This window comes from Lepisma saccharinum, chromosome 2 (assembly GCF_977018435.1).
Source record: "Lepisma saccharinum chromosome 2, izLepSacc3.1, whole genome shotgun sequence".
NCBI lineage: Eukaryota > Metazoa > Arthropoda > Insecta > Zygentoma > Lepismatidae > Lepisma > Lepisma saccharinum.
Genome location: NC_139230.1, coordinates 112,318,270 through 112,440,165, shown reverse-complemented (window position 1 = coordinate 112,440,165; position 121,896 = coordinate 112,318,270). Strand labels below are relative to the sequence as shown.

Sequence of the window (121,896 nt, the reverse complement as noted above, 5' to 3'; positions counted from 1 at the left end):
TAGTGGGAATAACATAATAACCCGTGGAAACTTGAAAACAGAAGGCTCCAGTCTAGAAAGGCAAAAACAGCGGCTAACGGACGACATACACACACCACGTGTCATACAATGAGAAGCCTCATAGCTCTCGAACAGTTGTCGTGCCATGGAGTTTGAGTTTTGGTTTTTCTAGATATAACATCACGTTAAGGTACTAATCCCACATTTCAGTGCAACTCGTGGTTTATACATTTAATGACTGCATGGGTGTATTCATAAATAATAATAAAAATAACCCGTGGCTCGACAGCCCTGGAAGGGTCTTGGCTTATCTCCCGACTGCCAGTCTCCCTCCCACAATCCTACCTAGAGGTGTGGAGACCTTCAATCAGTAATGGGGTGATGTGGGGTCAGCACCTTGAACACACAGCTGTTATAGATTTACTAGACCAAGTTACATTACTCACTCGTAGCTCCCCAATTTCCTCACGATGGTGGGTTGTCACCGGTCCTATACACAGGCTGAAAATCCAGATACTGAACTCGGGTTGACTCAAACCCATGCTATCCCACAGTCGGGAGTCCAAAGCACAGCACCTTAGACCGTACAGTCACGGAGGAGGACTTTGTGGGAATACGTGTCTTATTAGCCTGTAACATACCATCACATTTTGTTCAGGACTTCAATTTAGAGTGCAATGTATTCCTTCCATTATGAGTATTATCAGAACTCGTATTGTTCAAATATGTCACCAAATTGCTTCTTTCATCTGATAACCGTTTTTGATTCATTGGTGACACTTACCACACTGGAATCTTGGTAGTTGATATTTGTACCTGCATTTGGCACACGTGTTTACATTAGAGATATTAGAATGGATTTGATTTTATGCATAACCATCCAATAATAAAGCCTCAATGGCCAGTAGCATCCAAAACTGCAGTCACTACCACACATGCTAATAGTGCAGTTTTTAACAAAAACATCTTCAGCTTGAAGAAATTTCAATTTTTCAAGTAGCCTATCATGTGGTGAAACAAGTACTCTCACATTTGAAGCAATACTGGCACAAATGCCACACTTATTTATTTGCAAATTACTTACATAAAAACGTATGCCCCCTTTAGCTGAAGAATCCAATTTATCACAATCTTTCCTGGAAACATGTTGGAAAGAGCACTTTTACTTACGTGCATGTACTAATTCACAATTATAAGCAGTTTCATCTTTTTTAGAATCTCATCACCAACTATCCTTCCAAATTCTACCACTGTGGAAGATGGCCCATCCCAAATAACATGCTGACTAACACCCATCAGTACATGAGGCATATTTCAACATTTCCACTTCAACCAGTCTAATTCCTATTAGCCTAGTTGTGCGTATAAACTTGGGTTCTTGTGTAACCCTTGGTGCGAGTGGTGTTTGGCTTCATTTGTGGTGGGAGCTATCAAAATTTTGATGTTGAGCCACCATCATGAGGACAATTAGGGAAATACTTTAAAAGATGTACCGGGCTTCTGTCTCAAAACCAGAAAACAGCAATATACTGGCCACACATCACCCAATGAAAAAGCTACTTTGTAGGCCCAGATTTTATTTTATTTATTTTCCAACAGTGTTTAGCTAAAGCATGATACACTGAATTTCATATCAATATTTCAATATAAGGGGAGCAAATATCATGGTAGGGGGTGCAAATACCCCTTTTTCTTAAGGGCCAGTATAATCCTGTGTATGTGAGTACACACACACACCAACATACATATATACAGAATAAAGAAGAACCACTTATATTACAACAGTATAAAATTTTTATTGTGCTGATACAATGGAAGTATATAAATAACTTCACTGACATAGCTATTATATGCGGAAAAAAGATTTTTCTCTCTTTCTCCAAATAAATGATATGTTTAAAAAAGAATAGGTTTTATATTTTTTTATTTATACAATGCAAATATACTAATTCACTGAAATATTTTGGGTTTCTCTCCACATAAATGACATATTTAAAAAAGAAAGCAAAGATACCAAATTTGTATTGACACAGTTTAACCTTTAGCGGCCAGATGGAAAAAGGTTTTCCCAGCACCATGTGGTTAACAATTAATGTGCCATTTCTTCAAAACTACACATGATATTTCAGTTGTCTTTTTTGTTAATTTGTATACATATGAAGGTATGACATATTTGAATTACAAAACAATATACCCATTGTTACTATTATTAACAAGCGGAGTTTGAAAAAGTCCTTTGTTTCCCTCAGAGTATCATGGAATAGATCTACTCAACCACCTGTTTTTGCTGACATATTTCAATTTTACATGTAATAGTGAGAACAAAATAACACTTTAACAATGTGTGGCAACTTAGGAGTCCAGGGGCAAAGGCCCGATTATCAATATTTCCTCAAAATTAAGACTTTTGAAAATGTTGCATTATTTCAGTTTTTTACATTCCAAAACAGGGGGATGGGCATTGCATATCCTCAAAGAGGGGTCTTTTGTCATGCTTCCCTCCAAATTTTGTCCACCCAGAATTCAAAAGGCTGATGCTAGAAGGCTTATTCAACATCAAATTACACAGCAAAATTTCAGACACCCACAATAATTATTTTCCTCTTGCCACAGAAACCATAACAAAATATAAAGCTGTGACCAGAGTCCTGCACTACACGTGAAACAGACCAGTTGCAAGAAATCACTCATAAAATATCATTCAACTTGCACAACAAACTTGCTTGAGCAAGTTTCCTTACCACCTGCCTGGTATTCTAGACCTGTGAGGTACCCATGCTTCTGAGTTAACTGGCAAGTCACAGTGGGTTCTATCAATCAAATGCATGCCCCTCTCTCTAATGTGACATAGTTGCTTTGCTTTGAAACTGTAGTGTTGCCAACTACAGTAGGTTTCCACTACATAGAAAGCAAACTTGAAGCTCCGTAAGCCACAGCGGTCATGAGATTAACAAATGGTGCTACTTTTCCATGCACACACCTCAAAATAGGTTTTCCATAGTGTCTTCCTCCATATGTGTGTCATACACACATTCTCAAAATCCCATTTTGTGAGATTTATTCTTCTCTGCGTTGCCTCAAAGGCCAAGATCACGATCTTGTCAACTACAATCCCAGGTTTGAGTCCTGGCTTGGGCATCAGTGCTATCTTTTGACTCTCCTTTCATCAATTTTATCACATCACCTTTCAACCTCAAGTCGCGATCAGCCTAAAGACATAGAAAAGCGATGTTAGAAAAATACAAAAATCTCGAATGTATCTCAAGTTTTCTAAAATAATATTTTTATGTTGCCTTGTATGAACAACCTTTTTATTTTGCCTCGCTTGACTTATTCGAATGTCATGAACATTTTCCTCCATCCAGGGAAAAATGAAATTAAACATGAAGCTGCTATTCTTGTCCCTATGGAATACATTAATACTAGTTTCTGTAAATGTGGTGTGCATTTCCTGGCACTAAAATGGCTAAATAAATGTATTCTCCTTAAAGGAGCACTTCATGATTTAGGCTACATAAGTAGGCAACATTGACTGCAACTGTCCACATGGTGAAGAATCACATGAAGCAACACACTGCCTGAGGGCTGTTTCCTTCCAGCCAGTTTTGTAAATTAATGTCAAAAGCTCAATGATATCATATCCAAAGATTTGTTGAACACAAAATAACTTTGTCAAATTGAAACTGACATAAATTCTTAGTGATTAAATGGGAAAAAAATGTGTGTGTCCTGCTAAACTGAACTTTTATTAGGTGCATTTGTGCATAAAAGATATTTTTCAAAGTTCTTTAAATGAATGAGTACGAGAATATACAGTGAGAAATAAGAAATCCTTTCACCTTTAACCATGCTATTTACCATTAAATTTAAATACCTTGAAAAGAGCATCTATTTGAAAGTTAGTCTTAGTAGTAACATTCGTGCATTCTGTAACGAAGTGACAAAATTACAGTACTGTGTTAAGAAACAATTCTATTATGTGTAAATTGAGTTATGAAATGTAAACTAGTAGATAAAATGCACAATTTACGAATGCACATTACAAACAATATGTGCATGATTATATATCAAGTTACTGCAATTGTGTTTTTTATAAGTTTGCACAAATAAGAATGTGGTTATATGTATTTTGAAATTTAAACTTGACTTGTTGCATTCTGATTTTCTCTGGAATATAAATCTAAATTGATATAATAAATAGATTGTAAGAGAATCGATGCAAGGTATTTTGATAATTCCAAATGATAGTAAAAGGTAAATTTAAGGTACTAGTGTATAGAAACCATCTTGTTGAAAGTGTTGTGGTGTTGGGACAATTTTACATTGTTTTCTTACGAGTATCCTTTGCGGTTTACTTTTATTATTAAACTTGCACACATGATTTTGTGCATGTTGTTGGTTGGTTCTTCAGGTCCCCAGCTCTTACCCTTGCTTTGTCTACAACCAGCCACCATGTTATATGCGGCCATCTGCAAATTGTTTGGAATGAATTCAGACTCTTTTCAGTCATTGCACAACAGCCATTGTCAATGTATTTACTAAAAACTGCCCTTGAATGGAATGGTGCATGCCTGTGTACTTTGTTCTGTTGCCTGCGATTTTGAGCTTAAGAACTAGTAGTGTCTGTCTGAACAGTTCTCTTTGATTCCCACCATACTTTTGCTATACTGATAGTCTGGCCAGTTTGGAAGAAATCTAGATTCTTGCTAGAGCTTATTTCTTTTTCTTTTAGTTATTTTTTTAATGTCCCTTAATATTTTCATTGCTTTGTTTTCAAGTTCAAGAGATGAATATGGGCAAATTATGATGAAGACTGTACACAAAAATGGACATTCAAGGATCCTACCAGAGCGCAACTTACACCTTACATCAGAAATGTTTATTTCGAAGTGCTGGAGTAAAAAAAATTGCAGACAAGGCACATCAAAACTACCCAGCCCAATAGACTGTGGATGGGAAGAAGAAAATGAGGATGACATGAAGATTGTTCCAGCCATGTCCAGACTACCTTGTCCTTTAGAGACTGTGTTACAGATGATTCCCTGTTGTTGCAAAAAGAGGAAATATTCTGTAGCATGAATTTGCCGAGCACAGAACTGTGTAATTTTTTAACTTTTTAATTATTAACAGAAATGTCTCTGGAAAAACAGATCTGCATGGCTAACATCTTGGATTTCTGACATCATATATATTCTCTGATGCATTTTTCAGCAAAATACCTGGAAATGAAGGAATTCCTCATACCAACAACTTCCCTTCGTGCAATACATCAAAGAACTTACAAATGGACAAAACCACTCCTATAGAAGTTATAATCGATTTTCTTTATTAATGCCAGAAGTGGCACACATCTTGGATTTATGATGTCTTATAGACCATGCTCTACATACGCAATAACTAGCAACGTCTCACCAGTAGTCATTCCTTCCCTTTATTTGCCAGAATGACAAGTAAAGAGTAAATTATTGCTTAGAATACTTGCAAAAAGGGAATGAAATAGTTTCACTGGAAATATCTCCATAACAGTGCGAGATATTAATAAAACTGTAAGAATCTTTTTTGTTCCTTTTTCAATTCTGAACAAAAAATGTTTCTACACCAAATTCTCAAGAAACACTTTTAATGGAGTTACTTTAAATTTAAAAGTTTCTTTTAGTGTGCGAAGCAGCAGCCATCTTGGATTTATCCCACACAAGCCATATGCCACGATTACAGACAAAACACTTGATACTACATGATTGTGTACTACACTAGCAACATATCATCACCAGTAGTAATTTTGTTAATTTCCTTCCTTCATTCAAAAACCCACGGACTATGGAATATTGATAAATGCCCCTGGACTATATGTAGGTTCAATGAAATATTTTTGTGAGAAAAAGATTTTATCTGTTCATTCACATAAATAATATGTTAAAAAAAAAAAAAATCAAAAATGCCTTCTTGTGCCTCCCCAATGGTGTAGTGGTAATGTCAGTGCCTTGTAACCAAGGGGCCCTGGGTTCAATATCCAGTGGAGGCATATAGTGGTTCAGATCCCACTTTAAACTGTAGGTCCAGTTATAATTAGCTTATCTGTGCAAAAGAGTGTACTTAAAACATAACTAAAAAATACTTTGTAAAAATTTTAAGAAAACCTTGCATATAAGTCATATACCTATTAGTTCTGTTGAGAGTCGTGGCTGTAAGATGGTCTGTTCTGGAAGGGACTGAGAAGTTTGAAGTGTTTCTGTAACAACAGGACTTGATGTTCTTAACAAAATTAATTCTTGTTGCCCTGATTGTTGTTCTCCTGTTTGTGTTTCAGAGATAACACCTTCTGCAATAACTTGAGTTACAGCCTGATGCAACACAGTTTGGGCCATGTAGTAACCAACCTGCATTGTCCCATTGTTCATATAAATTAATGATGGAGTATTGAAGGCAGCATTGATAGTTGCAGTATCATTGCTGGATGGTTCAAAAGTCCCCATTGGTGTGATTGTCATAGTGCCAGCATCAATTGTGCCTTCCTGTGTTAATATTCTTGGTTCATCCACACCACTGAATGAAGATGCAAGCTGCAATGTTTGTGGACCTGGTGGTGTAATATGGGAGTTATAACCAATAGATTCTGTGGGTATTTGTGTTGGAAAATCTACTTTGCCATCAAATTTTGCAATATCCCCAAGTAATGCTATATCTGCATCTAATACAATGTTGGCTGAAGTTGATTGATGATTTTTCCGCATGTGAATTTGCAGATTGTCTTTTCTCCTACAAGCATATCCACAAATTTCACAAATGTAAGGCTTCTCATTTGCATGCTTTAGCAAATGGTCACGTAATCGCTTCTTATCTGCATAAAGCTGTCCACAATCTTGGCACTTGTATGGTTTCAAACCAGTGTGTGTTCTTCGATGTCGAGCAATTCCACTGATTGTATGTGAACTGAAAAAAAGACAAAAACTCAGATTTAGTGCACAAATTGTTGTAGGAGGAAAATAACATAAGAAATGCATTAAAAAGGATACTTATTTTTATGTAACTTTTCTCTAAATTCATGTTATTTTGTTTTTATTATTTCAGTACTATTCTCCTTGAAAATCTATTTAAATTAAGTAATTTTGACTTTGAGTGTACACTAAATTTTGTATGCAACACTCTTTTTTACAAATAAAGATTAAAAGTAAATTGTTATGGAAAGAGTAGAACACAATACGTAGTGGTGCAGATCAATATGCATTGATTAAATCCCAACTATTTCCCTTAAAATTGCTGTTATCAAATAATTTCATGTTGAGTAAACAGGAAATACTCCAAGAAAGACCAGTAATTTGTACAACCATGTGTGGACACAGGAAAGATAAAAATGATAAGAACCAAAACCACATGAAAGTATGCTTTGGCCTTGTATTTTCTAGTGTAATGTTACATGAACATCCAAGAAAATGAGGAAAGACAAATCATCATTCAGTAAAAATGGAAAGCAACAGCGAAACTGACAACTGAAAGAAAAAGACTGGAGCTACACACTCATGTTATAGATTTGAATGAAAATGACAGTGTGTGTTTCAATTGGCCCTTCCACTGCAACTGCTTTTTCCAGTACTGCTCACTAACTCACACATAAAAAACTAAAACCTTGTGTTTGGGTGTGTGTGTATATATCACAGGAAAAGAATGAGGAAAAGAGGAGGAAGGGTGGATAAACAAAGATAAGTTAAGTAGGGAACAGTAAACACTTATCAAATACGAAAGATAAACATTGATATTTCGTGGCTTTACTGCATGTTCACTGTAGAGTAGAAGCACAGAATACTGAAGATGGCATCGGTATAGCAGTGTAGCCAGAGCAAAGTGATAGATCACAGGTGTTGATGAAAGGGTACACTTACCCAGTGGCAACTCGTGGATTTTTTGGGTGTAGGAAGTTATGGTAAACAGACAAAGGGAAGTTTTCGAAAGTGCATTCAATTACACAGTCACACGTATCGCTTGTACCTTGTACTAGCCATTGCATTTATAATGTTAGCTGCAGGCTCTCCCTACCTGTCGTGTGTGGATTGAGGACAGCTTTGCCAATACCAACCTCCTGATAAGAGAAAAGTGCTGTTTCATCTCTTAATATATGCTATATGCAATAAAATTATGCTAGGGCCCATTATTATTATTATTATCATTTTCTGATGACTGTAGTAGTTTTAAGTTAAGCAACATTAAGAATTTCGACCATTCAATAAAATGGGTTCAGTAAAGTGCTTGAAAAAAGTTGTAGAATATTCAACGACTGGTAATGGCATTTGTTTGTTTTATTTCTGTCCCCTAACTATCTACCGATTTCCTTTTATAAAATGTTCCTCACTTGTTAAATTGGGGAGGATAACGAAAAGATGAAAACAAGAGGATGGACCAGGACCTGTTAAAGCTTGTCCCTTAATCGGAATACTTAATCTAGTTTGAAACAAGTCCGCTGGATAAGTACAATGAAGATCTAGAGATTTTTTTTTAATGTATGATTTTCCTCAAATCATCTTCATTAGAATTCAATTTCTCTGTTTCCCAGGGACACCTGTTTTTGAGATGATGCTGGATTTTCCCATTATGCCAAACAGAGAGTGCTAGGTGCCAACGAAGTTCAAATTTTGCTAGGTTTAGAACTAATATGCTAGGGTTGGCATCACTGATTGAGGATACCACTGAAGCTTCCTTGCGGTCTCGTAAAACTGGGCAATGCCCCTCCCTTCCTTCCACTGCCCCTCATCCATCTGGCTGTAGAATGACGAGAAACCTTCCTCAGAGGCAGGCAAAAACAGACGGCGTTGTCTTTCGGCAGCAGATCTGGACCGAGCAAGTGATAGCAGATTGACTCTTGACAGTTGAGTAGCAAACCTACATTGTACTCATAATTTTATAATGTGCATTAAACTCTTAAAAAGTACAGAACTGGAAATAAGTATAAATGAACTGTAGGAAGTTCCTCACTTCCTACATGGAGGAATTGCCCCTGCATTTACCAGTGTTTACTGCATGGTTGGTAGTGGGTGACTGAAGTTCAGGAAAAAAGGGAAAAACAATTATTGGTTGGTTACGTTAAGTCTGAGGGGTATAGTGGCATGCATGCCCAATATGTAGGTTCTTTTCCATTGCCTGAGGGAAGACATGTCTGTGCATAGATACACACAAAAACACTTGTTAAAGGTGGTGGTGTGGCTGTTGGTGTGGGTGGTGACACTGAGGTCAGAGTCTTGGGTTGAGGAATGGTGGTTATTGATTCTGAGGTTCAAATGGGTTGAGATTTCACCAAGATTACCACAGATTTGGCAGATGAGGGTGTGTATGAGGTTGGAGGAGTGGCAGGTGCCTGGGATTGTTGCACCTGTGGGATGGGGAATGGCGAGTTTCAGACAAAGATGTTCTTGAGGTTGGGGGGACGACGGAAGAAGACCCTGGGTTTGTCTTGTGCATGCTACATTGAAAATTCACACACATATTTCCAACAACTTTCCCCTTTTTCCAGATTTTGTCATCTGCACTAATAATGCAGTTGTCCTAATGTGTCAGACTTTTGAACCACCCTGTACAGAATATCAAAAACTGAACTATTATTATTTCATGGGTTTAATCTGACACTATTTTTGGTGCCACTGTTGAGTTCTGGGACCTAGAAAACATAGGGTTTGATCCCAACCATGATCACATTGGTGAAAGGATTATTTTTAGACTTCTTGCAGCCATACTGGCCTCCATATTTAATATTAAATGATGAAGTGAGTATTTTAATTTATTATCATCATAAGACAGTTATAAACTGCAAATTGGATGAAAATAAGATGCCATGAATGATAAATAACTGTAATGAAGTAGGGTTCAGGAATAGAATGTTCATCATGACCACCATTTTGATGATGTCATACAAACGAGGGCTTAAAAAGTTGTGGTCTGGGGCATTTTAGGTTCAGAAATGAATGTAGTATCCTCACCCCAGAGTGCATGTTCTCCCCCAGTAGTGAAATATTTTTTGGTACCTCATTCTCCCTTGCTCTCATAGGCCAACACCTCAAGTCATCCTGCCAAAACTACAACCTATGCCTGCACCAAGCCCTAATCAACCATGGCTACCCATCCACCCTAATTATCAAATTGATCACCAGAAGCACCTCCCACACCAGCACCAAACAATCCAAAATCAAATCTCCTGCTCCTATCACCCAATACCACCCTCACCTTATGAAAATCAAACATACCTTCCACACCCTCCTTTCCATCCTTCACAGTGATCCTCACATCAGGGATATACGAGGTGTGGCTAGAAAAAAAAACGGATTGATGTTGCTGTTGACAAAGGGCAAGCGCGTCAAGGTCAAGCGGTGCATGAGTGTATACCGTGACATCCTGCCTATCGACTATGTGATTGCCCTGCATGCACGGCACTCAAGTTCCGCTGTAGCTGGTGAACCGTACATCTGTGCTCCGTCGGAAAAATGTTAAGTGTGAAAGTGGAACAGTGTATCAATGTGAAGTTTCTTATGAAACTCAGAAAATCTGCCACAGAAACTTATGTTTTGTTGAAGGAAGTGTACGGAGATGAGTGTTTATCACGCACTCAATTGTTTGAGTGGTTTCAAAGGTTTAAAGAGGGACGAGAAGTGATCGCGGATGACTCGCATCCTGGACGGCCTTGCACGTCAAAAATTGAATCAAACCTTGCAATTGTCGGTGAATTGATTCGAATTGGGTACCCAAAGTTTAAACTGTCAACAAACATTATTTCATTACAGTGCTGACGAGCCTTCGTGAGAGAGTAGGAAGATGAAGACCTGATTTGTGGAAAAGCAAGTCATGGATTCTTCATCAGGACAATGCTCCTGTCCACACGGCATTGTCAGTAAAGGCTTTTTTGGCCAAGTATGGAATCCCAGTGTTAGAACATCCATCCTATTTGCGGGAAGTTGCTTCGTGTGACTATTTTTTATTCCCAAAGGTCAAATCAGCACTGAAAGGAACCAGATTTACGACCGTAGAATCTGTGAAAAAAAAAAAGAGACAGAGGTCATGAACATGGTTTCAGAAAATGAGTTCCAGAACTGCTTCCAGCAATGGAAGATTCGTATGGAGCGGTATATCGATACTGCAGGGGAGTACTTTGAAGGGGATAATGTTCGTGTTGTACAAAATAACCAATAAAAGATTTTGCAGCAACAGTCCGCTTTTTTTCTAGCCACACCTCGCATATCAAGACAAACCTAGGGTAGTCTTCCATTGCCTCTCCCAACCTCAAGAATATTTTGGTCCATAATACACCAACCCCCACGCCACACTCTCACATCCCACAGGTGCAACAAACCCAGGTGTAAGACCTACTCCATATTCATCACCTCCCCCATTATCCTCCAACCTCATCTGCCAAATCTGTGGTAATCTTGGCGAAACCTCTAACCCCTTGAACCTCAGAACAGGGTTCCCACGTGATCTGAAATGTATTTTCCCCGAGTTTTCCAGAATCTTCATTTTTTCCCCAGAGTACTCAATATACGTACATTACAACAATATTTTAAATTTACTTTACAATAGACTACATTTCCCATTGTAGTCATACCACCCTCACTTTTTTTTGTTATTTAGCATTGCATTTCTGCCACTTTTGGCTAATCACGACAATAAAGACGAGCAATGTTATGACAAAATTGACGAAGAGACATTCACCCATGCCCAGGTCAGGATTCGAACTAGGGACCTCTGGATAATATTATTAGAGATGGGACTGCTTAATTGTCACATTATTGGCATCAGTCTATCAGTAATACTAGCGTTAATTTTACCAATCTGATAAGTAGTCTGTAATTTAGTGTAATATTCTGCCATTTTATTATTCTTATCATACAATTCTTATGTCTTGGTTTTGTAAAGTAAATTCTAAAGGCACAGTTCCTTATTAACACTAGACTACTAACCCATTGTAATTTTTACAAGCTCAATTGCCAGAACTTGCTGTTTTGAACAAAGCATGTTTTCCTGCATGTCCCCTTCCATGTACCTTCCTAACTTTCTTAGAAAGAGTCTATGCCGAGCTACCATGCCGATGAGTCACACTTGTTGACTTGTTGCACACAATTGGGAGGGGGGGGGGGCATCATAAATTTTACAAGTGGGTTAGTGACTACATATATTTTAAACATGCGATCTATGAGGTTTTGTTAGTGCTGCAAGTCCAGGCACTAGGCTAATGAGCTTCTGGTGCCAGAAATCTCAGCCAATAAAATTTTTTGTAGTAGATTATTTTGTGTAGGGTTCATTTGTGTTTGTGATTGTCCTTTAAGTCTCATTGTGTTTGTCCTTTAAGTCATCTCGTCACGATTAGTTGCATGTGGGAGAAAAGCAGCATTAAATAAACAAAGGAAGTCAATGTATCAATAATGGTTGGAGAGGCCCGAGTGCTAATACAAAGAAAATAAAGACTTATAAAAACAAATTACAGTAGGACGTAATATAATTTCAAATTAAAATTCAATTAATAATTATAAAAATACTTTACATTTCGAATATTAGAGAGGATAGTAGTAATGGCAGCATTATATTCCTACGCGTCAGCAAAAATTTGATGGGGCTGGTGTTATGTTACATCCGGTCGTAGCGGGCCACGAGTGGTTTTATTGTTGAGTCAGCAGAACGTGTCTGATCACGTTGAAGACATCGGAAGCGGTGGGGGGAGGGGGTCAATGGATTTGTCACGTTGTTTCTTGATGTATGCTAACCTAACACGTGTGTGTGTGTGTGTCTTTGGAGGAAATGCGCGCGCAACCATTGCGTATGATTCAAAGACATGAAGAAATGATTTAAAGATGGCGCCGAAGGTGTTGTACCCCGAAAGTTTAGCGGCTAAGGTTATTGCTCTGTAAAACAAGAGGCGTCGAGGGTTCGATTCCTGGTAGAGTCAATATTGATTGATTGATAGATTGAGTTAGTTTTTTAAGTCCGTTTTATGCACGGCAAAACTAATCAGGAGTGGATCTACAGTTGAAAAGTGGTGATTCGGACCACTATGTGCCTCCACCGAGTATCGAACCTGGGACCCTTTTGATTACAAGGTGACGATGTCAATATTGAATGGTCTCGATTAGCCTGTGTGTAAATAAAGGCAACAAAATGGTTGAGTTCGAAAATCGAGCTGGGTTAGTGGTTAATGTTGTCATATGGCAATGAAGAGGTCGCGGGTTCGATTCTCTAGGTAGTTAAATTAGGTCAATTGTTTAATCCCGCCATTATAGGTTCCGATTAGTCCATCTGTGCATAAATAGTGTTTGAATAAAATCAATATGGCGGCTTTGGGGTAGTGGTTAATGTTGTCGCCTGGTAATGAAGAGGTCGCGGGTTCGATTTTCTAGGTAGTTAAATGAGGCCAATTGTTTTGTCCCGCCATTATAGGTCCCGATTAGTCCATCTGTGCATAAATAGTATTTGAATAAAATCAATATGGCGGCCGCGTTTTGTGTTTAGCGGCGGCGGCGACCGGGGCGCGGCGCGGGGCGGCGCTGCGCGGCGCGGGGGTTGTTTTTTTTATTCCGCGAGATGTTTTAATCAAGTGGTTGAGGGTTCGATTCCCAATGTTGGTGAAAATTGGATATTCAATTGTATTTGTTTAAAAGTTCCGATTAGCTTTTTGTGCACAAAGAGAAAATGAACTAATTGGAAATAGGATGTTTATGCTGTAATGAAAAGGTCCCGGGTTCGATTCACAATGTTAAATTGACTGATAATGATGTTTTTTTTTTAAAAAAAAAAAGAAGTGTGTTGAGTCCCCATTAGTATTTAGGCAGGAACAGATATTAAAAATCAAAACAAAATGCCTTTTGATTACAACGCAAAGACTTTACCGCTAATGTATAAAGATAAATTAGAATCTGTTGTTTTGCCGTGTGGGGCCCCCAGTACCGATTAGCTTAAATGCATAAAGAGTAGGTAAAATAAGCAAGATGGCCGTCACTATTGTTTTGTGATCAAAGAGGAGTCACAGGTTCGATTCAATCAAAGGAGGCAAGATTCTATGTTTCAATTCCATGTAAAAGTCTAAAGTTATATTTCGATTAACCTCAATGCATAAAGAGGAATTAAACAAAAACAAGCAAAATGGCGACAGATGTGATAAAAGAAAAATTGAATTAGTTTTTTATAGTGACAAGAAAAAATAGCGAATCATTGTTAGAAATAGAATGAAAATAAAGATACTTGCCTTTGCGTGTCCAGCGCTGTGCAGAAAAGCTCTCATGCTTTATCTCCGACAAGTCCACAATACACATTTTTTTTTATTGTATAGTTAATTATTAATGTTGTTATTAACACAGATTCTTACCAGTGTGAAGAAAAGCTCTCATGCTTTATCTCCGACAAATTCACAATACACACTTTTTCATTATATAGTTAATTATTAATGTTGTTATTAACACCGAGTTTTACCAGTGTGAAGAAAAGCTCTCATGCTTTATCTTCGACAAGTCCACAATACACACTTTTTCATTATATAGTTAATTATTAATGTTGTTATTAACGATTGTTACCAGTAAAAATATAAACCATGAGGATATTTAAAAGGGTGATAAGTGAAAAAAAGCCAAGACATATATTTTATCCCTGTTTATTACCAATATTTACAAAATTCCAAAGAGCCGCACACACACACACACACACACATACATATGTAAAATGTTTATATTGTGTCACCAGTTTATCAGCATGTTATTTAACAAGTTTTTATTCTTCAAGTTTGTTCACTCACCCACATAAGGAATTGTGTCACTATCATATCCATTTTCTGCTGCAACCACTGAATTAAAATGTTTCACTATTTTTTCCACAAGCATGTTCTCGCAAAAAACAAACACTTCTTTGGAAAGTCTTTTTCCGTCGATGTTTTGTATAGACAAAGGCTCAGGTTTTGTACATCCATGTAGATGGGAAAGCACAAACTTCTCCTTATTGCATGCATGGACAGGGGAAATATCTGTGCAACCGAAACATTGTTCGCGAAGGTCGAGAATGCAAGATTCCACACAGTTTCCAAAATATGATTTCAGATACGGCGACACTGTTTCACACATAACTTTCGCATGCTCGATGCACACAAATATCTTCATAAAGTTCCGCCACGAACTTTCTGCGATGAACACTATCTCCAGGGAACCGTAAGCTGGTTTCTTCCTTATAATGATCTGACGGCGATTGTACAGTGTGGTTATCAGCAATTCATGTTGCTCACTTAGTGGGTAGGAAACATGAGGCTGCTCACCTGGAATAGCGATGTAATTGTCGATTACTGGAAACAATTCCTGAAGAGCGTGCCATTCCTGCAACTGTAGTTCAACACCGGCCGCCCCGCTTCTGTGTAGCCTGACCACAGGTTGGAAATCCAGATGAGAGGAAAGTCCGATTGAGATAACTTTTGTTTTCGAAGCATTCAAATAGTAGACGTGATCAAATAATATCGACTGGCGTATAAGACTAGTTACTTGTTTTTGTTCTTCAGGTAAATGCTGATCGCTCTCTTTCTGAAGAACCCCTTTGAAATTAGTGTACGGTTGAAATCTTTTTTTCAGCGGCATCGAAATAGAGGATTCCATGACTAAGAACTGCGAGATACTGCATGTCGCAGCGTGCAGGTATACATTTGAAGAAATGCGTGGGTGTGTTTTTGAGACGCATGCGCGCGTAGCAAACCAAGCATGTGCTGGACAAAAAAGGTGGAGGGGGGGGGGGGGGGCGGGGCATTGCAAAGATCAATGGTGAGAGAAAAATCAGCAGAATATCATAAACGTCATATTGAGGAAATATTGGATAACAAATATTAATTAATTTAATTAAAGCATCAACCGCATTGTCGATCTGAAATTAGGTTTATAGACAGGGGGCAAAATGGAAAATATCGACGATGTTCTAGTATTGGATTGTTTCTGTATTTCCATCGGTATAATCCTCCACCACATTTGAAGCATACTGTTTTATCCTCTTTTTGAATGTAAAATAATCCTGCTTCGGACAGAGCTTCTACAAACGGGAATTCTTTTGATTGCCAGTTTCTGAAAGAGGACAATCTAGCATTGAAAGATCCCATCTCTGGATATTGCGTCATTGTTCTGTAAAGACACAAAACAAAATAAATATTATAAGTAAGCTGTTGTAAACTGTAACGCTACAAAATTATTAATATACTATTAGGACTATATGTAACTTGTATAAAATTTCAAACAGTATTTACTGTCAATATTTTCTAGTATACGTACCGAGTATTATAAATTTAATTTACGAGTCAGCAAATAAGTTGTTATAATATTGTCGTTTTTTATCGGTACTGGGAATAAAATTTGAAATTTATGCATGGGTTTACCAGAGGCTCTATGGAATAAATACAGAAAACAGTAATGCCCACAGTACACAGACCCGTAACTTTGTATCTGATGAGTGTTGTACGTATAGAATTTAGAGTTATTTTCCAAAAATCGCAAATGGTTATGCACATGTGGAGGTTTTCCGTAACTATCAAAAAATTCCCCCCGGGAGTTACTGTCTATGTAAATTGCTACCCAGTGCTTCCCGGGGCTATCTTTGGGATCTGTATTTACAATCAACGCTGCTGGTAGTTCCACATGTACAGGTAATTCATTAGCTGCGAAAACCCCAACATGATGATTGTCAAAGACTCTATTTGATATTAACCCGTGAAGCAAATTTAAAGTCGACAGCATTGCTGGACACTAAATAGTAATATTGTGCAACTCACCTTTTTATACTTCAAAGTAGACGGTACACGTCACAGTAGATTCCAGAACCAATTTGATCTGGGCCACCAAGCTGTTTATCGTTGTTGAAACAATGGAGAGCTATCTAACACAACGCTGATGCTCGGAATATGTAGGCGGGGTTTACAAACGCGCATGCGTACAATGCTATCTGGCATTTGTTGTGCTGTTGTAAAATGAATTTTGTACTATAAGAAAATTGTCTGTATGTGTGTGTGTGTATATATATATATATATATATACAGACACACACGCATATTTATTTATTGATAAAGTGTATATATATATATATATAATACAATACAATATAATATATATATATATGTAATCTGAAGATACAACATATCAGTAAAATCTAACAACTAGAAAAATATTCATAACATTCGACTTTTATATTATATGTAATTTAAAACATTCTTCACAGTTTGAGAAATGGAGTGCTTGTGGAAACACCCGTTCTCTGCAATATTGGCTGGTCCATCAGGATGTGGAAAGACATATTTTGTGAAGCATTTTCTCCAGTGTTTACCCCAAATGGTAAATGTAAAATTCAACAATATTTTGGTGTGCTACGGGGAATGGCAATCTGCATACAATGATTTCCCTGGTTTTGTACAATTTCGGGAAGGAATGCCTAATATTGACCAATTTGTGCCAAATTCTGGACCTCATCTTATTATTATCGATGATCAGATGAGGGAATGCGATCAAAGAGTCACAGATTTATTTACAAAAGGGTGTCATCATCGTGATATTAGTCTTTTCTTTATCACTCAAAATCTATTCCATCAGGGAAAAGGGAATAGGGATATATCTTTAAATAGTCATTATATTGTATGCTTCAAAAATCCAAGAGACAGAGCCCAAATTAATTATTTATCTAGACAAGTATACCCGGAGAATCCAAATTTTATAAAAGATGCATATTACAATGCCACCGCTGAACCCCATGGATATTTGCTGTTTGATCTGAAGCAGAACACTCCGGAAGAAGTACGTTTTCGGTCGCGGATATTTCCCGACGATGATATCAATTATGTATATATTCCTACAAAAAAAGCAAGCATAATCACTAGTCGTTTATTCTGTCATCATGGCTCCAAGAGTGAAACACGCTAAAGTGCTCCAAGTTTTGTCGGATGCTAAACCAGCTCTTCGCACAGCGATATTACAAGCTGCTGATTCTTCCTTAGTTAATTCAATCTGTGAGTGTTGTTACAATGTTCTAAAAGGGAATGTTCCTCTTTCAACACCTCAGAAAACAAGATTGAGCCGGTACAAGAAGGTGATACGTAATCTCTCTGCCAAAGGACACTCTACAAAGCAGAAGAAACAGATACTAGTGCAACACGGAGGATTTTTACCTGCGTTATTAGCCCCTTTAATAGGAGGTGTGTTATCAAGTTTATTTAAGTGAAAAAAAAATCTGAACATGGAGCATGCCAAAAAAATGGTTATAATACCTCAAGAATTTATGGATAACATGAGACATCCTGTTATGTCTGCACCGTCTACATCCTTATCGCAATTGGATCAGGATATGCAAGTAATTTTGAATCTCAAAGGTCTTTCGGATGATGAAAAATGGAATCGTTACAGTATTGTGCTCCAAAAATTTCTGTCTATTACTCGAAAACAAAGAGAACCTGTGTCGCTACCGATTACAGAATCTACTGAGAAGTTGACTGATATGAAAGAAGAAATTCTAGCTGCTACACCTAGCATGTATCGTAGAAAAGCCGAACTGTTGTATGAACGTCTTTTACATAATAGTAATATTGATTGGGATAAATATGGGGCAGTTTTTATTAACAATAATAAAATTGAAGGCTCAAATATTGTCGATCTAGTATCGGATATAATTCGACCACGAAAAACAAGCAATCCTGTTGGGTGGCAACTATTCAATAGAGCTCTGGCGTTATCTAATATTCCTCAAGAATATATAGGTAACCCCCGGAGACAGGAGTTTATTCAACAGATTGTTTTTGGCAACCCCGGACGCCATGTTCCGCTGTCCGGAGCTAACCAAGAAGAGGCACAAGAATTAACAGAAGCAGAAGAAGAAGAAGAAGAAAAGGAACCAATTTCTTTTGTATCATCATTTCCAGGGCACAAACGTAAACGTACTGTTCCAGTTTGGTCAAGATACAAACCATGAGCGAAAAAATATTAGAGAATATCTGGTACAATCCATCTCATCCAGCATCCTATTCTACAGCTTCAACACTATGGAAAGCTGTAAAAAAATCCATACCATTGTCAACAATCAAACATTGGTTGACAAAGCAAACTGCATACACTTTGCATAGACCTGTAAAGCGTCGATTTCCGAGAAACTTTTATTTTGTGCATAATATCGATGACCAATGGCAGGCTGACTTGAATGACATGCAGAGTTTGCGGAATCACAACAAAGGGTACAGATATATACTCACAGTTATCGATATTTTTAGCAGGCATGCTTGGGCTGTCCCTGTAAAAAATAAAACTGGTGTATGTATAAAAAAGGCTTTCCAGCAAATTTTCAAACAAAGCAAAAGAAAACCTTTGAAATTACAAACTGACAAAGGCCGTGAGTTTACCAACAGTATTGTGCAGGAATATCTCAAAAAACAAAATGTAATTTATTTTACAACAAAGAATCCTGATATTAAAGCTAGTATTGTTGAAAGATTCAACAGAACTTTAAAGGAACGCATGTGGAAGTATTTTACTAAGCAAAGAACCAGCTGTTATGTTAATGTACTCCCAAAGCTTTTGAAAGCTTATAATCATAAAATTCACTCGAGTATTAAAATGGCACCAGCAGATGTTACTCCTGAGAAGGTTTTGAAAGTATGGCACAATATGTATGACAAAAAACTCAAATCTGATTCATCTCCACTATTGTCATTGAAGATGCCATTCAAAATAGGAGATACAGTGAGAATAACAAAAACCAAAAAACGCTTTGACAAAGGTTACATGGAAAATTGGACAAGAGAAATATTTGTGGTGGAACGTATTTTGAAAAGAAATCCTCAAGTGTATGAATTAAAAGATCTACAAGGACATAAAATCGATGGAACATTTTATACGGAAGAGTTGCAATTGGTCCGCTTACCGGATATGCATGAAATTGATAAAATCCTTGCGACCAAAGGTAAAGGAGCCAGTAAAAAGTTGTTAGTTCATTGGAAAGGATACTCCAGATTATTTGACAGTTGGATTAGCGCATCGTTTTTGGAGTCAAAAAAAGAGAGAGAGAGGCATAAATTTTTGTAGGTATTCTCATCAGTGGTACAAATAACCTTCATAACACATCATGAGAAAAGCAAACGCTTTCTACCTTACTTTGCCTAGTAACAGTTCCATGAAATATTTCCCAAGTAATACTCTAACTAATTACACCACAAAGCTTCAGAACCGTGTGGAGATGGACACCAACAAATGGGAGATGGCATTGGTAGAAGTGCATTATCCTTATTCAATACTAAACATTACAAGATTTAACAACTATATTCAATATAAATCTATGGATGATGTCAAATGGAACGAACTTCGAATATCCGAAGGCTATTACGCATCTATAAACAGCATTGTTGCAGAAATCAATAAATATTCTGAAACATTAAATTTTAGTCTCCGAAATCATCCTGCGTACAAACATGTGACTGTTGATATATCTACCAAGCAGAGAAACATAAATGTACGATTGTCACCTCAACTGGCACGGATATTAGGTTTTAAACCGACCGATGATCTATCAGAAGTAAAAATTGGACGCTCGCCTCCAAATGTTGTGAGAGAAATTCCTTCCCAGATGTATATTTACACAGATATTGCGGAATCACATATGGTGGGAGATGCTGTCGCCCCTCTATTACGTATTATAAACATTAATCCTATGGAACATACTTTTGGAAGTGATGGTGTGCAAATTTTCGATTCACCACATTACATCCCAGTGCAGAAACATAATTTCGAACAAACAGAAATTGACTTAAGGGATAGCACTGGTGCACACATCCCATTCTCCTTCGGACTAGTGTGTTTGAAACTTCATTTTAGACGTTGTGGTGAAAAGCTCTGATTATGAATGACCCATATTTTCAATACTACCATCAACAAGCTGGATCTGGTGTAGGTAACATATATTACGGTGCTGCCTATCAAAAAGGACATGGCATTGGAAGTTTTCTTGGAGGACTTTTTCGGTCAGCTTTGCCTCTTATCAAAAAAGGAGCGAAAGCTGTAGGGAAAGAAATGTCAAAAACAGGGGTAAATGTGTTAGGTGATGTTGTAGACAAAACACCCCTAAAACAGTCACTACAATCCAGAATTTCGGATGCCAGATCAAATCTTAAAAGAAAAGCTGAAACAAAGCTCAAGGAAATGATTGGTTCAGGTTATCAGGGGCATAAACATTTCAAAAGGAATCACTCTGCTTCGGGACAGCGAACTGGAAGGATCGCTCAGAGAAAGAAGAGATCCAGTGCCAATACAAACACCAAGAAAACAACCAAACGCAACCGTAAGAAAATTCAAATAACATCAGATATTTTTGATTAGATATGGCGCTAATTAGGGAGAAATCATGTGAGTGTTTTAAAAGTGAATTGGATATTTTCTCAGTAAAACCTACTCAGACAAGCATCTTAGAACACCACACCATCGGATACAAACCTGTTAGTTCTCTGGCAGATAATGCCCCCACCGAGTTTGTAATACCTGGACATGGTGATGATTATATGGATTTAGCACACACAATGTTGAATATAGATGCCAGAATTGTAAAAGCGAATGGTCAGTTATTGCTACCCACAGATAAAACAATTGGACCTGTCAATGATTTTCTCAATGCAATGTTCAGCGAAGTACAAATCTACTTAAATAACAAACTCATCTCGTTTCCATCTCACATGCACCCATACAGGTCTTATTTTGAAAAAGCACTGAACTATGACATATCTGCAAAATCATCTCATCTCCAAAGTGCATTGTGGTACAAGGATACAGCAGGCGCTTTTGATAACGTTTCGGAAGACAACAAAGGCTTTACAAAACGTAACCAACTAACAAAACAGAGTAAAACATTTGATATGTTTGGTTACTTGCATTCTGATATTTTCAATCAAGAGAAATTTTTGATCAATGGAGTGGAAATGCGAATAAAACTGATTCCTTCGAAAAACACTTTCTGCTTGATGGGATTAGATGACAGTGAAGGCAAAGTGGAAATTCTGGATGCTACACTATATGTGAGAAAAGTATCGGTCAGTTCATCCATCAAACTTAGTCACAATCGCATATTGCAAAAACATACAGCAAAATACCCTCTAACAAGAGTACAACTTAAAGCTGTAACTATTCCAAAAGATATTGTTTCAAAAACAATTGACAATGTGATACTTGGACGTCTTCCGAAACGATTAGTTGTGGGGTTTGTTACCAACGATGCATTCAACGGCACACTGTCTACAAACCCATTCAATTTTCAACATTTCAATTACAACTTCTTTACTTTATATGTTGATGGAGTCCAAATTCCCGGCAAACCACTTCAAGAGACTTTGAAAACAACAAGTACATAACAGCATATCACACATTATTCTCTGGAACAGGGATACACTATATGGATGAAGGAAACAATATATCGCGTGAGGAATACCCCCAGGGATACGCATTACTTGTTTTCGATATAACCCCAGACGCAGCTGCAAGTGCCATATCCCACTGCAGTCTTCAACGGCAAGGGGCTGTTAGCTTGGAAGTCCACTTCAAATCGGCTTTGGAATCTACTGTGACTTGTGTTATCTACTCTGAATTCGACGCTCTCATGGAAATTAATAATCAAAGAGATATTCATCTGGATTAATTGTATAACAAGGTGAGTTGCACAATATTACTATTTAGTGTCCAACAATGCTGTCGACTTTAAATTTGCTTCACGGGTTAATATCAAATAGAGTCTTTGACAATCATCATGTTGGGGTTTTCGCAGCTAATGAATTACCTGTACATGTGGAACTACCAGCAGCGTTGATTGTAAATACAGATCCCAAAGATAGCCCCGGGAAGCACTGGGTAGCAATTTACATAGACAGTAACTCCCGGGGGGAATTTTTTGATAGTTACGGAAAACCTCCACATGTGCATAACCATTTGCGATTTTTGGAAAATAACTCTAAATTCTATACGTACAACACTCATCAGATACAAAGTTACGGGTCTGTGTACTGTGGGCATTACTGTTTTCTGTATTTATTCCATAGAGCCTCTGGTAAACCCATGCATAAATTTCAAATTTTATTCCCAGTACCGATAAAAAACGACAATATTATAACAACTTATTTGCTGACTCGTAAATTAAATTTATAATACTCGGTACGTATACTAGAAAATATTGACAGTAAATACTGTTTGAAATTTTATACAAGTTACATATAGTCCTAATAGTATATTAATAATTTTGTAGCGTTACAGTTTACAACAGCTTACTTATAATATTTATTTTGTTTTGTGTCTTTACAGAACAATGACGCAATATCCAGAGATGGGATCTTTCAATGCTAGATTGTCCTCTTTCAGAAACTGGCAATCAAAAGAATTCCCGTTTGTAGAAGCTCTGTCCGAAGCAGGATTATTTTACATTCAAAAAGAGGATAAAACAGTATGCTTCAAATGTGGTGGAGGATTATACCGATGGAAATACAGAAACAATCCAATACTAGAACATCGTCGATATTTTCCATTTTGCCCCCTGTCTATAAACCTAATTTCAGATCGACAATGCGGTTGATGCTTTAATTAAATTAATTAATATTTGTTATCCAATATTTCCTCAATATGACGTTTATGATATTCTGCTGATTTTTCTCTCACCATTGATCTTTGCAATGCCCCGCCCCCCCCCTCCACCTTTTTTGTCCAGCACATGCTTGGTTTGCTACGCGCGCATGCGTCTCAAAAACACACCCACGCATTTCTTCAAATGTATACCTGCACGCTGCGACATGCAGTATCTCGCAGTTCTTAGTCATGGAATCCTCTATTTCGATGCCGCTGAAAAAAAGATTTCAACCGTACACTAATTTCAAAGGGGTTCTTCAGAAAGAGAGCGATCAGCATTTACCTGAAGAACAAAAACAAGTAACTAGTCTTATACGCCAGTCGATATTATTTGATCACGTCTACTATTTGAATGCTTCGAAAACAAAAGTTATCTCAATCGGACTTTCCTCTCATCTGGATTTCCAACCTGTGGTCAGGCTACACAGAAGCGGGGCGGCCGGTGTTGAACTACAGTTGCAGGAATGGCACGCTCTTCAGGAATTGTTTCCAGTAATCGACAATTACATCGCTATTCCAGGTGAGCAGCCTCGTGTTTCCTACCCACTAAGTGAGCAACATGAATTGCTGATAACCACACTGTACAATCGCCGTCAGATCATTATAAGGAAGAAACCAGCTTACGGTTCCCTGGAGATAGTGTTCATCGCAGAAAGTTCGTGGCGGAACTTTATGAAGATATTTGTGTGCATCGAGCATGCGAAAGTTATGTGTGAAACAGTGTCGCCGTATCTGAAATCATATTTTGGAAACTGTGTGGAATCTTGCATTCTCGACCTTCGCGAACAATGTTTCGGTTGCACAGATATTTCCCCTGTCCATGCATGCAATAAGGAGAAGTTTATGCTTTCCCATCTACATGGATGTACAAAACCTGAGCCTTTGTCTATACAAAACATCGACGGAAAAAGACTTTCCAAAGAAGTGTTTGTTTTTTGCGAGAACATGCTTGTGGAAAAAATAGTGAAACATTTTAATTCAGTGGTTGCAGCAGAAAATGGATATGATAGTGACACAATTCCTTATGTGGGTGAGTGAACAAACTTGAAGAATAAAAACTTGTTAAATAACATGCTGATAAACTGGTGACACAATATAAACATTTTACATATGTATGTGTGTGTGTGTGTGTGTGTGTGTGCGGCTCTTTGGAATTTTGTAAATATTGGTAATAAACAGGGATAAAATATATGTCTTGGCTTTTTTTCACTTATCACCCTTTTAAATATCCTCATGGTTTATATTTTTACTGGTAACAATCGTTAATAACAACATTAATAATTAACTATATAATGAAAAAGTGTGTATTGTGGACTTGTCGAAGATAAAGCATGAGAGCTTTTCTTCACACTGGTAAAACTCGGTGTTAATAACAACATTAATAATTAACTATATAATGAAAAAGTGTGTATTGTGAATTTGTCGGAGATAAAGCATGAGAGCTTTTCTTCACACTGGTAAGAATCTGTGTTAATAACAACATTAATAATTAACTATACAATAAAAAAAAATGTGTATTGTGGACTTGTCGGAGATAAAGCATGAGAGCTTTTCTGCACAGCGCTGGACACGCAAAGGCAAGTATCTTTATTTTCATTCTATTTCTAACAATGATTCGCTATTTTTTCTTGTCACTATAAAAAACTAATTCAATTTTTCTTTTATCACATCTGTCGCCATTTTGCTTGTTTTTGTTTAATTCCTCTTTATGCATTGAGGTTAATCGAAATATAACTTTAGACTTTTACATGGAATTGAAACATAGAATCTTGCCTCCTTTGATTGAATCGAACCTGTGACTCCTCTTTGATCACAAAACAATAGTGACGGCCATCTTGCTTATTTTACCTACTCTTTATGCATTTAAGCTAATCGGTACTGGGGGCCCCACACGGCAAAACAACAGATTCTAATTTATCTTTATACATTAGCGGTAAAGTCTTTGCGTTGTAATCAAAAGGCATTTTGTTTTGATTTTTAATATCTGTTCCTGCCTAAATACTAATGGGGACTCAACACACTTCTTTTTTTTTTTTTTAAAAAAAAACATCATTATCAGTCAATTTAACATTGTGAATCGAACCCGGGACCTTTTCATTACAGCATAAACATCCTATTTCCAATTAGTTCATTTTCTCTTTGTGCACAAAAAGCTAATCGGAACTTTTAAACAAATACAATTGAATATCCAATTTTCACCAACATTGGGAATCGAACCCTCAACCACTTGATTAAAACATCTCGCGGAATAAAAAAAACAACCCCCGCGCCGCGCAGCGCCGCCCCGCCCCGCGCCGCGCCCCGGTCGCCGCCACCGCCGCCGCTAAACACAAAACGCGGCCGCCATATTGATTTTATTCAAATACTATTTATGCACAGATGGACTAATCGGGACCTATAATGGCGGGACAAAACAATTGGCCTCATTTAACTACCTAGAAAATCGAACCCGCGACCTCTTCATTACCAGGCGACAACATTAACCACTACCCCAAAGCCGCCATATTGATTTTATTCAAACACTATTTATGCACAGATGGACTAATCGGAACCTATAATGGCGGGATTAAACAATTGACCTAATTTAACTACCTAGAGAATCGAACCCGCGACCTCTTCATTGCCATATGACAACATTAACCACTAACCCAGCTCGATTTTCGAACTCAACCATTTTGTTGCCTTTATTTACACACAGGCTAATCGAGACCATTCAATATTGACATCGTCACCTTGTAATCAAAAGGGTCCCAGGTTCGATACTCGGTGGAGGCACATAGTGGTCCGAATCACCACTTTTCAACTGTAGATCCACTCCTGATTAGTTTTGCCGTGCATAAAACGGACTTAAAAAACTAACTCAATCTATCAATCAATCAATATTGACTCTACCAGGAATCGAACCCTCGACGCCTCTTGTTTTACAGAGCAATAACCTTAGCCGCTAAACTTTCGGGGTACAACACCTTCGGCGCCATCTTTAAATCATTTCTTCATGTCTTTGAATCATACGCAATGGTTGCGCGCGCATTTCCTCCAAAGACACACACACACACACACACACACGTGTTAGGTTAGCATACATCAAGAAACAACGTGACAAATCCATTGACCCCCTCCCCCCACCGCTTCCGATGTCTTCAACGTGATCAGACACGTTCTGCTGACTCAACAATAAAACCACTCGTGGCCCGCTACGACCGGATGTAACATAACACCAGCCGCATCAAATTTTTGCTGACGCGTAGGAATATAATGCTGCCATTACTACTAGGATTCCTTGAACTTTTATTATTACAAAGAAAGTGTAATTTGCAAAATATTTTTTAAAATCAACTTTCTGATGCAATATTTCGAACCCTAAATTTTGCATTTCCAAGACTGGGTCTGTTATAACTGTCTGTTATATCGGAGACACATTTCTATCGAATATTTTCAGTTTTAAATGGTTCGTACTTACCAATTGTGTATTGCGGAACATAGTTGAAGGTGTCATTATGGTTTTTACATGAAAATAACTTCGATTTTGCACATTACGAGTAATTCTTTTGGGTCCTTTCTTCCGTTGCGGAACATACAATATGGCGTGCACAGCTGTGGATCATCACACGTCGTGCTTGTGTTTTGTCGATTTGGAGTGGGGTATGCAGTGTTTCAACCTTCTTAACCGAAAAATACCTACTTTTGTGTTCATTATGTTATCACAAACCATTGACGGATAGCCCCAAAAACCATTCACGATAGCCCCACGAACCATTTCCGGCAAGGTTAGGTTAGGTTGGGTTAGGTAAGCAGTTAAAAAAATAAAAAAAATAAAATTCTGGTAAAAAAGGCACGTTTGGAAACACTGGCGAGACCGCATGACTTTCGACGCTCACGCCATCTGCAGGTACATAATGGAAACAACGGCATAATGTTGTCGCTTTGCACAAAATGCAAGTTTATTATATAGAAATTGCTTATTTCTTGTTGTGCAGCATTCTACGGTGAGAAAATACCTCCAAGAACTTTCAAATACTACAGGAACTCATTTTCGTAAGTAGTTTCTTCTGTAAAAATAAAGAAATGTGTCTCCGATATAACAGACATTTACCCAAGACTGTGTTAAGGAAGAACAACTGTAAATAAAAATATAAAGGTAAATGAGAAACTAACGAAATTACATTTTTAAAATCTCAATAGTATGTACAAATGAAAAAAAAAAAACAGTTTTGAAAAAAAGTTCCCCATGCATATAGCACCATGCCATGAAGGCACATTTAGGGGATATAGGGGTGGGGTCCCACACATTCTCGATCTTGGCCATTTTGGAAGTGATATGATCAGCCACAAAGGTGGCCCTTTACCCCACAGGGTTGCCTCCAGGTACCCATTGATTTGAGACTAGGTGAGCCCCAGAGCCACTTTATGCAGGTGACAAGGTCGGAAAGATTCCGATCTTAGATCACCCACCCTGAGAATAGAACCTGGGTCTCCAGCATGGAAATCAGACACCCTACCCACTAGATCACTGCAGCTCCAAGTAGTATTTACGGGATAAATTATGATTCGAAAAGTAGCTTATGCGAGCATGTGCACTTTTGCATCAAGCAGTCACTCTTGGTGTCCAGTTGTCTCAGACACAGAGTTTCAGTGGATTTCATGCAAGACTTGAATGGGGTTTTGTCCTTGGGACCAGATTTGTTGCATGATCAGGTGCTGGAAGCATTTAGGGATGTTTCATTAATGCCAAGAGACCTAAACCTAATGTGCCTAACATAACACCAAAAGCATTTAGCGATATAACACTTCTTCGCATCCCATGCATGTGAAGTGGATGACAGCAGCATCCTGTACCCAAGACAACAGTGAACAAACAGCTACTCGCAAACAAAAAATCATATACGAGTGTATGGAAGGAAAAAAAATTGTTCACAAAATGCAGTAAGTAATCACTAAAACTCTGAAGTATGTGAACAGATATAAATAGAAACTGAACCATGTACAAAATGCCTGTGTACAATGATTAATTCTGAATTAAACAATTAGAACTTGGATGCAAATATTTTCACACTTTTGAGAAACAGAAGTTTTAGACACAATAGTAATTAATCTGTAATGCAAAATAAACATATTTCTAAAGTAGCTTGTGTAAAGGAAATTACTGGAAGTTGTAACTATTGGTGTCTATTGCAATTATTATCTACAGGCAGGAGCATATTCTAGCCCTTCAGATGTACTTCATAGGGACTCATTGATCAATTAAATGATTTTCCCTGAGATTTCCAGGTTCTCCAGGTGTGTGGGAACCCTGTCAGAATCAATAAGCACTGTTTCTCAACCCAAAACTCCGACCTTACTGTCGCCACCCACACCAACAGCCACAAAACCAAATTTAACAACTGTTTCCATGTGTCTATTATCCACTTACTACCCACATGCACAGACATTTCTTCCCGTAGGCAATGGGAAAGGGCCTACATATCAGGCATGCATGTCACTATAACCCCTGGGACTCAAACCTAGCCACCCAATAAACGTCCCCACCCCCTTTCCTGCCCTCTTGAACTTCACCCACCACCTAATATGCAGCAAACACTGGCAAAAACACCTTCTTGTCAACGCCTGTTGCCTATCTCTTCTTTCTGGCTACATGATGTACATATGCCATCTTCAATAGTCTGTTTCTACATTGAAAACATGCGGAGAGACTGTGAAATTTAGAATCATCGTAATAATTTCCTCCGGCTCCCATCCACACCAAGAAAGCCATCCCCTTCTCCCTGGCTTTCAGGGGTCAATGCCTAACATTTCACCCACCTCCCAACAGAACTACAGAGGTTGTTTCCGATCTATGGTGACGAAATTGCACACCTTGGTCAGCACCACCAAGCTGAAAGAGGAAGAAGCTGCCAGTCATGTTGGCACGTTGGACCATTGACTGTGCATGACAGGTGTGGTCATTGCGTATTGGGAGGCTTACATAACTGCACATTCAGACGTAAACTACAGTTATAGTGCCATTATAAAACTGTGCAAGGAGCGTGGATTCACTGTGTCAAAAAATGGCATATCACGGGTGTTGAAAGGGGCAGATAAGGCGAGCCATGGGATGATTCCTGTGGGGCAGATACAGGAGTGGCACCTGTCAGGTGAAAAGTGGAAGTTCGTTGTTACATTAGATGAGGCATATGTTTATCTTGATGACTGTCACAAGCCACGTGCAATTTTTTATCGATCGACAGGTGCGAGCGACTTGCAATGATGGTTCACTGAATGTAAGGAAAGTTTTGGCACAGGTTTCATGATCATTGCTGGATACTCGTACATTGGCAAGCTGACCATACATTGTGTTGCCAAAAATATGAAGGTTAATTCCGATTATTATCAGGCTAACGTCCTGACACCCATTTATCGCCATGACATTCCCCATCTTTACGGGAGGGTCCAGAATCGTGTGTGGGTGCATCAAGACAAGGCATCAAGCCACACATCCTCTTCCAACAAATGGCACTCCAAATGGAATTCCTGCCATTCATTTCAAAGACATTCCAGTGAAGTCACCTGAGGCCTCACCGATGGACTTTTGCACCTTCGGCCTACTGAAACGAGCCTTGTCTCAGAGGAGACCCTGCACCATTTAAGGGCTATGGAAAGCCTGTCAGGAGGAGTGGTTGAGGCTGGACATGACTACGCTTCGTGCCAGTCTCCTACAGTGGAAACTTCACTGTCGGGCAATTGCCAAGATGCAGGGCCACCAAATAGAGCACTCTCCATGGTGGCGACATGGTTTATCTTAAGGTAGGTGCGGATTGAAATCGTCACCATAGATCGGAAACAACCTCTGTACAACCACCACCTATACCAAGTCCTGGTCAACAAACAAATATCCTGAGCTGCCTCATACACCCCACCAATAATCATGCCACTAACCCTCCTGTACTTGTCACCCAATATCACCCCCACCTCAACAGAATCAGGCACACCCTATGCTCCCTCATTCCTATTCTTCACAGTGATCCAAAAATGAGAAACAACTTTCCCGACAAACCCAGAGTTGTTTTCAAACTTCCCCTGTCTCAACCTCCAAAACAACCTGGTCCAGACCATCCCTTCACCACACACCCTGGCCTGAACAAGGCCACCCAGTAACTTCCTTAACCAAACCCATCTCCAATCTATTCCCCTTTAAACCTTCCCTTTACCATTCCCACCCAACCCTCCCCCTCACCCAACTTTACCCCACCACTCACAGTTTTCGACAAGCCTGGTAAAAGAAATGAGTTTTCCCATACTTCTACATCTTTGATCCAGACTTGGCAACAATGCAGGTCTCTAACTTTCCTTTCTGCCTTTTTGTTTTTTGATGCAGCTCGTGGCCATGAAAATTTGAGTTTTTCTAGTGTCTGGTGAGCATTTTGGATCTGGGACTATGTAGACCAGCGCCACCCAAAATGCAACCCCTATTTTTGGTAATATCTTTAGTGTATAATAAGTAGAATATAACTGGTCCATGATGAATCACTCAATAGGCTATTCCGAGTCTGGATATGAAAAAGTGTAGGTGTCATAGATGTAGACCATTCTACAAATTTAAAATTAAAACAACATTACCAAATTTACCCACCTAAAACCACACATTTCACACATATATGGCCGTTCATTAGTATGACGAATTCTCACATGTTTCTCCAAGGCAGCTTTTTCTACTGTGGAATAAGCACACTGGTTGCACTTAAAAGGCTTATCTATTGTGTGTTTCCTCATTGTATGAGCCTTTAAGATATGTTCTGCTATGCAAGTATAACCACATTCATGACACTTAAAGTTTGGTGTTAATATATTTCCTTCTAAGTCTTTTCCATGCTTGTTAGCTAAATGTTTTATGAGATTAAACTTCTGCAAAGTCTTAAAATTGCAATGATCACACTGAAATAAAAAGAATAACATGTAATAATATCTCTATGAAGTAAAAAGTAGCATTGCTTACAATGAATAATCAATAGAAACAAGAAAATGTCTAAAAATAATGATGAATTAGGCTAAAAACAGCACATTCTTTTTCAATACCTTAACTGCACCAAGCACACAGAACCTTGATTTCATTCACAATCTTCAAACATGAGCTTTAATTCGAAATTTGTAAATGTATAACAATTAACGTGTTCACAATATTTTAAAGCCTTTATAATTAAATTGTAGTGAGTACATTTCGAAGAGGACTATAATCACATTTGGTATTTTGTGTTATTCTTATTCTATCCTACCTTTCTGTTAATTGTGACAATGAGGCCCACACAGGTATTCAAACCTTGAATCTTTGGAGGTGAAATTACAAGTTGATAACTCAATGTGGTAGGCCACGAGGCGAATCACATATGTTCACAGCTGTTCATGCTCAGGGGTTCAGGTGTTATGGTGATATCTTTGTGGCAGTGCAGCTCTCCCCTGGATCGTCTCCAACTCAGTATCATTTCTTTTTTTAGAGGCACTTCTGCATTCTTTCAAATTTGAGTGTATAATCAGAGTTCCAATGAAACATGAATTAACCTGGACGAAACCTCAACCAAGTTCCCAGACAAATATGCTTTTCTGGGTACAAGGAAATACAACAGTGCAGTTCTCAATGACATATTTACTGCTCTTTTACAAGAATATCAATAGTATGGAAAGAGGTTAGGTCATAAGCTAATGCTAAAATGTTATAAGTATGAGCAAGAAACTATGATAATAAGAAATGTGAAGCATTAAATAGATGTAAACAAATTTTTGGAGATAAGTTGAAGAGAAGAAAAGATTTAAAAGAATTAGATATTAAAAGGAGAATCCATAAAAACTGTTATAATCCATTACAACCACATCTCACCCTCCCCACACACACACTTTTCTTCTTTCTTAACTCCTAGATATGCTATCAAATCAAAGTAATTAAGTTACTTTTCAACACAAAACAGGAAGATAATACAGCAATGTTTCATTAAAGTTCAATGATGCATATCACACATGGGAAAGAAGGAAAGAAAATGAAGACAGTTTACAGTGTTTTACAACCTTACTTTCTGTGTCTCTACTTGCAGGAAATGCTCTACACTTTGCTCTATTCAGACACAAACACACACTATATTTATGAAAAGATGCTGGTAAAAGACCAGTAGGTAGACCAAGACGAAAATGTAGGGATAATAGATGGACCTAAAGGAAATTGGTAGGGATGGAAAAGAGTATATAGATCTTGCTCAGGATAGGGACAGATGGAAGGCCTGTGTTGCTGCAGCCATGAACCTTCGGGTTTAAGAAGGCAAGAGAGTTAGTTAGTTAATATTTATGAAAATATGACACATAAATATTTGAGTTTTCATGGTTGTTCCTATCATGTTCAGGGAAAAAACTCATATCCAGATCTGTACATAACAAAACTTGATTTTAGAAATATTTTTTTAAAAAATGGTGCTTGGCACTCCAATTTAATAATATAGTAATACAATAATGCAACTGAAAAGAGCAGTAAAAATATACATGGAATTACCTTGTACATATGTTCATCACCCTTGTGACCTTTTATGTGAATATTCCAGCCTCCTTTGCTCTTAAACTTCTTTCCACAAATATCACAGATGTAATCTTTTCTGTCACTGTGTGTTGACAGGTGTTTCACGTAAGATGCTTTAATTGGAGTTGCATGTCCACAGTACCTGCCTGCAAGTAATACAATAAATGCAATTCAAATTACTTCCTTAATTATGGCTTCTCTGAGAATTCCCCATGTATTTTTTTTTTAATTATTTTGTTTCTCAGAATTTTATAACTTCCTATTTCCACAGAAAGTGAAATGCTCTAAACCTGAAATATTTTATGTCTCACACCACTGTGGCTGTGCAGTCTAAGGCACCAGGCTTTGGGCTGAGTTGTGCACTGGTTTGGGTCTCCTAGTTGTTGTTGATTGGCTCATTCCCAAGCAGCATGTGTCCCACGATCCGCTGAGAATTCACACCGGAGTGACAAGCGACATGGGCCCCTTCAGTCTAAAGGACAATTCACGCCAAAGTGACAGGCGACATGTGTCACTTGCGGATTTCAGACAGAACGTAGGCTTGTGCAGCCTGTCATGTCGCTACGGTGTAAAATATTGCTGTTGATTGGCTTGTTCCCAAGTGACACATGTCACCTGTCGCTTCGGTGTGAATTCTCCCCAAAGCAAAATATTGACATGTACAGTTTGTCGTGTCACTTCAGTTCGAAAATGAACAGAAATAAATGCAATTTTTTATTGCATTCATTACTGATAGTCTGTTGCCAAGAGACATGTGTCACTTATTGCTTGTTCCCTATTTCTTCGGTCTGAATGCTTCCATTTAATGAACGGGCTCCTGTCTTTTGTCACCTATCATGTGTAGCTTATCGCCTGATATTTCGGTCTGAAACTACCTATAATCTCGGCTTAGGCTTACTTATTGAGATGGCATAAATGGTGTTATTAAATCGTGTTATACATTTGTACATAGCTCATATTTTTATACAATAATGTTTTGTGATACATTTATGAGTGTAGGAGTTATAATGCAACTCCTATTTTGATTCTATTGTTATTTCATTAAACTCTTTCTGGTGTACTAACGAGATATAATAGAGCATTGCATATGGTAAATGAACACGCCCCAGCACAAAAAAGGTCTAGATCTTTTTGTTTCTTTGTCAGAATTAGTTACTAATTAGTTATTGTTTCTGATGATATAACCATAAAGAAGCATAACAAGCAGCCTTATTTTTGATGATGAAATTCCCTCTCACTGAATGTTAACAAATAGATGCAACAGCCGGGTGGCACATCCCAACATGGCGGCCGCCGCAAGCTATTTTGGCTTCAGCTGACTTCACACACGCTCTCTCTATTCCTTCTACACTCTAAGGTATGAGACCAGTGGCCACCCTCCATCATGAGGAAATTGGGGAGCTACAAATGAGTAGCATATCCTGGTCAAGGAAAACCTACAACAACTGGAGATTTGTTGTGCTGACCACATGTCACCCTGTAACTGGATGGATGATCGCCCACCTCTGCTGAGACATGTGGGAGTGAGACCAGCAGTTGGTAGGTAGGCCTTAGCCCTCAATGGCTGTTGCACCACAGGTTATTATTATTAACTGCTCCTTATGCAAATAGCTCTTCTTGGGCACCCAACGTAAGTTATTTTTCTGGGACCACATCCTGGAACTAAGGTCATATCATATTGTCAAACAAATATCAGAACTTTCACATTGTGTGTGTGAACATGGAGTTCAGGAAGTTTTCTTAACCCTAAGTGTATGGGTTTCCACTTCTATAATGTATGGGGCATGAAATAAATTTGTTTAATACTCAGACTCACTCTTCAACAAAAACAGATAAAAGAAAGCTAATATTTTGTAGATCCAGAAGACAACAGAATATTTGTAATAGGCATGTGACCTAAAAATTGCGTTAAAACAAATACTGTTGTTGAATAGTGGAAAACATGATATTAATATATTGATATTATTATTAATAATAATATTGTTTCAATACAAAAAAGCTCAGTAAGTATGGTAGGTCCAGTCAGGAAAACAACTAACCAACATGACAAAGGCTCTGGGCTTGGTTCTCATTTTCAACATTATTTTAATACTACAATGCCACCTAATGTAACAGAGAATGAATTAATTACATATTCCAGCAGGAATGTTTTTGTATTAAAAATTCAAGTAGTTTTTGAAATTGCTAGTATCAAATCTCTTCCAGAAGCTGTACAGGCATGACAATGAAATATAAATGCAACAAACAAAAGTGTGTAGAGAAAAGCTATGAATATAATGTAAAGTTGTGTAACTAATTGATGTCATTATAATTTCTACCTTGTGTATTATGCATTCAATGATGCAAAGATTTTGGAATCCATAAACAAACATTAATGATGAATTTATTAAGAAAGTTATGACAGTTGTTTCATGTGAATAATTTTGTACTAGAGTGTATAGAGGTAGGAACGTCGCTGTGACGTGGTGAACGACTTCAGAGCTCCTCATGCCTCGCGGCTCGAGTGAGGTGGAAAGGGGGCGGTGCTAGCAGTTGAAACGGCAGATCGCTTGACGTCGGACTGGGTATCGAGCAGTGGCTTGACGTTTGTACGGGGTGCAATTACGTGTTCGTATTGAATAAATAGTAAGTCAAGGAAACTGATTCTTATTACTTCCCATCATCATAAGTATGGTGCACGGACAGGAGGACTCGATCGTCTACGTCGTTAGAATCTGGTAGTAGCTGTTAGATGGAAGAATTCAACTTTTTCGTCTGTGATGTTGGAACGTTAAGTACTGAACTTCTTATGTGGAAAAGAAGAGTGACGAATAACTTTATCATGCTGTGATTATAGCACCGAAATTATAAAATAGTTGTACTGAATACGGCGACTAAAATTCTTAGCTAGCAGTAACTGAAATTGAAAATGGCATCAAAAAAGGAATTGGAGTTTCTCTTTAAACAATTTGAAGCTAGACTCACGGAACAAGTCAGTAGTGTTGAAAGTAACATCAAAGCGGATATTAATAGTGTTGAGGCCAATGTAAGTAATGTAGGCACCAATGTAGGTCTCTTAAGGCAAGACTTCGAATTATTGGAAGCAGGAGTCGAAAAGAAAGTGTCTGATAACTTGGTCCAAACAAAGGAATGCACCCATGAAATAAAGGAACAAGTGGTCAACTTGAGCACGAAATTGGAAGAGAAGATAAACGAGGTTTCTGTTACGTGTGTAAATCAACATAAAAAATTGAGAGAGGTTTTCGATTCTCATGTAAAACAGGTAGAAAATAAATGCATAGAAATTAAGAAAACACTCGAAATGAATCAAGAGAAGTTTGAAAGTTTAGTCAACCTTGTACATGGAAATGAAAGTAGTATGAAGGAGTTGTTTAATAACATTAGTGGACATGAAGTTGCTATTGATGAGTTGAATAGTAAATTTAACGAAATTAGTGTTAAGTCTGGACAAACTATTCAAGATCTAAACTTGAGCGTTCAAACCGTTCAACAGAAAATATCTAGTAATGACATTACTGTTAAGAGTTGCTTACAACAACTTACAGAGATTACTAACAAATATGAGGTTCTAGATGATAAGTTGGAGAATATTCGGTATCAAGTTAGAGATTTAACGAATGATTTTTCCATGTTAAGAGTAAGTGCTGAACCGGTAAAATCTTCTTTAGGATTAGAAACTAGAGTACAAGGCTTAGTTAGTCCTGATGTTTCTAGATTGTCTGAACTGCAAAGGGAAGCAAAGAAAGCTTCTTTACCCATTGAAAAAACTGAATATATCACGTTTAGAAAGCGAAGACCATTACGTAAAGGAGAATCTGATTCATGTAAAATCTTCTAGCTCTGAAACTAAAGTTCAGTTAAGGGGGCTTAAACGTAAATCTACAAGTAGCTATAAGAGAGGTAGCGTTGCGAAAAGCATGTCAAGAGATAAATTTCATGATAGTAGTTTGGAAAGTGGAACTGATCACAAAAGTAGTAGTTACAGAAGGAAGTTTGTACCCAGTACACTTAAGTACTCTGATCTAGATAGGTTACCTAAATTTACTGCAACTAGGATGGATTATTTGGCGTCACAATTTCTTCAAGAGGTTGAGGATCGCTTGGATATGTTAAATGTTCCAAAAAAAGATTACATGAAGTATGTACCAATGCTTTTGAAAGGTGTTGCTAAAAATTGGTTCTCTCAGGAGAAACTACACATTGTAGATTATAGTTCTTTTAAGGTTCTTTTCCTTAATGCTTTGAAAGTGCATCGCGGAAATCAACATGTCTTGCAAATGTCTTGTGCAAGAGATACAGCAAAGAAAGTAGACAAACTCTGTTAAATTATTTCTGGTCACAGATTAATTTACTAAATTCCATTCAGCCAGACATGCCAGAACAGCAAAAAACTATTTTAGTAGCCCAACAGTTACCAAATAGAGTTAGAGAAGCAATCTTAAATCAACCTAATATTAGTCTTGGTACTGCTGCAGAATTGGTTGCACGTCATGAAGCTTTGTATGCAAGTGCTGAAGGTGAAAGTAGGAGAGATGGAAGGCCTGTTGGTATTAGACAAGTACAAGTTGTTAATGAAACTAAAAGAAATAATCAATCTAGAGTAAGCAATATGCAAAATTCTAATACAAGCCATGAGACTAATGTAAGGAATTCTGATAATTTCAGGAGATATGCCACTGATAATAATAGTAGTAATGATAGTAGATCTGGTCAAAGGTCTTGGAGAGTAAACCATTTTCCATATTCTGGTAATAACTATAGAAATAGTAACTTTCGAGGTAGATACAATTATAGTAACCAAAATCGTATAAATGCTGATAACAGTAGGCCTAGATATAGAAATACTAGTACAAACACTGTGTCACACGATGATGTTCAAAACAATTCTCAAAGAAGTGAGCCTAAATCTAGTACTAGGGAAGAAATAGAAAATGGTAATGGTGGGTCTTCACTTAGGGTGAATGTACCCTGGTTTGTGCCTGAACAACATTTAAACTAGATAGTGAGTCTATTGTTATTGTGACACAGAATAGCATAGACGAAGATGAGAATATTGTGTCAGTAGTCAATCTTAATACTGAAGATTTAAGAAACAAACTTTGTAATGAAAATTATAATAAAGCAAACTGTGAATCATGCCTTAAAAATGTATGTAGGGTAGATATTAATTTTTATGAAGACTTGTTAGAACATGAAGCGAAATATAGTTCTAATAACTTAATGTTACCTGTAAACCTCAGGAACAAAGTCAAGAATACAACTTCTATCTTTGCAAATATTAATGGGATAGAGAGTAAATGCTTAGTAGATAGTGGTAGCGACATTTGTTTGATGTCAGAGAACAAATGGAAAAGTATTACTAGCGAAGTCACCAGACCTAAATTAGAGCCAATAGAAGATATTATTTTGGTTGACTATTCTGGAAAAAGAAAATAGAAAGTACTTGGAAAATTTTGTGTGGATATAGAAATTGAAGATATTATGTTTTTTGTTCAGTTTGTTGTCGTCAAAGATTTGACAGTAGATATTCTTTTAGGTTTAGATTTCTTGTATAATGTAGAGGCTCTTGTAAACTTCAAGGAAAATTCTTTATTGTTACACGCCAAACAAGGTGAAAGGTTAGTTAAATTATTACTTATATCTTGTCCAACTTTTGATGTGAGTGAAGAGGCAGAGAGTAGTTGTCTTAATGTAACCCAAAAGTCAAAAGAGGAAATAACTATTGCTAGTGTAGAAGATCTTAAATGAAAAGCTATGCAAGCTGAAACACTCGATGAAGATGAAAAGAAGCAACTGTTTGATTTGTTACTTGAATTTAGGATGCTGTTTGATGAAAAACCTGGTTTATGTACTAAATATGAACATCATATTGAATTAGATACAACAGAACCTTTAGTTTCTAAGCCATATCGAATACCTTATCATTACAGACAAAATGTTAGAGATCATATTCAAAAATTACTTGAGTGGGACATTATAGAACTTTCTGATTCACCTTATTTAAATCCACTAGTAATAGTTCCTAAGTGTGATAGAAGTGTAAGGGTATGTACTGACTTCAGGAATATTAATCAACACCAAAAAGTTAGTCAAATTAGACCAATTAATATTGAAGAGGCATTACAAGGATTTGTTGGTAGACCATATGTATCACTGGTTGATATGTCCTCTGGATTTCACCAGATTTTGTTGTCAGAGTCATCTAAAAAGTATACTGCATTTTTGTTTGAAGGTAGACAATACCAATACAAACGTTTAGTATTTGGTACATGTAATGGAGTACAAGTATTTACGATGGCAATGACCAAGGTATTAGGCGACATTCTGTCAGAGAATGTTATCATTTATGTTGATGATTTATGCATTAGAAGTGAATCTTTAGAAAGTCACATACATTTAAGAAGTGCATTTTCTAAATTAAGAGAGTCTGGTATGACTGTACGTCTCAAGAAGACATTCCCCTGTAAAGAAAAGTTATTGTACTTGGGTCACATTATTGATAAAACAGGTATAAGAGTAAATCCAGAGAGAGTAGAGGCTATTCTCAATCTTCCTACTCCGAAGGATGTAAAGACACTTCAAAATATAATAGGTTGTTTCTCTTGGATGAGAAGATTCATTCCAAACTTTGCTATCATATGTGCACCTTTATATGAATTGTTAAGGAAAGGTAAGAAATGGATATGGACTAAGAAGGAACAAGAGAGTTTTGATTTGCTCAAGCAAGAAATTTCTAATGATGCTAAACTATTTCATCCTGATCTTAATCAAAGGTTTTATGTCCAAGGAGATGCTTCTTTACTTGGCATCGGAGGATATTTGTATCAAATAATTGATGATGAGAAAATAATAATACACTGGTCAAAAAAATTAGGGGAGCAAGCAAGAAATCCCAAAACCAAAGTTGGTAAGTCAAAAGTAGCAATGTATTTTGATTAGGTGTGTGTGTCCTCAACCAGTACAATACATGTCTATTGAGTCATTAGCACAACAGAGTTCTAGGGGTGATTTCTGCAAGGTACTGCACAAAATCAGGAGAACAGCACGGTGATAAGACAACAGAAATGGACAGATACGCAACAGATCCATACCTCTAATAAGGCGTGTGGTTGCCATGAACTGCTATGACAGCTGCACATCTGTTTTGCATGGAACCAATAAGGTTATCAACGACAGCCTGCGGGATATTCACCCATTCTTCCAGAAGGGCCATTTCCAACTGTTGCAGAGTTGTAGGTGGTGCTGGCCGAGCAGCAATGCGTCTTCCGAGTGTGTCCCACACATGTTCAATGGGATTCAAGTCTGGGGAGGACGCTGGCCATACCATTCGTTCGATACCCTCATCCCGTAGCATGGCGTCAACCAGACGTGCTCGGTGAGGTCGGGCATTATCGTCCACAAAAATGAAATGATCACCGATATCTGCAGCCATTGGGACAACATGAGGCCTGAGGATCTCATCCCGGTACCGTAAGGCTGTCAAAGTACCGTTCCGGATAATGTGCAGGAGGGGTACGTCGACCAACACTGATCGCTGCCCATACCATTAAACCACCGCCACCATACTGAGACACTTCGCGCACATGTGCGAGATAATTGCGAGTCCCACGTTCCCTCCAGATGAGAATGCGTCGATTATCTGACTGGAGACTGAAACGCGACTCATCCGAGAAGAGAACTGAACTCCACTCTCCATGTCCCCACTCACGATGTTCCACAGCCCACTGTCTGCGGGCCCTACGGTGTTGGGCATTCAGAGGGACACACACCATTGGTCTTCTTGCATAAAGACCCCTTTCCCGCAGGCGATTTCGTACAGTTTGGCCCGAGACTCTTCGTCCTGTTGCCAAAACAAGGCCGCCTCGCAAGTCAGTTGCAGTTTGCTGCCTATTCCTGCGAGCCGACAATGCTAAGTACCGGTCTTCCCTAACTGTTGTTGACCGTAAGCGACCTTGCCCAGGCCTCCTTCGTACTGTACCTGTCTGTTGAAATCGTGTCCACAACCTGGAAATGACACTGCGTGACACACCAAGGGCTGCAGCCATCTCACGTTGTGTTTGCCCTGCTTCCATCCTCCCAATGGCTCTCCATGCGCTAGATTACCCTAAATTGTGTTGTTCTGCCATCGTTCCTATTCAACACTACTCAACTGAATCCAACCTGCACTTAAGGTCTGCCAGCACCAAAAAACTGGTGTTCCCAAGTGACCTCGTGATTGCTCCTCATATCACAAATTCTGCCACGTGCCTTATGGTGTCACTAGAGAGCTCTTCATGCTGATGATTCATCACAGATGAATTGTACTGGTTGAGGACACACTCACTTCATCAACATACATTGCTACTTTTGACTTTCCAACTTTGGTTTAGGGATTTCTTGCTTACTCCCCTAATTGTTTTGACCAGTGTAAGTTATGTAAGTCGTACACTGAAAGGTTATGAGAAACAATACATCATAACCAAGCTAGAATGTTTAAGTCTTTTATTTTGTATTGAGAAATGTAATCAATATCTTTTGGGTAAAGAATTTACTTTAGTTTGTGATCATACGTGTCTCACTTGGTTGAACCATTCGAAGAATTGGAACCCTCGCTTATTGCGTTGGTCCCTTCAACTTCAAAAATACCAGTTCATTGTAGAATACTGCAAAGGATCTGACAATGGCCTAGCGGACTTATTGTCCAGACAATTTTCAGAGTCAGAGTCGATTTTGATGCACATCAACAATAATGTAAGGTTTAAAAATGAAGTATTAGATATACCTGCAGAGTTGTTAGTCCAAGAACAGTACAATGATAAGCTATTTCAACCTATTATTGATTATTTGAACAATTGTGAAAGTGTAAGTGTAAGTTTACCTCAAAGGTGTAGAAATTGGAAAAAGTTTTATAAAGTATGCAATGGAATTTTGATGATAAGAGATTTTCACTTTGAGAACATCTGGAAAATATGTATACCTCAATCTTTAGTTTCTGTAATACTGAGGAATTATCATGACAATATGGGCCACTTTGGTTGTGAAAAGGTACTCAGAAGAGTTAGGAAACTGTACTTTTGGCCTGGTATGAGAAAAGGTATTCTGAGTTATATCAAAGATTCTGAACTATGTATGAGAACGAAGCCGAGTAGACATCCGTCCAAGGGCATATTCCAACAACATTGTAACCAGGGTGAAACTATTTTGTTTTTGGATATACAAGGACCATTAATTAAAGGTTCGCAAGGAGAAAGGTTTCTTCTAACCTTACAAGATGCTAACACTAAATATCTGTTTGCTTATCCAATGAGGTCAAGTACAGCCAACAGTATTGTAAAAGCCTTGCTAGAAGGATATGTCAGGCATTTTGGCATTCCACATAGGTTGGTCAGTGATAACGCCACGGTGTTTCATTCTAACAAATATGTGGACACTTTAACAAGCTTAGGTATAAAATTGGTGTATACCCCAATATATCACCCTAGTTCTAATTTGGTTGAGAGAATTCATTCTGAACTCAACCGGCTTATGCGTGTGTTTTGTAAAAACAACCACAAAGAGTGGCCGAAATATATAGATGTAGTTGTAAGCTTATTAAATGATAGTGTACACACACAGCTAGGATTTGCTCCCTCAGAGTTACAACTAAATAGAGATCTTAACTCATGTATTTTGAATCATTTTAATTTACCGCCTAATGAAATTTCTCTGTGGAAAGATAAGCTATACATGGCTTTTGTAAAGGGTTTCCAAGCAAGGAAGAAAAGAAATGACAGGTACAACTTGCAACAAGAAAATAGACCTGAAGTTAAAATAAAAGACCTGGTATTTGTAAAAACCCATTATCTTAGCAGCCTCCTAGAAAATCGCACTAAAAAGTACTGTGAGGTCTATGAAGGTCCGTATATGGTAATTGACAAACAAGCAAATAATGTATACATTGTAATAGATTTGAAAACTGGCAATATCAGTGGTAACCATCACAGTGATAATCTAAAAATCTGGAATTGTTCCATTGAAAAAAGAAGTTGTTATTTAAGCCAATTGGAAAAACTAAATCCAAAATTGTACAAACATTTGTTTTGGGTAGATCAAAGAAAGATTTAGATTTTGTTTAAATTATTTATATTTATTTGCTATTTTTATATTTTCTTTAACATAAATGTTGTTGTATTGATTATACCCAGTATATTTGACCATGATGTATACCAGTTTCACTGTAACTACACAAAGTATGAGTGTAGATATGATAACAATGTGTAAATTATAAATGGGTATTTTATTTTGTAAAAATTTCACTTGAAGGAAATTTTTCTCCCAAGAGAGGGGAGTTATGACAGTTGTATCATGTGAATAATTTTGTACTAGAGTGTAGAGGTAGGAACGTCACTGTGACATGGTGAACGACCTCGCCTCGTGGCTTGAGCGAGGTGGAAAGGCGGCAGTGCTAGCAGTTGAAACGGCAGATCGCTTGATGTCGGACTGGGTATCGAGCAGTGGCTTGACGTTTGTATGGGGTGTAATACCTGCAATTACGTGTTTGTATTGAATAAATAGTAAGTCAAGGAAACTGATTCTTATTACTTCCCGTCGTCATAAAGTGTAACAAGAGTTACATTGCTTTTTAAGTTTTAATTTTAAAAAAATAATATTAATTGAATCATGAATAGAATTTACAGTATACATGTCAATGTCCTACAAAAACACAATAGCACCCAATGCCTATTAGTAGAGACATGCTTATTTACTTTTTAACGAAAACATGAAATACAAAATAACATGCTGTAATGTAAATTTTTAATGTTTTTGAAGGTATAAGGTACATTTTCATACTATATTTTGTCACGAAATTGTGCGAAATGAACTTCAAAATAACCTCTTAATAGACAAGATTTAGAGTTTATTTACCAACACAACACTTTCTGAAGTCTGAATTATACTGTGAGTTATGCAAAATCATGGACAATTTATTAATTCTGTAGTAAAAATTTGGGAAGCAAAATTTGGACTATTTTACACAGGAATAAATTTAATACTAGGATAACTACATAAATGTCCTACTGGAAATGCAATGTTATTTTGAGTTAAGATGTATAGTTTTTAAATCAAATTTAGGATTATATTCATCATTTTAACAATAAAATGCCATTTTATATACTGTTTTTGATGCGGAAACATGTGCAGTTTTTGTAACAAAATCTTGATCTTTTATTTACCATAAACATGTGGCCCTACCCATTAGTTCATACAAGCCAACCATAATGGAACAGATGGTAACATAACATGTTTGAAAACCAGTAACCCTGTACATGAATAATGTAAAGAATAACCTTTAAATCAACTTTCGAATTATTGTAACCAATTTGCATATTGTTCCAGTTAACCTTACAGTGTCAATATATGTCATTGTAGAAGCAGCTTGGGAGTAAAACTTAATAATCCACAGCAAGACTGATTTTATACCAGGCGCATGATGGAAAAAAGCAGTTTAGGTGTATGCCTATTGTTTGTTAGGCTTAATATCAAGCATGAGTGCAAGAAACATGCACGGCATAGGAAATGATGGATCACACGCCATTCAGTTGTTGAGAATGAGGAAAAAAGTTAATAGAGGTAAAGACAGTCAGAAGGGCTACATCAAATGAGAAGAAAATAGGAAATATTATTTTCCAGGCACTGGAAAAGCTAGAATTTTTCTTTGCATCTTCAGGCGTAGATAAAGATAATGGAAACAGAAGTAAGTGTTCAACCTGCAAAGTTGTCAGTTCCAGAGTGAAGGTACAGTTGGCATGGAAAAACATGGTTCTCTCGCTAGACTTGTCTAAAACTGTGAGTGGCAGGTAAGGTGTGGGGGGAAGTACGGAATGGGGATGAGGGGTTGAGATGGGGTTTGGTTGAGAAAGTTACTGAGTGGCCTTATTCAGGCCAGGCATGTGGGGATGCTATGTGCATATTGCAGAACAGATTGGAATCTCTTCACGGGCAGGGTTGTTAAAGGTCCAGGGATGCATAAATTTTAATGGTTTCTATCGAGTTCAGTAACAGGGATCCAAACCTCTTTCCTTACACAATTTAAATATGGTGCAAGTTCGGTATATTTTTTTCGGTACCGAAATAATTTTTAAATGGGTCCAGAAAAACGACTCTGGCCTATGATAATTTTGGTTTCATGTGGGTTACGAATTGATTCTCTTCTCTATCTGTTGCAATATGAAATTGTGTTCTAAATAGGTACACGAGTAGGTATTATATTGGAATGGCACACACTGTGGTTTGAGAAAGATGTAATGCAGTGAAGCAATAACAATGCTGTTATTTTCTCATGGGCCACAGTCATAAACCTTCCTTGCTGAAGTGTTAACCCAATGTGATCACGAATGAAATGAGGAAAATGGATGTTAAAGCGGCTTACTTGGAGTACAGTATTGCAGCCACAAACTAGCATCTTGATTTCTTCATGTTGGAGTTGTACTCAAAATACTTCTGTATGAAATCTAAAGATCTTCAACAACATTTCATTGCTGGTCTCAATCTTTGTGCGATTTTATAGGTGATGAAGGATTGACAATTAGATGAGAAATGAAGCAGTTCATATGACATACCTCAGCGAGGCAAACTTCCACTGCCAGTGGCATGCACATCCCTCAAAGAACAAATTGGCAACAAACACGTTGCCAACTCCAGTCTCGAAAGTCTGAAAACAGTGGCGATGGGACTCAATGTGTTGATCATGCATCACCCAACAAAAAGCCGCTTGGCAGGGCCGTCCTTAGAGGGCTGTTGCACCATGGAATTTAGTTTAGTTTTTTTAGTGTTGTCAACTGTTATACTATCCATGATGGAAAGCAAGCTTTTAATACAACCTCCATTAAAACTTAAAAACTCAAAAGCAAGTGTCTGTGTGAATACACCATTCATATTCTGTAACTAAGTGGTCTAACAGTTCAGCACCACCAGTTGACTTTTCAATGATAGCGAGTTTGAATCCGAATGATGGCTACATTTTCTAAATTTTAACTATTGTTCACATGTTGCTCTTTTAGAAAACAAAAGACACAGGTTTAGGGCATATTGCAAAATGTCGTACTTTAGGGCATATTGCAAAATGTCGTACTATGTCCTTGAGTATCCTCAGCCAGCAGCTGGATTAGTCTTTTATGTTCACAAGTGAATATTTCTTTCCAATCAGGCCCATAATGATATTTGATATATCATGAACCCAAAATGAGCCAATCATGCTTATCACAAACATGCAAACCTCACTTGCTTGAGACGAAGCAACCAGAACTTTTGCCAATGGACTGGACTGCAATTGAATTTGTTTTTACAACATGGACCATGAAAATATATCTTCCCAGTATTATGGTTCTATTTTCTGCAGAGAATCAAGTTAGAACAATTTCAATACTGATTAAAGAGCAGTTGTGAACCCATTTACATTTGCTGATTTTCTGTTCCACACTGGAAGAGAATTCATTTACAGTTCCTGGACCTTTAACAGTCCTGTTCACAAGTCATATATTTTGACCTTGACTTTTACTGAAGCGCTGAATAGAGATTGTAATAACAGTTCTGTTCAGGTGAAGTTGAATGCATTCTTGATACTGTTTTAACCCATTTGAATATGCTTTTTCTACCTACATTACAGTTTCTTTTGGAGATAAAAACTTTCTACTGTACATAAAAAAAAGAGTTGATCACATTCAAGAGGGCTCTTTTCTCATTTATACTACTTAACATCTGTTAAGTAGTAAGTAAGTGAGCTTCTTTTTACCCCTCCTGGATCCCATATTGACATTCTATTTCTCCTGTATATTTCATTAACAATTCATTCTGATATAATATGAGTTTGGTGAGATATACTCATCTTCAAGTTGACTGCAAGATCTTGCACTATTTTTTCAGACATTTGCAACATTTGCAAACCATTGCTTAGCCAAAAGTGGCAGTGAAATGAAGTGAAACAGTAAATAAAAAATAAAAATAAAAAAAAAACAATTTAATATTGAAAATCATCATAATGAATGAGAAGTTCATTTTTTTGTGATGATTTGGCATGAAATGACCAATATGAATGTACATAAAACTTGTTTCAAAGATGATTTATTAATAGAAGCAGTGCAAATCCCACAAATATTATTTCATAGCCTTTGAGAACATACTTTGAGTTTCAATTTGATAAAAAGATGGCATGATAACTGCTCTGCCTTATAGTGAGAATGCAAAATTTATTAACGTGAGATGTTGATACATTATATACAATTTTTTTTTTTGAATTGGTATTTTAAGTACACTTTATGGACAGTAAGGCTAATCGGGACTGGACCTACAGTTTGAAGAGGGATCCGAACCATTATGTGCCTCCAGCAGGTATCGAACCCGGGGCCACTTTTTCTGACTGTCCCCATATAAAGTGGCTCACCCAGCCTCAAATCAATGGGTACATGGGGGCAACCCTGGAGGGTAAAAGCAACTAGAGCATGGTACTGATCCCATCACCTCCAAAATGGTCATGATCAAGAATGGTGGGGCCCTACCACCACATCCCCTAAATGTGCCTTCATGGCATGGTGCTATATGCACGAGTAACTTTACCCGTACCTATCAATACAAAGGAATCTTGGTAACGACTTTTTTATTGGAATATACTAGGGATGTGCCGAAGCCGATTACAGATGTATGAAAATCAGCAGAAATTGACATATCGGCATCGTCAAAAATCCGATATTTATACCAGTACAGATAATACTAGAGTTTTACTTTCTAATAAGTTTTGTAAGATTTATTGAAAATTAGGTTATGATTCTTCATCATTGTAGAGTTTTTGTAATAAAATTATTGCAAACTCTCATTCAGAGGATCAACCTACCTCAAAATCAGAAATAAAACAGTACATTGCTGAACCAACTAGTCCATATCACCAGGATCCGCTGTTGTTTGGAAATTCAAAGATGAGTATCCAAATCTGAAGCAAGTGGTGAGAAAATACTTGGGATAACTGCTGCATCAGTATTTGTTGCTGGATAGATTTGAGATAAGAGAAGTTGGTTACTTTTAGAAGCACTTCCAAAACCAGTGTTTCTGAAGTTGAATCTGCCACCATTAAATTTACATTAAGAACAGGAATTCATTTTGCATTTCAAAGAACTGCTTGTGGACTAATGTTAAATCTCTTGAGAATCTATGTTCTTCTTAAAGGTTCACGTAATCACTTTTTGTAGATGCAAATGTACTTTCGCATCTCTTGAGAATATGTATGTATATATGTATATACATATACACTGGTCGACAATTGCTAAGGAACAAACACATATTGACCCATATCTTTTTCATACACAACTCCGTGTCCGATGATTTGCGGTACTGTGTGACAAGTGATTCTGGGCATCAAATGGCGTGGAGAGAAGGTGGAACACGATATCATACACAGCACATCTGTGAACGTGTCAGGTATGGGGGATCCGGAGTCATGGTATGGGGGGGGGGCATAATTAAAAATGCACATCTTCGCCGCAGGATCCGTTACTGGAGCACGGTATTCTACAGAGACCCTGGACGGTTATGTTCATTTTTTTCTGGGTGCAGTGGGCCCTGACGTTCTTTACATGGATGATAATGCGCGTCCACATAGAACTGTCCAAGTGACAGAGACACGGGAAAGAGAAAACATCATCCGCATGGACTGGTCTGCATATTCACCGGATCTCAATCCCATCAAACATGTGTGGGATGCTCTCGGAAGGCAGGTTGCACAAAGGAATCCCTCACCCTGGACCCTCCAGGAGCTGAAAACTGCACTTCAGGAAAAATGGGACAATATACCCCTCGCGCTCACGAACGCCCTCATCGATAGCATGCCGAACAGGTGTGCAGCTTGCTGTGCAGTCCGCTGTGGCCACACGCCATACTGATTTTCTCTGGACTCACTCTACACATGCCAAATTGTGATTCATGTGCTTTCCTCACTTTGTTTTGCTTATGCTGGTTTTGCTTTATTACATCCTGTTTCTTTGGTTGATGGGGAATACCAGTCATCTTTTCTCAATAAACCTTAACTGATATCTGTACTTATATATTGTTCACATGTTGAACCCTATTTCATAGTCGAAAGTTATTGGTCAAAATGTGTTTGTTCCTTATCAATTGTCGACCAGTGTATACATATGATAGCAAATTTATTTTTGTCATGCTGAAAATAACATCCCTTTCCTGTTGAATAATCTTAAGTATTGGAATCGGTTAAATATCGGCATCAGTATCTGTTCCAAAAATTATCTGCGAGTACATCGGCATCGGTAAATTTTCAGCTTCGTCACATCCCTAGAATATACATATATCTATGATATTTAGAAAAAAAACTTCAAAGTAATATGTTGATTTGACTCGGAGATATAACTTTTTCTGTTAAGCACCATGGCCTCGACAATGACCGATCCATGCAAAATTCTAAAACTGTAGCGTCCTGTTTCTCGGTAACTATAAGATCTACAGAAGAAAAAAATTGCACGTGTTCATGCCATGGTAGTATTAACAAATATACCAAGTTTCACTGAAATCTGAATCGGTAGATTTGATTGATCTGGTTGATTTGACATGGAATCAGTCAGAACAAAATTGAAATCTTTCACAAACATTCGTATTCTGCACACCTCTGTGGCCACAACAGACCAAAGTGAATGGAAAAATGTAGTATTTAGCTGTGGCATATACCTACAACCATGCAAAGTCATGTTAGAAATAGGCAGATACTTCCTGGGGAATAAATAATAATACAATATAAGAAAACCAATGTTGCCAACTTACAGAAAAAAATTAGGAAAATTGCTTCTACTGTATGCTATGAATGCTTTATGGACAAAAGTTGCAGAAAAGCACAAAAAAATATCACTTTTCAATGACATGTAATACCTGTAATACCAGGGTGATGTAATGCTAATAATTTATTTATCAACTAATTGATGAAAGTATGAACAGAATAATTGATGGGGGGGGGGAGGGGTAGCAAGAATGGAGATAAACAACTTAAGACGGCAAGCTGAAGTTTGACCTTCAGTATATGTGCATAAAAATTATTGACTGATTGATTGATTTGCTTTATTTTACTTTTGGCTAATTTGCGAAGATGGGGATGAGTGATGATATGATGAAATTGATGAATGGACACTGACAAACATCCATGCCCACGCCGGGATTCGAGCCCGGGACCCCTGGCATCGTAGCACGTTGTGCTAACCACTCCTCCATGGGGGCCAGCTGCATAAAAATAATGTCTTGATGTATTTTCATACTTACACTGATATACTTCCCCAACTTTATGTTTCTTCCACACATGCAGTTTCAAGGTTTCCTTAGAGCAAAACTTTTCATCACACTTATGACAATCGAATGCACGTTCCTTTGCATGACTTAGCTGGGAGTGGTTATTTAAGTCAACTTTTTCACCAAATATTTTCCCACATAGTTCACACTGGTTATCCGGTGTTGAATTATGATTCCACTGATCATTCTTTGGTTGTTCATTCTCAGTCTGCTTACTATAAGAGAGAGAGAGAGAGAAAATAAAACACACTACATACACATTTGTATTTGTATCCAAAAATACAACATTATACAAGAAAACTTGTGTGTTTCATACTCTTGATTAACCCTTAAACGCATGAATTATTTTTTGTCAATTTTTTCTTGTTTTGAGTCTAATATCTGTTATCATTTTTTGAAAATTTCCATTCTCCCTTTTCAAATTTTGCCCTCTTACCATATGGTAACGCTATGCGTTCACCCCTACAAATTGATTTATTATTGAAAACTTGGAATATTTTGAATTAACCTTAAAATTACTTTCAAAATTTGATTATTTTTTAAAATAATACAAATATTATAGATCGATTGTACATTAATCTCACATTTTCTGAGCTAAAGAGCTCAGGTATCTATTTAGTACATAATGATTACTCTAAATTCACATATTGTTTATCATTCTTGAATATTCACTTGTCATAGAAACTTTGTATTGAGTTGAATTGAAGTTTTGAAGTCCACTTTACGCACAGGATAGCTAATCGGGACTGGACATACAATTTAAAGTTAGATCGAAACCAATGTGCCATGTACCTCCACCGTGTAGCGAACCGGGGACCCCTTGATTACATATGTTACCACTACGCCATCGGGAGGCCCTTGTCATAGAAACGTATGAAACATGGAACGTGAAGTCCAACCACATGACCACCAGCATACCACATATCTTTTAAAACTTTCCTTTGTGTTGTAATGGGCCACCAAGCTCCCTTAAGTGCAACATGAAATGATGTCATATAGTTTTGAGAGATATCCATCCAAATTCAAGCTGGGAGAATTTTTGTCTCGGAAAATTCATGTAGCATATGGATGAGAGGAGCTGCAGTCTTTCTAAATTTGTTCTCAATGTCAATGGAATCTTCATATACTCTTGTTTTGTTCTCAATTCTCGAAAAAGCCATGTCTGGGCAGACGAATTCCCTCATGCGACGCATGTCCAGGGATTCCAGCACAGATTTGCTATCAATGTGTGGGCAGGTATTCTGGACAGCCATGTGATCGGGCTGTACCTTCTTCCAGCCAGGCTAATGGGTGCTACCTTCCTACAGGAAGTATTGGCCCTGTTTTTGGATGGTGTCATTGAATGTCCGTCAGAAACTGTGGTTTCAGCATGATGGTGCACCGCTTCACTTTACACATGACATTCGGAGACATCTTAACCAAAGATTCGGGCAAAGATGGATAGACCGAGGTGGCCCAAGCGTGTGGCCTTCACGATCACCGGATTTAATGCCATTGGACTATTTCTTGTGGGGTCGTATGAAGAGTATAGTGTACGAGACTCCTGTAGAGACAGAGTAAGAACTGCTGACATGAGTTATGGTCGCTGCACAAGAGATTGACAGGACACCAGGTGTGATGGAGCGAGTGTACCAGAACATGATTTGTCGGTACAATGTGTGCAACGACGTTGGTGGTCATCACATCGAGCCACTGTTGTAGTTGAGCAGTGCCATATGCGACACATCCAGTGCAGAAGACAGAAACAAATTGTTGCATTCCATTGTCAACACAAGTGTTATTGTGATCAATGAAGAGTATGTTTCTTTTTTGTTCCCTTGGCATTGTTACCAAATAAATTTGTTTGTATTATGTACTGAGTCACACGTCATTCAATTCTGTACCTTATGTAACACCTCATTTGACATGGTTGTAATAAATTAATACACTTTAGGTCATGTACTGCATACCCGGTTGCATACCATCACAGGCACATTCTGACACATTGTCATGATTGTAGCATGGAAACGGTACGCTTCTGGACATGGGTTCCTATTCCAAATATTTATTTATTTATTGAGAAAATTTCAGATACAGCACAGGTGGCCATTTTACACTGAAATTGTCAACAATGAAATAATAATAATAAGCAAAAAATATATTAAAAAATAATAATTAAAAGTAACAAAATAACACAAAGAGAATAGCAAATTGACAAAAAATAAGCAACAATGGCACTATTTGATATTATTTACAAACATTTCTTCTAATAGAAGACCGAAAGGCAAACTCAGAGGAAAATATGTCGATTCTTGATGGGAGGTCATTGTATTGTATGGCAAGTCTGTAAAAGAGGGATCTTTTTTGAATTTGTAGTCTAGGTTTCTTTGTATAAAATAATCTTTTTTTTTGCAGGAGCACTTGGACCATTATGCTCGCGAAGGAGATGCTTTCCTTCATCGAATTGTGACCAGAGAGTAAGAGACAATCGATGGAGTGGAAGCACCCAACGTCTCCGGTCAAGAAAAAAATCAAGACACAGGCATCCGCTGGGAAAGTGCTGCTAACGATCTTTTGGGATGTCAATGGCCCTATATTGGTGCACTTCCAGGAGAAGGGCCAAACTATGAATAGTGCTCAATACAGTGGCATGTTGGTAAGCAAGTTGAAGCCTGCCATACGATCAAAATGTTGAGGACTTCTCTCAAAAGGAGTATTGCTGCTCCACGACAACGCCCGCCCCCATACGGCTCTGCGTACTATGGATAAAATACGTGATCTGAAATTTGAGGTGTTGAAACATCCATCATACAGTCCTGACTTGGCACCAACGGATTTTCACTTGTTTTGACCTTTGAAAAAACATTTGTGGGGTCAGAAGTTTGCAGATGACAATGAGGTGATCGAGGCGGTGCAAAGATGGTTTCACGCCATGCCAAAAAGTTTTTTTTCTGGAGGCCATCCACAAGCTTGTGGACAGGTGGACCAAGTGTGTTGAAAAGCAGGGTGACTATGTCGAAAATTAAGGCAAAAACCATTTCTGTATGTATCATTGTAAAAAAGTTATAATACAATTCCTGTTATTTAATGACTGTACATTGTACATGTCAAAAACTATGATCCCATTGCGATCCCATAACAAAACTTCCAAGACTTGATGTTGAAACATGGATGTTTCTATGTGCATTTCTTAAAAATTTTCAAAATATAAGTTTTTGAAAAATTCGATTTTCAAAAAAAGTTTGAATGAAAAAAAATTGAAAAGTAGTCATGTGGTATATCTAATTAAAGCTCATAGCAAAAGCAACAATTTGGTTTTTATCCAAACCTTGTATGTCAATTCTAGCTTGATTTATGAGTATTTTTGTGATTGCATGTGTGCGAAAATTGTGCTTTCTTCCATATTTCAGAGAACTACAACAGATACAAATCTGCAATTTTGCAGCTTTCCTACCTTAGGGTAGTACTTCATGACAATTAAGTATGAATAAAAGTAAAGATGGTCGGGTGCTTTTCATTGGTTCACTTGACATGGAATGACCCGGGAGTGTCACCAAATGGTGTTAGGCATGCATACACCCACTTCCCCCAAAACATACACGTTATTGTGGCATACAATCTTAATGTGCCGGCTACCATAGTGGAGGAGTTAGCACAGTGCGATACGACACCAGGGGTCCCAATCCCTTCATGGGTATGGGTGTTCTTTGTTAGTATCCCTTCATCAATTTCATCTAATCATCATTCAGCCTCATCTTCGCGATTAGCCCAATGCCATAAATTTAGGGGGCCCCAATGGTTGTGACCGGTTGTGCCAAAGGAGAGAGCGCTAACCATTTGTCTACTCAGAAGTCCAGTGTAAATTAATGCAATTGAAATTTAAAACATATCCCTGTTCGAAAAATGAACGAGAAATGAACCACAAAGTTTGGGAGACGGCTTGGGAAGGCTATAGCAAAGAATATTCACTGATATTACTATGATGATTAAGAAAATGGATTTTTTTTTTTTAATGTGGCAAGATTACAAAAATTATAACTCGTCATCTCACATAGTTTAGTCTAAAACTTATAACTGAAATCCTATATGGCAGGTAGGGGAGACTCATGAGACGAGGTAACAATGTATAGAACAGTGGAAGATGATGTGAGACATTAAAAGTAAAACAAATATGTGAGAAATGTGGAAATCAAAATATGTTTTAGCTAGTGACGGTGTGAGAGAAAAGATAGAGAGGAATCGCTGAGGGTGCTGGAATATTCCGCAGAGTAGTCACGTTTATTATATCCTTACATACAATATATTAAAAATTTTGCTTTAGATCTCACACAAAGGCTTCTCCACAAAAAAAAGCACTGAGTAATCTTGCATTGTTGTATTAATGTTGCCTTTTCGTTTACTTACGCAATTACCAGCTAGAAGTCTATGAAATCTGTTCTCTCTCTTCCTTTAGTTTTCAGAATATATTTTCGCAGTTTGGCCATACCACAATTAGGCATGATTTTAGTTTACAAGAACAAAAAAAAAAACTTTTAAAGCCCAATACATTAAAATATAATCCAACAACTTGCTTACTGCATGCTGAGCTTCCCCACGGTGATATAATGCATCCACAGACAACTGCGTGTGCGAATGAAAACCCCCTGGCTCTATGCATCTTTGTACGTGTGAACAGTTGAATGCACTACCTGCTGAAACCACATTCCATACAATTCATACAGGCCTGTTGCACAAACATGGTTTAGTTTATTTTGCATCTAACATTTCGTTTCTGTTGTCTGTTACTAACATTGCAGTGCTTTAACTGCCTTTTTGTCTCTGTTCAGGCAGCTGTCTGCTCGAATGATTCATAAATGAAGGCCATGTGTGCAAACCTTGAGGATTCGAATTTTCCGAAGTGTTGCTTCCGTGAATGTATTATTAGCTCACTTTCTCAAGGTTGTGCAGCAAGCGATATAGCTTTGTCTTCCAATATAGAAATGGGCTTGCATTCCTCTTCGGTGACCTAGCACATGCTATGTAACTGATCTTGACGCACCCCTTATAAAAGTTGACTCACCCTCGCTGGGGAAAAAAGGGTGGCAAGAGAAGTTAACGTCTTCTCTAGCAAATGGTGGATGTGCGTTGCAGAGAAGACAGTCCAGGTCAAGCATTGATATGGTTAGGATCCGTGTTACGTTGGTTATTGGTTTCGCGAGCCGTAAAAAACTGTGATTGAACTAACGGCCATGATCTCTGTCGGAAAGAGAGATAGTGTCTAAAGAACAAACTGTAAGTGAACTAACTGCCATGATCTCTGCCGGAAAGAGAGATAGTTTCTAAAGAACAAACTGTGAGTGAACTAACGGCCATGATCTCTGCCGGAAAGAGAAAGAGTGTCTAAAGAATAAACTGTGAGTGAACTATCGGCATGTGCAGTATCCCTACCAGAACATGAGAAAGGGTTACTAAAGAAGAGAGGCTACATTTTTATTATGAACCAATGACAGGAGAATTAGAAGACAGAAGATGTCCAAGTCGTTATCAGCAAGTTTTGTGCTTCCCCCCCCCCCCCAAGTGTTCACCGTTAGTGTTTTTCAGCATGTTTATCGACAAGTGAATTAAATACCTAAGTAGTTACATCAAAGGTGTAAGTACTCAGTGAAGTATCCTCTAAGAAGAATTGTAGTCTGATATCTCAACAAATTCACACTGGAAGCTGACTAATCTGTGTATTCCGGATTCATTGTAAACCGCAGAAGTCAGGTGTCTGGGCCTTAAATAAATATTGATATAGTATTTTTTGTGTATAAATACTTAGATACTTAAATATAAAAATTCACTGCTGGTCTCCTTTTTGTGTTATTGACATTGTTCGAAGGCAGAATAAAAATTGCACTATTAAAAGCAAAGAAAAAACAATATAGCTACTGATGGATCTTCATCTAGGCAATGGCTGTTTGACCCTTCATCGATTTAATGTCTGCATGCTTCATCCTCATCTTCATGTGGATCCCACTTTAAACTGTAGGTCCAGTCCTGATTAGCCTTACTTGACGTTACTAAGCTGTCGATCACAAATATGTGACTTCTCCACACAAAACTTCGAAAATGGCATTTGCTATTCGTAACAGACATGTAGTTCCATTTTACAAAAATAAAAAAAATAAAATAAAAAATAAATAAATTGTGAAACAATTACCAAAGTAACGATCACAAAACAGACCTATTCTTCCCTGAACACATCATCAGAAACAGTACTGCATATTGGAACGCCTGAATGATACCAGCTATCAGTAACATTATTGCTCTGAAGCAAGGAGTGTAACATTTTTACAGTCCTGACCTTAATCAAGTTACTGGTTAATTGTAACGTTACCATCAGTTTCGACACACACACTACAGTTACTAGTCTAAGGTGACGAACCCCTTTCTTACCCTTTAACGTTACTGGTTGCCGGCAAGGGATGTAGCGTTAAAGCATCACGTAATGACCTACTTCTTCACAGGTTAGTTATGGCTCGGTACCGTTATACTCACCTATAACATTATGTTTCATATACCTGAGGTAACGTTTCTGTTCACGAAAAAAGTTATTCTGTTTCTGGTAGTAACGTAACGGAAACCGTAATTGAAATACCACTTCATTTCATTATGTTACGATCCCCTGCATTGAACAGAGTGACTAGCTTCACGTAGCTTTTGAGATAGTTTCACCAGGTTTTAAACTGTGCATATGTATGATCTACAACCTGATCTGGCCTGACATGTTTGGTCCAGCTGCTAACACTTCATGAAAATCGGTTTCTCAAAAATGATGATTACACCGCACTTAACCCTCCTAATAAACTTACATGAATTATTTACCCAATTAGAATTCTAATAATATGTCTACATTGTTAGGTTAGGAGACCAGGTTTAGGGCTGAAAACAAGCCACTATGGCAACATGTTAGCAACTGTGTGTGCCTACGCCTGCACCCAGTCTGTTAAACGGATGCATTCTTCAGTTTTTGCCATGTATCAAGCTTACGTTCTTTCATGAGTGCAACAAGTTCTTTCTTTTTCTGCACACCATGGTGTTGGAAAAATACTGCAAGGTGCTCCGATATGGACTGGTAATGCCAATGTCACGTGACTTCAGTATGAAGGGGTATTACATTCCTATTAAATGCTTCTATTGTTAGGTTAGGTAGGTCAGGTTTAGGCAGGGTTGTTAAAGGTCCAGGAAGAACCCATAAATTCTATTTAGTTCGGTCACAGGAGCTGGACCTTTCACAACCCTGGGTTTAGGGCTGATAGCATTAACATTACTTTCATAAATACTTCCAACACCTGATCATGTGATTTCTGGTCTTTGGTACCTTCTGCTGTTCTCACTGCCTAGTGACAGCATTAGTATCAATCATTTTTTAATTTAAATTAATTTCTTAGCAGTAACTTCATCAATACTGCCAATGAACATAATAAAATATGACAAAAGACAATCTTAAGTATGATTCAGGTAATTACTTTTGCTGGTAAAAGTAGCCATGGCCTATGTTTAGCAAGCTTACTGAAATATAGGGTGGATAAAAATCATGATTTAATCAAGTGGATGTTTTTTTATAATAAAAATAATCCTGTGCGTAACAGCCCATGAAGGGCCTTGGCTTACCTACAGGCTGCCGGTCTCCCTCCCACACTTTCCCTTATCACCTCTAAGCATGGAGATCTTCAACCAGGATTAGAATAGTGGGGGTCAGGCCGACGTATACCCAGCCGTTGTAGTAGGTCTACGCGACCGGATTACGCTTACTCATTCGAAGCTCCCCAATTTCCTCACGATGGTGGGTTGCCACCGGCCCTATACACAGGCCGAAAATTCCCGGAGACTGAACCTGGGATCGAACCCATGCCGTTCCGCAGCCGCCGTCCAAAGCAAGGTGCCTTAGACCGCACTGCCATGGAGGAGGACTTTATTCTAATCTAATAGTTTCTATTTTTTTACAGAGTGGCTACTCTAGGACCATGATAAAATTCAAGTATAATTCCCGGTTTTCAAGGTGAACTTTCTAAAAATTCAAGCAGATGTTTTCTCTATTTCAACCTTGCGTATTACCTCCACTCAACATCCACACACAAATATCTTAATAATATGAAGGGTCCATGTGATTCGAACATCCAAAAATTCTGATTCACTTAAACAATATACGTAATATAATTAAAATATTTAATGTAAGGTGCTGAGTTTCTATTTACAATCAGAGGCGCAACTATGAATTTTTGTCTGGGAGGCAAGTACCAAGATAAACGTACTAATACTAATACTAATAATAATAATGTTATTGTTTTAACATTATTATTTTTATTATTGATTTGCTTTATTTTACTTTGCTTCTTGTGCCACTTTTGGCGAATTTGCGAAGACGGGGATGAGTGATATGATGAAACTGATGAATGGACACTCACAAACATCCATGCCCAAGCCGAGGTTCGAACCTTGGACAAACATTGTTATTATTTTTATTAGTTGTAGTAGTAGTAGTATCATAGAAGTTATTATCCTCGTAAATTATGCAAAAATCAATTATACATTGATAATTTCACATTAATATGGAAAACATGCACAGAAACTATTTTTCAGACAGAAAATGCTTGATAAATGCATTCCAAATAGCTATAATTCTTTTTTACATTAACATGTATAACTTTCATGCACGAAATATGTTTCACATATATGCAACATGGAGCGACGTGGACACTAAATTGTGTATGTATTCAAAGTTTCTATAATACATATTATATACAACATATATTATTAAAATGCATTACACAACCAATTCATCCATCTCACTATAAACCAAAAGCAAAAATTCATAAATTGTCTCTCAAATGTGCATGCTCCCTTTCCTCAAAACAATTGTTCATGCATTTAAAACAAAATCAAATTAAGACAAGTCTTATATCTCTGTCTGGTAATTTAAAATACAATACATCACAGAAAACAACCGGATACATTGTGAGCGAAGCGACCAAGAACATTTTCGGATCTAATTTTCTGAAGGCTGAAATGAATATTGATTTAATAGGGTGCAAAAAATTTCACGGGAAGCCAATTCATTCTCTCTTTTACAACTTTTGTGCCTCCCCGATGGTATAGTGCTAACATCGTCGTCTTGTGATCAAGGGGTCCCGGGTTCGATACACGGTGGATGCACATGGCACAGTGGTTTGGATCCCACTTTAAACTGTAGGTCCAGTCCTGATTAGCATCTCTGTGCATAAAGTGAACTTAAAACCACAAATCAATCAAACAATTTTACAATATTTTTTCAATTAGATTGTTCGGCACCCAGAGCCGACTCCTGCCGCCCCCTAGCTATGGTTATGAAGTTGATAAGACTAAGGAAAGAAAGCAGGAATTGCGAGCGAAGCGAGCGAGAAAATTTTACGAAAGCATTTTTATTTCCATAAAATGTGAAGTTGTGGGCGGTAATTGTCACCTGCAGGTCCACTTGGCTGTCAATGTTTGCCCCCCTTGAACTCATTTCCGTCCAAGGTTGGAGGGGCAATGCCCCCCTGTGATTGCACCATAGTTTACAATTTCACATAATCAGACTCGAAATACATCTACAAACACAAGCCACAGATGTTACGAGATGTACTAAAAACACTAAGTTGCTGACCAAGGCAGTTTATTAAGATATAAAACAAAACACTTAACAGGTAACGTTTCAACCCTGTATCAGGGTCTTCCTCAGACGAAGAACTAAACTTAAATGAAGAAATATACTACACACAGAAACATTATATACACATAGCAGGGTCACTAGCCACACAACAACAAATTAAGTTGACAGTCCTAATCTAGCATAATTCCCGGTGAGTAGCCACCCTGATTTTAAAAAACATGCTTAAAATTGCTTGTATGTTTTTCATCACCATGCATATCTTTTTTACAAAAAGGCTTTTTCTGGTAAAATATGTGAACAGTTACATTAAAGCATATAAAAAATTACATGTAAATATAAATTGTTCTATTTCTGATACTGTATGTATTAACCTACTATGGAAATGTTTGTTGAGTGTGTTAATAAAACTATAACAATTTCGGTAACTTTTCTTCTAGTGAACATAAAACATTCTGTACGTGTCAGCGTATAAGATGCACTTTTTTCCTTTCAAAATAGATCTGAACAACAGGGTGTGTCTTATATGTCTGATTTTAAAAAACATGCTTAAAATTGCTTGTATGTTTTTCATCACCATGCATATCTTTTTTACAAAAAGGCTTTTTCTGGTAAAATATGTGAACAGTTACATTAAAGCATATAAAAAATTACATGTAAATATAAATTGTTCTATTTCTGATACTGTATGTATTAACCTACTATGGAAATGTTTGTTGAGTGTGTTAATAAAACTATAACAATTTCGGTAACTTTTCTTCTAGTGAACATAAAACATTCTGTACGTGTCAGCGTATAAGATGCACTTTTTTCCTTTCAAAATAGATCTGAACAACAGGGTGTGTCTTATATGCCGATACTCAGTATTTGATTACATTCATTTCTCTGTTCTGTGTGATGATGAAGATTAAAATGTATAATTTCCTAGTTAGATTAGGGAAGTTGTTTGTTGAAAGTAGACCTACATATTACTTTATATTTGAAATACTGCAAATTGATTATAATATTCAGTGATAAAACTTTTGGTACTAATCTGATATTCCCTGGACATATTTCTTCATTTTTACAGAAGAAACTACTTACGGTAAAAAGATCCTGTAGCATTGTCTAACACCTGGAAGGTGTTTTGTGTGATGTGGGAATGTTTCATAGTGGAAATTCATGTTCTTTGTTGAAAATTAATTCTCCAACTGACAATAGCCTTTGGCGCATACACCTTCGTACATCATCACGTGTCGTGATTGTGTTTTGTTCATGATCATTGGGTATCCAGTGTTCAGTGTTTCGAACTGTCTGTGTTTGCAATGAAAGTTAGAAACATGACGTGTCGTGGATGCGTGGTGAAATTCATACCACGTGTGGAAGATCCAGTGATTATTTTAATTTAATTGAACACAGGATCATGAAGATGGAAAGGAATGTCGAAAATGTGGCAGTGAATGTAAGCTACTCGTTAGAAGGAATGGGCTGTGGGTATATGCCTAATATGATGTCGTGGATGCGTCGTGAAATTCAGGGAGAAAGCAGGGTAGCTAGAGTGGAGGCAGGGCCGTGGCAGCAGTAGGTCAATTACCCCAGAGGTGGAGCCCGGAATCGGTGGGAAATTTGGACTCAAAAATTTCAAACCAAAATATTTTTTTAGTTTAAATTTCCCACCAATTCCGGGACGGTTAGCCCCAAAAACCATTATGGATAGCGCCATGAAACAAAAAAATTTTCTTTGTAAAACAATGCGAAAAAGTTTAAAAAAAAAAAACAGATCAGATGAGCTTTGTTCGCGGGTATTTCTTGGGTTCCAAAGGTTGAAACACTGCATAACGAATGAAAATCGACAAAACACAAGCACGACGTGCAATTATGTAGGAAGGTGTATGTGCCATATTGTGTCTCAGGCAAGTGAAAAGACTACGAGAAAGAAGTAGTCGTAATGTGAAAAATTGCAATTACTTTGATAAAAAAAAAAACGTGAATACACCTTAAAGAATGTTCCGCAAAGCAGATAGGTAAGTACAAATGTCAAAAATTGACAAAACGAAGAAGTTATAGGTGTCCGGCGAATAGTAGATTATTACCATGATTAGTAGGTATTTTGTATATTACTCTACACAACATTTTTGTTACTTTTCCTAGGAAAATTACTGAATTTAAATCAAGAGAAATTTAAGCGTGTTTAAGTGGTAAGTATTACATTTCCTACCATATGTGCCTCACCCCATCAGTACATATATTTTGTTTACTTTCATAGAGCCTAATAAACACCATTAAATGACTACGAGATTAATGTACTTTTACCAAAAGTGATTCTGATATCTACAAATTATTTACCTATATTATTCTATAGCTAAATTATTTCTTTAAAGTGATTTAAATAAGTGATTTTTTAAAATAAACCACCCAATTTCAATCATGATTTGAAACAGTGTTTTTCTTTAAATCACCCAATTTAAATCAAACCACCTTACTGAAATATGAAAATTACACTCGGAAAAAATGCCCATTCACAAAATCTAACTTTTATACAACTACTGCTAATGTCTGGCTATGTCTTGTCAAAAGTTGTATTTTAAATTTTGTGTCTTTTTACACTAGAGATAAATGAAAATTGTGAGGAAAATAAATCATGGAAGTAATGTATTTTCATTGATATGAAACACTTAGGGGGGAAAAGGACAACCAATAGACACGGAAAAAAATGTATTTCTTTCTCCCCAAAAAAAGCAATTTTTGGCCCAAGTTCCTTTTTTTTATTGCAATTTCATTATGCTACAAATGCTACATGGTTCAATTTCGATTTACTTCTGTTAACACATACTGCGGAGTTTTAGCGATAACTTAAAATTCTGTTCAATATATGCTTTTGTAGTTTGGTTAGCCAGGCCAAGTTTGGTTCTCTTAGCATTAAAATAAAGTCCCTAAATGCATTCTACTAAGGTTCTCATTTACTTCTACATTCATTTCCACTAGTTTACAATACTTACAGTTGCTTGTTAATGGAAAATACATTGTCCATGGGAAGTGTGCTTGCGTAATGTAATTTTTAAGTTGCTTTTTTTAAAAAAAGAAAAATAACTATTTTCTGAAATCCAAACAGTGCTCATTACTTTAAGGAAGGTTCAAATTTCGTGTGACAATGATTGCCAAAATTCTACGATAATTAGTCTTCCTGCTAGGAGAATTTGAAAAAAATCATAAAACAATCGGAACCATTACCCAATTTTTTTTACAACTTCCAACTCTAGGTGTAAGTACAACAATCTGTCCCCCAAGTTTCTTGGATCCATGCCATCTAAACCATCGCAGCAGCAGGCAGGCTGGAGGCAAAGAGTGGGGTGGACGTTGAAACAGAAATCTTTGGGTGGTCACCTCTTCCTATCAAACCAGTCATTTGGTGGAAAAATAGTAGCTAGTTGAGCTCTTTCGAGCAGTCTGGACACATCCAAAGATGCAAAACACATAGAAAAAGGGTGCTGTATGTGAACTGGGACTTTGACAATACCCTGTTGCAATTTACATGGTAACATTATCGTATGAGGGAAACAGATTCCTTCAAATTTACAGGAGAAAATACTTACGGAAATCATTTTCTTTAGCGTTGTGGAAGTTCCTGAATGTAGATTTGATCCATTTTAATGTGAATGGGTGTTGTTTTCTGCGAAAATCTCTGTCCGGCATGCTGTTTCTGCTCCCGCCATTTGCTTTCTGCACGAGAGTGCAATGTTCCGTGTGTTAAGATGATGCGACCCCATAGCCAGTGTTTCAACCTCCCCGTGTTTTCACTAGAACATGACGTGTCGAGTATTTTTTTTTTTTTTTAACTATGCTTCCTAACCTAACCTTACGGAAAATGGTTTTTGGGGCTAACGTGAATGGTTTGTGGGGCTAATATCAATCGTTTGTGGGGCTAACGTCAATAGTTTCTGGGGCTAACGTCAATAGTTTCTGGGGCTAACGTCAATAGTTTGTGAGGCTAACGTCAATGGTTTGCGACGTATTAGTATAATTTCAAATCCGGCCACAAAAATAGATATTTTGGTAAATGTTTACTATCCTTCGGACACCTATAACTTCCGAGTTTCCTCAATTTTTGACATTTGTACTTACCTATCTGCTTCGCGGATCATTTTTTAACGTGTATTCACGTTTTTTTGATCAATTTTTTTTACTGAAGAACGTACGTTTCCGCAAATGGTTTGTGGGGCTATGCGAGAATGGTGTGTGGGGCTACGCATATTTTTTTCGAAACCAATTTTTAACTATTGGAACCTATTGTGACCCTACCTAACCTAACCTTACCGGAAATGGTTCGTGGGGCTATGTATGAATAGTTCGTGGGGCTATGCGTCAATGGTTGAATTTTCGCTATGAAACATTCCCACATCACACAAAACACCTTCCAGATGTTAGACAATAGTACAGGAACTTATTACGGTAAGTAGTTTCTTCTGTAGAAATGAAGAAATCTGTCCGAAGGATAGTAAACTAGTACCGATATTTTCCGGTGAACGAGGTTGCAACACTGCATAAATCGACAAAACTCTCTCAGAACGCCCCCTAAACCAGTACGCTATCACGGCCATAATGTGTTACAGATGCGAAAAAACAAGTAACAGTAAGTACTCGTAAATAGAAGAAATAGACATTATCTTAGTTAGAAATGCATCATTTCACCTTAAGAAATGTTCCGCATTCGAAAATAACACGTTAGCAATGTAAAGAAGTCCGAAATATATGATTCGTAGGTGTTTCCCTCATACGATAATAGTACCATTTAGATTTATAAAAGCTGTAAAATTGTAAGTCAAATGCTCTGTGAATGTTAAGACTCGCTACTCCATAGTGACCACTGATTAATTGGTTGTACATACCATTTTAAAATATGAATAACTTACCTTGAGCCACAAACTTCACATAATTTTGGCAGGTCCTTTTGAATGTGATGATCACTATCTTCATTAGCTTTTGTAGTCTCTGTTGCTGCACCAGTTTCGGCATCCTTTAGGTGGGATTTGTTTGCTGGAAACTTTAACTTATTTCTGACACGGGATTTTTTACTTCTCCTCATACTAATTGGCCTTATATTTTCATTCACAGCTCGATACTTTCCGGTACAGGATCTTCCCCGATTCTCCTTATCAATATTTGCATTATCATCGGATTGTGATTGATCACTTGCTACTGATGCAACAAGGATTTCTACACATGCTTCAGTTGGTGGATTTAAGTGATTAACTTTGGTAGTATCATGAGCATTTGCTAGCTGTGGAGCCTCACCAAAGACAGAAATTAAATTGTCTTCATCTGTTCTTTCATTCTCACTGTAATACTGCAACATGCGAGCCTGTCTGTACTTCTCAAATGCTGTAGTCATATCTGTCATTTCAATATCTGTTTGAATCGATATAGTAGACCTCATATGCGTAGTAACATCTTTTGACTGGCCATCACATTCACCACTTGCTTCACTAACTGGAGTGTTACTGGTTCCAGCATTGTTTTCACTAGGAATTCGTCCACCATGCTCAGATGTAGGAAAATATGACGTGAAAGAACTAGCTGTCATTTCTTCTTTGAAGTCAAATGCACTTGTAACGTCAACATTAGCACTTACACTACCAATTTCTTTGGTAATTTCCTCGGAGAGATCATCCAGCTCAACATTTCGAGTTGAGTCAGTATCTGAGCAGGACACCGGTATTTGTACACTTTCAGACACAGGACCTAAGATTTCGTTATTGCGTGAAGCGTCTTGATCGATTGTTTCGTCAACAATTTCACGACTATTTGTACGCTCAGTGGAATATCCACAGGAAGTATGTCGAGTCACACTATCCAACAATCCACCCACTCCAAAAACCTGTGCTGCAAATAACAAACTTTCTAGTTTATCTTTAGGAACAACAACTTGTCCTTTATAGATGAATTCTATCACTGTTCGAAGATCTTTTGAAGTTGTCTTGATGCCCAAATCTTCCAGGTTAAGTGTCGTACCTGCATGCATTCCCCTTACTTCTTTAGTGGCAGACTTACAAAATGTTTCCCTGAAAAAAGTGCTACAAGCAGCTAATATCAACTTATGCGCAGCGATACTCTCGCCTTCGCATATTAAAGACACATCTAACATAGTATCTCTGTTGAACAAATCTGCAATATTTTTACACAATACTTGATTATGTTCCGTCCAAGACAAACACACGCTACTTTCGTCTGCCATTTTGAAATAAACAAAATACGGATTAGGGTCTTCTAATGAATCCCATAGCGAGCAGCAACCAAGACTATGACAGTTACACTATTTCCGCAAACACATGTGATATTTGATTTGATTTATGACATATTATGTGTTAATGATCTATATTTACTCTTTTCTAAAATAACATAATCATACATTTCCAAAAATAAAATTTCGGCGTGCTGTAATACCCTGTAGGTTAATTAGTAACACCCCGATTCAAGTTCCTAGGAAAATTTACGTCTTCATGAGCGATTATACATTAAATTCCAGACAGCCGAGAAGTAGTTCGGTTTTACATAACCCATGGCCGTGTGCCCGAACGAAGATCAAATTTTAAACTCGGATCAGGAAAGGATCACTGGAAAATTCCATTGCACGAAGACGGTTCAACACTTGATAGCGATCTAGGAACATCAAAACGAGTTTATCTTCTGATCGGCCATTCGCGACCGTTTAGGTGTGTGATCCTGGTTCACGATACTGACGCTTCGACTGCAGGCAGTTGTTTTTTAATATAAAAGGAGTGGAAAGTGATATCGAGGGCGTGCAAACGTTAGAGATGTTGTACAATGCTGATAATTCGAGAACTATGTAAACTAAAAACTGCCAAAATAATAATAATAATTTGTGGTTCTGTGGTGCAAAGTCGTAATGCTTATAAATACTGCACTTTCTATCCCAGAACACAAAACATATATAAATGTCATATATTACGTGCAAGGTAAATTATAACATTATAACACAGCAATCTTTACGATATTGCTAGATGGTGTTGGAAATATGATTGTATAAATTTACGAAAATACATGTTACTGGCTATTTATACAACATTACAATATAAATATATAAGAATTGAGAAATGAAAAATTCAAATACTTACCACAGTACAGTAATAATAGAAATAATAATATATCTTTATTTGAGCGGGCGAGGTTCAGCGTACGCTGTTCTCTCAAAATCGAATGCATTTCGTAAGGCATTAAAGCTGATTAAAGTTCCTGTAGAAGAAGGTCCCATGCTTTCTCCTTTTGTGTTGTGCCGTCAGTTCTTTTTTAATATTATTTCTTTTTTTACACTCCACTACATCCTTGTACACATCTCTCAAATTCATAGAAGTTTGCAGCCCGAATTATTTTCTTTTCCTACATGTTGATACTTTAACACATCACATTACTCTATGGAGTTCTTGATTGCCATTTGTTTTAGCCAACCAATCAGGTATAGCCTTACAAATTAATCTCGGATCAGTTGAACGGAATCTCCTGAACGTCGTTTTTCGTTGGTGCAATGCAAATCTTTAAACTAAGTTCATTTAGAGTGGATTAAAATTGATCTCGTTCATCTGAACTTCGAAATAATCGGCGTTGGTGCACGCGGCCATGAGTAATTCAGACCGAATGAAAATGGTGGTGGACAATTCACCTACTGTTTCTTTCGCTGTTGGGTTACTACATAGCTGTCTGGTGGCCGCGTGCACCAACGCCGATTATTTCGAAGTTCAGATGAACGAGATCAATTTTAATCTACTCTAAATGAACTTGGTTTAAAGATTTGCATTGCACCAACGAAAAACGACGTTCAGGAGATTCCGTTCAACTGATCCGAGATAAATTTGTAAGACTATACCTGATTGGTTGGCTAAAACAAATGACAATCAAGAACCCCATACAGTAATGTGATGTGTTAAAGTATCAACATGTAGGAGAAGAAAATAATTCGGGCTGCAAACTTCTATGAATTTGAGAGATGTACTAATCAACCTAGTCAATATGTACAAGGATGTAGTGGAGTGTAAAAAAAGAAATAATATTAAAAAAGAACTGACGGCACAACACAAAAGGAGAAGGAGAAAGCATGGGACCTTCTTCTACAGGAACTTTAATCAGCTTTAATGCCTTACGAAATGCATTCGATTTTGAGAGAACAGCGTACGCTGAACCTCGCCCGCTCAAATAAAGATATATTATTATTATTTCTATTATTACTGTACTGTGGTAAGTATTTGAATTTTTCATTTCTTAATTCTTCTGTATTTATATTGTCGTGTCGTGTGAATAGCCAGTAACATGTATTTTCGTAAATTTATACAATCATATTTCCAACACCACCTAGCAATATTGTAAACATTGCTGTGTTACAATGTTATAATTTACCTTGCACGTAATATATGACATTTATATATGTTTTGTGTTCTGGGATAGAAAGTACAGTATTTATAAACATTACGACTTTGCACCACAGAACCACAAATTATTATTATTATTTTGGCAGTTTTTAGTTTACATAGTTCTCGAATTATCAGCATTGTACATCCAACATCTCTAACGTTTGCACGCCCTCGATATCACTTTCTGCTCTTTTTATATTAAAAAACAACTGCCTGCAGTCGAAGCGTCAGTATCGTGAACCAGGATCAGACACCAAAACGGTCGCGATTGGCCGATCAGAAGATAAACTCGTTTTGATGTTCCTAGATCGCTATCAAGTGTTGAACCGTCTTCGTACAATGGAATTTTCCAGTGATCCTTTCCTGATCCGAGTTTAAAATTTGATCTTCGTTCGTGCACACGGCCAACAGTGTGTTGACAATGAATTGAAATAAAGACGTCAATAAGCAGAGAACAATGCCTGCTTCGAACCAAGATAGTTTCATTCCTTAAAACCAGACAGGATGTAGAATAAAAAAAGTAATGAAAATAGCGGTGGACAATATGCTTACCAGTATCTTTGCCGTTGACGTACACACCCAACGGAAAAAGAAATAGGCCGTGTCCGTATTGGCAAGCGCTTCGTCCCGTTGCTTTCGTCTGCCGTCGAAGTCGTCCGAATCTACAAGTCCCCTTGCACTTGCAGTATGGTTGTCACTTTTCCCGCCATGTGTCGCCCCTAACGTCATTCACCGCACTCTAGGGCGCAGGCGCACAGGATGGAAGCAGAAGGCAGACGTCAACCACACGTTTAAATGATTTCAACCTATTTACTACTAATATTAGAAATGTGCCATGTGATTTCTTCATTTTCAATTTTTCTACATTCAGTTTTATCGATAAAATGTCCACAAGCGGAAGTTACAATATGGCAGCCAAGCGCAGGGCCACAGCGTGTTCGAGCGTGCATCTGTCGCGCCGCTCGTCTCTCCCCTCCGACTCCATGTCTGCCACCAATTCGGACAACGGAGGTAGCATGAGTCCCCGGATGGAACGGTGCTCTAGGCGACATCTGCTGCTGATTCGGACGCGGCCATAGTAGGCAAATTGTCCATCATCATTTTAATTCAGTCAGTTTTCCATAATGTGATAATCATGAATTGAAGTAAAAACGTCATTAGGAAGAGGACAACATCTGCTTTGTATCAACAGAAATGCATTCCTTAAAACAACACAGGATGTGGAATAAAGAGTAATCAAAATAGTGATGGACAATATGCCTACTGTTATCTTTGCCGTTGACTGTACACTCGCCTCAATTAGTACTCCGGCATTTTGTTTCTTTATACAGCATATTTGCAGAAGATAGCTATAATTCAATCTACAAGTGTATCAATACACAACTTGAGCCTGTACAGTGGGATCCATAAGTACTGCTCGGCAGGCACGTATGCAGGAATTCCTTTGAGGGGGGGGGGTTTGAACACCACCTGTTTAAGGGGTATAGATGGAAAGCCAGTTGGCAATGGAGTCCAATAGTGTGACGTCACAGCAGACGACGCGCTGGGACTAAGTCTTCACAATGAGAAAACGTCTTTACATCCTATCCAATTCAATGCTATTTTCCTTCGGAAGGGGTAGCTTTAATTGTTGTAACAGGAGTTAAGAAATAAAATTGTGATGTGCATCGTACATCAATGTAAAGATGAGATTTCAGAGAATACGTCTATATATAACATATACCTTACAGATGAGAATGTACAGAATAAATGGAGTAGGAAATCGAGTAAAGCGAATGCTCCAAAATAAATGTTAGACAATGGCCGTCGTCGGTTCAATCGCCTGAGGCTGCTGGTTTCCCACGGTTTCCCATCATCCATAGCGGCACTGTGGCCGACTTCAGATCGGGTGAGCTTCGGGTCGTCTTCGGCTGTGCTCGGAAGTGAAATGTTTTGAAAATGCATGATTTTTTTACTCCGGTTATTTAGGGTGCGTAGCCTGCCTTCACACCTAACCTTATCAAAGCCATAACTTTCCATCCTTGTGACTTGGATCTTCAAGACGTAGGAAGATTTCAGACCGAAGGGACACGCGATACGTGTCGTTTGGAATGAGCCAATCAACAGCAACGTTTCACACTGTAGCGACACCACAAACTTACGTTCGACTTGTGATTGGTTGGTTGATTTGTTGTTTTAAGTCCACTTTATGCACAGTAAGGCTAATCGGAACTGGACCTACAGATTAAAGTGGGATCCGAACCACTATATGCCTCCACCGGGTATCGAACCCGGGACCCCTTGATTACAAGGCGACGACGTTACCACTGCACCATCGCGAAGGCAGCCGTTCGACTTGTGAAATCCTCAGGCGACACGGTGTGAAATCTCCCTTAGTAGGCCACTGTCATCGTCAACTTGAAGCGGCAGCTCGTGTTGACCACAAAAGTAAAATGTTTCCTCAACCGGTGGGAATGCCCCTCAGTTTTCTTCTTTCTCCTTTATTTTCTGTGCTTGTTCGTTATACAGACAACATTTTACGATTTGATATACACAAGACATGTACTATGTAGACATTTTAGCAAAAAATCATTCGAAGTCAAGGGTGGCTCACTTGGTAGAACAATGGCACGGTATGCCAGAGCACTGATTCAGGTTCTGTAGAGCCTGCAATTTAAGCTAAAATTTCTACATTTGCTTTCTCTTCTCGACATTCATAAAATTTTCGGCTGTTCCTTCATGGTAGTTTTGCTTTGAGTGTGTGTCGAACCCAGTATGCTTAAACAATACTATTTTCTTATGACATGAAATTCTCCGACTGCATACACGAAATTTGGTCCTTGCTCAAAACTTTGGTTTTTAGTTGATCTGTGCGGCTTATTTATTTTTTAATTAACCGCTCCAAAACCGCTGAAATATTCACTTTAGAGAGAGAAAGAGACCTTCGATCTCTTCGGGACCTGAACAAGGGGCCCGTTCCGAAAGTCGCACGAGTTTAACGCGTTAAACGAGTTATGGTAACTGGCTGTCCCATAAGTGCTTCCGTGCGTTTCGTGAGTTTCATTATGCTGTCCCAAAAGTAGCATTCCGTGCGTTTCGTGCAAGAACGAGATTCACCAAACGTACGGGCCAGGAGGCTGGTTTGTTCCGTGAGAATCGTCTGCTCCTTGCAAACAAAGCGCGCGCTGATGGATTCAAACTGCACTAGTTCGGAAAATGTATTATAATTTTAACAGAGACCGATATGAAGCAACGTGCACAAGATGAGTATGCCTTGACCGTTCTTAGAATGTGATTGAAATGAGTAACAGTGTTCACAGTAGAGTTTATTTTTGCCATAAGGACATTCCTTCCGCTGACGCCATGCGGAAACTTTCTCTAAACAAAACGCTGCGCCTGCGCTTTCGCCTAGAGTGTCCCATAAGTCTGTAAAATAAATGATTTCACCAGATTCACGAGCCCAGTTATTTTCGTTCAATGCGTTCGTTTCGTTAAGACTTTCGGAACGCACCCAAGCACTATACTGAAGCTCTGGAAGTTCCGCTGTCGTCAATGTCTTCAGCTTAGGACCAGAACTGGAACTAGTAGTTCGATACTTCCTGGTATTTTGTACTTTTCATTTTCGAATTACTAGATCTTATAAAGCTACCAATGGACACTGGCTGATCACTAATCGACTGTATGAACTGTTACACTTACCTCTGAAGTCTCATTATAAGGATTAGAGATACAGATTCTCCCTTGCCGCGTCCTGGCCATTCGGAAAAGCGCGTTAGGGATGTACCGCTTCACTTTCCTATTTCTCCGCGAAGAAAATTTATGACTTCGGAAGAGGGAACATGTGGGCAAAGAGATTTTTACAAGATGTCACGTTTGAAAGAAGTGTGAATAAGTCAAGTACTAATGTGTCCCAGGTTCTATACCCGGTGGAGGCACATGGTGGTTCGGATCGTTTAGGTCCTCTGGTCTCCGTGGCGGAGTGGTTAGCACATCGCGCTACGACGCCAGGGGTCCCGGGTTTGAATCCTGGCCTGGGCATGGGTGCTTGTGATTGTCCATTCATCAATTTCATCATATCATCATCACTCATCCCCATCTTCGCCATTAGCCAAAAAGTGGCAGAAAAGCGAAGTAAAATCAATCAATCAATCAATAAACCAAATCAATCAATTAAACTGTAGGACCAGCCCCGATTAGCCTATCTAAGCATAAAGAGGGCTTATAAAAACAAAAACTTACAGAGTAATGTGTTTTATGGTTTAGGCTATTTTTCAAACATCATAGCCTACATTACAGTTTACCAAAGTCTTCAACAGGGTGACATTCTCGAACAGTAACTCTCGGTCTAGTCTCGATTTTACAAAGTTTGTCTCGTTCTCGGTCCTGTCTCTATTTTCAAGAGTCGGTCCCCGTGGCGGAGTGGATAGTACATAGCACTATGACGCCAGACGCCAGGTGTCTCGGGATCGAATCCCGGCCTGGGCATGGATGTTGGTGAATGTCCATTCATCAATTTCATCATATAATCACTCATTCCCATCTTCGCAAATTAGCCAAAAGTGGCACAAAAAGTGAAGTAAAAAAAAAGCAAATGAACCAATCAATCTATTGTCAAGAGTTTTCTCGTTCTAATTATGAATTTTGAGATGTGACTGTAGCTTGTACCAACTCCGTCGAGTTCTCAGGTAAATGTACACAAAAAATAGATGTATATATACACCATAAAGCATCTTTTAGAGCAGTGGTTTCCAACTTCAAAAGGTCCGAGGGCCAAAATTATATCCAGCAGTTGATTGGCGGGCAGCATTTTTTTGGGGGGGATTAAAAATTACAAAAATTGTAAGTACTGAACTGAGAATGTAGTACTTACTTTTGCATGACCTAAATTTCTAAAATGAGGCATTAAAAAAATGGAATCACAAATCAAAATTGTATAATTACAATTTATTCCACAAAACCCAATACTTACGGATGAATTGAAAGAAATGAAAAACACACCATACAAATAAGAATCCTTCATAGTAAGTGTTCAATGTGAAAATTGAGGTCGATCTGCTTGTTTTATTAAAGTTGGAATGTCCACTTCAATTTCTGTATTTGAAAGTCTCATAAGGTGAAGTAGTGAAGAATCTACCAATCGACTTCTGTAGCGGTTCTTGATGAACTTCATTGAAGAAGAAATACTTTCACACATGTATGTGCTGCCGAACGTCGATGTCATTCTTTGTCCAAAACTACGAAGGTTTGGAAAGCGTTCCTTTGAAAGGTATTTGAAAAACTCTGGCCCCTTTTCTTGCCTAGTTTGAAGGAACACATCGCCTTCCAAATCATACAATTCAAGTTGGAGAGAAGCTTCTTGTTCTTCGATGTTAACGCCAAGAGGATTGCTAAATAGCTGGATGCTGCTTTTAAGTTCTTCAAAATCTTTAAATCTGGAGTCAAACACATCCATTATTTCTTTAATATTTGCACTGAATTCAGAAAAGTCCAGTGTTTCTTCATCTTCTGCTAGCCGCCGACAGCTTGGAAAATGGACCAGGTTATTACTCTCCAAAGTAACGTTGAAAATCTTCAGTTTATTACGAAACCCATTTATGTTTCCCATTAAATCTGACACTAGCTGGTTTCTTCCCTGCAGTTTCAAGTTCAGTTCGTTCAGATGACCAGTGATATCTGTTATAAACGCCAGTTGTTTAAGGAAGTCCATACTCTGAAACTGTTCCTTCAGTAAAAATAGAACGTATTTTAATAAAAATACATAAAATTAATGTATTTTGCAAACTGGCTTCGCGGGCCGCAACAAAAGGCATCGCGGGCCGCCAGTTGGAAACCCCTGTTTTAGAGTCTTCGTTTCGTGGCATCAGCCCTCAAAATAGAAATTTTATTATGATGGAAAGTAACCACGCAGCATGTAAGAGATTTATCAATAATCAGGTAACTACTCTCAATAAATATAATACCTAGGTACTGTTGTAATTTGGGTTAGGCTAATTTTTCAAAAGCCATACATTCTGGTTGACCAACTTTTCAACGAGACGGAGAGAGTCGAACAGTAGGCTAAATCTCGGTGTTTTCTTGTGTTTAGAGAAGCATGTCTGATTCTTGGTCTCGTTTCGATTTTCAAACTGCCATCTCAGTATCGGTAACATTCGTAATTTCATTATTGTAGAATCTTTCAAACAATCTACCGCATTTTCCTTGGAAGAAGCAACTATAACAGTTTTTTCTTCGATTATGTGGCATTTTTGTGACGAGCCTGTGCCAATCTCACTTCAGCCCATTAGCTATAACAATATATGCACTCAGTGGCGTAGCACAGTTTTCTGTCCCCCCAACCCCCACTGCAAAATCTTGGAGGGCCCTTCGTAAAATAATGTCGAGAATATTATAACGTTTATGCCATTGATGATGCCAGAGACAGGGGGGTGCTAAGGGGTGTTTGAGAACCCCTTAATTTTCTTCCATGCCCCCTAGTCAAAACATATTTTCAACCTAATAAAATGTCATGCTATTAAAACAATGTCGCCACTTTGAGCATAGAATGTTAGGTATTGAAGTGACACCGCTATTGTTGTATTCAAAACTGGTCCTGAAAGATAAATCGCATTTACTTTCCTGTAGTGGTGGCGATCTACACAAATATTAGCGGTTGTTGACTTTCTTTCATCACCATTGTTGTTAAGAATTTTTTGTACTTTTATTCAGTGTCGGCGATTAAGGGGGGCCGAGGGGGGACCTTGCCCCCCCAGGGGTGCCCATACCCCCCAAGGCCAATGGCGCAATACCCCCAAATCTCTTCATGCGTCCCCCCAAATCATGTGGTAATCCATTTGAAGTATTTAATTACGATAGCGTGTCTACTGAAAGTAACGTTTATTTAAGCTTTATTGAACACGATACTTGATCTGCCCGTCTTCCTTCCATCCCCCAGCTAGACCGTGGATGCATTACCGCTCAAAATATTTTGGTGAATACGTAATAATTAATTTTATTTTAATACAATAGCCTGTTAAACTGTCCATATTTGTTAATGGTTCAAATTTTCGAAAAAAACGGAAAGCTAGCAATCTCTAGTGTCATATTTATATAAATATGTATTTAAACAGTGTTTGTGGTTGGAGAACAAGATTTCAATAACCCACAATTTGGGTATTTAACACATAGTCTTACACAACTTAAGATCGAAAATTACAGAACCCTAGCTAGAAATTCCTAAGGCCTGGACGAGAATATAATAAGGTGCCTCCTTTAAAGAACTCACGCCCCCTGCTTGGGGTAAATTACATTATTTATTGTAATTCATAGCAATAATTACATGGATTTCATCTTAAGTGCAAATTTCACTTGCTAAAGTAAAATTACCCTGCAACAATAAGTTAGAAATGCGAATTTGATACTATTTATTTTCCTGTTTTATCGAGTAATGTGCAAGGCGTTACTATGAAGTACACAGTTAGTACTACAACTATTGCACCATAGCCTACAGGGAATCAATAACACAATAATATTGCTAATAGAACCATATCATCAAACTGACTTACCTGCTTTAAATTAAGCAGTATGCCGACACTAAACATTATATTTTAAGAAATTATATTATTAATAAATATCGAGAATAATGTTTATGTCTTTATGTCTTGTAACTAATGCAGCTACAGTATAATTCTTCACAATCGTGTCATGAAAATGCCACACACACCTTTTAGTAACGCAAAATTGCGAGCGAAGCGATCAAGAAAATTTTTATACCCATTTCTTTGCAGGCTTGCAAGAATATTCATTTAATGGGACTTCAGTACTTTCATAGGATCCCTCGATATTTACTCTTTTCCAGCTTCTCTTTTTCCATGTTCAGCGCTGAAACGTGCGCATACCATATCGCTAAATATAGTCCCCAAATATAATTTTCGAACCCTAAAGAAATACCTTGACAATATAAGATTTTACACTTTATTAAGAGCTCCATATCTCCTCGCCTCAAATTTAATATTCAATCCTTAAAAGGAAAAAAATCTCCAAACCACATTTTTCGCTACAATCTCAGACGTAATGTTAATACAAAAGAGTTGAATATCCCCCCAAATTTAATGCTCAGCCCCCTAACTAAAATTCCTACGATAATCTAAGATTTAACAGTGATATTGCCCCACCCCCAACGTTTAATCCTCAATCCCCCACCAGAATACACGTGTCGATTTAAGACCCAATGCAGAAACGTCGGAACCGGGGGGGGGGCAACTTGAACCCCATCAACGAGGGGGTCAATATGGTATTTTTGCCCTCCCCCAGTCGCGCCCCAAAAAAGGAGACCATATTTTTCTAACTTATTTTTGATTCTGAAGAAATTTTGAGAAAATATTTTTGCACTCGTTAAATGGACCTGGACTCAAGATTCTGCTAACAACAAGAACAGGAAGTACGTGACTGACAGATCCCTAAGCAGATTACGAATGGCAGTTTGGTCTCTTCAAATAAAGTGGAACGTGAATTGTCCCCCCTTCCCCCTAGGAATTTGCTACTTGTTTCGAAATCCACCAGGTTTTGTACAGGTGCGCTCGCTTGTAACAATAGTCCGGGGAGGGCGGAAGAGGTCGGTGCTCTCAGATAACTGCCTGCAGTTTCTAAATAGATACTACCTGACCAGTAGCGTGCCCAGGATTTTTGAAAGGGAGGGGTTATGTACACTTTTCCTGGTAGTCATCCCTCATTTCGCCATCTTTTTCTACCTTTGACGTTCTTTTTTTTTCCAAGAATATTGGGCCAAAGGGGAGGGTTTGACCCCCACCAATCCCCCCTTGGGCACGCCACTGTACCTGACACATTTCTGCGAAACAAGTGCCGTGGACGAACCAAATGTCCTTTGACGAATTCCTGGCCTCCCTCTCTCTGCATGCCTCGTGCCCTCAACCTCTTTGGATTAGGGGATATACAGTATGATCTGTGCTCTTGCGCGTTTCGCACGCACGCTTTGTCGAACTTTTCAGTTGAAGTTTGGTGTTGGGTTGGCCAGTTAAGATTAGTTATCTATGGTGAATCGACCCGGTGCATCGAAACAGTGCGTCCGTCGACCATCACGTCGTATCATTATTAATACAGTCAAATTTTGATTACGAAAAGGTGTTTGCAGGGGAAGAGTGGAAGAACCAGAACAAAATATGTCTTTCTTGAGGTAAGCACTAAGCACTAGAATAAAATTTTCCTTGATCATTTAGATGAGAGAAAGCGATTGTAGTAAAACCGCCAAAATTAAAAACTTAACAACAAGGTGTTCGATTTCCGGGGAAGCACACACATGATTCCTTCATTCATGATTATCATCATCTTATCCTTTAGCCATTACGCAAACGTCAGTAACAATTTTTACAGAACTACCGGCAAACGGATTAAGCGCGAAAGTGACATTTTCACGGTTAATCCGTTTCGCGGTTGTTCCGTTCGCGCTTATTCCGGTGTTGAATTTTGTTTCGAGCTCAATCCGTTTCGCGGTTTTTCCTTTCGCGTTTATTCCGATACTGCGTTTATGCTTGAGGCTTTGGGTGTGGCCTCTCGGCACGTTTCTTGTGACACCTCGTGATGTTCAGAAGCCCTGTACACGTTCGGTCGCTTGTTCAGTTATAGTCGTGGGTCCCATGGAAAAATAACCTGAATTACCTACAGAGATATTTTGGGTTTGGTTTTAGATTTTGTAATAATCCCCTTTCTGTAGAGTAAACATATCTGAAAACACAGATGTAGTTGCGATCTCAATTTTGAATTCATTTGAAAAAGGAGCCGGGGTGTGGTACTGATTATTTTAGAGAAGGTCCGAAAGTTGGAATTCCTATCCAAAAAAAAAAAAAAATACTGACGGTCACCAACACATGCAAAGAAACATATATATTTTTTTGTGGATCTCTTTCGCGTTTGATCCCTTTCGCGGATACTCCACCACCCCTCATAGACTAACTACATATATCTTAAAATACTATTGCTTTATTATTACAGTCGTTTTTTAACAACATTCACAAAATGTTAGCAATAAATATACATCATTAACCTGTTGGAAATGGTTGTTTGGTATTTATTTATTTTGGAAGGTGTTGGGAATTTTCGTGTGGTGTATGTTGTTTTCCCTCACATATTCGGACAAAGTAACAATTTTAGACTATATTTATTTTCAAAAAATAAACATTTACAAGGGCAATTCAATGTAGGTTTACATATGTTTTAGAAATTAATGGCATAATTAAAATCACAATTCTTTACAATACGGACATGCACTCTTCTCATTAGTACCTTTTATGCATATGGCCGTTACACATAGCAATCGCAGGTTTTATACTTCTCTTATTTTAAATCGCTTTTTCTTCATTTTATGTTAAAAGCTACTTACAAGAAAAATGACGAATTCATTTCATAACTTAAACCCAGCGAAACTTCAATATTTTTTTTAGGATTGGAACTTATACCAATCGAGTAATACTTGAAGTAGTTCTTTTATCGTCGTCATATTGGACATTAATAAAGGGAGAAGGGCTGTCCTGCAGGAACCAAAACATACAGTCATCCTAATTTCAAATAATTTCTTTTGTATTATGTGCCTAGGAAGTAAATTATCGATTGACAGTGGCATTGTAAGAAAAAAATATTTTGAACTAAACTAGACATGGTGCACTGGGTATTTTCATATCTTTCGGTACTCACATTGTGGATTTTTTGTGGGGGGTTTTCTGCCTAAGTTGTCTGGTACTTTTCATATACAGGGTGTTTCGTAAGTTCGTTTACAACGTTTGGGAGGTGATTGTACGAGTGAAAATAAGGTGGAAAGTTCATGTAACGAAATTCCGGAAACGGCTTTGTTGCCGAGTTATTGACGTATGAAAACGTGGGAAAATGATTTTCCGAAGTGAATAATGGCAAAACGGATGGAGAAAAGTCGTCGGTGTTGGGCGGTCCACTAAGAAATTGGGTACGCTCTTGTCAAAAAATCACGCGACAATATTGTGCAATATCGGCGCAAGGGATTCCCCAAAGGACGCGAACGAAGATGTTGACGGGAGTGGGGTGGGTGTGCGTTCTGCGTGAGCTGGTATCGAATGGCATGTGTTGAATGGCACCAAAAAAACAAAGAAAATTTCCTGAGCGAAGGGCACCATAACGTAAAAACGAAAAAAATGAACTGTCATAGGTTGCATACCCTGAAGGGCACACAGTATGCTTAATGGAGATGTGAAGGGAACCTCATCACAGACGGTTTTCAAAGTATCCACCATGTACTTCCAAGCAGAGGCGACAACGGCGAATCAAGGATTGTCTAGTGCGACCCAACAACCCCGGCGTTTCTGCTATCGATGCTGCAGCTAGATTGATACGGGCAACGAGGTCCTCGGCTGACACGACAGGTGTTTCGTAAACGAGGCGTTTCATCTCTCCCCAGAGGAAGAAATCTAGAGGCGTAATATCAGGCGATCGAGGTGGCCATGGCAAAGGCCCTCCCTTGCCAATGCACTGGTTGTGGAATACGGTATTGAGGAAATGGCGCACATTCCGATCGAAATGTGGGGGTGCACCGTCATGTTGAAACCACAGTTTTTGTCTCAGTGCCAAGGGCACATCCTCTGGTAGTTGAGGCAAAACCTCACTGAGAAATGCTTGATAAGTGGGTCCACATACGCGAACAGGGAGAATGTACGGTCCAATCAAATGGTCATGGAGTATCCCGCACCACACATTCACTGCAAATCTGTGCTGATGATGTACCACTAGCAGTGCATGTGGATTTTCATGTTCCCACACATGACTGTTTTTACTATTGAACACACCAGTTTTCGTGAAGATAGCCTCATCAGTCCATAGTACCTTATTCTGAAAATTGGGGATATTTTCAATTTGATGAGCAAACCATTGGCAAAAGTCCTCACGTGGGCCAAAGTCCCGAGGTAAAAGGTCTTGTACTTTCTTCAATTTGTACGGGTGCATCCCCTCTTCTGCCAGGACTTACCACACATTCACATGGGAGGTGTTTCTTTCGTGGGCTAGTGCGCTCGTTATGGTGCCTGGATGATCCATCACTGCAGTTAGCACATCTTCCACAAACCGTCGTGTTCGCACACTTCACGGTCGTCCAACTTCTCGACGAGGTGGCAACACTGATCCTGTTTCCCGAAGTCGAGTGTCTACAGTTTGAAATAAGGTGTGCGATGGTAACACCCTATTTGGAAAACGTGCCCCATACAGACGACTTGCAGCACGGCTATTACCTCCAGCCTCCCCATAAATCAGATGCATGTCCGCCAGCTCTTGGGACGTGTGTGCAGCCATCCTTTACACCGGGCTACAAGTGTTTATGGCCGTTAACACTAGTACACTTCCCAGAACACGATGGGCTGTGGCTAAGAATTAACACGTAACACTGCTAGGTCAAATGTTTGCCCAACACTACTGTCCAAGAACCTCACGTCTTTCCATTCAACCGTGAATGTTTAACAACCTGCTGCTGGCACAGCACCTGAAGCACAAATGGCACAGGCACGTGCGCTCCTTCATGAGGAAACCTACACAGTTGGCGCTCCTTCATGAGGAAACCTACACTGTTGGCGCCCCTAGCGGGAAATGTGGTACTTAACGTCAGAACAAACGGACACCCATCTGCCCTTTAGGGTATGCAACCTATGACAGTTAATTTTTTTTCGTTTTTACGTCATGGTGCCCTTCGCTCAGGAAGTTTTCTTTGTTTTTTGGTGCCATTCAACACATGCCAATTTTCGTCGATACCAGCTCACGCAGAACGCACACCCACCCCACTCCCGTCAACATCTTCGTTCGCGTCCTTTGGGGAATCCCAACATTGCACAACATTGCCGCGTGATTTTTTGACAAGAGCGTACCCAATTTCTTAGTGGACCGCCCAACACCGACGACTTGTTGTAATTAGCTAAAAGTGGAAGGAAAGTGAAGTAAAATGAGCCAAATCCATCATTAAATAAATGAGGTATCAACTGTTACGTTGATGTGACATATGTTTCTTTTTTTCATTCGTGGGTACATTGAGAAATATCATATTGGAGCATCTGGTACTTGTATTTGTGCACAATGGTGAAATCTTTATTTTCCACTGTGATATCCACAACACTGACCACCTATAAAATTCGGGCTGCTCTGCTCTTGTAACTCACAAGATGGAAACTGTTTCGGCAAAATGCAACAAAAAATCTTACTTGTAATGTTAACTCAGCAGAGAAAACTGTGGTAAAGCACTGATTTAATGCTTGCTTAACGGTAATGACCACTTTCTGTTCTATTGGTGAGCCCAACTTAAGAGTTCAGTATGGAGCTTATGGCAACAGCGTTGCCGCATGGTGCGCAGTACAAGAAAGCTCCAGCGCGCATCGAGCGTCTGCTGTAGTACACGCCGCAACAAAAGTTAGTGGTCAACGGGGCTGTTCACTGCCAAACTTTTCCACTAGAGGCGCTAGCCCTGTTGTGTCCCTAAATAATTTCGTTCGTCATCTGGTTGCCCTAAGCTTTACATTGGAGCGCGATAGGATGGCAATTCAAACGCTATTTTCAACGAAGGTAAGAATTTCTCGTGTAAATCGATAACAAAAATTGTTTAGCAAAGCTTTAGGATTATGTAGCAAGTCATAAGTTTCTGAAAATTACATTCTCCTGAACCTAAGAATTAATATATTAAAGCGCAACGACAGGGTAGCTCAGACGGGCTAAATATAGTATATTTATGCACAAAGAGCACTAAACTTGACGTAATTTTGGTCGTCCCTAGCTGCCATGGGTCTATAATAAAAAAAAATAGATTTTTGCACTACGCTTTTATGTTTCCTCTTGTTGCGACTTGCGAGTATGTGCAATTCAACGGCGGGAGTAGGAATCTGAGAAACTACCCAAATTACAAAGAGAAAATGTGTTAGGGGATAAGCGCATAATATTTATTATTATACACTATGCCCTATTCGGTAACTTAATATTAACGTTTTCTTTGTATTAAGCAGACATTTCCCCCTCGCATTTTCGTCCTATTAAAATTATAATTCCTGTAAATAAGAAAGCCCTAGAGGTTGCGAGATATGAAACAGAATGTAACATATTTTTTGTAATAACTATTCTCCTCGATAAATGTGTATGTATAAAATAGAGAACCATATTTACTAGCCATGAGGAAAAGTATGATATCACGTAAAAAAATGAGTCGGGTATTAATAACAACTAGCTATAAAAAAAGTGCAGTCGCGTGGAATTATTATGTATTATTCTTTACCAGATTCACAAGAATCAAGCACTTAAATTGTGAAAATTCAAAGTGACGTAAGCAAGTGCTGTGCAAATTTTAAGGCTTTTTTTTAGTTCCGATATCTTTTCTGTTATTGACGATCGTCTTATTGAAATTCTTAGTTTCACAACACTGATGTTCCGACATAATTTCCGATGTTAAGATGAAATTAAACTTGCAATTTAATGTAATAGCAGCACGTTCAGCATCAAATTCCCCTTATATTTAAATATGCGAGAACAATTGCCCATCAAAAGCGTGGGGTCACAACATGGGTGCTGGCACCTACAATAGTTTGCTTTGACCAGGAACATACAAGAATGCATGACTTGGTGGGAAGCTGTTCATTCTTGCAGCTGTTGGTCCATAATAATGACGGTCCGTTGAGGAAGATTTGAAAATAACTGTTTCCGAATATACTTTTCATAAGTCTTGCTCTCTATTTTATCACAGTGTTTTTCTTTCCTTTATGCACATAAATAGAAATCGGGACTGGACCTACAGTTTAAAGTGGGATCCGAACCACTATGTGTCTCCAACGGGTATCAAACCCGGGACCCCCTTAATTACGAGGCCACAACGTTACCATCGGGGAGGCCTCTTTCACATTTTTCGGTGCACTGTCTCATTTGAAACGGAACAGTGTTCATTATAATACCGGCATACACCAAAGCACCCCGGTCGTCGCATTTTAATTAAGGCATTAGGGTTCCATACCCTGTGGAGGCATATAAAGGTTCGTATCTCACATAAAACCGTAAGTCTGTCCAGTCCCAATTAACATATCTGTGCAGAAAAGTGAATTTAAAACTCAATTAAATAGATGAAGTTCTGTTGTATTTGTGTGAACAAGGATTACAGAAAGAAAGAGATAGACATTGGAAATATTCAATCTAAAATGCTCTCGCTTTGTGTCCGTCAGTTAACGTTATTGCCTTGCAAGCAACAAGTCCCGCATTACATTTACTTAGGTATCTTATAAATCTACTCCCCCTATTTATGCATTTGCGCCAAACTTTACTATCTGGAAAATAACTGCTCGATCATTTTATGTTCTTTTAATATAATGCTATCTAACTTTTTATAATAGTTAATCATCCTTTGGGAAGAGCAAGTGAACCGGGGGTATTCCCGCCAGATCCGCCAATGCATACAATATGCCTGTTTTCAGAGAAAAATTCTCCAAAACGAGAAAGCGCACACACAAATAATAAATTTCTTGACCTGGCCCCAAGACGGAAGCCTATTCACGAACTTTTGCCTGGCCATTCCCCACCCCCTTCCCTCTTCCCAACACGCGTTTGCAGCGAGTGGCAACAGGCGGACGGCTGTTATTTTTGACTCCCCAAATCGCGCTTAACATAAGAAAGGAAAGCGCATTTTTTGAATGTTCTGAATTGTAATAGAAGATATAGACCATCAAAACCTTACATTTCCTCTCCTTTTTGCATATTTATTATTTTCTCTTCGCATGTTAACGACTTTTGTTTCTGACAGAATGGGGGTGGGGGTCTCAAAAGTAAAAGCCCATAACAGCCCATAACAGCCCATACTGAACTCTTAACTTGGGCTCCTCTATAGTAGTTACGTATCTTTTCCAATCCATTATCTCACAGCAAACACAGACACGTCCTAACACCAAATGCAGCCAACGCGAAGTGCAGACGACAGCATGAGCCAAACGACGTTACAACATGGCGCAGGTGTGTTTTGCGCGCAAGGCTCTGCTCGGAAATTAGAAACTTTATATTTACCTAAAAATTAACGCACATGAATGTGGGAAATTGCAGTGGTTATTTGTCGATGGTATAGATTTTAAAAATGATCTTTAATAAAAGTAGTGGAAATGTCCATTCCATTTAATGAGCTTGAAACATGGATATTTTTTTTGTATTTCTGGGTAAACTGGCACACTACCTTTCCATTGATGTACAATGGCCATGAAGTGGTCTTTATCCGACTGAGAATCATGCACGTAACATTAGTATTTTTGATCATGACTGCCTGTCTCACCAGAGATTTTGCTAGTACTTTAGTATGATATGGACTGCCTCCAAATCGTATTCCGCCAAATACGATTCCCACTTATGGAACCTAACCTAACTTAATGCTTCATGTTTGCAAGGGGAATATAATTTAACACAGACAAATGAGGATGTCCGTATAATACTAAAGTACCATTTTGCTCTTCCAACAATTCCATCTACTACTTGTTTTCCATGCAATATCAGAATATTTCAAGTTAACTCTTAAACTCTTTTAGTAAATTTACCATGAAAATCAACATGAACATGAAACAGAAGCTGAATTACAGTGAAGAAATTCAACCAAGATGGATAATACATTTTCCAGCTCTCACCATTTTCACCATACTATAAATCTGTAACTCAAATAGATGCGGATGAAAGAAACTGTATACGGGCTAAAAACTTAATTCACTGCATTCACTATCAGTGTTAGTAGTCTATTCTATCATAGTATACCCTTAATATCTATGTGCAAATTAACAAACAAAACAAATTCATATTCAGAAAATTCAGACCTTTAATTATGAAATTTCAATAGTTTGATATCTTGATAGGGAACTTTTTGATGTATGGCTTCACTGACTGTGGGATCGCCTTAAACTTTACACATTACTTTGGCCTATGTCTCCTCAGACAACATAAAAATGTAGAAATTTCAAGAATTTGGACTTTCAAAAAAATTAGGAGACATTGTTGTAATTTTTTACGGATTTCATTCCTCTTTGCATAAATTATGTTAGGTTTATTTAAGAAAAAAATAATTGAAAAAGTGCTTTACGTTATTTTTCTATCACCGTGTCAAGTTATGTAAAACGCATCAGAAATTTAAAACCGTAAAAATAAAAAAAAATAGCGAACGAACGAGTTCACAATTTTACATCAAAACAGTGGTCCTACAAACCTCTCCCTAGTAGTTATGTGATTATCAACATCCATAGTAGTTAAGAATTAAAGAGGATATGAACAAAATCTCTTAATGTTTGGTAACATTCATTAAATGGAGAAACATGTTCATCTTTCTTCTTGTAAGAATTATTCATCCATCTTCACAATAGAAAATCTTTTATAACTTTGACAATCCTATGAGAAACTTTAAATTATTATTTTTTTTAAATAGAGGAAGAAATGACTAAAATATTTTAGTTTTATAAGTTTGATTTTAATTGGTTTATTTGATAACAATACAATTTTATCTTAAAAGACATACAAAGTTCCAAAATAGAATGTCAAAAGTCAAACTTGTACCACTATAAGTTCTAGAAAACATTTCTCATCAAGTGTAGTGTGCAAGTTGGTCAATATTATAATTGTAATACATTTCAAAGCTTGAACATTATTCAATGTCTTTAGATCATTAAAGCTATCTTTTTGTTATTTATTTCATCTACATGTTTTTGTAATATTGAAAGTATTGTAAATATTAACTTATGGGAAATAAATCTGTAGTTTGGTTTACATTTTATACGATATAGTTTAATTGTATGCTGTACCTTTTATTGTCTTAAATGTATTTGCAGTGTATCCATAATTAGTTGTTGTGCGAATTACTCACTGATTTCAATTCAAAAAGTATTCTAAAATACAAAAACGTTTTGTACTTACGATTCGTGAGTATCTGGTTTTCCAATGTATGACGTTTCGAGAACAACTGTTCCCTTCTTCAGGTTCTTAAGTTACATAGGCTATCCAAAATACACCATAGCCACGTCAATACTTTTCTCCCAAAATTCTTTAAACCCCTTACTATGGATTCCAATTTTTCCTATATTAATCTCCAAACCTATATCCTTGTTCCTGGAATTTTGGGAGAAAAGTATTGACGTGGCTATGGTGTATTTTGGATAGCTTATTTGACTTAAGAACCTGAAGAAGGGAACAGTTGTTCTCGAAACGTCGTTCATTGGAAAACCAGATACTCACGAATCGTAAGTACAAAAAGTTTTTGTATTTTAGAATACTTTTTGAATTGCAATGTGTATCTAAAGATATATGTTTTGTGGTTACATGGAGATAGGTGATTTACTGCAAATTTTGTTCACGATCGATTTTGCCATGACAGTACACACCTGGCGAAGCCATCAGATAGGTCGTGAAATCGAGTGCGAAGAAAATGTGCATGGAAAAATGAGAAGTAAAGTTATCAGAGTATTTTCAGTGTTATTGTGAAATTAAAGCAAATTCTTAATCACTAACAAGGGGTGACATTTCTAAATACACCCAAATGTACACCTTCCTTCCACACAGTACACCTTGGACTGTATTTTACAGACTAGCGAGGCTCTGGCATCTGGACTCGCAGCCAGTACAATTCTTTGTTGTCCCCATATGCTTGTGATTTTCCCTGCATCCATCTCACGACTATTCATCCTCATCTTCCCAATTAGCTTAAAGTAGCAGAAAGGCGGAGTAAAATAAACTGACTCAATTAATCACTACCAAAAATTACTCAGAAACAAATTAAAACTGGTAGCATGGTGTAAATTAATGTTCCCAATTACAAGCACTGGATAGCTATGAAGTTATTTCCATATACATTAAAAAAGTATTAGCCCTAATTATTTGTGTCAAAGAAATACTGTATTTCACCCCATAATTGTTGCACTATTTTTTTTTGCAGTCCAAAATTGGTTTATAGCCTTTTATTGCACAATCGGCACATTAGATAATGTAACCAATGATGGTGAGGCAGAATTTTCAGACACAGAAGATTACATTTTGTAAGTCAGTACTTCACAACATGTAGTAAATTTTCTCAAGTGTAATGTACAAATCAATAACAACAATCCATGTTAATTAATTATTTTATCAGACAGGACAAATGTTTTCTAAACTGCCACGAAGAAATGGAGTGTGTTGATTTGGATTATTAAATTTTAGCTGATATTCACAAATATTCTGTGCATCCTAATCTTGCGCAAAAGCCGGTTTATTAATAAATGATTTTTACATAATATTGGAACAATTTCTTTAAAGCTTCACATGATGGCCACATCCTCCTTTCTTGGGAAATAATGGGCATAAAATCTCTAATGATCATGTGGTGAAATACAAGCAAATTCTTACTTCCAACTAAAAGCCACCCAGAAAAAATAATAGTCATAACATTACATAGATTAATAGCTCCAAATTGAAAGAATCATAGAAACTGGAAGTTATTTCCATCCACATCTCAAATAGCTAAACCTTCATGTTTTATTTGAAAAGGTACTGATAGTTCTTTAACTGTTATGTAACATATTCATTCATTCATCTTTTTCTGCCCTTGGGCAGGTCTTTCCTTGCAACCTCCATGCTGTTCGATGTTCAGTTGCAAGTTTTCTAGGGAAAAATAGATGCGGTAGTTTCCCATTACTTTCCGCATCCCACTCTCTCTTTCGCATCTTAGAAAGATCTAAAATCCCAGGGGGCCCCAGCAAGGAGGTGAGGAGAGTGGATTTAACTTCATTGGGCCCTCCGGACTTCACCGAAATTCACCGCACCAAACGCAAAGGTTTAGATATAGGTTGAATATCAATTCCATCAGGGTTTTTGATCCATCTGAGAACAGAAAATCCCAATAAGTCTTCGCTCCCCCCCTCCCCATATATACACGGCTAAATACCAAACAAACAAATTCTTACTACTTAAAAACTACTTACAACAATTAACAAAATTATTTACAGTTACAATTAGCATTACAGAAGTACAAAATTATTTACACAAAACAGTTCAAATCAATCCATTACAGAAGAACAAAATCATTTACACACTACAATTAACATTAATGCATTACATGATACTTATTATATAAGTACAAAATTATTTACATCCTTATAATCAAATATTGGTCATTACTACTGGTATTAATCCACATCCTTTGGCCTGTAGAAAATATCCATTTCTCTTATCAATGAATACTGAAAGTTTGTTAGAGCTGCACACACCTGCCACACTTTGCTAGTATGTGGGAGTAATGACTTTGGGATAAAATACAATATGGTAAAGCCTTTTATTCGGCATATAGCCCTTTCCACATGAATTCTCGCCCTAGCTATGCTCCTTGTTTGCATGACTTGTTCATTCGTGAATTGTGGTGTGGACAAAAAAGGAGGTATGTTTACGTGCACACCTGGAGGCAGAATGTCTGATATAAGAAAGCCTTTGTCCGCCAAAATCAGATCACCTTCCTTTAATTGCTCCAGCAATCCACAATGTTGCGTAATTTCCTTGTCAGATGTGGACCCACCATACAGTTTGCTCGTGAATGTTACAACACCATTTGGTGCAACACCAACAAGCCCTTTCAGCGTGTTCCTGTTTTTGTAATGGCTGTAGGTTATCTGCTGCTTGGACATGGAATTTGGGACTGCTGTGTACACCTCAGTGTCCAATCACCACACGGCAATGGGTGAATGGAGAGAAGCAACTGGGCATGCATGTTTTGTTTTTCGAAAGAGATGGAACTGTGGACATAAATCCCTCTACTAAAATCTCATGAAGAAAATATATCCATGTTAATACGACATTTGTCACTGTTGCCACACTACACCTGAACCGTACACTTAAGTCAGCATGTGTCAGATTCTGCCTCAACTTCATTAGGGTCATAAACAATTGGTCCTCTTTCGAAAGTGACTGAACATTCCAGCCATAAAAGTATGTCATGTCAAATCGTGAGCACAAAGTTAACAGCACCTGAAATATCTCTATTGGGCAAACCAGTATACATTATGACAAGTTTCTCATCCCCTGAAATTTCCTTGAATGAGAAACATTGTTTTAGATGCTGGACTTCCTCTCTCAACTTCTCCACTTCTTGCCGTAAAAAAGGTAATTTTCTGCATCTGCAACTACACTATTGTTCAGACTTGTTGAAGCCACATTTTCAGTGTCGCAATGAACTGCATGTTCTTCATGTTGTTCTTCACAAGGCTGTTGTTCTTCATCACAAACTTCAGGTTCAGTAAGAAACTTCCTAAAATAAAATGTACAATGTGGTTAACAATCAATTCCAATTAAATAATACACACTGCAATTCATGTAGGGGTCATTCCATACCAGATCATCCAACAGTGGCTGTATGGGTATTTTAGAAAATTATCGCATGATATCTGTAATTAAAAAAAAAAATCCTCAGAAATGCATCATTTCTTTTCCAACATGACTGTTTGTGAAATTATTATAGTTTTTTTTAGGTGAATCCTCATGAAAAATCTGAAATTAGACATTAAAGAAGGTCTGCATGTACGTACCAGAATTTTTATTTCCTGCGGGGGGAGAATCGCTTGTCAATACTGATTTCTAGAGGGGCCGAAGAAAATAATAATGTACTGTTGTTGTTATTATACACATGCAAATAGAACACGTTACTTCTAGTTTCTGTGATGTGTTCCCAGATTTTTTTCCCGGCGGGGGAGGGGGAGGTGTATTGCTAGTCAATACTGATTTATACAAGCTTAGCATCTTCCTATGTGTACCATAGACGCCGACTTTCGGGGGGCAAGGCACTTATTGCCCCCCCAATTCACATGGAGGGACAGATTTAATGTATATTTACACATATTTATTATTGTTCATGCCAACCAACAAGTTAGGGCCATATGGTAGAGCATCCGTCAATTTGCTATGCACGCTGCTATCGCCATCACCTATAAGCCGTGCATATTTCACACCGTGCATAGCAACACTGCTTCGAAACCCTTCAAGTATAATGTCAGATTCCATTCCTGTGGAGCTATCAGTCCAGTTTCTGTAGCACTTGTGGTCACTAACATTTTTCTGAAGGGCTCCAGCTCGGGCACACACGGAACAGTATTTGTTTCTTATCCCAATGAATAAGACCTTTTTTGTTCTGTGACCAATAATACAAGCCTGAAAAGAAAAAGAAGAAACTGAGTTTTCGGTATTCACAATTTATAAATATCACAAACACTTCCCGCATTATTTCACGCGTAGCTTTACCGAACTTGGTGTTTAATTATTTATTTACTGGACTCGCTCGTTATGTATCAGCGGCCAAGTTACGGGTTTCGCCAACAGTAAAACATTTTCTCTGCTTTTTGTGCATCAAACTGTTATGTCTTTTAGGAAAGTTGACCAACCTTTCATTTGTAAAATGTCTTCCCCCACCCTCACGATACAATATCATTCGATTCTCCTTCATTTGTACCTCTTTTACTCTTGTTTGTACCGTTATGGTTCAGGAGTAATCGCAAATGGAATTTTGGGGCTGTGTGATGCTGCAAGTCGCTTCTGCGAAAAGCCAAAAATCGCGAAGATGAGGATGAGTGATGATATGATTAAATTCATGAAGGGACACTCATAAAAAATAACTCAATGCCAGGGCCGGGATTCGAACCCGGGACCCCTGGCTTCGTAGTGCGCTGTTCTAACTACTACGCCACGGAGGCCGGCCCAGTTTAAATTTGGAATTACTTCAGAACTGTAATGATACAAACGAAAGTAAAAACAAAAGAGTACAAACGAAGGAGAATCATATCACTTGGGGGGGTACTTCACAAGGGCCATGACCTTTCATACCCGAACCTGACACATCACTATTTGCGGCAACAATTATTATGGGGATACTGGTCTAAGATCTCCACGCTACAACAGGTGACGGAGGAACAGTGTGGGAGGGAGACCAGCAGTCGGTAGGTAAGCCAAGGCCCTCACGGGCTGTAGAGCTATGAGTTAAAAATTTAAAAATTATTATGGGGAGTGAAAAAATAAAGAAACAGCCAAAATAATAATGTTTTTTGAACTTACCACTCCAGACAATGCATTATATTTGGTCTTGTAAGACCTTTTGGACCATGCTCCGTCAGCGACTACAGTAATCAGTGGAGTGCCATCTTTGTCGACGTCTCCCGCTTCTCTTGCAAGCCTGGCCTCCTCTTGTCCTGCTTCTTCCATCTGTTTCCACGCTGCTTTACTCATGGCTGAACCTAGTTTATTGTGATGTTTGGTGTACGTACTTGGGGAAGGTCTAATAGTGTTCCAGAGTCACTGGGGGAGGGGTTCTCGAAAGTCACGTGTAGGAGGGCTAATAGGGGCAGGCATCCGGGTGGGATAGCAATCATATTTAAACAAAAATGGAAAAAGTTCATAAAACCACTAGATATTAATTATGAGGGGATGCTGGGGATTCAATTTTCGGGGGGGGGGGGTCTCTGAACTTCATGCTAATAGCAGTATACAGGCAACCACCGGGGTCAAAATTCTACTCAGAACAGCTTTTCGATAACTTTGGAAACTATTTGCTGCGTTTGGGGGAGGATCACCCGGGAATCAGCATCCTAGTCACGGGCGACCTGAATGCTCGCATAGGGGGGAGGAAGTTCCATGGGACACTTACCGAGAGACCGATGGGGACCAAATGACGAATGACAGAATGTATTTGGGACACAGGAGAGAAAGCAGGGACAAAACTTTAAACGCGGGGAGGAGGGCGCTGTTGGATCTCTGTGCGATATATAAGATGCAGATATTAAACGGCAAATTTTTCGATGATCAACAAGGACACTTTACGTACGTGGGGGAGAGGGGAAGCAGCACAATTGACTATACCATATGCTCACTCGATATGCTGAAAGAAATCAGGGATTTTCGTGTGCATGCCCAAACGCAATCCCATCATATGCCTCTCGAATTCTCCCTCCAGTACAAAATAAACGGGAAGGCAGGTTTCAATAACAGTAATACGAAACTCAAGACAGAGCCGGGCAGGGACGTAGCTAGGTTGATCAGTTTGGGGGGCCCCAAACGTATTTTTTTTTCAAACTATTATAAATTAACAAACTATTTATACACCATACAGGCCTATACTGTATAGATACATTATATATGTATATACACACACACACACACACACACACACACACATACGTACAGTGGCGTAGCAACAGATCGCGATGCCCCCTCCGTTCTTTAAATTTGAAATCTCAATGTAAATCGATACTAAATGTTCATGTATACGTCAGCAATTTATCATATTTAAATAATAATAATAATAAATTGCTGACGAAAATTATATTGAATAATTTCACTCACCCGGGAAGTGTATTTGAGGAAGATGAAATCTGAAGCTGTAGGGCATGCCAGTACTCAACGGAATCGTCATGGGGGCCATGAACCACCTCTCCTCGAACTATGAAATATTATAATGTGGAGATATAAAAACGTACGAAAATAACATTGACGATTTTTCAGATTGTGAAAGAATTTCGATTTCGTCCTTGCATATAGAATGTGTTGTCCGAGGAGAGAGAGTCAGGCTCCGTGCAGAAGTTTGCAGCATTGAGTAATTTTTGTTTTATAACCATTGATGCAAGGCTAAAATACATCCCCATTTAGTCGGGACAGTCCATTCATATTACGCCTGTGATTTGACGTATTCATTCAAATTATAACGTTTAACTAGAATTTATAACCAGGGTTTCGGAGCGGAGTGCGGAGCGTACTAAAGGAGCGCTCCGGAGCGACCTCGAAGCGTCAGTTCTACTCCGCTCCTCACTCCGGAGCGGAGCGTGGTACGACAGCACTCCGATCCGGAGCGGAGTGGTTCGACTTCTTGAGAGACACGCTCCGCTACGGAGCGGAGTGGTTCAGCTTTTTGAGACGTACGCTCCGATCCGGAGCGGAGCGTGATACAGCAGTACTCCGCTCCGGAGCGGAGTGGTTCAGATTTTTTAGACGCACGCTCCGATCCGGAGCGGAGCGTGAGACAACAGCACTCCGCTCCGGAGCGTGGTGCTTTTGACAGCACGCTCCGATCCGGTTAGGAGTTTTTTTACACGAATGCTGTAATGCAACTATGAATAATGGGAATGTACACATTAAAGCCGACTTCCGTGACGGAATGGTTATAGTAGAACCACATGGAAAAGAGCCTGCAGTCCTGTTTCCACGTACTCTAGTTGTTTGTCTGTATGATCGCCCCCGCTTGGAGGGGAGGGACAGAGTGGATCATGCTTCCTTAGGGTCCTAGTCGAACGGGGGAAGGGGGAGGTGCGCGGGAACTTTTGGCCGAAGCTTTTTCGTTTGTGGTCGCTCTACAGCACAGCATCCTATGACGTCAGGGATCCGTGGGGTGGTTCAAATCCCGGCATGGGCTTGTACAGGGTCAACGAAGTTAGTAATAAGTTTGTTTTATACACTTGTATGTTGAATTGTATCTTCTGCAAATACGCTGTATAAAGAAACAAACTGCCGGAGTACTAAGTGAGGCGAGTGTACAATCTTTGTGTGTATCGTTCATCAATTTAATCATAACATCGATCATCCCCATCTTCGCGATTAGCCAAAAGCGACAAAGTAGAGAAGTAAAATGAACTAAATCAATCAATCAATCATGCACATTAAACATTGGTAAAACAATACAAGAATGTTGTTTTGGCTCAGTAGAGAGAGAGAGAGAGAGAGAGAGAGAGAGAGAGACAGTTAGAGAGCTATAGTACGTAAATTGTTCATTTGATGCAAGTTGAAATATGAATTACGTAAATAGTATTTCTGTATTGAGATGTACAGTGTCTCTCAAAAGTTTTAGGACAACGACATTTTAAACTAGGCAACCCAATTTACGCAAGGCGTTGGTGGGTTGCGTGTACAGTTAGGCTCACTTTCAGGGTTGCCACATGCACAATAGATATTTATAAAATACGCGAAAGAAATAAAAACAAGTATTATCGTATGAAATTATTAAAAATATCACTATTATATCGCAAGTGACAAAATTCTTTCTCAAAGAAAAAAATAGGTTTTCTAGTATTTCATTGCTGATGAGTCTACAGAAAGGAAAAGAGGTGATAGAAAACCAAAGGTGACAAAGAAGAGGAGAAAGAGAAAGCGAAAGGAGAAGATGAAAAGTAGAGGAGAGAAGAAAGAAAGGATAGACGAGGAGAGGAGATGTCGTGAGGAGAATGGAAGAAGATTCTAGGAGAGATGAGGAAAATGGAGCAAAGAAGAGAAAAGAGAAGGAAAACGAGATGAGAGAAGAGGAGACGAGAAGAGGGGAGTGGAGAGTAGAGTAAAGGAGAGAAAAGAGAAGAAGGAAAAGACGATTGCAGTGGAGTCGGAAATCTAAGACAGGAAAGGAGATACGAGGAGTGGAGATGAGTAGGATAGAGATAAGATGCGAGTAAAGTAGGGAAGGCGATATGAGATAAAAGCAGAGCAGAAGGAGGGAAGAAGAAGGAGAAGGAGAAGAGAAGGACAGAAGGGACTGAAGAGAAGAGGTAGTTGCAGAAAATATCGTCTCAGCGTCAAGAATTGATGCATTGGTCAAATTATCGACATGAAACATTCAATAACATTTTGAAATGTATTGGAGAATGTATTAGATCGGTGCGAAATGCCTTTTGGCTTAGTTCAGAGCAAGATAAAATCTTCCATGTAAGATCTTTGATTTTATCTGCGATTGTACCACTAAAAACATGAATGTAATTTTAATATTTATAAGAATTATCCAATTTTTGTCCACTTCTCGGTTCGTTGAAATGGAGATTTTGTAATTTAATATTTCCCCTCCCCCCATCGTTAATTCCAAACTGAATCATTCCGTTTCACATGGCGTGGACAATGAACACAATGGGATAGGTTTAAACTTATGAAAATTTTCTGCCACCGGAAGGGTTTGAACCTACGACCATGAGATTGACAGTCCTGAACGGTAAACACTACCCTACAAGCTTTCGCTCCTGATAGTAAGTAGAAGGAGCTGACCAATGTGAAATGTAGATGCAACTCTCCTCCTACATGTAATGTGCAAACAATACTTGTTTGTAACAAAGAAATCGAAGGTAGTACGACTCGGAGGAAACATTTAATGGAGAATTGCACATGATGAAAACTTTTCATTCTATATTTGCGGAGGTATCCTTGCATTGAACTCGAGTAGGAAAAGGGGTAAAATTAGTATGTCCTGAATTGCCACAAATATAAATAGTTATTTCATTAATATTTGTCAATGTCTTTGAAGCAGTATACAATTATCGTTAGAGTATCATAATTCACGATCGTATACATGAAAATATCCCTTTGAACGTGTGTCAATTCATTTATTTGTTTATCTTTTTTTATAAATTTCATATGCAGAACAATGTAGCCACTATACACTGTAATTACAAATAATGTTACCATACTCTTGTTTAATACAATTGAATTAAAAATAGAAAAAAAGAACACCTAGTATGGACGATCGAACCTGGGACCGCAATCAATGCTTTCAAGAACTCTAACCAATACACTACGCCCTTTTTTTTCCCTTGGAGCAACAGTTCTTAATTATTCTGTCGCGTCAATATTGTAAACGCTATCCTGCAAAAATAAGTTCAATACTTTGATATAGCTCTCTACTTCTAGAATTACTCTATACACATGCATTTGAAATTTAACTCTGAATTTATTTCTTCGTTGTTAGTATATCTAACCTTGTGAATATATTTTATTTGTAATTTTATAACGGTTACATGAACATTAGGGTGTATCGAAAAAAACTTTTTTTCGAAATGTTAAGGTGGCTAGTGCGGAAAAGTGGCCATTTGTGACCAAAAACACGTCTGATTTTTTTCAGATTTTTTGGAGGTCGTTTAGGTAGCGCGCATCGACCTTGAAGTTTTGATAGTGATTTGGTTATGCAACACGCACAACAATTTCACAGAAATGTCATTATTTGGCTATTTCATGTGTTTTTTTCTGCATTATGGTCATTTATTGTTTTGTTTATGGCAAATATGTTACATTCGTGCCTTAGGGGTGGTTTCCTATGCTGTTTACGTATGCTTTTGGTCAAAAATTGTCAATTTGAGGCTAAAAACTCCATATTTTTCTATTGATGGTTTCCAATTGGTTTCGACTGTGTTTTATTCGAAGGTTTTCCGATATAAAAGACTAAATAAAATATTTTGGCTTTCTAATGGACATTTCCACTTTGACATGAAAAACGTTTTAAATGCATTCATTTTACAGAGAATGACACAAACATGAGATGTGCAAAATATCTAAGCGATATTTGTTTCGGTTCTCGAGAAACTCGCCTTCAAACACCGCTGAAATTCACCTCCTACGTCACGGATTTGAAAACGTCCTCTCCACAGACAGGAGGCCTCTGACGTCATCACTTAGAAATGCGTGCAGGCGGGGCTTCTTCTCGTCCCGTCAACTCAGCATGAGCCGCTGAAGCGACAGCATATTCACTTGTTACTGTGTAAAACAAGTATCTTACAACTTCCAGTGCAAAAATTTGTGCTCCATTTCTTGGAGATGAATTATACCCTAGCAGTATAGTAGTATTTACTATAATTCAGCCACTCGGTAGTGGGTTTTCCAATTAGGGTGACAAAGCAAACCTTGTAACAGTCAATGGCTGAACACGTGAACAGCCTTGTTCATTGCAAATACATAGGTTAGTTCTGACTGGCAAGAACTTAATGTTATAGGAATGCCTTTTCTGAAATTACTGTTATTTTCGTCATAATATTTTCTTCACAAATTTTAAGATAATACTTTTAGAACACACTGGTTTACACGCCAATTTCTGCAATATAAGAGGTGATACGGTATAAAAAGATACGGTGAGTTTTTAAATTTCCTGCAGTAAATGCCAGTTTTCTTCAGTTAATATATATATTGCAAATTTTTGTGTTTAGCCTACTTTTACGTCGCTTTTCCGGTCACTTTGTTTAACCGCAACGATGAGAACGCATGGTTAATTTATTATGTATCGTCTCTAACATCACATTTCTTCCCATTTTTGGCTAATCGCTACAATGAAGATGAATAACTACAAGCTGTATTCGAAGTCGGGGTGCAGGAATACACCCCCCCCACACACACACACTACCACCAACTGCACAATCTAAGTATCACCCAACCTGCCATGATAAGAGACGAAATTTTTCTTCTGTCCCATCTCATTTCGAAAACATTCACTTGTCCCATCTCCTTTTATGAGACGAGACGGAACATGCCTCGTCTCGTGAGCAACACTAACATTAACAATAGAAGCATCCCCTAGCTGTCCCCAAAGTCTCGAGCAAACATCCTCCCATGTAACAATTTCCAGTTCAATGAAATGTCACTCACAAGGAAACAGTCATGCCCACTCGAGTGTCAAACCTGGAACATGCGACTTCCTCAGATAAATCATGAATTTTGTGTATAATAATTACAACGCCAGTCATTCCTGGTAATTCTGAATCTGCAGTTTGGTTTGCATATATAAGCAGGATAATATTTAGTTTTCGAGGGCTGTACCGTCCAAACGAGGAGTCAAAAAAATAATAATAATAATAAAAAAAATGTTAAGAACGTTTTTTTTTTGTATTTATAATGATAAGCCTCTGCATACGTTGTTAATTCTATATTTTTCTAGACTTGAGACGAGAACGAGAATTGCCCTCCCAAACCGAGACGGATGTTTATAAATTGAGACGAGACTGTTAATGAGACATTTACAAATAAACACGAGACAGACATTTACAACTCTCAACGAGAACGAGACCAAGGCTGCCATGTCTCGTCTCGATAGGATCCTTAGTGGTGAAGTTGTGAACCAACCAATTAATGCGTTCGGGGTAACGAGATGAGGCTCCTTTTTTCGCAGTACAAAATTCAAAATAATTATATCGTACCATTTCAGTATGGGATATTGTTATACACATGGACGTATATATAGTTCACGGGGGGGGGGGGGAAGGATCAACTTTTGGTATGATTAGGGTTGCTTTATTTCGTAAGTGAAAATCCAGGACACTGCTGGCCGGAAGCTTGTTGGGGAGCAAGGGGGGAGGGGATGTTGGACCCGACAAAGTGGTGTGTTTGTAGGCACGAAGTATTGATACTTTTCTGTTCATCTTGTGTCACTACGTTTTTAAGAACCGAATTCCTTTAATATGATTCGAGGGGGAAAAATAACTGATTTGATAGTCTCAATGCAGTTTCTTATCGCAGAAATTCCGAAACTATCAGGAAATCCACCGAACAATTCATATCCTTCCTGCTGCCTGGACTAACAATCCCAATTTTCTACTCGACACCCATTATAAAATTTCCCCCCTTGTGAATGCAACGGCTCTGTATCATAAACAATGGACATTTCATATCCCTCACCTTAACCTCTCCCAATATAAAGTTCTTGACATCCCTCCCATAACTCCACTTTACAGACATGCGGATTTTCCCATCATTATAATTTTTGTCTGGCTCACATGTCTCACTCTAGGTGTCATATACCAATTTAAACTTCTCCACATTCCCCTTCTCTTATGTTTTACTTCTAAGGCTCGTGCACTTACCCCTCATGACCTTGTAAAATCTCCTGCACATACAACCTCCTACCTTTTCTTAATTTTCATAGCTCTCCTGCTTCTTTGTATTTGCATTACATACATGTACTTACGTCTAAAACGTCACACTTCTTGCTGTTCATGTTGTCACCGGCGAACCCCATCTCCTCCTAAGACATGTTCCGTCCCTATTATTAGTCCTCCTATTTCCGTAGCTGCTATATCTCAATGTCCCACACATTCCCCACCACCCCCTCCCACTCTTCGTCAACTTACAGCTCCCACTCACTTAGCTCCCCCTCTTCCCACACATATCACCATTGATGATGGCTACTGTCTACCCACCCCTGTCATTTCACTTATGTCACCTTCCACACCAACCTTTACTCTTCCGCATCCTATCACCAGTGCTATTTTCACTGTTCATAGATTGGGTAGCGCATGAAATTAAAATGGACCAGGATTCTATCCCATGTATAGGAGTGCAAAATATACCAGTCCTTATGTATGCAGACGACATAGTCATCTTGTCCGAGACAATAGAGGGTCTTCAAAGGGGCATATATAGCATATATGAGGGGTGCATCAAATATAAAATGAAGGTAAACATTAAAAAAACAAAAATTATTGCTTTCAAAAATGGCTACATATTTAGCAGACAGGAGACATGGACATACGGGGGAGATTTAATCGAGCGGGTTAAAAACTTCACATACCTGGGGGCAACACTCTCCATGACAGGGAGTTGGACACACCACATAAGGGCAAGAAAAACTAAAACAAAATTTGCAATAGAACAAGTCATAAGGACAATAAACAAGGCACCTCAAATGCCTTTCCCGGTCATTCAAAACCTATATTATCAATAGTATTAGGTACATTAAACTATGGAATAGAACTGTGGGGGTTAAGGGGGGACAACACAATAATTGGCATACAAACAGAATTTTATAAGAGAGTAATGGGCGTAAGCAGAGGCACGGCCAACTGTGGGATTCTTAAGGAATTTGGACTGAACAGAGACGCGGTACAAGCACGGATGAGGGTTGTTAAATATTGGATGCGATTATCACAAGAGGGCCAAACTACGCTGAGGGGACAATGTTTGGAAATACAGACAAGGGAGGAAAACGTTTACAGTTGGGGTCTGGAAGTGAAAAATCTCTTATATAATAGTGGAATGGGTTGGGTATGGGAAGAGGGAGGAAGGGGGGGCATCTCAACAGAAAATCAAATCAGGGACAGGTTACTCGACATAGACAGACAAGAAATAATAGCAGACTGCCAAACAAAGACCTCAGTCAGGGAAAAGTTAAGAGTAAGAGAATGGGGGAAAGCGAAATATATCCAGGTGGTGGGAAAAAATGAAAGAGGCGCGCTGGCATGGTTCAGATTAGGGGATGGAAACAACTAAGAAAGAGAAACGAAGCAGGGGAAATGATATGTCATTTGTGCGAGGGGGAGGAGACGGATAAGCATATCCTACTGAACTGCCCTTCTACACGTGACCTAAGGGACAAATGGATGAAAAACTTAACAGGCAGGGAGATGATAGAAGTAGTAGACGACAGAATAAAGATAAAGGAAGCGGGGCAGCAAGTGGGGAAATACCTGGGGGAAGTAAGAGAACGGCGGGGGAAAGCTATTGGAGAAGGCAGCGAAATGAGTGACCATGCTCCAGACGAGCCATCTTTATAGTGTAAGTGTGTGTAAAGCAAAATGTATGCGTGTTTTGGTGAGAGTGCAGGAAAAGAGAAGTGAGGAGAAAGACTGGAAGAAGAACTGCCGAGGGAGGGGAAGAATGTGTATATAGGGGACAAAGTAAGAGACAGCTTAAACGAAAACTAAATGTAACAAAATAGTGTAGAAAAATCAAAATATGTAGTGCGTACAGCCTATGGCTCGCACAAAAAGATAATATATCTAATCTAACAGAATATCCAGAGCAGCAGTGAACTCTTCCAGTTGAGAAAAGCCTCTCCCGGTTGAAAGACTCCCAGACACTGCTGCTGCATTGACGGACATGTATTTATCCGCTTTGCTTGGATCTTCCGTGCATACTTCTTCAGAAACACCACACATTTCACACTGAAGAAGAAATATGCTGCACAACCCATTTCTTTGTTCCTTCACAATTTTCATGTCAGCTACGCCACACTGAAATGGAGCATGACATATGCTCATGATTCTCTTCAGCAAATAGCCAATGTCCACAATCCGTGCCTTCCGTGGAGAATCTCATTTGGCTTTTGTCCATTTTCTCCTGATGCTGATCCTTCAGGTGGATCATTTCCCGGTGTTGACGAATCATTTGCTTCCACAGTCCTAAAAAATATAGTTAGATGAAAACATAATGTTACACAAATGGACTAATACTCTAACACACACATACACAATTAACACATACGGTAACTCGGGGTAAGATGACATAGTTAAAAGTTAGGTCTGTTTAAAATTAAATATAAAATGTGAAAAAAAAATTAAAAACTATTATTCTCAGTATATTGCTTGTTTAGTTAGTTGTAAACTGGAAAAGTATTAAGTAATTGTATTAAATGTGAAAAAGGTTAAAATTGCAATGAAAGTCAATGCGTCAAAACTTTTATCTTTCCCCACGGGGAAAGATTGAATAATACAAGAAATTTGCAAAATCGCAAACAGAAACAGATAAATTTTACACTTTCTATTATAATGTGTAAGAACCGCTGTGGCCTAGCAGTTAGGGGGTCTGACTTCCACACGGAGCACCCGGGTTCGATTTCCGGGGTGTGTGATCTATGGTCGGAATTGCAGACTTAAATTGGTAAACGCTGTAAGTGATAGAATAATTCAAACACCGTTTTCCAAGTTAAACTGTGAAATGTGCCATGCTTTATAATGTGGTAAACGTGAAAAGTGGCTGGTAGCTCTGTAAGTAGTTCAAAGAGCGTGTAAAGAGGTCACTAGTGTGCACGTTCTTACGGGCTGATGTGCGGAACGATGCTATTTCCCAACACTTTCGCTTTTGGCACTTACATGTTTACCACTTTTAGTCCTCAATTTTCCTGGCCTTTTCCCAACATAAAGCGGCTCTGGGCCTCACCCATTCTCAAATCAGTGGGTACCTTGGGGCCACCCTGGGGGTAAAGGGGCTCCGAGGCTCACCAGCCTCAAAACAATAGGCACCTGTGGGGTAATTTGATCAGCCGGAACATGGTGCTGATCACATCACCTCCAAAATTGCCGAGATCGAGATTGTATGGGGCCCTATCCCCACTTCTCCTAAATGTGACGGTGCTAGATGCACGGGGAAGTTTACCTTATTACAATGTGTAAGACACATTGTACAATGTAAATTGAAGATACAAAGAGCGCTGAAGTAAAAAACATTCTGTCCTTTAGACTTTTTGACAATATGAATTGTTCTTGCTGCATATTTCGTGTGGCAGGTTGAGTCTCCTGGGGGAAGCGTAACAACTTTTCTCCTGAGGTTTCGGCCTGTATACGGGACCGGTGGCCACCCACCATCGTGAGCAAATTGGGGAGCTCCGAATGAGTAGCGTAACCTGATCATAGAAAACCTGCAACAGCGATTTCCACTTGACATACGTGCTTCATGGGTATCATTGACACACTGCACTCGGGAATCCAACCCCTATCTTAGCGACACTTTCGAGCTGGGAACTATTTACATATCAGGAATCTCTCCTTTTCTTTCATTTCCTCTGGAGACGACATATGTTTCTCATCACTTGTTGACCACTTCTCCCTCCTACGCGGGGATTTTATTTCAGTAGCATTGCCCATTCCGACGATATTCAAATAAATGCACACATGCTGCGTAACTGTAACTCTTCACCTTAACCGATTCTGTTGTACAGATCAACCAGGAAATTGAAGCCGCGTATTTATATCCTCATTATATGCTAGAACGTTCCGAAGATAAAACGATTCGTTAATATTGCCAGTAGTTTGACCCCTTCTCTTATTCAAGAACGTTCCCTCTCGCTCTTTCCAGAGATTAAAAATTCCAAAGAAACGTCCTGGATGTGGCGCTACCTTTGTTGTGCAGCTTCCAAATGCTGACAAGTCTTTACATAGTGCTCAAGTTCGCTTTGACAACACTGAAAGCGTAATAAAAGTTTACGTGCAATATCATCAACAGGGTTATAGAACATTCTCCGTCTTGTCTTCATAATTATTTGTATCCTCAAAATATCCTCTCATTATTCAAGATGACAAAATCCCAATTTTATGTAGTGTGAACTCTGAACTGTAGCTCCCTGATCCCCACCTTCGATACGTGCTATTAACAATAACAGGATTACAGAACATTCTTAATCTTGCCTCCATATTTATTTCTCTCCTCAAATTATCGTCACATTATTTTATTTCACACCACATGAACCAAAAATCTCATTTCATCTAGTGAAAACCGAAAACTTTCGGCGGGGGGCTCGAGCCACCTAAGCCCCCCTTGGATACATGCCTGCTGATCGGCAAATTGTCCACGACAATGGGGCTGTTCATTGCCAAACTTTTTCCCTTTTGTGTCCATAAAGAATTTCGTTCGTCATCTGGTTGCCCTAAGCTTTACATTGGAGCGCGATGGGATGACTATTAAAACGTTATTTTCAACGAAGGTAAAAATTTCACGTGTAAATCAATGACAAAAATGTGTTTAGCAAACCTTTAAGATTATGTAGCAAGTCGTAAGTTACAGAAAAGTACATTCTCCCGAACCTAAGAATTAATATATTAAAGCGCAACGGGCGGGTAACTCAGACGGGCTAAATATAGTATGTGTTTGCTTATATCTTATATAATTTTAAAAGCTCCACCACATTCTCCTCGTTATTCTAACTAGGAGTTCTTGCGTCATTATGTTCTTGACGCTCGGCTCCGGACGTCGCAGAGTAAATTTGGCAACACTGTTTCCCCTAGCGGAGAACTTTGTAACTAAAGGGGAAAAGCTTCACCTACGAGCGAAGTTTTCTCCCGAGAGTGAACACAGGGCTGTTTCAGTCTTATGGGAGATTGGTTGACCGTAGTTAGTATTCTGTGTTTCTACTGTTCCTCGCGAACCGGCTGAAGTCAAATTCGTGTCCATATTCACGAACCTTTTCTTCTACTAAATTTTATTGCGAGAATGAGAGTAGAATACGTGTAATATTTACAAATAGTACCAGGAATGTACGTATTCTACAACTCTTTCATTTACACAATATTTAGTTTCTAATTTGGATAAGTAGCTTCATCCGGCCGACCAGTCTGTTTACATTTTGAAATTGTGTCGTCTGATTCTTGTCATTAGAATATTATTTTGGGGATGCGATAAGTGTTGCCTAATGTAGTTAATGAAATCGTAATTTAACATTGTATGAAATCACTGCGTAATACGTATCAAAGCTTTTTTCAAAAAGTGATAAAGAAGTATCGCCAAACGCGAACCAAATTCCGTTCATTTCATCTCTGTGGTACAGGCTTGCATTCAGTATCGAAATCGAACTTTCTGATTGTAATTGTGTATCATTTGTTGTTTAAAATAAAAACTCACAAATTTAATGAAATGGTAATAATATTATATACTGTTCTGTAAGGGCCAAGTTCCACGTGTATAACTTATTCTGTGATGTTATGGTTCTACAATAACTTATTTTTTAATTCCTCTCGTATTTTCTTGCTTGAATAGTTTAGGTGGACCAGGTTTGGTTCTCTTACTTTTATAATTATACACACGCGCGGAAATAATCAGATAATTAAACCTAATGATCCTATCCTACTTATGTTATGATTCTGGTAATTATTTGAAAATAGTCGCAGCCTTTTCTATTTGTATGTAGCTAATGCTTAAGGATCATTTGAGGTAAATGCAACTTTGTATTGAAAGCAACATATTTTCAGTTACTATTTTCACCAAGTGGTCAACCTCGTTTTTGTGCAATTTTCACCTAAACTCATGATTCCTCACAATGTGGGAATTATTTTATAAAACAGTCACGTTCTCTTGTAAGATTTTGTTTGCATTGCTTGTTAGGTTCTATGTCTCAAAAAATAATCATCTATACCATGTGATATCACTGCTCTCTCTAAAAAGTGGTAATAATAATCAATAATCATCATTTTTAATTTGTGTTAAGCTCTGTGGTTAGTTGAGTGATTTAACTTGCAAAAATTGACAATGTGTGAAATATAATAGCATCTGTACTTAATAATAAAGGTACCAGTTTCATAGATCCGAGACACATTAAAATCAGATATTTTGTGTTTTGCATGGTTCGTACTTACCAATTGTGTATTGTGGAACGTAGTTGAAGGTGCCAATATGCTTTTTACACGAAAACAAACACTTTTTCTACTAATTTATCTAAGTGCTACTGAACGCACGTAACGGTGCTATATCGCTTACTTTGTGAATGATATCGCTTCTTTTGTTTTCGAATATCAGTGTTTTCCAACCTTCACCGAAAAATACCTACTATTGTGTTCGTCACGTGTGCAAATTGTACATTATGCACTGGTAGCTGATGGACAGACCCACAAACCATTCCGATAAGGTTAGGTTTGGTTAGGCAAGAATAGTTAAAAAAAGGGTGGGTTGGAAACACTGACATGATTTCCCGGTCAAATAGATATCACGATGAAAGAAAATACCTCTACTAACGTTGGAAACCTTATAGAAACTCATTTCCATAAGTAGTTTCTTCTGTAAAAATGAAGAAATGTGTCTCCGATGTATGAAACTGTTACCATAATAAAAAAAAAATGGTGAAAATAACTTGTTCTGATAGTCTCAACACCTCATGAATGTAGTTGCACATTTTTTTTTTATTTTGAGAATAATTACTGAAAATCATGGTTCCCATTGTGTAATTTTTTTTATTTTTTAGAAGCTATACAAGAGAATGAAAAGGTGCTTTCAGTACTGCAAACAACTGTGGGAATAACTTTGCAGTTCGGAGAAACCTTTCTGTGGGAAAAAAACAACACTTCAGAGTGTGATCATTTCCACAATTTATCTATTTTGATGAACATTTTTGTGTTCAGTAACATGCATGTATCATGATACACGCAGTACAGTAGTTACTGATATAACAGATAATCAAGTCCAGTGAGATGTATGAAAGTAAGTAGTCTCTGCTGCACACTGTTTATGCTGTACTTCATTAAATACTAGTTGCTCATGTTATAAAACTATGCGTAATAACTACAGAAAGGAGGTATGGAGTAGCAAGGTCCAATATGAATTTTTCATTCTTGTAATGGTGCTTGTATGTCCTTAGGAAAAAGCAGCCAAAGTTGATAATTAAGTCATACATTTCTTAAAGTGAGTACATTAAGTACATTATTTTTGTTTGTTTGCCATAGCGTCGGTCAACTTTATTTTTTCAAAGTGTACTCTCATTTATGTGGTGAGCATTCTAGCATGTTGGCTACTGAAATGTTAGTGTCACCAGGGAAACTATGTTACCCATTGGGCAATTCCCAGTACATAGTATTTGAAGATGAAAATGCAAGAAAATGAATCCTACTGTACGGCACTGTAGAGCATTTATTTAATTTCTAGGAATTATCCACCTGTGTGCGTGTTTTATGCACACATCAAGATAGAAGAGATACAAATGCAAAGTCCGGTATGGGACTTGGACGTGGGAAGTGTAATAAATATGCCACTTCTCTGTTTAAGTCTCGTATCAGCTGGCACAAAGTTCATCGTGGAGGGAAATAAATCAACATTTCTTCATTCATGTTCAGCTATTTAGTAAATGATGAGTATTTGGTTTTTAAATAAGCTGTTTTATGTGAGAGATATTGTAGATATCATTTTATATATATATGTGTGTGTGTGTAGATATTATTTTTGTTAATATTTTCTGTTTTTTTAAAGTAGAAATATTAATTTTCAATATTAAGGGTTTTCATTCTTTCAATTGCTTTAAATGCTGAAAGAAGTCTTCAACAACTATTAATTTTCCAAAGTATATTTTCATACTTTTCTTTCAGTGTAAAAAGCATATAGCCTATGTATAGTAGGTGCTGCTGCACTTGCTACAATAAGGTATGAAATTTCACTTCAACTTAATGGTCAGTGTCATGACAGTAAATTTGTGTTAAAAGGCTGAACCTTTTCGTAGCATTCAACCTAGTACTTTTTATTTATTTGATTTTTGAGAAAACTTCCGAGCATTCTCTTGGTAATTATTATATTGTTTCTGTGCAGACTAACCTATTTCTAATCAGTGCCATAAGCATGGGCGTCCACAGGATTTTTTTCCAGGGAGGGGCAAGTAAGGCAATTTTTTTTTCCAGGGGGCAAAGGAGTCATATTTTCCCCCATAATAGTGATATCCCCTCAAAAAACACTGCTTCAGTCTGAAATTATCATGTTCTTCAACGCCCTTATAATAATTAACATAAATTACTGACTGAAATGAAATTATGTGTGAAATATATACCTTTTGTCAGACATTCATTATCCAGGGGGAAGGGCGTGCCCCTCCCCCCTTTCGGACGTCTATGGCCATAAGGTATGTGAACTGATCCCTGACAGTATTGAAATTTTTATTATCGAATGGAGCGTAGTTGATGTAGGCAGTTATTTTTTTTCGTTTTAATATGTGGTAAACAAAATGTTTTATTGATCGGTGTAATATCTTGCAATACAATCCTGTATAGCGGAAGGATCAGTCAGTTTTTTTTTTTTTTTTTTGCAAATATGGATTAGCATGACATAAATCGTTCTGAATTATTGTATACTTATTTCATTCCATTTCTCCACCCAAGAAAAAAAGTCACCTATTTTAAGACTGTCATTTTCGTATGATGAAGAATGTTTTTAAAAATGCCTTTAGAGGAAATTATATATTTCCGCTTAAAGTAAGAGTGCAATTTCAGGAAGTTTTGGTAATAGTACGTTTTCCATATAATTTTCGTATACTTTTATTTTTGTGATAGAAATCAATTTTAATGCGAAAAGTTTGTACTTAAACGAAAGCATTGCATATAATTAATTTCCGCCACTTCTAACTACGTTTAGTTAATTTGCGCGTATAATTTATTATACGCGCAAATCGGCTGAACGCGTTTAGAAAGTATCGGAACGCGAATGGTACGGAACACGATAGTGTTTTGTCATTTCGAGCAATCCGCGAGTCCTTGCGCATAGCGTTCGTCTTCTGTTTTTTCCCCGACGGTGCTGCCGTCGGTGGTCGCGAGGAAACGACCTTCCAGTGCCGCCATACTGTCAACCATTTTTAACCCGCAGCTGTAACATCTTGTAGTAGTATGTCTATGAGTGAACAGAACGTTGCAGCTGAGGCATAGGTAGAGTAAGGAGCTTCCTTCTCCTTTTTTGGTCACGGGCGACGGTGATCGGATCCGCATCGACATACGAATTTGACTGTGGCATTGGATTGATGTCTCGACATGGAATAACGGGGTATTATAATTCAATTTATTTCAGTTTATGTTAAAGTTAAGTGACCGGTCCTTTTTGTTTAGTAATGATTTGCAGGAATAGTCTTTTTGGAATTATCCGTTTTGTAATTTAAAACTTAATGCATTTATTCCATGACTGACGTAACACAGTTAAAAACTCGCCACCTTGATTGTTGAGAAATTCGTCGATATAGGATTCCGATCACCGAAACCACAAATATGACTTTGTGTTCATTTTAACGGGTGTTCCTTGTTATACATTTTAACGACATGTAGCAAAAAGGGCAGTATTTATTTTTTGCCACGTGGGTTTTATTATATGGTACAGACAGTTGAATATATATATATATTGGGAGAGATTTTGTCAAATTGTTGGGGAGATGTTTCTATTTGTCCGGGTGCCAATTTTGTTACAATAAATGGACACTAAAATTGAAGTTTGACGTATGCAATGGTTATTATTTTTATGTTCACTAGCGTTCCATCTTGCTTTGGTATATATATATATGTTGAGTGTTTTTCCGTTTTCGTGGCTAGACGACCACGAACACGGAAACCAATATTAAATCTCGACGATTAGATAAGCTGGGCAATATATGATATGGTGAGGATTGGTGCTCGAAGATCCACGTTAAATTTTGAGTCAGCGCAAGAGGGCCAATTATCTCTGTGGTCATCGTTTTGGACTAAATGGTGATTTTACCACGGTAGTAATAAATAGGGGAATAGAGCAAAGAGAGAAAAGGGTTGTGGTTTTTTTTTAACATTTATACAGATGTGGCTCTATTTTTTTTTTGGCCAGTGCTGATGTGAAGTGGTCGTGTGACCACTGGTATAACAAAATCTATTTTACATTTTTGTTGAGCTTCCAAATTTATACCATTATACTAAAGGACGCGACCACGTCACAACAAAGAGCACTAAACTCGACGTAATATTGGTCGTCCTTAGCTGCCATGGGTCTATAATACAAAAATTTAGATTTTTACACTACGCTTTACTGTTTCCTCTTGTTGCAACTTGCGAGAATGTGTAATTCAACGGCGGGAGTAGGAATCGGAGAAAGTCCCCGAATTACAAAAAAAAATAATAAAAAATGTACGTATTAAGTAAGCAAGCGCATGATATTTATTATTATACACTATGCCTTATCCGATAACTTAATATTAACATTTGTTTTCTTTGTATTAAGAAGACATTTTCCCCTCGTATTTTCGTGCCTTTTTTTTGGGTTACAACAATTTTAAAATTGTTGTAAGCCATGGAGGTAGCGAGACATGAAAGAGAATATACAATATTTTTTTGTAATAACTATTCTTCTCGATAAATGTGTATGTATAAAATAGAGAACCATATTTACTAGCCATGAGGAAAAGTATGATATCAAGTAAAGAAAGGAGTCAGTTATTAATAACAACTATAAATAAAAAGTACAGTCGCGTGGAATTATTATGTATTGTTCTTTACCAGATTCACAAGAACAAAGCATTTAAATTGTGAAAATTACAAGTGACGTAAACAAGTGCTGTGCAAATTTTAAGGATTTTTCGAGTTCTTATATCTTTTCTGATGTTGACGATCGTCTTATAAAAATTCTTAGCAGTGGCGTAGCAACATATCGCGAGGCCCTGGGCGAGATTAGAATGCGAGGCCCCCATCCGTTCTTTTAATTTGAAATCTCAATGTGAATCGATACAATGTCTTCACGGATACGTCAGCAATTTATCATATTTAAAAAAAAATGATAATAAATTACTGTAGAAAATTATATTTAATAATTTCACTCACCTAAAAGTATCTTTCTATGTTTCCGGTAGCTGAAATCTGATGCTTTGCAACAGGCCCGTATTCAGGGGAGGGACCATGCCTCCCCCCTCGAACTATGAAATATTACAATGTGAAGATATAGAAACCTACGAAAATATCATTGGAGATTTTTCAGATGTGCAAGAAGTTATAATGCGGATTCGATATATTTTTGTTCCAAATGATGCACCTGCTTTAAATTAAGCAGTATACCAACACTAAGCATTATATCTTAAAAAGTGATGTTATTAATGAATATCGAAAATATCGCTTATATCTTGTAATGCAGCTATACCTAGGTAGTATAAAACTTCACATTCACCTCAGTAAAGCGCCAAAGACGTATTCTCGCAAGTAGCAAACTAGTGATACGAGCAAAGCGAGCAAGAAAATTTTTACATCCATTTCTTTGCAGGCTTTCAAGAATATTAATTTAATGGGGTGTCAATACTTTCTTAGAATCCCGAGATATTTAGTATTTTTCACCCCTGCTGTGCGCTTGCACCCTAGAGTGCGGTGGGTGACGCTAGGGGCGACACCTGGTGGGAAAAGTGACCATCATGCTGCAAGGGGACATGTAGATTCGGACGAAATCTAAACCTACACGTGTATCCATATACGCTATTACCGTGCGTCCATTTCGATTTTCAGCCGAGAGATCGGGAGAAGCGTGGCGGGCGGCGCTGACGGAGATGCCGACATTTGCGGCCTGTAATGCTCGCTTATTTTTATGGACATATGCAGACATTTATGTAAATATTGCAAAATGAGCACTAACCAGTGTTATAATTCATCATCTGTAATTCATCCATGTTCTGCCCTTATATACACAAAAAAAAATACGCTTTAGAAACGATGTTAAGAGACACAGATAATAAAATTGGCTTACGCAGAATTTTGTCGCGAGGTGTTTCAAGTTTGTTTAGATTTTAGTATTTATAGTAATAATAACAATACATTGTTTTTTGATTGATTGATTGATTTGCTTTATTTTACTTCGCCTTTTGTGCCACTTTTGGCTAATTTGCGAAGATTGTGATGAGTGATCATATGATGAAATTGATGAATGAACACTCACATGCCCAGGCCAGGATTCGAACCCGGGACCCCTTGCATCGTAGCGCGATGTGCTAACCACTCCGCCATGGGGGCCGGCAATACATTGTTTTTATTATAACATTTATTAACAATAGTAGGGGTGTAAGGGGTGACCTTCCACGTAGTACACCCAAATGTCAACCTCACTTCCACGTTAGTACACCCTGGACTGAAGACTAACGAGGCTCTGGCGACTGGCCCCTAGGCCAGTATAATTTTGTTTGTGTTGTCCTGTTCTTTTGTCCTTATGTGTGCTGAGTGCCCCTTTACAGCCTTAGCTTTTAACAGAAGTCAGAACATTTTAAGATTTTTAATTATGCAACGTTAGAGTTGTTCTTTGTAATGATAAGGGGCTGGCCCCCGTATAGTGTGACGGGAGCAAAATAGCCTAAGTGCTGAAGCTCCCAAAATTTTAAATTCAAATCAAAATCAAATCAAATTAACAATAGTAATCTAATAATATGAACTGTTTATATTTTCGCTGGATGTGACAATAATTAGTTTAAAACAGAGCACGAATTAAACATTTCTTCAGTTTGCCCAGTCAGTGATCACAACAGGTTCATTGAATGGACAGTGTTCCATAAGATATACACATACCATTCTGATCATGTACAATTAACTACACGTATGCTAAAATTGTAGTTTTACAACTTTGCTTTTACAACGAACAACGCTCACACTGGTAGAGTAAAGTTGTGCGTTACTGAATTAGTAGTCTTTCTGTATTATTTTCTGCCGATAAAGTTTATTTCGTGGTGAAGAGTAATGAATGGGATGATGAGAACAGACATTGCCATCTACACCGCAGGGAACGGAGTAGACTGGTTTTTCTCGAGGTACATTTATTTTTCTTGCTTAAGTAACAGTTTCTTATGTAGATATACCGGGTGGGCCAGACTCAATTAGGTAGCTTTTGATTAGATGTTATTTTTATTTTTTCTTTATTTTATTTTTATTGACAAATGTTAACAATTCCAATGGCTATAAAATTGTTATGAAAATGGAATCTCACACACATAAGTCATTGATTTTTAAGATAGTGGTCGACCTGGGCACCATCTAAGTCAACACAGGCTTGTAGCAACATTTTCACACGCCTTACTCCTGAACAATTACCTCACGCATATGTTGCTCACTGTCAATGGGATTAGCGTACACCTTGTGTTTGAGGTAACCCCAAAGGAAAAAGTCTGGTGGGTTGATGTCGGGTGATCGGGCTGGCCACTCCACAGGTCCTCGACAGCCAATCCAGCGATCAACCTCGTTCACAGCATACCGTATGATGCAGCCATCTATCGACAACAAAATGTACTTTCCAATTTTTCCGTGTGCTGTTGGATTTATTGGTTACTAATGTTCGAAAACTGCCCAATTGAGTTTGGCCCACCCTGTATACTATTCCAATTTTTGCTTATTTGAAGTACAAATAACAAGAAAAGAAAAAAATTCTGACAAACAATATTCATGAACAGCAGTGCACGTAGTACACTATGTAATACAATAAGAACAAATACATGACAACGAAACTCTCACAATAATTGGAAAGCGCCCTGTGTTTCTGTACATTACGTTATGTAAGCTAATAATACTTTGGGAACAATTTATATTACAAAATCAGTCTCAAAGGTAAACATATTCTCTGTTGCTATACAAAACGCCTCCTGTGCACTGCAATACATAAATAAGATCAAATTCATGAAGAAATTAGCCTCTAAATACTTACAAAAGTTAAATCTGTTGCTGTAAGTTATGTGTAGGCCTCCCAGAAATAACTACTTCCATCTATGCCACAAACAGTGCATACGTTACATACAAAGGTTACCTCGTTTAGAAAGATTCTCCTTCTTGATCAGTTTGCCGGTGATTTTTTTTTTCCCATCTGACGTCTTCGCCTTCCTTCTGTTTTGGGCTTGGATTATTCTCGTGGGATTTCGGATGTGCACTGAGCGTGTGTGCCGTGGATAGACAAGTTCTGGTAGTAGACACTCAACATAGAATTGTTGTAGCTGCGTTTCCATATTCTTCTTCCAGAATTGATCATCTCTCTGGATGTATTCTATTTTAACACCTTTCTGTGTCCACACACCAAAGATACAGTACCTTCTCCGTGTAATAATTACTATTACCCTACACTTGGTAATAGTAATTATGTGTTGTGTTCACGATATTGGCGTTAAGCTCTTCGTCAAATTTCCAGAAAGTTACTTTCTTCGTCTTGATGGCATGTACAGGTGTTACATGTTTGACAGAAAAGGGACACTTAATTTCGATAATTGCATAACGAAATAAATGTTAGATACAGTGAAGTTTCTGATTAATATTGTATACATATTGTTATGAATTGTAGTATGCATAAACCTTCTTTGTAATATCATTCAAAGCCGTACGATCCCAATATAATCCTTGCCTTCCAATAAGTTCACTAATACTAAACGAGTATTGTTATTATTTTATTACTTGGTAATCTTTTCGTTTGGGGGAGGGCGTCCAGACTAGGGCTGGCCAAACAGATCCGGATCCGGATCCAAAAGTTACGGATCTGGATCCGGATCCGAAAATCCGGATCCGGATCCGAGAGTTTCGTATCTCAATCCCATTATAATATTACCACACCTTAAAAGGTATTATGATCTTCGATTACAAAGAAATTTTTCATTAGTTAGTCCTACAAGAATTTTTTAAAGTTGTTCCTAAAATACTTTGCTACGCATCGGCTAACACACTCGTGCACAAAAATAATCTTACTTGTTTAACATAAAATGTCAGAGGTGATTTTGTAAATGCCATTGAAACGAATATGTATTCATTCGAATGTATTGGAAATGAAAACACACATAAATGTGAGACATTCCATTCCAGGATGAAACCTTTAACACATATAACAAGATAGAAATGTTATACAAAAATCATACAATTGTTCTACAGTTACAGTTTTACAAATTAAAATAAAACATTATATTATATGCAGTGTTATATAATTACAAAGTGTAAGACTAACAAGGGAGGTTATCTAAGTGTCCCCCTCAGATTTCCATGAAACTTGGGAGGTGTATAGTGGGGCCCAATGGAAGAAATACGTGTTATTTTTTGTTTCAGCTAAAAAACTGTTTTAGGGGGCAAAACCACCTCAAATGTCAAGATGAGGACAAATTTAAGTGGGGATCTGACCCCTGTGTCCCCCTCCGATTTCCATGATACTTGGCAGGTGTGTGTATAAACGGGCCCAAAGGAAGAAATTCGTTTTTTTTTTGTTTCGGCTAAAAAACTGTTTTAGGGGGCAACCCCCCTCAAATGTCAATATGAGGACACATTTAAGTGGACATTTGACCTATGTGTCCCCCTCCGATTTCCATGAAACTTGGGAGGTGTATAGTGGGTCCCAAAGGAAGAAATACGTGTTTTTTTTGTTTCAACTAAAAAACGGTTTTACGGAGCAAAACCCACTCAAATGTCAAGATAAGGACAAATTGAAGTGGTTTGGTTTGAGTTGTTGTTTTAAGTCCACTTTATGCACAGTAAGGCTAATCGGGACTGGACCTACAGTTTAAAGTGGGATCCGAACCACTTGTGCCTCCACCGGGTATCGAACCCGGGAACCCTTGATTACAAGGCAATGACGCTACCACTGCGCCATAGGGGAGGCCAAATTGAAGTAGGGATCTGACCCCTGTGTCCCCCTCCGATTTCCATGAAACTTGGCAGGTGTGTGTATAAACGGGCCCAAATGAAGAAATACGTGTTTTTTTGTTTCGGCTAAAAAACTGTTTTAGAGGGCAACCCACCCTCAAATGTCAAGATGAGGACAAATTTAAGACTTAGACCTCCCTTGTAAGTGTATTAATTAATTACAAATCGCGCACGAGCGCACACACACTATATATATACAGATGGGGGACAAAATAATACGAACACCTGTGAATGTAGAGAAAATCTTTATTAATAGGGGGTTGGACCACCCTGTGACTGAAGTACACTTTGTATGCGACGTGGGATGGACGCATAGAGGTCATGCACAATGTTTAAGGGAATATGGAGCCATTCTTCCTCCAGAGCAGTCTCCAATTCCGAAAGTGTGGCTGGAGGCGGACTTCGAGCACGAAGTTTGGACTCCAAATAACCCCACAAATGTTCTATAATGTTCAGGTCAGGAGACTGTGGGGGCCATTCAAGATGTCCTACTTCATCGTAATGTTCTTCAAACCATGTTTGGACAGACCCAGCAGTGTGGATAGGAGCGTTGTCGTCTTGAAAAAGCGGTCGGTCCCCAGGAAATAAAGTCTGGACAAAAGGATGGAGATGATCCCCCAGAATGCTGCGATAGTGACTGGCATTGATCTTCACATGCAGAAAAAGAAGTGGTCCCACACCATGCCAAGATATCGCGCCGCATACCATAATGGACCCACCTCCATGCTTCACAGTCGGCAAGAGGCAGTCAGGATGAAATGCATCTCGAGGCGTTCTCCACACATAAACGCGCCCCGTGGTCTGAAATAACGTGAATGTTAATTCATCAGACCAGATGACTCGTTGCCACTGCTGTGGGGACCAACTTCTGTGAGCTCTGCACCATTGGCGTCGCTTGACAGCATTACGTGATGTCACCAATGGCTTACGAATTGCCACTCGGCCATGAATGTTTGCAGCATGGAGTTCCCTTTTGACAGTTTTGGTTGAAATGGGGTCCTGGAGATGCCTGTTCATTTCAGATGTTATCTCGGATAACGATTGCTTGTGCTTTCGGGCCACTATGCGCTTCAACACCCTCCTATCCCGAGCAGCAAGCTTTGTCTTTCGTCCACTGTTGTGCTTTGAAGACGCCATCTTACCTTGTGTTGTGTACGCTGTCATAACGGCTGATACTGTGCTCCTTGCACACCCAACAAGCTTTGAGGTTTCAGTCACCGTGGCTCCAGCTGAACGTGCTCCAACAATCATGCCTCTTTGGAACTCTGTCAGGTCTGACATTGCAGTCTCTCTTGAGAGCGTATGATAGACGAATGCACCACCAATGACTGCTGTTGGCAAACTAATACCTTCCCCTTCACAGCCACTAGGTGGCAGACTTCAGTGCCAGGTGGTGCTGCTGTACTGCCGGTATGAAATGTGGCATACTTTTTCACAGGTGTTCGTATTATTTTGTCCCCCATCTGTATGTGTATGTATGTATATTACATATATATGTATATTAGCAGGTAACAATATGTTATAAACACATTCTTACTTTCCAAAGAAGCGCATGAGGATTGGCAAAATGGATCCGGATCCAAAAGTACCGGATCCGGATCGGAAAGTTCTGGATCCGCATCTGAAAGTACCGGATCCGGATCTTAAAATGCCGGATCCGCGGATCCGGATCCGAAAAATTTTAGGATCCGGATCCGGATTTCGGATCCGCCAGGATCCGGATCTGGCCATCCCTAGTCCAGACGCCCTAAATAAATCCTTTATGTCTTTCAAAGCCGTATGATGTCAATCCTAATCATTGCCTTCCAATATATTCAGAGTTAAAATAGTAGTACTTGATAAGTATTTCGGATGCTATGCTTGAAAGCCGTATTATATTTATAGCTATAATCCTTCCCTTCCAATACGCGTTCAGAGGAAATTATCCATCGAATATGCAAAAATTGCTAAAGGAGTATATTTACATTATTTAATTTTAGTACTTCATAATCCTTTCGGGGGGGGGGGGGGGGTCCGGACCACCAGCAAACTTGTTCTACGTATTATAGCGTAATATTTGCCAAGGAGGCCAGTTTAATTGAATTACTCACAATAACGTTACTGGTTTACGTACGTACAATGTAAACGTCTAATGAAAAGCGATAAACACTTCCCCATTTGATGATGTAGTAAACGGATAGGTTTTATTTATATGTCATTCTTAACCCTTCCACAATACGTGAACGTATGTGTAGTTATTTTGCCGGCGATTTTGTAGCGCTTGAAACTTCATTGTTGTTTCTGCAGCAGACGATTTTCTCGGAGCCCACATCTTACGCCAAACACACTTGCTGCAGTCACCCATATTTTGCAATTGAACACGCCAGTTGACGCATGCACACTTCCCTGTCTCTTGCGATAGTGTTTTGTCTTCACGAGCTATTTTGTTGTATCCCTCCGCGTTCTACTGTGGGTGGGGTTTAGAACGCTTCTAACTATCTGCGCAGGGACATTTTTACGTATTGCAAGGGTTTAGTTTTCCTCAAACAGTCTCAAAATACGAAAACTAACTTCTAGAGTGATGATGTTAATGTCAAGTACAATCTTCATTACATGACCCCAACAAAACAGTTTTCCATAAGCTTGTGTGGTTAACGAGATAATTGCATGTGAAAAATACGTTTTTTTCCCATTTTTATGCCCAATTTACTTATTAAGCAGGGTATTTTTTTAAATTTCTGCTTTGTAGGAATTACGCAGCCATATTTTTTGAAGGATAGAAAACAAACCCCGAGGTCCTATCTTTGCTCGTAACTGAAAAATCTGTTCAAAACGGAACGTCTGCACTGCGCGTTTTCGTCAATGTATGAAGGGGCCTTAAACACTTTATTTTCTTCATCTTATGGCTTAAGGATTAAATATGGTGCATTCAAGGTGTATAATTTTTACATATATTTTGGAAGAAAATATAAATGTTGAATTTTATATTATTTGATTGGAAAAAATCACCCCCAAAAATCTCCATAATCATACTCCCCCCCCCCCCGGTGGGCACTCCTCTGTGTAAGTTGAGCTTAGATGGGGGATTACAATACACCATGTATAGACTACGTGGGGGTGAGAATTCCAGTTTGTCTCCCCTGAAGATAGGCTGACCTGGTCGAAATTGTCCGCCCTTCACCGCATTTTTGCCTTGATCGAAAATGTCCGCAGTCGCAATTGTCCTAGACTCGTAAAATTCAAGTTAGGTAATACATGTGTGATTGTGAACGTGCACAATGATTTCTTCCACGACACATAAGCTCATACTGACAAGACAAATTGTGTCACTGGGAGAACAATGAGACGATTTTTACTTATATATACACACAATATAAAGCATCCTCGATGGCGCTGTAGTACCGTCCTCGCCTTGTAATCAAGGGGTCCCGGGTTTGATTCCCGGTAGAGGCGCTTAGTGGTTCGGATCCCACTTGAAACTGTGGGTCCAGTCCCGATTAGCTTTACTTTAAACATCAAATCAATCAATCATACTCATAAAGTATCAATTTCTCAAATGCCGGATATATTTTTTATAATGTATGAATACGAAAATTGGAAATATAGAACAGCACGAACAGAAATCACTTAATTTTCGCTAAGGTCTCGAGACTCGAGAGGCATTTTTAGAACTACGTATGCATGAATTTAATTTATTTGAATTATAAATAAAATAAGTTTTGATATGGATATGTATGGCATGGGACAAGTTTTTTTCTGGCCTCAGTCCTCCGTGGCGGAGTGGTTATCTTACCACGCTACAAAGCCAGAGGTCCAGATTCGAACCCTGGGTAAGATATGAATTCTATCATTGTGCATGTCCTATCATTCATTCCATGTGTTCACCACTCATCCTCATTGTCAAAATTATCCCAAGAAGTAGAAAAGTGATGTTAAATAATGTACAGAGATATGGAAAGGAACGTTTGAATATCTTTTTTCAAATTGCTTACATCTTGTTTCCAAATATAGTGCATGGTATGGAGTTGAGAGGTAACCAAAGAAAATAAGAGTTAATTATTAAATATTATAGAAAACCTTGAACATTATGCAATTCCTTTCGCAGCACAACGGCTAAGAAGTGTCTTTCTAAAAACGAAAATTACCTTCTGGCCTGGGGTCCGAGGGTTAAAGGGGGGCGCATTCCAATGTTGAATATAGTTGTAAACAGGAAATGTAAATAATTGCAAGGCAATTCCCTCCTATGACAACTTATACACGTTGTCATAATGACATTGTAACACATTGTTATAAAAATGGACTCCCGCGTAACCAAATGAATAGCCCTCTCACCCAGTGTTCCATTTCTGGTGGGAGCCCCCAAAATTTCGACGTTGACCCAGCCTCGCGAGGATACTTGGGGAACTATTTGAAAAGAAGAAGTAACGCGCTCCGGTCTCCTAAGCCAGAAAACAACGGCGATGGGACTCGATGCGCTGACCATGAGTCGCCCTCAAAGGTCTGTTGCGCCACGGAGTTTAGTTTGGATTTTATTATAACAATACTTAGAAGGAACCTTTTACTAATTAAATTAAGATACCCGTTACTAATTTTTAGCCAATCATATCAAACACATAAAATGTTTTAAGTAGTTGTAAGATAAATATCTGTCTGATATCCCTCCTATGTATAAATCATCAACATTTTAGTTAGAGTCACTCGGGGGAATATGTCCGTCGGGGTTAAATGCCCACACCCTCGTATCTCGCGCAACGTTAATGTTATGAATTCTGCGACTCTTGTTTGAAAGTGCCCTCCGTGGTGAGACGAGGCAGCAGGTTTGGAGCTTGTGAGAAGAATCTGAAGCCATTCAGAGTTAATTTCATGAGGTAATAATTTTTTGGACGTTGCTGTATTAACAGTGTGCAATAATATTCCCAAGAGAGAAAAAAACTGAATTATAATTGGTGTAAAGATCAAGAGTCAGTATGTGAATGCATGAAATATGTACCAAATTCACGTCCATGTGTCCAAAGTGCAATGCAATTTCTCACAATTGTAAACAGTAAAAGAGGCTATGGTAAATTCAAAATAAATATTGTTAGAAACGCTATGATTGTCTGTACAAATGATGTTCTGTTTACGAAACAAACGTTAATAATATTCTAGTTAATGCTGTGTATTATTTTCCTTTAAATATGTCATGTCAAGTATTACAACAATTGTTTCTTGTATTGGGCATTTTACCCCTAATGGGTGGGCATTTTACCCTGAACACGGGGTGATTTGCCCAAATTGACGTTCATCTGTTTATTTTTCTGTGGTTCTTTTGCTATAAGAATTACAGTAATAAAACTTATAGGTAACAATAACAAAACATATAGCTTTCATTTGCCATCCTTTTCATTGCGACACTCCTTCATTTAGCGAAGCTATAAACCGCCAAAAAAAAGTTGGGCGTATTCCCCCGAGTGTGTATATTAGGGTGGAGTGAATTTTTTTTCTTGAATTTCGAAATGCCTGTAGTCAGAAAAGTTGCATTTTGGTATCAGATAGTCAAATAAAAAAATCAGCTCTCTAAGTCAATTTCTTCTGGTGCCCCAAGGCCTCCGAAGTTTTCATATTTCCACTTATTTTCGCGTATTGAAAGATACATGGAGATTTTTTTTTTAATTTCGAAATGCCTGTAGTCAAGATAGTTGAATTTTGGTATCAGATAGTCAAATAAAAAAAATCAGCTCTCTAGGTCAATTTCTTCTGGTGCCACAAGGCCTCCGAAGTTTTCATATTTCCACTTATTTTAGTGTATTGAAAGATACGTGCAGAATTCTGGATGTGATGAAATTATATCTTCATATCCGCCTTTAAAAGCAAAATGAGAAAAACTCAGGAATCTCGTGTTTCAGAAATTAGTGAAAGTGTTTCTCAGCAAGTGGTAGGAATTTTGATGAAAGCTTCATTGCCATCAGTGTCACATCAGCAAGTCGTTGCAAAAGTAAAAAAACTTCACGAACACTTTCGAAATCTCTTAAAGCCCTTTAAGCGTAGACAAAATGAAGAAAACTAGAAGAAAAAAATGCCTTGTATTGCTCACATGCTAACTCTACATTATTTGATATATCGTGTTGCAAGTGTAAAGACTTTTCAACCTGTGTTTGTTCTAGAGAGAAGAAAGTACCTATTCAAGAAAGAGAATTTCTTTTGGATCAAAGAACAACGAGAAAAATGTTCATTGGAAAACCTGATTTAAAAAAATCCAAAGAATTGCAGAAGAAGCAAGCAAGAAAAGCTATGAGAGAAGTAAGACTTCAGAAACATTTGTCAAGCTGTAGTGTCAATGCTGCTACTAGTAGTCCTCAATCAAGTCCATCAAGTGAACTGGAGGAAGAGGGTTAAGATACTGACAGCGACACGAGTAAAGTACTTAAAACCAAATCGGAAATGCCCTCCGCTTCAGCGAATTCCTCATTAACCTCAAACGAAACTCAAATGCGGTTGCCTCTTAAGAATTTTGCTAGAGAGTGTGACAGACATCGCATATATGACAGAAGTGCAGCTAAAATTGCTAGTGCAGTTCTTCAAGATGTAGGTGTTATTAGTGATGCAGATGTTTCTAAAGTGATAGATGGGAACAAGGTTAGAAGGGAAAGAAGTAAAGTCAGGAAAACATCTGCTGATAGTTTGGATACTCTGACTGGATTGTATTTTGATGGCAGGAAGGACCAGAGAAGAATTAATGAGAAGAGAGGAGTGAAGAATTTTGGTCGCGTCGTAACAGAAGAGCATGTGACTTTAGTCCAGGAGCCAAATTCCAAGTATATAGGACACGTCACTGTATCACTATAAAAAATGAGATCTTGAGCTTCTGTGCTAGGAAGGAAATAAGTATGGACGATCTTTTAGCAGTTGGATGTGATGGTACAAATGTGAATACAGG

The 121,896-nt window shown here is 38.2% G+C and overlaps 1 protein-coding gene across 1 annotated transcript; it reads right to left on the bottom strand.

Annotated features, from left to right (window-relative positions):
- Positions 1 to 1,806: 1,806 nt before the first annotated feature.
- Positions 1,807 to 66,254, bottom strand: LOC145984116 (uncharacterized). Its single transcript, XM_083117550.1, has 5 exons — positions 64,945 to 66,254; positions 50,401 to 50,642; positions 33,109 to 33,278; positions 31,210 to 31,511; positions 1,807 to 6,930 (listed from the first exon to the last, which is right to left on the bottom strand). The coding sequence occupies exons 1-5, from the start codon at positions 66,174 to 66,176 to the stop codon at positions 6,150 to 6,152; spliced, it is 2,727 nt and encodes a 908-aa protein (XP_082973676.1). The 5' UTR covers positions 66,177 to 66,254; the 3' UTR covers positions 1,807 to 6,149.
- Positions 66,255 to 121,896: the final 55,642 nt, after the last annotated feature.

Bases quoted from the DNA above. Each gene is read 5' to 3' on its own strand.
- LOC145984116 (XM_083117550.1), bottom strand. From the start codon at position 66,176: ATGTTAGATGTGTCTTTAATATGCGAAGGCGAGAGTATCGCTGCGCAT. The intron at 31,512-33,108 runs GTAATTCCATGT...TTTTTATTTCAG, and splicing joins GTGATGAACATATGTACAAG to TGTGATCATTGCAATTTTAA. The intron at 6,931-31,209 runs GTGGGTAAATTT...TCTTTTTTTCAG, and splicing joins TGTGAAATGTGTGGTTTTAG to TTCACATACAATCAGTGGAA.